This window comes from Sabethes cyaneus, chromosome 2 (assembly GCF_943734655.1).
Source record: "Sabethes cyaneus chromosome 2, idSabCyanKW18_F2, whole genome shotgun sequence".
NCBI lineage: Eukaryota > Metazoa > Arthropoda > Insecta > Diptera > Culicidae > Sabethes > Sabethes cyaneus.
The window spans coordinates 232,246,408-232,351,338 of NC_071354.1; the positions used below are offsets into that span (position 1 = coordinate 232,246,408).

Genomic DNA, 104,931 nt, shown 5'->3' on the forward strand with positions numbered 1-104,931 from the left:
TCTTGATGTTGAACTATTGAAAAATAGAAAATAATGAACCTCTGTTTTACCAGAATTCTTGCTTCGCGATTGGTTGTTGGAAATGACGTCACCAAAATGGAAATGCGTTTTCACGCTTCGGCTTATAATTCAGTCAATTTTCAATAGATTTCCAAGATATTTACACCAATTGATCAGAAAATCGATTTGGAAAATATAGAAAACTATTGATTTTCAATGTGCGTCATTGAAAAATTTAAAATAACTCGAACTCGTTCGTACTAGAAATTGTCGCTTTGTGATTGGTTGGAATAATTTCCAATTATTATCGAACAAGTCTTGGTACAATTCAGGAACCAACGAGAAAGTCGATGGAAAAATCCATTTAATTCTACTATAACAAAATTATAAGAGAACTAAATGAAATTCTACCATTTCTCCTTGATTGCTATTTGCCTTGATAATTCCTTATTGTGCTTAATATTCAATAATCGTCACGTTGAAAAATTGTCTGCCGTGAATAACTGATAGCAATTAAAACCAAGTTAACACCAAATTAAACACTGATTCGCCGCAACAAATGCGCAGGAAAACGCATTAAAACTAAACCCAATGTTTTGTTTTAATAAATACTGTTGGCCCAATAAACTTTATTGTGATCAGCGGAGAACAATAATCTTTTATATCTTTATAAAAGCATGCTTTCATCCTTAAAAGGACGGTAACTGATACAACTGTTAGAAATATCGGCATTCTTCTTACTTTTCTTGGGCAATACAACAGCTTGAATGATTAGCAAAAAACCTCTAGTAACTCCGAAGAAAAGTTTTTTCATCTCCGTCGATACGGACAGCCAGCTGCAGATTGGTCTTCTTGTCACCACACAATCTGCCCGCCTGCGTGCGGATAAATCCAAAATTCCAGCTGCGAAATTTCTACTGCTGGTTTATGGGCGCACGTAAGTTTGCTTTGGCAGCAAAAGGCGAACAGCTCACTGATAACTTTGCTCTTTTGTTCAGACTGAATTTGAAATGCTCCATTTTATTCAACGTAGATGATAGAATGAAGGACCACGAAAAATAGGCGGGACCGATCTTTGTCGCTTGCTCTGGTACATAACACGAGGTAGGCCGACGGACAGCATTATTCAAACGCTAGCTAGTAGCTCAGCCAACATCTTCCTGGCATGTCTGGAAGCGACAAAGGAGAAACAGGATGGCAACTACCTAGAAAACCTGGAATTGTCAGGGAATTTGAAATTACCTGAAAAAACCTGGAATAATCAGGGAATTTTTCAAACAACCCCAATGATCGATTTATTGAGTAGTCAAGAACACTTAATAATAGATAAAGAATTACGGCACACAAGCGATAGATTGGGTTATCGATAATTAGCTCAGTGTTTTGCAAAGGGCCTTATTCTGCGAGGCAAGTGAAGTGATATAACAAATTTAGTTTGCACTCACTTTGCGCGTTTCGTTTGGCGTTAGTCAAGTCGAATCGAATGACATTGAAGTTTCAGGACGGACATTTTGCGGCATGTGGCACAATTTGCAGAACATCGAAGTAAATGCCAGTGGCAGCAGCGCAGCGAAATTCGGTTTTCGAGAAAAATGTTGGAGAAATTCCACTGACTCACGGCAGTACATAAACTTGCCATATTGTTGCAACAAATTGTAACCGAAATGCGGGTGTAGCGACCCTGCCTTCCGCGTTACGAATTTTTGGCTCTATCTTGGACCCGGAAGAATAAATCCCGATCAATCCATGCAAAGTGAAATAAGCCGCGTTGGTCAGAAAGTAGAACAGCCACCAGTGGTAAAGCGAAATTAAAAATTAGCTCAATTAAACTGCTTTTTTGCATGGTTTATGGCTCGAAGAACGAAAATTAAACATACGAACATTTCCGTGTGGCTGACAGCAAAAGCACCACGGCGGGTTCGAGAGCTAGCCGCAATGGGCACTAAAACTCCGCTTGCGCCTGAGTTTGCGAATAAACTTGCGCGGGAAAAAGAACAGATGAGGAACTCACGGGAGGAGTAATTCGCTGGTCGGCAGAATAAGAGAAAGTGATTGAAGAATTCACCTAGAGAAATAGAGTAGGTGGGGAAATTTTTCTCAATACCTCGTAGATTGATAAACAATTCAAATATCAATGATCGAAACACATTTTCAGTTAAAATTATATCGCGATATGAAACCTAGAATTTTATTAAATACCGGGAAAAACCTGGAAAAATCAGGGAATTTAGTTTTTCGTATCCAGTTGCCACCCTTGAAAGCATCAAGGGCAAACGAAAGTTACGCTCGAGTCGTGCACTTCTGCAGTTCCCGGTCGGTCGTATTCATCGGCTGCTGAGGAAAGGAAAGTATGCTGAGCGTGTGTAGGAGCTGGAGCACTCGTTTCGCTGCCGTGATGGAATATCTGGCTGCTGAAGTTGTGGAATTGGCAGGAAATATGCTGCTCGCGATAACAAAACTACCAGAATTATCATCACTTGCAGCTGGTCATCCGCAACGACGAAGAGTTGAACAAATTGCTGTCCGGTGTCATCATTATCACTGCTAAGAGAAGTGTCTTTCCGAACATCCAAGCTGTTTTGTTGCTATCCAAGAAGTCGGAAAACAAGGCTTAAATTTTCAACATATCACGTCGACAAAATGTTCTTTTAAGGACGAATCATAATGTTCAAAAATTTCAGGAATTTTAGCTCACTGATTTTAATTCTATTTAATTCGATTGATTTTAATACTTCGCTTCTTATCAAATGATTTTAACCGATTACCTCTCGCGCTTCTGTTCGCTTGTTGCTGCTGGTTGAGTTGGCCGTCTCGGAAGGTACCAAAGTAGCCAACAAATATACCAGCTCCAAGTAAATGTGTTCGGTCAAGCGTCAAAATGCATAAAATCATGGGTTTAATAAAATGAAATAGTTTTAGTAACATCTTTTGCATCTTCATATAAGAATTAATTTGTTCTTAAAAGAACGGTTTTCGGCAATTGATGAAACCTAGGAAACTTGGAACTTGGGGCTTTTCACTCGGTTTTCTTAGGCAACACAAATTTATCCATCACCAATGCTACAATAATAATACGTAGCGTAATTTTTCTTTGGCAGCAAAAGGCAAACGGCTCACTGGTAACTTTGCTCTCTTGTTCAGACTGAAATTGAAATGCTCCATTTTATTCAACGTAGATGATAGAATGAAGGACACCGAAAAATAGGCGGGATCGATTCTCTGGTACATAACACGAGTTAAGCCGGCGATCAGCATTATTAAAACGCTAGCTAGTAGCTCAGCCAACATCTTACTGGCATGTCTGGATGCGACAAAGGAGAAAGCATCAAGGGCAAGCGAAAGCCACGCTCGAGTCGTGCACGTCTGCAGTTCCCGATCAGTCGTTTTCATCGGCTGCTGAGGAAAGGAAACTATTGAAGCTGGAGCTGGGTGCCCTGATGGAATAATTAACTGCGGAAGTGCTGTTCACAAAAAAACCAGAATTATCCCACGACGCTTGCAGCTGGCCACCTGGACTGTCATTTCATCGTGACGCATGATTATACACGAACGGCTTCGTCGATTGCATAGCTACTGTGGCATTCCGGTTGGTGTAACGAACCAACCAAGCCGTTTACCGAAAAGAAAATTATGTTAAGTGCGTTAGTGCAAGTTTATCGCAAGCTGGAGTTTTGATAATCAAACAGTCGGTTCTTTTAAGGACCACACAACAAATGAAGAGTTTATAACACAGGCAACGAGGGAAAAGTTAAATTTTTCGCCGTTGCGGACGACCAACAAATAATGGCGAGAATAAGTTTTCTGGTCACGGATATTTTCTATCACTTCCAAAATGTCTGCAGTTTGTAAATCAGTGTTCTTCTTTTCGCAGAAAAGTTTTGCATAAAATTTTTAGCTTTTGAAAACTAGCGCGTACCGTGTACCGATTACCAGAGGAAAAGCACTATTCAACGTAGAAACAGATCATGAAAATTGATTGTTTGGTTTAGTGTGACTGATTCGTTTTAATAAAATATATTCAATCAATTCATAGAAATAACTCCTAAATCTGTTGAGGATTGAACGTATACAACGTTCCTACTTTCATAAGCGCTACGTACAACGCATGTAGCATGTATACATGAAGAATTGTATTATTACATACATGGATACATCCTACTATCGCTACAAATACTTACGTAGTCCCACGACACCTATGCAGTCGTGTCTTGTGCACAACCCCTCTGACTTTTTTTGGAAGTTTTTTTTTATTATTACTTTAAACTTGTAAGATTGTCCCTGCCGTCATCAAGGCGCTGGCTATTATATCTAAGTCATCTGCGAAGTCTCTCGTTTTGATGCCCGCAAGTCGGATCACCCCCACAAGAACGATGTTGAACAGCATGCAGGATAAACCATGTCCCAGAGATACGCACAAAACCGTCCGGAAAACCGTGTTTGTGCATTATCTGTCATAGCTATGCTACATTGTATGTTGCTTTGAAGTTAATAACGAAGAGATCTGTCGGATGGTAACAATCTGGCGTGAGCCCCCATGAAGCTTGCCTGGTAATTCCCTACGAAATCCAAGCATGTGTTATTGATGACGGCCGACGAAATGGCATCTAGGAGAACACCGTGAAGGCGGCGATATGTCACGATAGTTGTAGCATTCGAGCCGATCACCCTTTTTGTAGATGGGATAAACCACCCCTTGCATCCATTCCTACGGTAGCTTCTGCTCCTCCCAAATCTTGAAAATAACATAACGTAGACCCGTTGTTAGTGTTTCTCAGCCATGTGTATAAAGCTCTGCTTGTAGGAGGTCCTTACCATCGGCTTTGTTGGTCTTCACTCTTCAGTAACCCGATTTCTCGTTTGACTTCTTGGAGAACAGATGCGGAGACATTACTAACTTCCATGGGCACTGCTAGGTTAACTTTCGTTCCGCCTAACCTTTTGGTTCACCTTCACCACTCTGGTTCACTTGCGTCTAAATGTTTCAATTGAAAATTTGTGTTTTGTTCAGTGAAGGTATTTGATTAGAACGCCAAACATTCCTAAGATCCACAATGCATCACTGACTCCATGTGTTTATAGTCTTGGTTAACTTCCGCTCCTTCAACCGGTTTTACTGCTTAAGTAAATGGAGGAATTGTCAGTATCTTGCGACGTCGACTGTAAGACCTGCTGTCTTGGAGATATCAAAATGATCATCACGCTTGCGTCGATATCGATAAATAAGGAGTAAGGAACTACTAGCAACGGTACTTCATTGGATAATTTCAAGAATTTAAAGGATTTACACTGATCAATGCTGCCTACAAGGTGCTCTTCCAGATTTTGCTACGTCTGTTAACCGCAATACCAAGAGATTTAGTTAGACAATACCATGCGGACTTTAAGGGGGCTATACGACAAATCCTCCTGAAATGTCTAGAGTACAACGTGCCCACCTAGCATACTACACAGTCGAGTGTGGAACCTAGAAACCTTGGGAAGGCGGAAGCCAACTACGCCAGAACCAAATATATGGTAGCAAGAGGCTCCAGAGAAAACAACGGTCTTACAGGCAGTGACTATTGACGACGATGAATTGAAAGTAGTTAATGATTTCATATATTTAAGAGCTCTGGTCATCGCCGATAATATTACGGGTCTCTTGACGGGTCTAGTTTTCCCGCCACAAGACGCTTCAATCGAGGAGCATACATCGCCGAACAATCCTGACGGTGTACAAAACGGTAATCAGATTGGTAATCCTTTACGGATTCGAGACTGTTTGCTTACGGAAGATATACGTACACTTGCCGTATTCGAACGAAAGTTGTGGATTATTTTAACGGAGTACAAATAGAAAGCGGAGAGTGGCGCCGGTGTATGAACCTCGTTGTAGGTACTACTTGAAGAGATTTGCGCTGTCGGCAAAGTCGAAAGGCCATACTTCGCTAGGAGGCACCTCCGCGCCAGGAAGAAAGGGATCCGACGTCCTACACAGCTCGACTAGGTTGTATCGGTTGAATGTGACTTGTGAGTGCCGAGATGCTTGTCGACGAGTAGCCCTGAAGTCTTTTTACCCCATCCATACCGTTGTCTGAAGATGATCATTCAAAAAAAAAAACTTAAAATTATTCGGTATCATGGATTGACGCTTGGGGGTTTATCCAAAATGAAAAATTCCAAAACGAAATGAAAGTATACAGAATCATCACGTAATGGCAGATGTTTTTCATGTTGAAGGCATAACAAAATAGCAGACATTCAAACCTAGTTCAAACATAAAAGTCAGTTTTTTTGTCGAAAAAATCTATACGTATCTGAAAGCACCTTCGATCAGATAGACAATAAAAATAAATTTTGCGACTTGGCGCATCTCGGAATTTCATGGAAAGGCTCAGTTATTCCTACTTATGCGACAGGGTTACACATATAGGACACATATAGATGTGTGTAGCTTGACTCCGGTTTCAGTTTACCAACTTCTCAAACGTTCCTCAAGGCAGCAATATGTGGTAGCAAATCCAGACTGATGTGAATACGACGTCCGGACATGATTTCAGACGGAGATTTGCCTTCAGGTGCTGTCTCTCTACTCTCTCAAATTTTTTTTTGATCGCTCTTTTTAAAGTTTCGACAAACCGTTCTGCTTGGCCGTTCGACTGTGGGTGATAGAAAGCAGTGGCGACATGGTCAACACCATTCTGAAGACAAAACTGTGAAAACTCTGCCCTGGTGAATAGTGAGCCGTTGTCACTGACTACTATCTCTGGCATTCCAAGCCGCGCAAAAAACCACGTAGAATAACGATCGTGGAAACAGGCGTTGTCGACCCACTTAGAATATAAGTCAACTACGAGCAAGGACCAAGAAACTATCTCCTAACGATGTGGACCCGTTGCCACAGGCTCACAGGTTTAGGCCACGGTGTTGGTAGATGGTAGCAGCTTGGGGCTTGGAGGGGCTTCTTGCTTTGGTCGTGCAGTTACGACATGTATTTACATACGCGAAGTTATCATCGTCTATGGACGGCCAATATACGAAGCTTCGCGCAGTTGCCTTCTGTCGTTGTTTTGCATCATCGTTTACGAGGTTTGCAGCGTTTGTCGAGGCAGTCCTTTTCCTTGTCCTTATATCATCCGGCGTCTCACGAGTAGCTAATTGTCGTCACCAACAATGCCAATGCCAATCCCCAAAGGTGGCCTTCAGCTAGCGGCGGTTGCTGCTTTAAGACTTATCCGTCACGTTCTCCGTTAAGGGGGCATAGTACTTTTTCAACTTAAAAAAATCAAATTTTTTTTTATTGATTATTTCGAAAGATTAACATTTTGACCATATGTGCTTCAAGTCATTTCAATGAATTCCAAAAATTGACAAAGTTACAGCTATTTGTACCGCGCATGTCTGGAGCGATTACTTACTTACTTACTTAATCAGCTCCAGGCCGTGGTTTCCTCTGCTGTACGAAGAAGTCGTCTCCATTCTACTCGGTCCATGGCCGCAATTCGCTAGCCACGTAGTCTACGTAGGGTCCGCAGGTCGCCTTCCACTTGATCGATCCATCTTGCTCGCTGCGCGCCCCGCCGTCTCGTTCCAGTCGGATCGTTATTGAGAACTTTTTTAACCGGGCAGTCGTCCGACATCCTCAGGACATGCCCAGCCCATCGCAGGCGACCGATTTTTGCGGTGTGAGCGATGGATGGTTCCCTAAGCAGCTGATGCAATTCATTGTTCATTCGCCTCCTCCACGTTCCGTCTTCCATCTGCACTCCGCCGTAGATGGTGCGCAACACCTTCCGTTCGGAGCGATTAGACGGCGAATAAAAAGTTCATCGTCGTTTTTCTCGAAACCAGGTTTTGAAAGTCGGTACCATAAATATCTCAAGAACGGCTCAAGCAATTCTCATGATTCTTTTTTTGTTTTAAAGCCAACAAAATTATCTAGTGTTTGACCCATCCTTTTTTTGATATTACTATTTTTGTACTATGCCCCCTTAATGAGCAAATTTTTTTTGTTCAATTATAGTCACTTTAACAGCTTGGGTCATTCGTGACTTCTGCGGGATTGCGAATTGAACCCAGGTTCTCGGCGTGAGAGGCGTGAATGCTATAACCACTACACTGGGATTGATCCCCTATTAATGAACAAATGGTTCTCAGCTTGTGGTGGCTCCTGCGATGTGTAGGACTGCACTGCATCCAAGTTCCGAATGAACGAGGCTGGTTATATAAAAAAAATTACACAAGAATTCACGAAAAATTGGTTCTAACTAGCCTGGATGTCTGTTCTCTGTGGCTAAACTGTCCCAGAAAACAAGATTTCAAGTAACTCGAAGACCCTACCCATTTTATCAATCAAACTTTTTATCGTTAACGCAATGTAAAATACTTTCTTTGGAGTCTTTAGTTCAGAACTTGTATTGTCAATTGCAAGGAAAATTGTACCATCCAAAGTGCGATATCGCTCATAAAAGTGCTATTTTGCATTAAATCGTTTCGGTCTCTTCGGCGCACTTATTGCTTGGAATATAACGAAAAAGTGCGCCGAAGATACCGAAACGATTTAAAGCAAAATAACACTTTTATGAGCGATATCGCACTTTGGATGGTACAATTTTCCTTGCAATCAGCAATAAAATGACTTGATTGATTGATCAAGAAAATTTATCTCGCCGCACCCTACCGTCGGACACATTGACAGAGACGTGCGAACAGATGCGATTTTATTCAAATTTTCATATTTAGCAGTTAACGTGCATTCCAATGAGTTTTTGTTTACATTTAGTTCCGTGTGCCGGTTGAGTGTTTTTAATGTGTCGCTAGAATTTATTTTGAAAGTTTTCCCTTAATATTATTATAATATTATGTCCTCTGTTAGTGATTATCGCGATGAGATTCCGAAACGATTACTTGATCACTTACTTCTTGTTGAACGGATTGTTCTGCATCGAAAGAGTTCAGTGCTAGTTCTATTAACCAGAGACCACCGGCTTATGGAAGTTAAAGAGCGCGCAATTTTGACTGCCATTGATTTGGCAGAATATGTTACCAAAACAGAATCAATATCTCCCATGTCCGGTTTGTTTGGAGGGGTTTCGCCACAGGACAACTCCGAACTTGTCGACAAGGAAGCAATTGCACTGACAGTGTTCCGTTCAAACGATGGCACCGAACGAAGGTTTTTCTATCTTATTGCCGTCAATCGTAAACTGGTCGCTGCTGAAAGAAAAGATCAGCCGGTTTTAAGGTTGGTCCATGTAGAAACGTTTGAAAGTTACATTAAGCATGAGATTACCGGACGAGAGGAACGTACGGGACTGCCTGTCGTTAGGATTTATGTTGAATATCAATTGGATCCGATCGTTACAGACTTTCAGTGTTATAAAATCGAGGATGCGAAAGATTGTGCAAATAATTTTACCTGTTTTGCGGACACTCTGAAGACGTTGCGGGAGCAAACCAATAAAAGCCGAGCAGAGCTGGCCTCGATTCGTTCCATGACGGGAGAATTGTTCGAGAGGCTGAACGACAGCTACAAGCAAGTGCCGGGCTTGCTTCGAACGGAAAACCCCGACGAAAAGCGGCCACTGGTAAAGTACGGTGATGTTTGGATGAAAGTACACAACGAACAGCTGGTGCTAGGATTTCCGGTTTTCAACTGTACGTACAAAAGGTAAGAATTTCTTTGTAGTTCTTTCTATTAAATGATGCTTCAACTGAGTTTTTAATTCCTTTTAAAAACATTTTAATAAACGATGCGAATTTCCTCATATTGTGAATGCCGTTTTAAGCCTTACTGTTGTAGTAGGAAAAGCTTAAGGGTGGCCAATCTGGGCCGTAGATGATATTGTCCCTTTAAATCTAATATGCAAACAGACTAATCCTACCGAGAGAAACGGTTACCAGATATATTTTCCTACAGCCTATTGGACGTCTAAAATTGATGTCTTTTGCGTTATAAAAAAATACGTTTTGGTTCCGCTAGGAAAAAATCGCTTTGTTTCAATTATTTGCGAATTAGCTTCAACATTCGATGCCTATTTTAAAGATAAGTTTGCTTAAAACAGCTGCTCATTTGCGCGCTTCTAATTGGTCTCACTAGAATAGTATATGTTGTAGTAATTTGACGAATTAAAACGGTTCCCTGGTGCCGAAGTACTCGTCGGCTCCGTATCCAAACAGTTCGAAATCGTACCGATAATAATCGTACAGGCCTCGTAGTTGCTTATCGTCCAGAGTGGCGAACAGCTTCAGTACCACTTCATTGGTGTGTGCCCCCTTGCCGGCGTTCTTCCATTGGGGCTTGATGACGTCTCCCAGTTTGGCCATCGAGATCAGGTAGGATTGGTCCTCCTGCAGGGTCTCGAACTTGGCTATCACATCGTAGTGGAAGAAACACGGTGTACAGAAGTACGTTACCGGAATCCAGTGCATGTCGATCTCGGCATGCGGGTGCCGAACTTCATCCAGTAGGTAATTGACAAATTCCGGAAAGGTGGGATACTTCTGAGTGTTCCATGGCTGCTGCAAAACATATTAAATTTGGTTTGGGGATCGAATTGAAAGATAATATGGCTGGTTGGATCGATTCATACCTGACCTTTGATGACTTTCCGATATTTTTGAATGATCCGAACGCCGAGTTTCTGGTGGTGTGAATTCGGCAAGGCGTACTGAATCTTATCCTTGTAAGCGCTAACCAGTCTTTCGAACGGATGCCGTACGATTAGGAATGAAATTGAGCTATTGATGGCATCCTGAAGCTGCAATTTGGTGAAATGTGGTTTTCAGTAACAAAAATGATACGAGCACATGATTTACTTACCACTTCTACCGAAGGACGAGGATACTTTTGGCGTGCTAGCTGCAGTGGCACATCTTTGGTCTTTCGAAGGAATTCCGGTGAGTAACCGGCCAATAGGTTGAAGTTGTACATCCACGACGTGGATGCAGCCTTGAACACGTTGCACCATACCAGATGGTACTCGTGATTGATGAGATATTCCCATGCTTTGGGTTTATAGTTTTGCTCTTGGTTAGCAGCCACAACAACGGATGCATAAAACGAGAAACAGCAAGAGAAAATAATGAGTTTTCGTTCAGTTTTACGCTAGGGCAAGGACATCGCCGTTCGAAAAAGGGGAAAAAACTAGCTGAAGCTTACTTGGTTCATTTAATCTATACTCGGTGCACTTTTCGCTCAAACGTGCGACTCGTTTCTCCATCCGGTGCTTTATGTACTCCAGGTCTGTCGGATACTGGTTACCCGTGCTATTCTTAATGGTCCTATGCAGCTGCTGTAGCTGTTTCTGATCGGTGTGCTGTGCTGGGTGGCCATTGTGGCCACGGTGTCCCTGCAGGGCGGGATGGTGCACCGCGTGAAACTGTAGCGGATGTCGCGAGCCATTGGTGCCTGCACCGTACTGGAAAAAAAATGAAAAGAGAAAAAGAAAATGTAACCGGTACTGGGAAAACAACACCGGGATGTCACCCGTGAGTAACGACACCGATGGCTAGGTGTCTTACAAACAATGGAATGGAGATAAATTTCAATGCATAGAATTACATGAGGTTTTCTGATGTCCACTCGGACATACACATTACAGGCTACATAGCGATAGTGAAGGCTACATGCCTTCACTTATCGTGACTACCGTTATCGTAGAGAAGAGGGAGACCAAGGGGGATGCACAAATCTTTCACACGATTGTGAGGAACATGCTGCTCGAGAGATGCTGGGGCAAGCAAAGATTAAAGTTACTGTTTAAGTATACTTTTGCTTAAAAAAATTAATATTTTTGAACGTGCATGTGAACCCATATGATTTCGAGTTATCATTTGTTTGGTTAGATGAACAATTTGGCTCGTCCTTCATTCTTAGTGACTTAATGAAGCAAAAACTTTGAATTTTTAATAAAAAATTTCGTCATTTTGTTACCGTGTCTGGAAAAAAGAAAAAGATAAATGTGACCCAATATTTTTTTGTTTGTTAGGGGGCACTTACACTACTTTATCCATTGAATTGAACTTTTGTAGTATATCCTTATTTGCTGTACATGTCAGGCAAACCAAACACCATTATACAAGTGATTGGCCATTTGCCGCTACACGTTCCCAGTCATGTATGATATGGTTTATGAAACCAATAACCTTTCTGGGATTAGCAGACCAAAGCTCACCGGGAGATAAACAACCCTTGTCGAGAAATTTAAATCTGCTCGTATATAACGCACCAGAACTGCATAACAGATGTTCCGAAGTTTCAGTTTCAAGATTACAAAAGCGACAGATATCATTACCAACCCGACCAATGTTTTTAAAATGATATCTACTCGGAGAGTGCCCAGTTACTAGGCCAGTGTATGTACAAAGAGTTCTCTTATTAAGCTCTATGAGCTTTTTGGTGGTTTTTGCATTTGGAGTTATAAATCTTTTGGACTGGTTACATCCTCTGACTGCCATCCAATTGGCTGTCACTTTTTGTTCTTTCTAGCGTCTAAGTTCCATTTTTATTGCGCCATTCGATATTCCGCAAAAAGGCTCCGGACCAATAATTTGCTAAGTCGTCTGCTATTTCATTGCCTTCAATACCGCAGTGTCCTGGAACCCAATACAGATTGACAAAGAAAGAATGCAGTCCCAAACTATTTTAGAAGTACATTTACAAGCACTTAGTGCCTTCAGTGCAGCTTGACTATCAGAGAAGATGCAAATATTATATTTCCTCCTCAAGCAAACATTTACACATTCAATTATTGCAAAAATCTCCGCCTGAAACACAGTTGGCCATATTCCCATTGTCACTGATATTTTTGTTCCAGGGCCATAGATTCCAGCACCAGTTTTTGAACCGATTTTTGAGCCATCAGTGAAAAATATCGTTGAGCCTTGACGTACCATAGGAACTCCAATCTCCCAATCGTGCCGCGATGTTTCGCACACTTTGTAGGGAGTGTCATAGTTATCCTCAGGTTTCATCCAATCTCCATTCATTGCATTACATTCATGCAAAGGAAGCAGATTGAGAATTGCCTCTAATGCTCTCGATGGAGTACTACGCATTGCTCCGGTTATTGCAATGCACGCAAGTCGTTGAAGTTTTGCAAGCTTTGATTCAGCAGTAGCCTCCTTTGTTTTTGGCCACCAGGCTAACGAAGCATACGTAACTTTCGGTTTTATAATAGATGTGTAGATCCACATTATCATTTTTGGCTTTAAGCCCCATTTCCTTCCGCTGGTTTTTGAAGATAGCCACAGTGCACTGACTGCCGTGTTTATCGCTACGTCGAGATGTGCTTTGCGTCCAAAATTAATCCTAAGAATTTTACCTGGTCACTAAATTTTATTTGCTTTCCCTCAAGCTTGAGAAGCTTTAAGTTGAGTTTTCTCCTTTTAGCGAAAGGGACAATTACGATTTTTGTCGGATTAATGCTTAAGCCCTCCTCCTTACACCAAGATTGGGTAAGCCTTAAGAGCCTGTTGCATTCTTTCCGAAACTATGTTGGGCCCTATTCTCACAGTCACCTCACCTCACCTAACGGCTCCCCGTTTGATTTGTACAGTCACCCAGGTGAGCGGGGTCACCTCGTAGGGATGGGAACTATCATTAAAAATCGTTACTGATAACTATCAATAATTTTAGTATGTTACTGGTAACTATCAGTAAATATCAGTAATTTTACTCATCAGGGAATTGAAGCAAAAAATAGGAAATTGTTATATTATAACTTCGTTCTTCATTGTAAATTTACTTTGTAATTTACCAAGTGGGCTTTATGGAGACTCGCGCAACTACGGACCAGATTTTTACCACCCAGCAGATATGTTGGGAGCACATCGTGCCTACGCTTCGCACGAACCAGTCGATCAAGACCAGCAATTGCACTTATTGTATGAACACGGTTTCCCAGATAAACTGACGCTACTGATCAGAGCTATTCGATCGAGTGGTGTGTTTCGTATGCATCTCGGGGACACACCCTTCGAGACGCGGCGAAGGTTGAGATAAGGTGACAAGATGACTGTTATCATAGCTAGCAACCTTGCGATGGTGGAGACAACCTACGCCAGGTTGAAAGCAGTAGTCTAGGAAGATCAGATTAATAATAAATACGTCAAAGATTACATACATGAAAGGAAATGGCTTCAAGGAACCTAACGCGTGCCTCTCACGGATGGTAACCCTTGACGGCGACGGAAGTGGTAGATGAATTCGTGTATTTTGCATTGCTGGTGACCGCGGACAACATTAGTAAGGAAATCCAGCGGTGCATTCAAGCACGAAATCGAGCCTGCTTTGTCCTTCGCAAAACACTACGATGAAGAAGCATACGCTACCGTACGAAGCTGATAATGCACAAATCTTTTATTAGGTCAGTAGTTCTTTATGGACTCGTAAGGTCGCTCGCGGAGGATATACGCGCCCTTGTCGTGTCCAAACGAAAGGGTGCTGCGGATATTTGGCGGAGTACAAACTGAAAGCGAAGAGTGGTGGAAACGTATGAATCACGAGCTACAGGGATTGTTAGGAGAGAATCCCATCGTACATTTGGCGAAAGTCAACGTGCAAGATGGCACGATCACGTCGAAAGTGTTTTGTGAATTTTGAGACGACTGGAAAATTGGCGACGAGTAGCCAAAGTTCGAGGCAAATGAAGGCGAATGCTTGAATCAGCACGAGCTACCCCGGCTTTAGGCTACTGACGTTGACTACGATATAGTGTGTCATCCACGTTTATAGTACGCAACTACCGATCAATAAGTTTAATCTAACTAATTTTTCTAACGGGACAACTTAACTATATCAGTAAATATCAATAATAGCGAAACCTTACTGATACTTGGTTATATTATTGCTTACTGATAACTATCAGTAGTTAATGATAGTTTTCCCATCCTTATCACCTAGGTGACTGAGAATCGCAAATTGTCTCACAGTCACCTCACCTAAATTGTTCAGGTGAGGTGACTGTGAGGATAGGGCCCTATGCTATCAAATTTTCCTCTCACCATGATAACAAGGTCATCTGCAAAGCCGACAACTTTGAAACCTTCAGCTTCTAGACTCCTAAGTAGATCATCTACAACTAAAGACCACAAAAGTGGTGAAAGAACTCCTCCTTGTGGACATACCTTCATTGCCTTTATTGTCATAGAGGGCCCCCCAAGCTCAGAAGTGATTTCTCTTTTTGCCAGCATGGTATGAATCCAGTCGATTATGTGCGTATTATATTTTCTTCGTTTCATAGCATCTTTCATAGATGAATAGGAAGTATTGTCGAAAGCTCCTTGAATATCCAGGAAAGAACAAAGTGCAATTTCCTTTACTGAAAGAGATTTCTTAATTTTACCTACAAGCATATGAAGTGCTGTTACTGTTGAACTACCAAATTGATATGCAAACTGATATTCAGATAATGGATATGATTGCATATATGTTGAATCGACATAATCCTTCAGAACTTTTTCCATTGTCTTCAATAGAACCGAAGATAGAGTGATAGGTCTGAAGGATTTGGGATTCGTCCTGTCTCTCTTACCAGCTTTCGGTATGAAGATGAGGCAGTCGCTTTTATTTTACTTATAGAAGCGGAGATTTAAAATTCCGTAACTTCAAGAACTCTTCTACTATGAATAATTAGAAGATTGCTAAATATTTCTGGTAAGGGGCAATTCATCAGGTAATTATGGTCGAGTATGTAGAAGCTTACCTGGTTTACGGAATGCTAAGTATCGCCAGCAATGACCAAGACGATAAACCCATCGCGAAGCTAGGAATCGCAATCCTTGTAAGGCAGCTTTCCCAAACAAGGCTTATTACAAACAATCCAGAAAATACAACCTAACGGAATAATCGGCATAGTTAGGTCCAGGCAAACGAAAATGGACAACGACTACTTGATATTTGTGTATTTGGGTTAGGTCAAGGTCAATAGAATCGTAGCGCAAGCCCCGCAATTGTCGTGTACTTCTTCTGAATGTACAGTTTATTCAAATTATCCTCGTTAGTTACTATACTATGGATGTTCTTTAAGGCAATCCATCTGTCTTTGACGCTGCTACAGTCATTTTCGCTTACCTCGCTTAGAAAATTTGCGGAGATTTAAGGGCATTCATTCTAAGAATAAAGTTTCCGATTTACAATCGTGAAGATTGTCTAAGTATCAGTAACTATCGTTAGATTACTAGTATCAAACTATTAGCTTGTTTTTTGTACCTAAATTTTTTGAAATAATCGTGAGCGAGGCTTTGATTTATAGCGTTAGACAATTTCTTCTCAAGAATATGCGAGGGCCGAGGAAGAAAAACTGATCACAAACGAGCGATAAGTGGCCGACAGGTGGACACAGTTCTTCGATGGGCATCTCTATGGCGAAACAACAGACCGAGACGGAATTGAAGTTAACCTAAGAGTCTCAAAGAGATCGGGCGAGAAATCGGTCAGCTAATAATAGAGCCGCCGGCAAGGACCGACTCCTGGTAGAACTCTACAAAAATGGCAAGAACTGCGAGCAATAGCACTTCACTAGCTAACATGAAGAATTTGGAAGGATAAGTTACCGGAGGAACGTATGGAAGGCGTGGTTTGTGCCATCTATAAAAAGGGCGATTGGTTCGATTGCTGTAATTGCCGCGGCATTACGCTGATCAACGCCCACGAGGTGCTTTCCCAGATTTTGTTACGTCGTCTATCCCCAGTAGGAAGAGAATTCGAAGAGCAGTATAAGACGGGTTTTTTGGGCCCGTACAACTGCGGATCAAATTTTCACGATACAGTTGAGCGCGAACTATAGCAGATAGTGCACGAGAACGGTTTGCCGGACTGTCGAAGCTACAGCTGAACATCCGGCGATTCTCAGCGTAGGGAGTTGCCCAGAGTACTCATGGAAAGTAGATGTGCTACTCAATAAACAGAGATACAATAGAAATTTCTATAAAACGATTAATGGAATCAGGAACTGGGCCATGCCAACTCATGTTATCTCTTTCCGACCGGCACGTTTTTTTTTTAAATTGTGCGAAAAAATGTTACTGCGAAAGAACTACTATTTCTAGAGCGTATTTAACTATTGTAATACGAAGTGTAGCTATTCAGCTAACATTGCCCTACTTTTACACATTGTAGGTTGCATGAACGATTCTAGGTAGATTTTTTAGCAAAAGCTATCACCTACACAATTGTGTAGGTTGGGGCTTAAAACCCGTTAACCCTATGTGCAAAAATGGGGTAAAACAAAGCAAAACTTTACTTGACTCTTCTTCATCGACAGACTTTGCAGCCGGCCGTTGGAGCACAGGACAATTACGGGGTTAGTGCAAGTCCTACTGATTCTTTCTAGCAAGCATCGCCCAACCGAGATTCGAAATGCGACGTATGCTTGCTGGACCAGCATCATACCTCGAAACTAACTGGGTGGTTGCGAAAACGGGGTGGGGAGCCTGAATACCAGGAGAATGTAGGGGCCATTTAATGTAGGTATGCGGCTAATCAACATTTCGATATACTGTTGAACGGTGAGCAACACAAAGTTTTCGATTGGAACAACATGGAGATTGAAAATTTTGGACAAGCTGTCCGATTCTGCACCGGAACTTGACAACCTGAAGAGGATCTCATACAGCATATTGAGGTATCCAATAGCTTCAAAATTGGGCATCCGAAATTCTCTCTCCTGCATTGTGCTCAATAGACTGATACCATTACGGGTATTCAGCATTCGCGAAATACAGCGTGGGTTTCTTGTGACAGATTCGCGTCAAATTTCGAGAATTCCACCTGCACCCCCACCATCTTTTCACAGACTTCAAGGTAGCGTACGATTCAGTAAAGCAAAATGAGTTATAGCGGATTATTATTCAATATGTTTTTCCAGCGAAACTGACGAAACGAAACGGACCTTATAGTCCAAGATAAGCACTTGCGCTGAGACCGTACAATCACCACCACTTGTCTAGGAGTTATGAGGTCTGTTCTTTGGGCCCATAAGGTACCATGTCAAGAGAACCGATTGAGCAAGCAAAGAAGGCAGAGTTCTCATGCAATGTAGATTATGGACTTTTGCTATGCACATTATAAAACCTAGATTTCAATTCTGTTCAGAAATGATGCTTGGACTAGTGGTTTTGAAAGGTCTTGCTTCGAATAAAGCTAATGAATGAGCATTTGGAAACACTGTTGGTACAAAATTATTCAAGCGGCACCATTCTGTAAACAGATTAATAAGATCTTGCAACTGATTGCAGTCTTCAGATGATCGCACAGCGAGGAACATTTTTAAATCGTCAGCATATCACAGCTTGCAAGCTGGACCAACCAGGAGGCATCCTAAAACAAACGTCGGTAAAAAATAAGGAAAAGTCGGTCCGGTCTTCCCTGTGGAACTCCTGAATGATTACAAAAGCTGTTCGCCTAACTTTACTAGAGTTATTGATTTGCTAGGTAATTCTTAAATAAGTGGACAAATTTTCAAAGGAGAATCTGGTGGTGAATACGGTCAAAAGCATCTTTAAGATCTGCGATATCTGTGGTTAAGTAACGGTATCACCTTGATCAGTGTCTTCAATCTGACACAGACAAAATGAACAGAATTACAGATGGTTCGCGTTAATTGAGCGTTTAGGGAAGACCCCATGTTCTATAGATGTAAGCTCCGGAAGCTCCGTTCCTTTCCGGAACGTTGCATACCGTTCTGATTCAAACTTCGAACACTTAAGCTATGCTGAAACTTTCTTCAAAGAAAAATGTTCGAAAACATCTTTATTCTACTCCCATAAATGGTTTAATAGCATGACAATTTAATTATTTTCGTGTTAAAATTTAAAAAATGAGGATAAAATGTTAATTTACATTGAAAAACCCTAAAAAACTGCTGTTCGGTTTTGATTCAAACTTCGAACACTTTCAGTGTCGACATTCAAAGCTCGAATATTTCAGTCTCAGACATCGAACACTTGTATTACTTTGAAAAGTATTAATGTTTTTAGTGTCATTCAACTTAAATAAGTGAAATTTCAGCCTTTTTCTAAACACTGTCTTTTTAAATCCACCTAACAGTATGATTTAAATTTTTCACACAATAATTAGTTTCAATCCGTACTTCTGCAGTCATTTGCTAATACTTTCAAACTCAATGTATCACATCTAAAGCAAGTTAACTTTGTACAGCTTTACAATGCAGATAATTCATGTTCCCGAAGGGAAATCTGGAAAAAACCGGATATTATTCGTGGGTGTTCGAAGTTTGAATCACACCTCAAAACGTGATTCAAACTTCGAACACTTTTTATTTATCTAATATCTTTGAAATAGTGCATGAAATATTGTATTTTAACTATGCTTTAGTACGTATATATCTTGCACTTACCTAATAATCGCGAAGTGGGAAGGTAAATGTTCTAAAATTGGTAAAATAATGCAAACGAAAAAACATCTACTTTTGCACGAAACGCTAAGAGTATGCGAACGAAGTTAAAATCTGAGTTCTCACTTTTTTCCAGCGCCTGCTGATTTCTTACAAGGAGTCCTACAGTTCAATGTCATGCCTCACCGGATAAAGGACATTCTAACGAACACGGTGGTGTACAATAAGCATAATATTTTATCATATTAGCGATACTAACGAGCATTTTATTCTGAAGTGTTCGAAGTTTGAGACTGTGCTAAGTTTGTATCAGAACGGTATTGCGTCATCAATTTGAGAGCGAAATAAGGCGCTATAACCTTGGCCTATTGCAGCCTGGCTTATGGTCGAAATGCCATAAGTTCATCCCCGAGGGTCCGGAGTATTATTTAATCTTTACTAGTTGAATACTCCCAACGAGCATTAAAACTAAACAATAACAATTGAACAGAAACGGTTGGTACGAGACGTCCCCGTTTCTTCCTCCCCTGTTGATTCAGAAATGTATTTATGTATGAATAAATTATTCACACAAGATTCATTTCACAGATCATCATCATCATCATTACCTCACAGTTGGCCTGGCCGATTTGATTTTTGTGATATATCTGGGATATTTTACAAATGTCAATACTGACAAGAAAATAGTTTGAAATATTTCAATGTTAAGAAATAATTTAAATTATTTCCAGGAATCCTTTATTGTGGCTGTGACAGTATTAATGAGTAATGAGTAATGAGAACGGTATTGCATCATCAATTTGAGAGGCTGAGACTAAGGTTGAATTTAACACACCAGAGAGGTGTCTAGCAAACCTGTTGCAAGTGGTGTGGATTTCAATGCCTGGCTGAAAGTAAATTTGAATGCCCCTCGTGCGTTATCGGCACGTCCCTTCTGGTAGGAATTGAAACCATTTGATATAACTTTGTTTACATGTTTATGAGGAACAACTGGTGCAAGTTTCGTCATGATATTTCACCACGATGCAGAGCAGTATACTGCTGCAGTATACTGTATACAGAATGGAACTCGAACGACGTAAAAAAATCTTGCCCAAACATCTGGAAAATCCTGGAGTGATCTGGATCAAAGTTGGCGAAAGTGCTAAAAATGCCAAAATCAACAGTGTAGTGCTATAAAAGGTTATAAGGAGAGCCTAGGTGTGAAAAGGTGGCAAAGAACTTTTAAGAAAACGGAAACTAGCGATTGAAAGCTAAGGGGAAGATATTGAGATGCGTTAAGCTCAATCCTGGCATGTGATGTTTTGACGTAATTCAATGGATGTAACCGCAAAAAGGCATTAAGACTTGCAAATCAGGTCAAGACAGCGTAATAAATGTTAATGTGGCCGTAATATAACAGTGCATTCCTATATAACGAAATTTCTTTCTACATAACTAATACCTTTTAACGTGAAAATATCCGTAAACGAAAACTGTGTAATTAAATTAAAACCCAAAAGTTTTATTTTAATGTTCGATACAACATATCGAGACATATATGATTAAATTGCATTGTATAAGAAACGACGCAATTATATGCTACATAATCAAGTAACTAAATATTTAATTCACTTCGGTTTTAAGAATTCTGCTGTACATAACAGACATAGCTACAAACATTTAATTTAGGACAGCGTGGCTTACACAGCTAACCAAAGAAGAGGGTAAGAATTTTACTGACTATTCCAATCTTGTTCGGTTAATATCAAAACAAAGTGACACTTTCCTTTGCAGTCCCTTTTTTCCAGCTCGATTGCTTCGTAATAATCCATATTGCAACAACCGTGACCCTTTTCAATAAGAAATCCCTTCATAGGCATAAAAAGAATTCCAGCCTCACTCACTCTGCTCACGAGTCCTCGGGTTCCACTTAACTTGAGCGACTGTAATTTAAAATGATTACCATGTAAAAGTCCTCAGAAGCTGCATGGCAGCTTGGCAGTTTCAGGGGCTGCTCAATGTTAGCAGGTTGACCTTCTTTGTGTCCCTCGCTCTCAACCAGCCAACCCCCAACCGGCGCGGACCATGCAAGAGGTGTAGCTATTGTCTAAAGAAAGGTATTCATGGTAGGTACCTACGACTTTCCACGCCACAACAAGCACTTCTACTGTATCAAGTGTCACACGGCGCCTGTTTATGCCTCATCCGAAACTATGTACTATGTAGCAGGCGGGAGGAAAAAATAGTTTGGTCTAAACTTTGTTCCTTTTGTTTTCGAACTGTTGTACAGTTTGATTCGGGTGGTTGGTGTTTTATGTTTTGCTTCATGCCAGTTTGCCTAAATCCGATACTGCATTTGGCGTTTAAGCTTTTTTGATTGCAAAAAATACTTCATAAGAAAAAAGTGTTTAGGTTGGTTAATTTTGCTAGCTTCGCACTTCCAAGCACGCTTTGTCCTCGCGCTCGAACGCCTCGTGTGTCGCGTGAATTCGCGTCGCGTGATACTTGGTTAAGAGCATCACTCAGCGGTTTTCCGTTGAAAGGCGCATGTGAAATGGGAAGCTGGGCGTCATGCATAAAACTCTTTTCTGTACTTTGCGAAAGTACTTTTCACGTTGAGTGGAGTTTTTACTGCCGTTTACGCGTGCCATGCCGTACATAGCTGGGCCTAGCGGATACGCACGGTGCTTTGTTTGTTTCGGATTTGGCGTAATTACTCCCCGTAGGAGTAAGACTGCAGGAAAATCAAAGTTGGCGCCCTGAAAATGCCCCAGTCACGAAACCTTCCTTAATACATATTGGTAAGGAATTTATTCATTAGGTACTACTGCAAATAATCTCATTCGTTTCATGGTGCGGAAAAACTTTCTGCAGATTATTTTTCCCGCAGTGAATAATTCATTACCTAGCATGTACGGGGGTTAGCTTGACAATCAGTTTTTGATAACTTATTCATCAGATTACTAGCGGATCCCACAACCATTTGATGACCTGCAGCAACGCAATCACGAACTTGAAAATCGATCGCACGGAAAACGATGTTATTGCATGTTGGTGATGGAAAATCCGTGGAACCAGGCCAAGCATATTGATTTTATAGTCCCTCGTGCTGTCCATTGACGCCACCTTTGCTCCATTTGCTGCGACGGTATTTTAAAGCTCGTTGCTGTCAGTAGCTTGCTGGCTACCTGCCAAATGCAGTGGGTTTCCGTTTAGCATAATAAAATCGTAGCCAAAAAATAACAGGAAAGCTTTTCTGGCGTGGCCCAGTGCACATGTCTGTTGTGGTTGTATGATGTCGTGCGCTATGCCTGCCTGCCGACAAAAAGCAGCAGCAAAGCAGTTGTGATGATGCACTGCAAATGCAAATGCACACAGTAGGTAGTCGTAGCCGTACCCTGGTGGATGGTGTGTTGGGACCGATAGGAGCAAGTTGCACATGTCAAAACTGGTTTATATCACTCTTTCAAAAAGCAATCAGTTGAGTGTTTGCGTTTTTTAAAGGAAACAATACCAGCTGACTTGTTGATAAACGTGTCTTTTACTTGATATCAAAAAAAAAAAGTGCAGTCTGCTGTTAGTCATCAATTAAATTATGGTGACAACTGAGTTGGTATTCAACGAAAATTGCTCCCACGATTATGTATCAACAGCTATGTTGTATGAACAAACAATAATGCCATTCCATGATAGTTCAAACTTTGTGCCACGGGCAACTGATTAAATAAGCTTTAACAGCTTGCTTGAATTCAAGGAAGCTGTCATATGCTTTACCTTTAGTCATACTGTAAGAATGAGCAGTTGAATTGTCATGGAGTACCGTGAATTCCCTGTGGCACACGTTTTTCCATACGTAAACTGAACGTCACGTTCGTTTTGTTTTTTTGTCTTATTGTTTTCTGTTTATCGAATGTTGGAAGATTTTTTTTCCTTGCAAACAACATTCGTGTTTGTTTGTTTTCTCTGGCAATCTGTGTTACGCGTGCGAACAGTACCAATGTTTCCTACGATTTTTGCAGAGCTTTTTCAGTCAACAAAACTAGTTTGTTGGTTATTTATAGGGAAAAGCAGTCAACTGTAGATCAGCAAGCCAAATGTATTCATTATAGACGCAACCGACACTTTTGTGCCAAAAATTTTGATGATAGCTACCAATGATATTTTCAATCCATTTGGGAGGTGTAGACTTCTAGCTATCTGAAAACAAAATTCAGTCGTTTTGGTCATAATTCAAATCTCACTGTTACTCAATAGTCTTTATGTCCTCAAAAATGAGACCACGAGTAGTGGACATCGAGATATATTTTTCAATTGCGCGTTGGAAAATGCAAATTCTTTACTTTAGTACTGCCAATCTTACTAAGCCTATAGCCCCATGAAAAGTGATCCAATGGATGATTAAGATCCGCTTGAAACCACTCCTGCTGAGTAAACCATGACCGATGGAACGAAACAGATTTTTTTCGAAATTTCTATGCTTGTAGTAGGGTAACGGCGTCCGAAAACGCCACTTTTTTAGACAGAAAAAACGTAAAGATTTGTAAGGCATGTTGAGGCACCATTTTTCGACCCCCCAAGATCCAGTTTTAGCCATTCCTTAGATCCAAATGGAATTAGAGGGATCGAAAATGACTTTATCCGTAGTTATCTGACTAATCGCAAACAGTACGTGTATGTAGATGATTCTGTAAGTACATATAGTTACATGCGAGTAGGCGTTCCGAAAGGCAGTAATATTGGCCCGTTGTTATTTTTGCTATACATAAATGACCTACACAATCTTAATTTGAAAGGAACACTTCGATTATTTGCTGATGAAACGGCCTTGAATTAGAAAATGAGAAATGAAAATATTTCCCCTTTTACCATAGGGTAATGCTTATCAAGTAGGTGTACCGTTCCTCTTTAACCAAGCTGAGTGATACGCTAAACGTACCAATCTATAATAAGAGTTGAACTCAACTACGGTTATAATTGGCTGAATACGAAGAATAGGTAACGAAGGAAACACAGAGTGAAGACGAGAAGAATGTAATGAAAAGATGACGAAAGGTAACGAAGGGATCGCGAACATACGATGAAAAGTTGACGAAAAGATAATAAGAAAATGACCAAAATACGACGGAAATAACATGGAAATATATTGGAAAAAAACGCCAAACATCGACCAAAAATCACAAAACGCGAATCAAAGACGTGTAAAAAGCGTCGAAAAGGTGATAAAATATGCGAAAGAAGTTGATGGATAGGCGACGAAAGAACGGCGAAAAGACATGAAAAAGACAAAATTTTTATTGCATTGACAACCGGACGGCAAAAAAGATACAAAAAAAAAACTAACGAAACGATAACAATAGACGACGAAAAGATGATAAAAGACGATGAAAAGATGACAAAAAAAAACGAAAAGATAGAAAATAGCAACGAAAAAAACGATAAACATTGTAAGAACGACCAAAAAACGCGACAAAAAATGTCTAAAACAGACTTCAGAAAACGATGAACAAACAAAGAAAATACGGTAAAATAATTACAAAAATTCACTAAAGACTAGTGATCGACATCGGACCGGGTAAAGTCCGGAAAGTCCGGTCCGATACCCGGTCCGAAGTCCGATCGGAACGAAATTTTTGAGTCCGATTTTTTATCGGACCGGAACCGGAACGAAGCGTTCCGGAACCGGACCGGACCAGGTCTTCCGTTGAAAGTCCGGAAAAGTCCGAAGCACTTTTGATCGTAAAACTGACCGCAGTGGAAACGATGACTAGGACTTGCTTTATATGTTTAAAACTAATTTCCTTTAACTTCCTCAGTATTCAGGAAAGACAATAATTTCGCTAGCAATAATACACTTTCTGTTGAAGGCTCCAAAACAAGTCCAACGAGTCGATTTATTTTTGAAAAATTAGCAAATATCTGTGGGTCTTAAAGCCGAACGTTTCGCAGCATCGGTTCGTGCCTTATGATCCCTCAAAATTTAATTTCAAAGAACTAATTTTAAAAGTTATGTAATTATAGCACTTCATCTTCTCGGTAATGCCATAGGTAACCGATATTCACGCTTATGGTCCAATATGAAAGATAACTCAATAGTTTCATCGGATTTTTCAAAATTATCGTATAGGTTTGGGCCGAAGAGTCTCAGATTTTCATGAAATTTTGCTTACGAGCATAGGATGTTAACTTTTTAATGAAAACAATATGTTGTCCTATTTTTCCAGAAAACTTCACTAGAAATTTTTCGATTTTTTCGAACACAGCTTAGTTCGAAAGTTTATAATTTTAAAACCAAGCATTGCAGAACTATTTTTTTACGAAAATGCAATAAAGTTTTCTCAGCAATCCAGGAAAAATACTAGTTGAAACAAGTTTTCCACATCATTTTCTAAGACGGTGCAAAATTCTAAGGAAATGTTGGAAAGCCCATGTTCTAAGTCTTAAGAAATTTTGAAATATTGTGGACTCTCGGAAAAGTCAATCGATTGGTGAATGGGTCGATTAACTTTTTCGAAATATTACCTTTTTTGAGTAGTCCTAAGAGTCATTGAAAATGATAATCACGAAAGCGAAAAATATATTCTCGGATGCAGGATACTCATTTCACTCATCTGGAAGTTGTAACGTTAAGAAATATGTAGCAAGATCTTTATGAAATAATGCTTCGCTGCGATAAAACTGAACCTTGTCGTGGTGTAGGGCTTTTTAACTAATCAGTAAATGAACAGCGGTAACGTTTACTTCTGAATGTGGGTATATGTCAAAATACTTTTGTGATTTCAAGTGGAACTCGGGGTAAAAATTTACTAAATGCGATTGTTGCGTTCTTCAGAAAGTGCTTTTATTCCGTTTAAGAATAAGGCCAGTATGGGGATCTCTGATAATTAATAGATGAATGTTTTTGGGATTCAGCCCTATTTATCATAGCTGTCACAAATATCTCCGAAAAATGTCGGATTGGTTGGGTCGATCGGGGGCTTAGGGTTAGTAAGGGGATGTAAGCGGGATACCAGATCCTGTTGGATGCCGAAGGAACACTCTACAATGATTACGGGTATGATAATAGAAGTGCTTTGGTAGCAGATGGGAAAATTAGGTCAATTCGTGTCGTTCGCAACAAGCAAAAAAGCGTGTTGTTCGAGTCTCTGCAGGGCGGTGCTGATAGATAGTCAGTAGGATTTTTGCACTGGCCCCGTGGCTGACCTGTGCTCTGATGGCCGGCCGCGAGGTCTATCGATAGGGAGGGATTGAGTCTTAGAGAGACGTTTAAGCCCACAGCTTTACCGCACTAGCTCTTTGGTCTCGAGGGTAGTAAGGCGGGTGCGTCTCTATAAAGCTTTATAAACTCTAAAACTTATGTCGACTACCGCGAACGTCCGGGTTGTACTGCGCTCAATTTACTTTGTATCTTGGTACAGTGCATAAATGCTGGGGGAATGAAAGATTCAATTTGCCCTGATAAGTTGATAACCGCCAATGCTCCGAAATTTGTCTTTCCTATTAGTTCATTTGTCGTTGTTTGTGTTAGAAAATAGAAAGCGGGCGCGCGGTTGATGACCGGTGTCAGGCGGGGCTGACGAATCCTCCACTTCACTATACTACATTTTACAACTCAAGTATGACCGCATTTCAAGGTCAAGAATAAAAACATGAGATTAGTCTAACTCAAGTAGTACAAAAAGTCCAAATCACATTTACAAATTCGATCTATCATTTTGCTTCTCATCATCATCATTATCATCATCATCGTCATCATCATTATTAACATCATTATATTTAAAATACAGTCAACTTTCGCTAATTGCACTAAGCTCATAGCCCACTTAGTGAAAGACTTTCGTTAATTGGGCTGAGCTGTCGAAACCGAGGGATACATCGATTGTTTTTGTCAAACTCGTCGCAGGAAGGGTTATAAAAATATATACACTTATTAAACACGGAATCGAAGCGAAATTTAATCTTTTCATTATTAAAATTTATTTCTAGATTGTTTAACAAGTAAAAAGTAGAATTTAATACGACAATGTTAACATATATAGACATTTTTAATTGTTTCGCCGTGATGCTAAAAATGGAAGGGTCAAGCTTAAAAATGGGCAGATTACGATATGATTCAACTGTATTCCGTTTAATTAATTTTAATATTTTCTAAATAAATTATTTTCTGCATATGAAATAGTTCATTCAAGAACCCCACGGAAGAAAAAATACACTGTCAGAAATGACGTTTGACTTCGTTTTAGATGGGCTGTAGCCCAATTAACGGGAGCCCGATTAAAACGTAGCCCACTTAAAGATAGCCCAACGAACGAAAGTTGACTGTGTGGCATTCCGGCCTTTGGCAGAGAGATCTTAGAGTCAGTTCATGGAGTCTGCGCAGGGCCGGAACGCCTCCGCCTGCGGGCATAGGCGTGACGGCTATGCTTGGGACTCTACCTGTGTTTAAGTGGGCGACATTGCCTGTCTCGTCAGGTTGAACTGATGTTTAGGTCTCCCTGACACTTTGTTGACATCACAAAAGGGCCTAGCGCAGAGTGTTATACGCTACTAGCTGACCCGGCAAACTTCGTATTGCCACAAATTAAAATATGTTGTACATAAATCGTGACTCTGTCACAATCTCGAGTTTAGCAAGTTTCTGAGGAGCTCAACCCAAGATAACTCATTTTGGCAGTTACGTCACTATGAGAGCATGGGTAGTTTAATTTACAAATTTTCAATTTTTCCTCACAATAAAGTAGAAAACAATCCCCCTGTTACTTAGCCAGATAAAATAAAGCGGATAGCACTTAAATATTCGTCGTGATTGTATAACATTTCGCTGAAAAACATTTCGCGAAAAACCTTACGCGGAATGTCCCATTTCACGGAAACCCTTTTTTTGAAAAGTACCATTTCGATTCTCGGGGTGATCCTCTCCTTACTTGTTATCGCTCGTTCGGACCCAACTGAAGGAAAGTAATAGAGGTCAGTAGACCTCCCAAGTAACAAAGTTAATTTTAAGGTGCATTTGAAGAGGTTTACAGCATTTTCTTCTTAAAACCGATCATAAAACTTATAATTCTACAAAACTGCGATAAAACAACCATAAAATCCTTATAAAACTAAGGAGGCCCACACTAAAGAAGATTCTCAAGAATAATTCCAAAGGTCCTTTTAAAACTTGTAATTTTTATCGTTATCTATTTATAGTGACTTTCTAGAGTCGCTTGAAACTAAAAGAAAACCACCACAAGTGTTACTGATTTTATAATAGTCTTCTCAAAGAACATTTGCAGGACATCATACACTTTTCGCAGCCTTAAAGTTTTTACTTGACTGGGAGCTATAAGAGAAAAAAGGATTCACATAAATTACCTTTCCAAAATGGATATAAATTAAAATTGAAAATAAAAATGGTAACAAAATCAACTGCTTTGTTGCCCATAGATGACAAATTTTTCATGCCACGCTCAGTTTGTCGATGTTTTGTGACATGAAAGTTAGAAAATTTTAACGCGCCGGTTATTTTTGCTAGATTATTGAAAAATTTAATTAACAAACAAAATTCAATAGTTTCAGTAGAAAGTTGATAGCTACCAAATTTTTAACAAATTGCGGCAAAAAGCCATTTATATGTTCAAACATTTATTTAAAAAGATAAAATCACTTATGGTATTGTAAAACACCATGTTTATAAACGCCCATATGCAATTGGTTACAGTTTCAAAAGTAGTCAAAACAGCCCTGTTCGCCATTTTGTCAATGGTTTTATCTAAATCAACCAGAAAGCGATTCCTAGACTAACATTTCTTGCACAAGGCAAACAAAAATTTTCCAAGAGGACAATAAGTTCATCTGAACTTATTGCATTCTTGAAGAAGACATGCTGCGCTTGAATAAGAATTGTTAGAATTACTTAAGGGCACCAAGCTTTTCCGCAACCATTCTAGTATAAACAAAGAAAACGTCGACGAAGTGTCGATGTTTGTGCTGGCTCATTACTTCCCCTTTGCTCGATAATTTTAAAGTACAGCAGACATGTTGATTGTGAATATAAATTGATTTCCAAAATTAAAACAGGACTGCACGACAGTTCCATGCTGAAAATTTATTGTACAGAATTTTTTATACACTTCGTTGCCATCGCTTTTACAAAATACGCTTCAATTGGTTCGATCCCTTCAAACATTTTCCAAACAAAGACAACTTGACACCAAACAAAGTGATATAGAGGTCATTCAGTTTAAAAAATACAAACAACTCTAGAGGAAATCCGCACCGTCTGCGGCAAAACACAATCGAACCAAATTTATCTAATTACAAACAAATCTACCACTGATAAATCATCACCGGCACCGTCATTCCCCAGCTCTGTTGCTCTCGTCATTCATTTTGTGACTCCGCTGATTGTTTATATGACAGAGTTTTCAAAATATTGGGCAGATTTTTGCTTAATTTTCGTTTAAAAGATCCATATTTTTTCAATTTTCTCCAGGTTCAGACACCCGTTTTGACAGATCAGTTGTTTACGCTAGAATGTTCTTTCTTAAGAGTATGATTTCTCTTTCAAGAATACACGACTTTAAGAGAGTTTTATGGCAGCATTGTTAAGATAAACCAGTCTTGCAGAAGAATGTCATAAATTTTTGTCAAATCTTTTGCTAAGTTTTGAGGAGCGTCGTTTTTAAGCATAAATCAAGTATCCCTTAAAACCGCTTATAAGGCGAATTACACTTATTGATAATACAGTTTTATGAGTGTTTCTTCAAGTCTCCTTCAGTCATACTTCAGAAATAATAATCAAATAAGATAAAATTCTCTTGGGGAAAAACATTACAAAATCTGATACACTTGGCAATGCTCTGATAAAACTACTATAAGAAATGAATAAGACCAATTTGCTTTTGGATTGTTACTTGGGCTAGGAAAACAAATCAACCTAGACAGTGCCGATTTCTGCGCGGGACTGCAGAAAGTTTTTGGTGGTCTTGTTATTGTATGTTATGTTTTATAGAAGAGTCTAAAATTTCTCGAGTTCGATTAGTTTTCGAGTCACGTAAAAATTTCTGTTTGGTTTGTATGAGAGTTCTTATTCCCCTACCACAGGGGTGAGGGGTCTCAAACTATCACAAAAAAAATCCTGCCTACAAAATCCCCCACATGCCAAATTTGGTTCCATTTGCTTGATTAGTTCTAGAGTTATGAGGAAATTTGTATTTCATTTGTATGGGAGCCCCCCCTCTTAAAGGGGGGAGGGGTCATAATTCCCCTCCTAAAGAGAAGAAGAGTCTCAATGCGCCATTAAAAAACTTCTTATCTCCAAAAATACCCATATGCCAAGTTTTAATCTATTTGCCCGATTAGTTCTCGAGTTATGCAGAAATTTGTATTTCATTTGTATGGGAGCCCTCCCTCTTAGTGGGGGGATGGGTCTCTAACCATCATAAGAACCTTCCTCGGACCCAAAAATCCTACAATGCAAATTTTTACGCCTACATGCAAATTTTCACGCCGATCGGTTCAGTAGTTTTCGATTCTATAAGGAACATACCGACAGACAGACAGACAGACAGAAATCCATTTTTATAGGTATAGAAAGCGACCAGTAAGATAACCCGAAAAAAAATACTTACTTACTGAAAGGAATCAGTAAAATAGTCGGTTATACTAGTTAACTTTTCACTTTTCGTAATCCACGCCAACGTTTTGCTAATGTTCGCGTTAATTTTTCATGCCTGCTGTTCCTTCTTTTGCATTTAAAATTCAATATAAGTTTGCGCTTTTCCAGTATGTTATCAAAAATCCTGAGATAAGTATGTGCCCGTATTGAACTGTTGCTACAACTGTCCGGTACAAGAGTTTAATTTAATCCCAGTTATGATGAGACTCTGTAAGAAACTGTGAAAAGGCGTCAAGAAATCGTAAAAAGAGAAATAAAGATAGAAGGAAAACACACGTGTGTGAATGAACGCTTTGGATAACCAAAAAAATTCAAACTCTCAGAAAAGTTAAGGCAAAAATTAACTTTTTAGAGTGTTGCATGGGAGCTAATATTCGCTTAACTTTTCTGAACAATTAACTTTTCAGAGAGTTAACTTTTCCAAGAGTCCACTGTTTTTTTTCTTATTTGATAATTCATTTGTCTGTTAGTGTCAAAAATTTCACTGCAGTGATTTTACTTTATAAACTTTTGAAGCAAGTGATGTCCGAGAAAACTGGAAAATTGATTTGAAGTTTCCGAATTTAAATTAATTTTCATTAAAAAGAACATAAACTGGCGGTGGAAAGACAATTTTTTAATTAAAATCTGACTTTCATGTCTGAAGTACCATTCCACGATGGGTAAGGTACCAAGCACCAGTTAATGGTGTCGCATTTTTATTTTTTTAAATGATCCGTTTCAGGCCGGTTAACCTTTAGTTAGCGGTTAGAAGTTACCTATTTTTTAAAAATTGGTCAATTTTGCATCCGGGCAATTTCGGACTTCCGGACCGGAATCGGACCGGAACCGGAACAGAGCTAAATCGGACCGGAACGAAATCGGACCTAAAAAATTCGTTCCGATTTTTTACCGGACCGGACCGGAACCCGGACTTCAATTTTCGTTCCGATGTCGAACACTACTAAAGACGTAAAATACACACCGAAAAGATGACAAAAAAATGATGGTACGTCAGCGAAAATACGACGAAAAAAGACGAAGGATGACAAAAAATGGCCAAAAATAGTTAAAAACGACGAAAGGTAAAAAACGATAAAGAAACGATTTAAAAACAGCAAAAAAGCTTTAAAAACTTTAAAAAAATGCAAAAAAGCGACAAGAAATGCCAGAAAAGACTACAAATGACGACAAAAAGACTCCATCAAACCAAAAACGACACAACAGATGATAAAAATGACGAGAAATCGCTGCAAAGAGACAAAAGAACGACATAAAGATGCCAGACAGAAAACCAGATGGCTAAAAAGAACGAAAAACGGTAAGCGGTCGTTTAAAAGGCAACTAAAAACGGTCTAAAGACGATAGCATAAGCCGACAGACTACGCGTAGCAAAAAGAAAACGAAAAATAAAAGACAAAACACGAAAAAAAAACAATGTCCAAAGGCGAATGATGAAAGATTAAGATCGAAAGTCGTGACTAACAGGAGAAGTACACGACAATTACGGAGCTAAAAAACGTTCTAATCAACCGCAAATGTGGGTTATACAGTAATACCTCGATATAAAGTAACTTTATTTTTATTTTCGTTACGTCATATCGAAGTTACGTTATATCGGAACAAAATCGAAATTTATTCCTATTCGAACGAAATTGATTGCAAATGAAAGGGAAACCTTGCAAACCGTTAACTTTCAAATTTCATGATGATTGGTCTTGTAGTTTGAAAGATTAATTAAGAAATGCGAAGAAGCGAAGGGTGTTTAAAGGGCTTGTTAATTAAAAATCCGATTTCCAAAGACCATAGTAAAGATATGGGGCAAATGTGAAAAGACTATGCGTGCCTTACTAACGGGTGACAATTAAAATTTTGGAATTTTTTTCTCAAGCTGTCAAAAAAAGACAACGATACATGAAGAAGATCTGATTTACCGAAATTAAAAATACATTGTCCATTGTTGAAAACAAAATTAGTGTACATTTGAAAACGGTTCGCAATCGGCTGTTCGGCGAAGCTTCCGTTTGATGTCTGAACAGGAGCGTTGTACGGCGATCATGTCAACTCTGTGAATGCATCTCTTGATTCTACCAATCAACTGTTTGCAATTCGTGGCTCTCTAGTTATTTTTGTTCACCAAAGAACTCAAAATCCCGAATAAATCTTCGATTGGGCGCCTTGAGACAGATTAGTCGGGTCGTGGTTTTAGGGTACAAATGGGATCAAATGGGTATTCAGCAACGATTGTGTTTTTGGCGCAATGTGATGATGCTTTCTCCGGCCAAAACACGTTTTGTCCTTCTGCATGATGTTTTTGTAGAAACGGGATCAAAATTTTCTTCAAACATCCGCCTGGTGCATCTTCATTGATAGCCAAACCAGAGGGCTTGTTGTTGAAGAAACGAGAAAGAGAACGGTGTCCTTCTACGTCCATAATTTTGGCTGGTCTTCCACTACCTTGCTTGCGAATAGTTGTTAGGCATCTTAGGATATGGTAAACAGTCGAAACCGCAACATATTCGCTTTTTAAATGTTGTACCGTACACTTTTTACCGAGATTTCTGTGGCAGTTCGTAGAAGTGTACAACGCGTTCCCGAAATGCTTCTTGTTTTGACGCCATTTTAACCAAAACTGGGCAAGCATAAACAAAACAAAAAATATTGTAAAAAACTACGAGTTATACAGCCCTAAGGGTTGTACGAAAGGGTGACGTAGGACTGTATCATATAATACTCATTATATTGATAATATGTTTTAATCGATGAAATATAACTTTATGTCTGATCATTAGATCGAAGACTAATGCAAACTGCATTTCTGGCATATGCATATTTGAGTATCTGTGAGTAACACGCTTTCATTTGCGTGACAATCTAGTACGCTCTGCTCCTGTTAAGGATACCCTTGGTTCAGTTACTACACCAGCCACTTGTTCACGAATACGTTTACGGTGGTTACGTAAATATAACGCCTGCAACCATTTAGATATAGCGAATTCTTTAACAAATCACTACTGTATTTCACAAAGGTTGAAATAGCAATGAATGACCAGCCCACAGATCATTGTAATAAATATGTTTATGCGTAGTTTGATGTTTGAACCAACTTTCTTCAAATAGTTTATGGCCGTTGGTTAGAAATAATAATCAAAACCATTTTGCACATTTGAGATAAATTCTGATTATGATTCATTTAATTAGTTTGCGGCCCTTAAAAGGGCCATTGGTTACAAGTAACATCAACCTCTTCAGTGCAGTCAACAATCGGTGTTGCCGCCAAATGCCGGTGGTTTCGCCACCAGTAGCCGTCGATGGTAAATACTGACCGTCCGTCAGTGCGATCGTGCGATAAATGAGCAGACGGCGAACCTAGTATGCTATTTTATAGTCACTGGCACTCCCGTTGCTACTTGAAAGCCAGTGTAGGTGTTGGGGTAAACCAGATCGAATGCTGCTGCTGCTCAAATGATTATCCTACGCTGATTGAGCAAGCATTTCCCATGTTTACCATAGTATAACGCAAAATGGAACGTTACCCATTTAGAAAGTGTAGAAAAATCTTTTCATTCTTCAATTACTATAGTTCTTATAAGAACTGTTTAAGAACTCAACGGCCTGCTGCTGAATTTGCTGCCCGTCAGTCGGTCCGTTTCCATTTGCCTTCAGTGTTGGTTTGCGATAATTGCCATTGAAGTTACCGTCCAAATGCCATCGGGTTTGCCTCGAATTGCCATTAATTGCCGCAAAAGTCCTTGGATTTGCCTCCAACTGTCGGTGTTGCCGCCAAAATGCCATCGTTTTCACCTCCAATTGCTATCGGTGTTGCGTCCGATTGCTGGTGTTGCCGCCAAATGCCGTCGATGATAAATACTGACCGTCCGTCAGTGCGATCGTGCGATAAATGAGCAGGCGGCGAACCAAGTGTACCATTTTATAGTCACTGGCACTGCCGCTGCTGCTTGTAAGCTAGTGTAGGTGTGGGAGAAACCAGATCGGCTGCTGCTGCTTAACTGATTGTCCGACACTGATTGAGCAAGCTATCGAACAATTTCGCGTGTCTGCGATGGGGATAATGCAAAATGTAACGTTAAGCGCATCGTGTGGGATTCACGTTGGCCATTGCCCGCTGATTCTGCTTGTCTTCGGGGTCGGGGTTGCTGTCAATAGCCATCGATGTTGCCAATTGGATTGGAAAAGGGGTGTGGGTTACAAAGTGGTCTCAAAGGTTATCATTTGGATCCAAATCCTTTGGTGTATCTAATTGTCGTCCGTGCCTGTGAAGCTAGGCGATCACAAGGGAAATGTATGGAAAAATTTGACCTTGAAACTTTACACACATTTTAACTATTTAGCGTATAAAAAATTATTATTGATATGTTACTATAAAATTGCTGGACATTTTATCTATCCAACGACATATTAACTGTTATGTTTCGTTCAGTAGTATAGTAGCTATTAGCATTTGAAATATTTCATTCAAACGTTACACTTTTATTTTTCGTTTTTACAAAGTGCTACCCAGTCCCAGTATAGTAAACAAAGACGTAGTCCTACGTCAAAAGAGGAAAGAGAGAGAGATAGCTAACACATACATACTCTCATTTCTCTCTGAGCTTGTGTGTTGTTGAGAATAGGGGCCTCGAAAAAAATCCAAAATTTTAGTTGTCACCCGTTATTACTACTCAGTAAATCCAGGCAAAGGCTCTCGTGGACTTCCGCTACCTTGATTCGAAGGTAACCTCCAGAGGAATGGATCGAGATGCAATGTGCCAAATGACTCCGTTTGTTGTTCGTGGTGGCATTAATCAACTGGGAACTCGGTTCCTTTGAACCAATGAAGCCATTTGAAGTTCAAACGACATTCTGGTCATCTTCTGACATAAAGATGAATGGAATCGTAATGTCCTAGCTCATTCAATCTCTCCGAGTCAACTTTAATCTCAGACATTTTCCGGTGAAAAGTTAAACTGGGTTATATCTAAGGCTTGTTTCCGAAAGGACCGTGGATAGTCAAGGGAATGCATGGTTCTATGAAAAAGAACTATCGGCTGAAGCGCTGCAATTTTTTGACATCGATGAATCATTCCGCCTAAAAATTACCCTGTCGGATTTTGGTTCCGATAGTATGAGAGCTCATAGAAAAATATCAAGCGCGATTCAACGTACATATACTTCATATTTTCGTTGGAGGACACGATTCAGTCGACCGAGATCAATTATACCAGATGACTGATCATTGTCATCATCCCTTGGGAGCTTGTCTAGGATATGGCGAAATAGGAGAGAACACCACAGTATCTAGAAGCATCTCCCCTAAAGCGAGTAGTGCCTCTTTAAGTACATCCTTTTTTGTACTGTATTCTGCATTTATCAACGATGAAGTCTTACCGGAGTAAGTTTATAACAGTGGTACTGGCTCAAGGTGCGTAATGAAGTATCTTGTTCAAGGGCACTAGCATGCACTTCCCGACTTAGGAGCATTTTGCTCAATCATTAACGATACAGTAAAAAGAACGAAGGTGCGGAAGGTAGATAAAACACCTAGACGATATCGCGATAGGACAAAAAACTGGTCGCGGTGATAATGTTCATACAAAAAATGCCATCATTATTCAAGTGGTGTGACGTGAGGTCGTTCTTGAATCCCGTCGAATCTTACAGGGTCCTAAGACAATGGAGTCAATGTTTGTTTAGCAAAACCGAACAATTCCTTCGCAGATGATTTCAATGTTTTAGCCCGTACTACGGGCAGAGGTAATGTGAGACCAAATACATAAAAGGTAAAGGATTCCCAGTGAGCCTCGAAATATACCATGTTGGTCTAACAGCTGTCACTCCAAATCTGTCGAATGAAAACTGTAGTTGAGGTTCATAAACACGGAATATAGAGCATCATGACTTTCGTTTGCTTTAAAGGCAGGCAAATGAGCCTCCGCGTGGACAATGATCATTACTCGCGACGAACCAAGAATAGGCGATGATTTTCTTTATTTTAAGATGTATTGAAGCTAAAAATAAGCTCTCCGCAAACGTCTCTTAGACTCTTGTTAGACCAGTACTCTTTCGTGTACTCGACTTTCGTGTACCCCCCAAGTCCATTCAAAGTGGTCTAATCTTTTATCGTCGCATATTCATGGCGCCTCCTGGACGTGACTTTACCTGATCATGAATCGCGATTTTGGAATGCGGTAAAGTACGTTAAATTATCGCAATTTTCCCACTGCTAATCAAACCCAGACAATAATAAGAGTCTCGCCAAAGATTAGCACTTTACAAGTTTGAAAATATTTCCGAATTCGATAAGATTGTTTATGACAGATTTATTTTTATATTTTTGCAGCGACGAATGATAGCATATGACACATTCTCCGTGGTACACGACTTTTGAATCGTGTTTTGCGTCTCCATCTGATCAGCTTTTTATTTTATGTTGACAGCTCTCTTTCTTTAAAATGTACCTCGACCTTTTAAATTAGCCGTTAAACTGAGTGAAATTTTCACAATTAGTGAGAAAGTTCAAAAAGTGAAAAATTCTGCAATCGCCATTCTAATGTCACACACGTTTTACCTAATTTTTAACGAAATGCATAAGTTTTTATAGAAAATTTAATGAAAAACTATATTTAGGAAAGCTTTTTTCAAAACGTGACTGGTGATTTGATGGTTGTCAGAAGAAAAAAATGGCATAGAGATAGAATAACATGATAAACAACCAAGTAGGATCCCGATGTTGGAAAAACGAATGCCGTATGAAAGTAAAAATAGAAAGACTGCGAATTTCTAACTTTTTTCATCTACTTTACCCTTCATGATGTAATAAAATTACATAACCATATTATGAGTAACTGAAAACATGTTGAAAAGAATTCTAAACATCAGACTTGCCATCGTCAGACGGTAGCGTTCTGTTTCTCAGATTAAGAGGAATTAGCCGTAAAAAATTAAAAAAAAATTAAATTCAGATTCTCATTCTACAGATTGTTTGGCTCATTTCGATAATGGCTCGTCCAGAGGAAGTAGATAAAAAACGTATTTTATTGGCTTGAGGAGCAAACCCGATGAAAGAAGCCATGGCAAGTAAAGTTTTATGTCTCTTAACAATGAAGAAAACAATTGGGTTAATTGGATTTAAATATATTATTTTCAATCCAGGTGAAGCAAACTGAGGGTAAAAACAATCTAATGCGAATTAAATGCACCTAAATTGGCCTAAATTGACATTTAATTTTGCAGGCTGATTGCTTTGGATTGGATTGCTCTTCTTCATTACCTTTCCTACACATTATTTGAGTGGCCATCACTAAAAACTGTTCGTTAGCAAAATAATAAAAAGCGCAAGTCATAATGTTTTGCTATAGTTGTCTACCCATTGTACCATACTTGGACGGTGCACCGGATGTAATATGATATCTGATACGTATTACCGCAGGTCGTGGTAGCTGTCAATTGAATAATTTTCAATTAATACCATTCGTGTTCACCCGCGCTATCTTCCGGTACGGCACGGCACGGCAGGGAGCAGAGCAGCACCCTGGAGTGTGGTTAATAAATTGGATTTTCCCAATTCCTGTTGCTCTTCTCTTCCGATATTGCTTTGACCTAAATATGTAGGCAGAAAAACATTTCATATCATATGGTATGTTACTCACATTGTATGCTCTGAATCGATACAGATGATCCGAGGTGACCAGATACAGCACCGTAAACGGGATGATCGAGAGGGTGGCGAAAAACAAAAACAAGCGCCTAACGATGCGACATTTGATCCTGCTGGGTCCTTTCATCTAGACTAAGCGGGGCACCTCGGTTGCTGTTCGGCAGCTGCTTCGGTACCCCATTTAATAACGATCTAACGGGAAACGGTTCACTAATCACTAGCCTATGGATTATGGAGTAGGAATAACGTGCTTTCAATTCGATTGCTCCCAGATTTTGCACTCAATTCGTTCAGGTTGGTTATGTATTGCTCTATTCACTGTATGCTGTGCTGTGCCGCATGCCTCCGATATACTAAGCAGACGCTCACTCCACTTGGCTCGCACTTCGCTCTTCGCTAGTAATTGGCTTCAATTGGTGTATCGCTAAGTTATATATGTATCACGGCTGCGATGAAAACAGACCGGCAACCGGCGAACGAATTTGAACTTGGCCCGGTTTGCTTCTCTGCGTCCGTCAGGCAGACGTTCGTTCTTCCACTTAAGCCGCAGTGAGAAGGATTGATTATCCGGTTGATTCGGCAGCGTCTAAAACATTGTCGCTTTGATTACAAAATGGTTGGCTCCTGCCGCGAGTCGTCAGTTCACCGACGACGGCCTGCAGTATGATCTATCAGTGCAGTCAGTGCCGTGTAGTGCACCTCCGGATTGCTGTAACGAGATTGAAGAAGGGACACATGCATGCAGGCGATGTAGATTAGTAGTTTATATCAATTGGCCACTCGTTCATTAAGCTAAATCTGACCCGCGTGCCTCGTAACTCATTATTATTTGCTAGAACGAGCAACAGGGTGGAAGTGCTGAGATTTATATTTCAGTATTCAAATTTCCTCGCGCGTACCAGGTTCAACCCTGCACTTATGATGTTGACGAATCTGTCGGTAAATTAGAGAGCTAGAAAGATGATACACGAAGTGTGTGTATTGTTTTTACGTGGGCGAAAAGCAGCGCGAACGTGTAACTTTTCGCGTTGCTGTGTGAGCTCTAAGCCAAACGCACATGCCCAATGCTTATAGGTAGCTAGAACAAGTAGCAGCGCACGGCAAATCGAGCACGGGAATTGCACCGAACTAATCACACTGCATGATTATGCTAATTTAGCATAATTTCCGTCGTCAATTGTTGGGATTTTTAGTTTGTTTTAGCCAGTCGAGTCGTACGGCCGACTCGGACAACGAAACAAAACTAGACTAAAATCACCCTCTTCAAGTCTGAATTGGTTTATCGATGTGCCAGCCTTCCCAATCTGCTGCGCAATAAAAAGATAATTGTCTGGCTGTTTTTGTTTGTCCTGTGTCAAATTTGATTACTTAATTTTTTCGGTTAATTCGGTTATTGATTGATTTCTATGGGTTTGTTGATATTGATACAGCAGACGAACAATTTAAGCGTACACATCAGCTGCTACGTGAAACTACATAAGATTAATTTTTATCAACTGTCAGAAGATTTTCAATCTCTTTCGCCGTAATATGTATGCTGAATCAATGCTTTTGTACTAGCACTACCATAAAAATATTACTTTCGATATTTAAGAGTTGTTTATTTGGTGCTTAGGGTACTCTATTCATATTTATTTTTCAAACCATTGAAATTTCAATACAACACCTAATCGCAAATTTAATTTCTTTCTTCTGCATCAAAAATTAATTCGAAGGTTGCAGAGCGAAGTTTCGAATACCATTCTACTCATTTCTGTTAACTCAAAGATTTATCACCTATAGTTTTGTTCGGATTACATCAGATTTTCGATTTATCTCGGGCTGATTTTATTGCAGCAATTTGCAGGTTGCCAACGCACTCGGGAAATGTGGGAAAAGTCGGGAAATATGTGGGAAATAGTCGGGCATGTATCAAAAGTTACATTAAATCGGGAATTTATGAATTTACGTGGTACGTACAAGCTGTATTCGTTGCCAGAATGTTATTGAGGGATATTTGCAGTCCTGCTATTCTGTGACAAATAAAGAGTGTTCCACATCAAATTGCTCACGGAAAAACCGCCGTAAAAAATTTCACATTGTGTATTTTCTCTTGAAAATTTGGGTAGTTTAGAGCTTGGAGAGGACGTGACACGTGGCTTCTTATTCTTCTTAACTTTGTTTTGGCAATTCCCTTTCAAAATTTACTACGGCAACGAAAAGTGTTTCCGAAAGCGTTTAAATTTCGGCTGTAGTTTATGATAACAAGCAACTTGTCCTACTTGATCACTAATTACACAAAAATTGATTCAACCTGGCCGAATTACGCTTACACTTCAATTTAGTTTGTTTTATGTCAACACGCCACGAGAAACAAATTCTAAAAAACCTAGTAAATGGAAAAAACTTTATGGTTTCGGTGTTTGCTGTGGTTTTCAGCAACACTTTTATGCTTCCCGGGTGAATTTTTGTTTCTTCAGTTGCACGCATGAAACCAGTCAATCAGGAAGCTGTCCAGCAAACAATTTGGTTTGTATATCTCGGTTGCAACTGAGAGATACGAGATCATTATTGCGTAAAGGTTATATTTCACGCCACATAAGAACATATAAGTACCAAAGTGGAGTATTTATAGCATGGCATTTATAGCAATGAGAAGCGTCCAATATAGCTCTAGCTATCCCAAGCCCCTACCTAGCGCCTCCACGTGGCCATACCCGGTAATGCTCTATTGAGTAGCCAAGCTAGGAGGTGCGATACTGTGTGGTTCCCGGCTGCCTGATCTCATAATCGAGGTTTTGGGCAGACGGTGGAGCCACACGATCTGGTTAATAGGTAAGCATAATATAAGTTATTTTAATTATTTTTTTCGTTTTAGCTATTCCATTCGAAGGACTGCTGGTGAGATTGTTCTAGTTTTACCCATATATAGGGGCCGTGCACTAATTACGTAAGGCATTATGGGGGGAGGGGGGGTTCCGCGAAATCTTACAAAATCTTATTTGGGGGGGAGGGGGGCTTAACCATTTCTTACGTAAGATTTTCACACACGAAAAAATTATGAAAAAGTCATATTTTTAATAGCAACTTATGTTATTTGTTACAAAATTTTTTAAATTGATGAGGTAAGTTGTGAAGTGTCGAAATCTTTCATGGTGCAAGGAAATGCATAGCAACCTGCTGAGTATTTTAGCCTTGTCCACTCAAGGAAACAGCAGTTGGCCTACTTGTTCCAGAGTCTCTGATGTCATCGGTTTATGCTATTATTTATAATTTATAATTTATTCGTATAATTCATAGGACAATTTGGGTCTAAATGAATTCTTAAAAGTTACTTAATTGTTAGTATTTACATTGTCAAATGCACGAATTCGTTAGCGGTAAATGCGTGATGGTTCGTCAAAAATAAAAAGGTCAGCAAAGCAGTTGAATTTTCTGATCATGGAAGCGATGGGAGAGTTGGCAGCATATTGCGTTGAATAGAAGTCTTCCTGTAGAATCATTTTGGGTCGTAAGACTCTTGAAGGTGCGTAGAGTCCGATTTGCGATAGGATGTCCGGTGCATCATATTCGCCAGTTAAAAGCTTGCAGCCAAACACCCTTTGCGAAACCTCTCTACGTCGACTTAGCGTGCTTAAACCCAACAGACGACAGCGGTCTTCGTACGGTGTTAAGTTTTGCTGATCCCTCCACGGAAGGTGACGAAGTGCATGTCGAACAAATTTTCGCTGTACGTTTTCCAGTCTGGCGGACCAGACAAACTCGTGCAGGTTCCAAACGATGCTCGCAAATTCCAGCGTTGACCGTACAATAGAGCAATAGAGAGCTTTGAAGCAGATCGGGTCATTGAATTCACCAGTAATCTTAAATATGAACCCAAGACTACGATTGGACTTGTCAACGATGGCAGAAATGTGGGACTTCATGATGAGTTTCTCGTCAAGTAATACTCCAAGGTCCTTCGCCTGTTCTACCCTATTCAATTTTGATCCGGAAATTTCGTAATCGAACTTTATTGCGCTTCTAGTGCGATGGAAACTGATGACGCAACATTTCTCCACACTCAGTAACAATTGATTCCTTACGCACCAGTCACTTAACAAGTCCAGAAGCTTCTGCAACATTCTGCAGTTCTCGATTCTTCTGACTTCAAGATAGATTTTCAGATCATCAGCGAAGAAAAGCCTTCCATCTTCATTGAGTAGTAACGCTGCATCATTTATGTAGATACAGAATAGCAATGGTCCCAAATTGCTACCCTGTGGCACACCATTTGTAAACGCGGCAGGCCGGCAGTTGCCAAGTTGTACGAAGAGTTGCCTATCCGTAAGGTAAGTTTCCAACCATCTGCACAATCTTGTGGTACACCCAAGTTTCTCCAACTTGCTTAAAAGAATAGTATGATTAACGGTATCAAAAGCGGCCTTCAAATCAGTATAAACTGTATCCACTTGCGCTTTGGCGCTCATACTATTAATGCAGAACGATGTGAAATTCACCAAATTCGTTTCTACAGATTGCCCGGGATCATTCCAACATATTTCGTTGCAATTTCCTATCTCAATCCCGCAAGGCAGCCGCAATCCCTTATGATATTACGAGAAATATTTTTGTTTAAAAGTAGCTTACACAATTAATGTATAGCTGTACCAATGGAACAAGTGCTTGATAAGCTACTATACAACAAAAATGTTTCTTAGGATATATTGTTCTTCTGTTCTCAAATATCTTGCCTGCCCAAATATCTTGTGGCCAGAGTGGAGCCAGTATTTTGCTTCAAAGGAAACTGCGGTCATTACAGATCTGTACATTAGACGCAACGCAGTGCCAATTCCAACATAAGACCATGACGCGTGTCATCTAGAAGAGGCAAAGAAGTTCTTTGTATACTACTTGACGAGGACACGTTTTCAGACGATTTAGATTGGATCAATGCGAATTAAGTGAACGCTAGTGAGTTTCTGAGCATACACCAACATTTATAGACAACCTCAATGCTGAAATACGTTCTGTTCGGGACGGGGCCATTAAGGGATTTACAATAGATAATTGATATTATTTGTTTTTTTTTATGAATTTGTTTGAACTTTGGTTTTTATGAACTTGTTTGAACTTTACTGACTGTTTCAATATTCTTTCAATGTCTATCTTTTTAAATAAAACTTGAATTTTGATGTTTCAAAAAATCTTACTAAGAATTTGTACGGGGGGAGGGGGGATTGGCCAAAATCTTACAAAATCTTATATAGGGGGGAGGGGGGGTTCAAAAATGAGGAAAAAGGCCTTACGTAATTATTGCACGGTCCCATACCACATTTCATAAATAAACTAGAATCGGGAAGACGGAGGGACCATCAGAGCACTTGTTTGAAGCGGTGGGCCTAGGGAGAGTGAAACAGTCAACTTTCTAGGGTTAATCTTGGCCCGATTAACAACACATCGTGGATAATGAGCGGGCTCTTCTCCCCACCTGCTGGAGTCATTCTGCATTAAGGCGGTTTATTCAATGATTGACTCAGGTGACTTAGCCCTTGGAAGGAGATTCTCTAAATCCCTGGTACGTGTAAGTGATGTTGCTTATCGACCAATTCCCTTTTGGCCCTTCATACAAGAGTTGGGAAGCATGACCAATCGTTGAATATGTTCAACTCTTTTTGACATGATAGGCTCATTGCTATGAACGGATGTTCTGCTAAGGCAGGTGGTAGTACCATATATTCATATCTTCAAAGTGGAGCATTTATAGCATTTTTTCTCAACTTTCCGATGGTGGTCTCGAAATTGAAATCGATTGGGGCGCTCATGGCGAAAACGGCGATTTTTTGATAAAATCCAACATGGCGGCCAAGTCCAAGATGGCCGCCATTTCTTTTTCACCTCGTTTATAAGCCCTATCTCTCCCTATCTTACAAAACTGTATCGTTTGTAGTTTGTTTCATAGCAAATTTTGGAAATATCACAATAATTATATGAAAATTGTGAACCGCACTGCAAATAATTGGTTGTTTTATTCAGTTAATGCCGTTGCTCACTAAATTTTATGAATGTTTCTTGTAGTATTTTTTCTCAGCTTTCCTATGGTGGTCTTAAAATGAAAATCAGTTGGGGGCTCATGGTGAAAAAGGGCGATTTTTTGATAAAATCCAATATGGCGACCAAATTCAAGATGGCCGCCAAAAATTTTTTTTGTTCTGTTTGAAAGCCTCTTATTTTTGACATAACCGGGCCATTTGTTGTTTCATGGAAAATTTATGAAATATCACATGATATAGATCTCAAGGTTTGCACCAAATTCAGCTTATTTTTGAAACTGTTAGGCCTCTTGGCGAACGAGTGGTCCACTATTTCGTGGTATTAAAAGTGTAATTCTTATTTTTTAACCATTTTCAACCAATTACGCGCAAAAGTTCCAATATTTGAAGACCTCGTGTCAATAGTGGCCCCGTTTCAGCGAGAATTACTCAACTCGGAATCGTTCAGCCAACGGTGATTAAATGTTACTACGAAACTCTGAGCATCGTACGGAAGGAAAAATGCGGTCAGAACTCAGAATGGATGTTCTATTAATGATCAGTGCCACTAGCGTGTCGTGAAAGCGTTTATGCGGAATGCTTCAATCAGGGATGTGGGAAAATAGTTGAAATTGTCCAAGTCCTTCATTCAGAGAGCCAAGGACCACGAGAGACTACATACGTACAAAGTGCAGAAGGCTCCAGATCGTGACGAACGGCAAAATATGGTGGAAAAGTCATGGGCCCGGAAACTGTACACCCAGATGCTGATAAATTAACGGTAAATGAAGAAGGATTGCATCGCAAGTGGTTTACAAATGGATTGCATATACACCGATATGAGCAAAGCATTTGATGCTGTTAGTATTAATAGTATCTTAGAAGCAGTAGAAGACTTGGGCATCCGAGGCTCGCGATATAACTGGTTGAGATCGTATCTTAAAAATAGAACTCAATTTGTAAAACTGCGCGGCAACAAATCCGGTTCGTTTACAGTGCAATCAGGAGTACCACAAGGTAGCCACTTAGGACCTTTATTGTTTGTAATATTAATGAACAAATTGCCTGAAGTTATTTCACACGCAACCGTTTTACCCTATGCCGATGACGTGAAAATCTTTTTTCCCATTAAGAACATGGATGACTGCCTGAAGTTGCAGCTTGATTTAGAGCATTTTGGGAGATTCTGTGAAAGTTGCGGATTAAAAGTTAATACGAACAAGTGTTCAGTGATGACATTCACTAGGAAAGTTAGCCCTGTGATCTTCGACTACGTTCACCGAGATAGTACTATCCCGCGTGTAGAATATGTACGTGACCTAGGGGTAACTTTCGATAGGTCGCTTTCTTTTGTTAGACACATCGACAACGTGATTAACGAGAGCCTGAGACTTTTTGCGCTTGTAAGGAGGTTCGGCCGTGACCTCGATGATCCGTATGCAATACTGGCAATCTACAAGGGTCTCGTAAGAAGCAAACTGGATTTCGCTAGCGTTATTTGGCGCCCGCAGTATGTAACGCATATTCAACGCATCGAGAGAATCCAGAAGAGATTTGTAAGGTTTGCTCTCAGGAATCTTGGATGGAACGGAGAAGAGCTAGCACCTTACCATGACCTCTGTTGTTTGGTGGACATTGGACACGATACACTCGAGGCATAAGACAGCAGATATCGTGTTCTTCACGAACATACTCTCAGGACGAACAGTTAGCCAACCATTGACCATGAGATTAATTTTCAACAATAGCCCAGTTACACTTCGACGACGTAGAATCTTCGATCCGCCGCTTCGTTCTAGGAACTACTCACAGCATGAACCCACTTCTCGTTTCATGAACGCCTTTAACGAGCTTCAGCAAATTATAACCACTGACATGAGCGCAAACACTATTAAACATAGGCTTAGGTTATACTACAGAGGACAACTGCTTTAGTGATTGTATTTTTATTTAATATTTAACTTGTTCCTATATGTAGAATCTGTCCAATAATTGTTTGTAAATTAGTCTTAAGAAAGGATAACGGGCTCATAGCCTATATTCAAATACAAATACAAATACAAATACAAATACAAATACAAATACAAATACAAGTACAAATACAAATACAAGAAGGGATGAGGAAAACTCTGTGCGGGCGGCCAAGGTGCGCAGTGCCACATGTCAGAACGTGGAAAGACACAAACAGAAGAAGATGCAGCGAAAACAAATCTTGCAGAAGAAAAAGCGCTACCTGGAGGAACAGGAATATGCAGAGTTAGAGATGCTGCATCGTTCTCAGGGAAGCACCATTTGTTCGTTGACTTCAAAGCCGCATATGATACCATCGACCGGAAAGAGCTATGGAAAATCAGATTTTGGGTGGCTTTGCAAGTTCATTTAAATCACACAGAGCGCCTCGTCAAGATGATGGTCTTTCATGCCTACTGTTCAACATAGCGCTACAAGTTGTTATGGACCGAGCGGATATCAACACGCGGGCCACGATCTTCAACAAATCTAGTCAATTCGTCTGCTTTGCCGATGACATGGATATTATCGGTAGAACTTCTGTGGCGGTGGCTGAAAAGTACACCACACTACAGCGCGAAACAGAAAAAATTGGGTTAAAGGTAAATACGTCTAAAACAAAGTACATGCTGGCCAGCGGAACCGAGGCCGACCGACACCGTTTGGGCAGTAGTATAATATTAACGGGTGACAACTAAAATTTTTTCTCAAGCTGTCAAAAAAATACAAAGATACATGAAGAAGATCTGATTTACCGAAATTAAAGATACATAATCCATTGTTATAAAAAAATAAAAGTACATTTGAAAACGGTCCGTAATCGGCTGTTCCGCTTGATCTCCGAACAGAAGCGTTGTACGGCCGTCATGTCAACTTTACGAATGCATCTCTTGCTTCTACCAATCAACTGTTCGCAATTCGTGGCTCTCCAGTTATTTTTTTACACCAAGGAACTCAAAATCCCGAAGAAATCTTCGATTGGGTACACTGAGACAGATTTGTCGGGTCGTGGTTTTTGGATACAAATGGGATCGAATGGGTCAGGAACGATTGTATTTTATCGGCGTAATGCGATGATGCTCTATCCGGTCAAAACACGTATTGTCCATCTGCATGATGTTTTTGTAGAAACGGGATCAAAATTTTCTTCAAACATTCGTCTGGCACATCTTAATTGATAACCATTGATAGGTGATATTGATTAAAAGGTCTATAATTGATGAAGGGACGATAGGGAAAGTAATGAGATTTTTTTTGGGATGGAGGGGAAAGAGCGGAAAAGTGAGGGGGAGGGGTTATTGGTAGCTACGCTTAACGAGTAGTCGTTATGACTCCTACCTTTTGTCCAATGCTGGAAGGTGCATGGGTCGAACCAAGCTATAATCCGAGATTATAACCTGATTCCACCCCACAAAAGAGCATGTGGCTCGCTGGTACTCATGTACCTTTGAACCACAAAGGTGCTGGACTTTTCTGCTCTTTCCCCTCCATCCCAAAAAAAATTCTCATTACTTTCCCTATCGTCCCTTCATCAATTATAGACCACTTAATCAATATCACCTATCAAAAAAAAATTCTCATTACTTACCCTACCGTCCCTTAATCAATTGTAGAACCACCGTTTCAAAAAATATTAATATATATACCTGAGCGCATTTCAAGGTCAAGACTAAAAACACGAGGTTGGCCAGTAGTATAACGATCGACGGCGATGAGTTTGAAGTAGTTGACGAATTTGTCTACCTTGGCTCGGGTTTCCGTACAGCAGAAGCATCAGCCAGATATTGTACAGAACCTTATGAGTGGAGTTGCGCGTAAGGTGCGAGCATACGGTAATGGTATTGAAGTTGGATGAAATAAATATGCCAAAAACTTTTACTGATTGGTTATATATTATTGTCTGAAAGCTTGAAAAGAATCGGTCAACTGGGTAAATTTCTGCATCGTTTTTTTTTCGTGCTGCAATTTGGTGTGGGACACCCTTTATTTTGTAGACTGAGATTGCGTCGGCGAGTACCAAGCTGGTTCAGATGTTCACCCTGTGTCAATTACTAGATCAGTTCCGGGAGTATAACTTGCCGACCCGTCATCTGTTTGTAGATTTGAAGGTGGCGTACGATTCAGTCAAACGAAATGACCTGTGGCAGATATTACTAGAACATTGTTTTCCGATAAAACTAGTAAAGCTGATTTGTGCGACGCTGAATGGGTCCAAATCGTGCGTCAGAAAAACGAATGAGACTTCAGCCGCTTTCGTGACGGTGGATGGGCTGATGCAAGGGGATGCACAGTCTGATCTGCTATTCAACATTCTCTCTGAAGATGGAATACGAAGGGTGAACGAAACGAAAGGAATGGGAACATCATTACGAAATATCGCATGCTTCATGGTTTTACGAATGACTCCGATGTCATCGGAATTAACCATAGAGCAGCGAAAGAGGTCTTCTGGCCTGTTAGATGGGAAGCAGCGAGATTGGAACTTATCATTAAGGGGTTATTAACCCATTATGTCCTAGCGTATGATATATCATACCTCGTCTTCAAAACCTGTTTACTGCTGAATTTCAATAGTTAGCATTGTTAATATATCACTACAAGAGAGATAAGACATCAATCTGATGTGCGTGTGGTATAATTTGTCAGTTTTTGTCATTTCAGCTGTATTTTCAACAGTGCAAACTTGCGATAAATGGCGGAAAAAAAGTTGAAAAAATGGCGAATAAAACATTGTCTCCAAAACGCATGAAAAAGTCTACATTTAGTGACGAAACATTACCTGACATGTCAATTGGTATTTCTATATAAAGTCTATCACAAAATTCGAAAAGAAATCTGTAAACAACTTTGTAATTTGGTTGTTTGAAACTGAGCCTATAAAAAAATATTAAACCTGCGATATTTTGGCCTTGAAAGCATTCCAAATGACGATTTTGCGTTTCCCGACACATTCGAGCCATAATATAGATTACAAAGTTTCACTTCATTTGATCCAAATTTAGGTATACCCGGGTCATAATGGGTTAACAGTAAAGAAGCCTAAAGAAGTCGACTGATTCTAGAATTTATCTAGAAAAATCCTTTCAACTGATTAAAGGGAAAAACTGTTTATATGTTACGCTAATTTTCGATTGTATTTTAACATATTTTATCTGTAAAAATAGCTGCTATAGTTAATCTCCTGGAACTCTTCTAAAATAAGGAGTCTTGCGATAAGCACGATATCTAAAGGTTGAATCATCGCAAATCAAAAAATAAAAAAAAAAAAGCCGGGAATATTATCAGAGCCGTAGCGTGACATTGTAGCGCCCTTGGCGAAGACCCGATTTATTATTCCCTTGTTTTATAAATCTGTGTTCCTTCCGAGTTTATTATTTTGACAATATTTTAAACCACCAACCAGATTCTGAACCTGCCACTAAATTCTGGACCACTTTTTTGTAGAGTTTGTCCGAAATTTTGTAACAAATTTTGGTCCAGATTTGGAGTAGATTCTCGATCAGATTTATAACCACATTTTTTATCAGATTTTGGATCAGCTTTAGGATCTGTTATTGAATCACATTCTGGACCTGGATCAAATACTGGACCTGGACTAGAATTTGACATACATTTTTTTAAATAATTTTCGGACCAGTTTTCGGATCATTTTTTGGACCAGATTTAGGTTTTGAACCAAGTTCCGCACCTGGACTGACTAGATTTCATTTGGACTAGATTCCGGACCAAACGTTGAGGCACATTGTTGATCAGATTTTGGACCAGATTTTGGATCAGATTTTGGATCAGATTTTGGATTCAGATTCTAGACCTGGTCTGGACCAAATTCTGGTCCACCATTCTGGATTCTGGACAAGATTTGAGACCACATTCTTATCTGATTTGGGCAAGATTTTGGGTATTTCATACCACATCCTTTATAACATTTTGGACCTCATTTTTGATCAGATTAAGGACTTGCATCAGTTTCTGGACCAGATTTAGGACCACGTTTTTATCAGATTTGGACCAAATTTTGAAATGACCACATTTTTGATCAAATTTTGGATCAGATTTTGAATCAAATTTGGAATATAGTCCATATTTTGGGCCTCATTTTTATTTTTTCAAAATTTTATTTTATGTCTTACTTCATTGGACCTTATGTCTAAATGAAGATTAGAAACTGTGAATGGGAAAAGCCTGTTTGAGTTGAGATTTTTTCCTATTCTCAAATCGGCATAAAACCCATTATCTTTTTAACTAACAACATTCAAGCACAAACATAATCAAACACATCAGGTTACATTATTTCTTATCCTATTCTTGGAAGTATTCATCGAAATCAAAAAGTCAATTTCTTAATACACCTGCATGTTGAAGAAGCAGGCCGCAGCAATTCTCGGGAACGAGCGGTCGAGGCATTACATTCACGTCTATCATACTCAGAAACTCTAGAGCATCAACCTCCCACATCAAAAGTTGGCACCAAAGACGGCCCAGGATACTATTATTTCTTTTATTTAAAGTAGTTTACAACGATCCTCGTAGGGTGGTAAGTTTCGATGGTCCGATGGTCCGATGGTCCGGTGGTCTTGAGGCGTGTCGGATGAATCTCCGTTGCATGGTTTCAATTTTTATTGACCAAATATTTGCGGATGGACTACTTTAACCACGGAAGCCGTCTCAAGAATGAAGCGAACAATATGGGTCAACGAAATCTTTAGCCAAGCGCATGATAAAACCCAGATTACGATTCGCTTTTGAAATAATGTTTGAGCAACGGTTGATGCTCAACTCCAAGGTCCATAACAATTTCGACCTGCTCAAGACAACAATCGTCAATTTCGTCAATTGTACAACAGATTTAAAACCACCAATCAGATTTTGGATTAAGGTTAGAACCAGATGCGGATCCGGCCCGTATTTTGGACCTGAAGTAGATTGCGGACCACATTTTTGTTTCAAATTTTGTTCCAGATTTTGTAACAAACTTTGGAACAGATTTGATCTAGATTCTGGACCAGATTTTGGACTACATTTTGGATTCGTTATTGGCCCTATTTTGGACCAGGTTTTTAAACTAAACCATATGTTGGATCAGAACCTTCAGATTCCGGACGAATTTGACCCCCTTTTTTACCAAATTTGGGCCAGGTTTTGGATAATATTGGGACACTTTTTTATGAGATTTTGAATCAGATGTGGGGCAAGATTCTCAAACTGGGTTGATTATAAACCAGATTTTGGAAGTCATTTTTAATCAGATTTTACATCTGGATCAGATTTTGCGCCACATTTTTTATCAAATTATGGACCCAAATTCTAGAAAACCGATTTTTTGAAAATTCTAACTATATATAACCCCTTAACATCGCCAAAATGAAGTTCATAGTTGCAGGCAGGGAACTTAGGAGTCCAAATGGTGTTGATGCCGACGTGGAGCTGGATGTGGAACGAGAACGATAGCCCAGGGTTGACAGTATTGGAGAACCATAATTCGTTCGGTGCAGGATCGTTAACGGACCATCTCCACAAAAGTAAATTATTATGAAATTTATGGTGTTATATTTCATTTGTAAAAGTCCGTTTCAAAAAACACAGCACTGCACTATGTATGTTGCACGAAAAACCGCTCTATAAAATTACTCACTCAGCCAAGCCCCTCCTGCCAGATATACTACAATACCTCGATGAAACATTGAAACATTAAACTTGTGTCCCATCCTTCTTACAATAGGTATATAAACTTTGCTTCCAAACAACTAGACTAAAGATTAACCATCGTTGCTGATTATCACTTATTTCCGCACGCAAGCTAGTACCGAACCACCAGGCTGTGTGTGTTTACCAGTTTTACTGCTTTATTGTAGGAGAAGCAGAAGCAGTACCTAACTAACTGTTGCATCGTTCGTACTGCTACTGGATGAAAATTTATCTGCACCCGGGTCGGGACCAGACAGTATGACGCCCATGCGAGCGGCCAAACTGTCGGAACTGTCGGAGAAATTAATCTTCTTCTGATACATTTGGTTAAGCACATAAGCTACTAGGGCATTGACTATTTTGAGTATGAATAGCGTTAATTTAGGATGGTTGCGTTAGAAACTTCTAAGCACGTAGAGTTATTGCTTTGTATTTCTTGCCAAATTTTCTAGTTCTGTAAAATTTAATAGTCTACTAGCTTTTAAAGCCTTTTAGTTTATTACATTCACACTAGCTCTAAAACTAAGTATTTTCGTTCCAATTTACAGCCGGCTATTTTCGGTGCAACATTAGCGTTCATTTTAACGACCGCAGCGAGCAAAAGTGGATGGGGCGATGTCACGCTATTTGATGGACAGTTGTACCGGGGTTTCCAGTTCCTCCGCTAACCTTACTCGACGCTTGGTTTGATCACACTGGTCACCACATAGGTACAGCACAGATCGCGAACTCGTTAACTATGCCGCCAGCTAGGTGACCGTCGGTCATCGTGACGGCGGCGTGGCGGAAAGTAATTTTGTCGTATGATGATGAATGTCAAAAATGCCATTAACATTGCCCGAGTGGGTCGCTGCCGGGGGCCACACTGCCGCAGCACCGGTTAACGAGGTTTAAATTCGGGCGACAAATTAGAAGCAAATTCTGGTAGTGCTCTAATTTTGACCAAAAGGTTACCGAAGGACGTAACCTTTCGGATGAAACAAAAACACGCACTTACATTTTTATCAGTGTTGCTTCGTTTAATTATTGTCGAACATAAATCTTGTTGATTCACCGTAAGCATACATTCGAGCTGGTTTGTTGATGCTTACAGGTGCGCATCTATTTGTTTGTTTGCTTGCAGAGAGATATACTGCCCATAAATGCATAACAGTCCCATCTGACTTTTCACCACTTTTGAGATAAAACTGGGAATCATCTTTAAATTAACTGTTCTTTCAATATTTCAAACAAAAAAGTTATGTTTGTTCCCAAGATGTTGAAAAAAAATCAAACTATGTCAGTCCCATATTACAAATAAACGCATAACAGTCACAGTAGTAAAAATATATCAATAAGCATATGTTTTTGGGAAATGCCTGGACCAATTCGCCTGTAGCAACTACCAAACGGAAGATTTTATGGCCTAGAAGAACACTATTGAGCAGAATTTGGATCGGATGTAGGATTCCGATGTTCCAGTGGGAACAAGTTCCGGAATATATGGGACTTGAACATAGAAGCACCTTAAATCAATCATGTGACACCTATAAATACACGGATTTGCAAATCTAGACTATTGGTAGTCGTATAAAGTGTTCAAGACGCCATTGGCCACATCTAAACATGTTCGTGAATGTTCCGGATTCATCTACGGGGATCAGTTTCTGAATTTAACTAAAATACAACATGTGACATCTCTAAGTCGGTACTCGAAATTGCAAAACTAGTTTGAAATAGTTCATCTGTTGTCACATATAGTGCCCAGGTTCACATTGGTCATACTCGAACACGTTCTGGAAGTGTTCCGGACACATAGGAAAGCGACCAGCTTCTGAGTCAAACAAACCCCATCATGCAACCTCACTATAAACTCAATATACCAAATTACAATAAAAAGGAGAAAAGGCCAGGAAGAGATTTGAGTCAAAAAGGACATTTTGAACAATTGAATTGAACGAGCACGTGAATTATCAAAACAACGACACGTGGTCTTGAAAATGCTGCCGAGACACCGACAACGCAAGGATCGAAGCATGCTGTGCCTGTGACTGTTATGCGTTTATTCTTGCTTATTCAAGCACAAATAAACGCATATCAGTAACTTCGGCAGTTTTTCTAAGTTTTGGAACAAATTTTAGGTCACTTGTGAACAAATTGTTTGTAAAAGTATTCTGTTATGTACATTCAAGTGATTTTATGACGATTTGGACGATTTGTTTCCAAAACCGATTCAATATTAAAGAAAAATTGTCGTGGCTTCAACAGCGTTTTTCGCAGTTGCACGATTTTGCAGATGTGACTGTCTTCCATTTATGGGCAGTATAGTAATCGGGTGTTTATCCCAAAATAATCGAAGTTTACATTTCATAATAGACATAAACAACGCGAAGGTGCCGTTAACACGTTCAAGCTTTCATGTTTATATCCGTGGCTAAGCGAAAACAAAGCATGCATAAATCTCCTTCTCTCTTTTGTTTTTGTTTGGAATAATTTCGAATTGAGATACCATGCGTTCGCTTTGACAGGTTACTCCCAAGTTTGAATCACTTTCTGATGGGGTGATGGCAATGAATGAACACACGCACTCGGTATTCACCGTATTGCTTTAATCATGCCATGACTGCTATTTCACATTTTTTTCCCGCATTTGGAGGATAATTAATCACACTGAGTACCCGAGGAAAAGCAGAAAAAACCACTTTCACCTCCTTGGGTGGCTTTGCTTCCAAGGATTTTTACCTTTCCCGGTGGAGCTCTCCGGTCCATTAGCGTTGGTCTTAGTCACATACACAACAATTTTTCTCCACATCTCCATCCTTTCTGAATAGACAGCCCATCGTGTTCGGTTCGAAATGGCACAGCGGACGGAGGGCGTATTATGGCAGTGTTTCATTCACGTAACCTGGTCTATTTTTGTCTGCCCTATTCCACCGTCGTCGGTCGTCATCGTCCCGGTTCGACGTGACTGTTGTTATTCATTTTGCTCTGCCATTTTCTATACACGATATACTGTCCGTGTACACTTTCTTCGCATTTGTTGTTCATTCATAATAGCGAAAATATCGATCTCGCTATAGAAATCCACATTGCGATAAATGCTTATGTTGAGAGCGAGCAGGGGAAGCAGGGGGAAGGAAGAAGTATGCTGTAATCCTTTGGTGGGTGATAAAGAGTGCTCGATGTAGAATGATACGGCATGAGTGGTATCTGCTTTAGCTTTTGGAGAGTGAGTAGATTGATGCGAGAGACGAGTTAGACGAAAATTTGATAGATAAGAGTTTTTTACTGCAGTGGGTAGCGAAAAGAAACGAAAATCTCTATAATAACAACCAGAAACATTTGATTTGAATTATTTTGACCTGTAAGGGAATCACTGCGAAATACTTGTTACCTTTAAAAATTTGTGCAATTAGAAATCATTTCGTGATTTTTATAAACACAAGATCAATAATATATCTGACCGTAATTTTAGGTTTCAATTGAATATCCTTTTCTCACGGTATATTATAATGCCATTTGGTTCGATTGTGGATCTCCAAGGTCGTGAAAAAAGTTCTGTTTCATGGAGCAAAGTGCCACATCATCTCCTGTGGCTAACACGAATTTTTCTCGGACCATTGCTTTTTCACTAATCTTCAATTATGTGAGCTGCAGTGTTATGTCGAAGAAGTCTGCATGTACTTTTGCGGATGATTGAACCTCTTCAATTCCTTGTCAATTGTACTGGGTAGAGTGTACAACTTGATGAGAAACTTGCCTTCCGTGAATGTTACTCCTACATAATTAAATACGTCTCTGGAGATTGGGGCCCTTACAGAAGGCTATTCAATCACAATTTATACCAGTGTTGGCATATGCTGAACCCAAGTTGAATCGAAGTCATTTTTCTTTGATTCATGTTCAACTCAAACTTGCCTCATCGCAGCGTTTAAAGTTTTTTGCGGACCGCATACTCTGATCAAATGGTTCACACTTTGGTACGAAACATTGGTAACATCATGCGATGTACTTCGACGATGCACGCGATGTACCTGCGATGAATTGAGGCGACGTGTTCAGCATGGATTGCTGATTTTGTGGGTGCGCACAGCACAGCAAAGGTGAAAGAAACTGTGTCGATAATGTTCTTCTGACCGTTATGCTATTAGCAAATCTGATGTCAATGCGCTTTAATGAATATTTAAATTACGATTGGTGATTAAAATGTAATTTTAATTATTTAACACAATACGGCCATTCAGTAAATAATTCGGCCAATCATACAAAAATATTTATTTTCGCGTTAAATTTTGTTTATTCACTTGTTTCTTTTTACTGCTTTGAAGCTTTTAAAAATTTTCCCGCTTGACTTTTGTTTAAAATTATGGTATTCGGTTTATTTAGCCAAAACTAAAACGTTTTTTATACATAATAAACAGAATTTAATGTTTAAATGCTCGTTGAATTTATATATGATTTAATATATCATTTGGATTTGGATTTGGATTCCCCATCAAATGATTCTATTACAGAATTATAGCTCCAGTTGATATTTCTATCAAAGTTTGTTATAAATTGTTAGGAAAACTTGCGGTACATAAAATGTTTTACAAAGATTCTATCTCTTTCTGTTATTTATAACACGTTTTGTTACATTTTAGTTATAAAGCAGGGCAGAATGCTGGTTTTTGATCTTGACAACTTGATATAAACTAGATCAAATAAAACCATAATTTGATATATTTGTGATATGCCTAGAGCGGATTTTGTTACAATTTTTGTTATTTTAAACGAGCCTAAGTTTATAGCAAAATGCAAAGCAGATTTTGTTATAAAAAAAATGTTATTTTGAACTCATCCTGTTATAAATTTTTTATTTTCATTTGATTGGGTTGGCGTGTCCGAGTTGCAAGTTTTAACCACTTAGGGCAGCTGCCCAAAGGGTTGGTGTTTTCTGCCCTTATTCTTTCAGCTAGTTTTATTTGCCGACGGTCTGATAGAGCAATTGTCGACAATCTGAGACAACCTAAACCAGAAAAGAATCTCAATTACAATAATAGGGTATTTTGCCTATCATTGAACGATTCCACCCGAGCAGGAGCGAAGAGCAAAATAATATCAAAATGTGTTATTGGAAATCGAATAACTCGAATAACTAATGGTCTTGTTTTGGCTGACATAGTTGGTAAAATACCAAAAAATAATATCAAAATTTTGCTCCTTTAAGGCCAAAAGAATAACTACTTGTGTTATTTGAATAACAAATTAATAACATGACTGTATCCAGAGTTTAGAATAACATATTTTAGTATTATTAAGGTATTGAATAACAAATGTAGTAGCACATGACTTATTAAAAATTTGTTTTATAAAATATTTATAATTTAAAATCCCTTTAATCAATAAAAAGTTTTTTATGAAATATATCGAACGTCATTTTAAGATCACAGTAAGATATGATAACAAAATCAGTTATTAAACTCATCTTACAATGTTTCAAATATCTACTCAATAACAAAACGTGTTATCAATGTATCTCAATGTCTATTCAATAACAAAATATAGTATTATACCTTAGTTTGATATAGTTTTGATATTATTTTGCTCTTCACTCCTGCTCGGGCAATGATTGAACAGCGTCCAATAAAACGCTAATTCTAGAATACATATACGCTCAAACCCTATCAAAGTGCACGAATTACTCACTTTGATCAGTTGTGGATAATTTCTTGTAACAATGTCGTTACATACGGCAAGATTTAATAACAAAATTTCAAGTTGAACATTGTCATATACAATATGGGCTATAACCCTGAATTTTGTTAGCATTTCAGATAAGAAACATGTCTCACTAAGGCTTATACAAATTTGGAAAAAAGTTTATGTCCTGGTCTCGAAATATTGCTCAAGGGGGGGCAAGAAAAATATAATAACATCAAACCTTCAATACCGAAACAAAGGAGTAGAAACCAGTGTTTATTTTTCCATATTAATGCATATTTAGTACAAAAATGTTGTACAGTACTTAAATTTTAGTTCAAACCGAACTAATCATTGAAATATTTGGAGAGATAAACCGTTACGACTGCCTAGCAATGAAAATGTTATTCCAATTTAATTCCAGTTTCGCACATTACCATAATCCATACTAAAACTCCAATTTTAAAGCAGATGAAGATGCACAGTACAAAAGCAATATAACTTAACATGACTTGATTTGATGTTAATGTCGGGGCCACCAATCCCAATGATAATCACAACATGACAATAGTCCGAAAAGTTTCGAACAATTCAGTAACATCCTTTCTGCATGCATTCAATGCATGATAAAATATTGTATTTGTAAGGTAAAATTGTAAGCTTTGTGTCCCCAATATCCAAAATTAGGGTAAGTTCTTGGACACTATGGAATAAAACGACCAATTGGAGCCCCGAAAGTACTGAAAGCTGATATTCCGGAGTGCCTAATTTGTTGTATTTCTATTGTAATCTTTCTACTACCGATGACAGCATAAAATAACCCTCCTGCAATTCGGAATACATCCGTCAAAAGCAGTACCAAATGTCATAATATATTGTTTAGTTTATTGATGCCTCAATCTAATTCGGTTCTTTTAAAAAAAGTTAAAATAAAATGGAATAAGATTTAAAGTAAATGGAGCCAAAAGTCTGATTTCAAGCACATCCAATTTTCGGCTTTGGGAATCAAAAAGCTTAGTTGGTGAAGGAAAGTTGATCGAGGCTAAGCGGATAATAACTTTAACTTTGCATATATTGCGTAATTTAGAGATGTAAACTCGGTGAACTGTAAAAAATCTGCTTATCACTAAAGAATGCAACGTAAATTTTTTTGCCCCTTCAATTTTCGAAAATTTTGGAAGGGTGGGGGGGGGCGACATAAACTTTTTTTCAAATTTGTATAAGCCTAATTAACGTTTAAAATAATTATATTGCTATATCATGCTGTTCATAGCTAATGATATTCATCTATGCACTGTTTGTCAACATTTTAAAGCAAAATAAAAAATTATTTATAGTATTAAAATTTAACTGTTCAATCATTGGACAATAAAACAACGATGGTCATAAGCTTGTACAAGAACTGACATAGCATGAAAAACTCGCTTTACTTCTCATTTTTGATTGGACGTTTAATTTGAAAGTTATGAGCAACCGTATACACCACACCAAAACTAACAATAATTTATAATGGTTTTAACTAAGATAATTTATCTAATTTCAATTATTTTAATATCAAACGAGAGGTTTTGACACTACGAATATAATGGTATGGTATACCTCTATGTTTGCTTGTTTTGGAACTATGGAATTTTGATTATAAAAAATACCTTAATTTTGACTTCTAAGTACTCGACTACCAGCAGACATTTTACATTTGCTGATAGTTTTGCTGCATACAAACACCATTTTTCCATATGAAGAAACAAGAGAAAATTCCAGTTTGGGCCAAATTCTGGTACACCTCACATGCTGATTGCTTCGTTTCTGTGATTTTTATTGTTGTTCACAGTCTTCAATTCTGTACAGACTAGTATTACTATGTACTATCAACTTAAATTAACAATTGCCTTTCTAAACCTACTTTTACTGATATTCAAGTCAAATGCATGAGATACCTCGTTGAAAACCCTACAACAAGCGTGCAGCGGGTTATTCTGACCATACAATGTTCGGTGCGTTGGAGTCCAAAGCAACGTATAATGGCGGTTTATGCTGATCTATTTTCCCAACAATTTAAATTATTAATGTATTGAAAAATTATGACATTTTGCCCATAATAAGTTTATTGAAGAATATACGTTAGTTAAAAAACGATTTTTAACTTTATAACAATATGGCGTTGGAAAACCTACACGTGTTGTACAAAATACAACAGCGTGAGTAACCGAAGGTTAATAAAAATTGATGAAAATTATTCAAGAAAACTCTATTGATGTGAATCAAATAGAATGGCATTACAGGAAATTATGCATAGTTCAAAAACCTATAAACTTGGCCTTTACTAGGCAATGTATGTGTTAAAGAATAAAATTTCCTCTTACAACTTACTTTTATTTGCACTTAATCAGATTAATAACAACTTACTTATTCTTACTCAGCAATTTCATGAAAAAAAGGTCTAGCAAAATTCAAAAGTGTTCCTATTTTGTTCCAATTTTGAAAACTTATTCAATTTTCAAACATTTTATGTAAACCAACGCCCTGCGCAACGTTAACCAATAGATGAATTATGTTCCGAAAACGTGTCGATTTCTATCTCAAATAGCAAGTAAGACCGTATAACAAAGGTTCCTTTCACCACTAGGTGGATTAAATCGAGTTTTATAACAACTAATTGCGGTGTATGGCTTATTAATTAAAAAATTAAAAAATTAAAAATTAAAAAATGGCATCTACGAATATCCGAAACCCGAAGTAGCAAAACCCTTTAAGCCGGAGCCCACACAATTGTGTAGGTGAGACATGACTACTTTTAAAAGTTTTTCGTTTTCTCTCTAAACGTCTTACTTTTACATATATGGCACCAATCGTTTGTGTAAACATCATAACTCGCAGAAAAAATAGAAAATAGCTGAAAATAAGTTTTCTTTTGTACTTAGATTAATTATTGCCTAATCTTCGAAATCTTGTGAAAACAGCAAAAAGTTTTATCTGTCGTATTTTCTTATTGGATCCGTATTTTCTTATTGGATCCGTATTTTGAAATTGCTTAGATAAAAAATTATTGGTGATAAGTATTTCTAACTGATGTACTGAAGTTCGAAAACAGAATCTGAGGAAGCCTGCAAGTCGTAGGCGAAATACGTATCTGTCATTGAATAAAATACACATAGTAGAATTAAATTGGATAAGTTTTCTTATTTTTTATTTTTAGGTAACTGATGTAATTAAAAATTTACGAGAAATAACTTTTACAATTTACTTATGTACATTGTTTCACTTACCTACACAATTGTGTAGTTTCGGCCTTATTGTATGCCTACTTTAACCGTTACGTTCCCGCCGAGACTTCAAAATTTTGTGTACTTGCCGTTACACTTTTGGTTCTATTTCTACTATTTTTTGATTGATTTTTATACAACTTGTCTTAAAAAAACTTAGGTTGACCTTCAATGAAAAAATATATTAGCAAATTTTGGATCCATTTTCCCGGAGATATTCCAGATCGCAGTGGGATTATTTTTTCACGTCATAAGTAACAGATGAAATAAAACGAAATCTGCTGCTGCCATCTCATTTTGGGTCAGTAAAAATGAATAAATTGTACTGTAGAGCACTCGTTCATACTCCACACTTCGGAACTTCCGTATAAGGTACTACCGGAACCTAAAACTGGTCATTTATAAATGGAAAAATAATAAAGAAGTGTGGCTAATGACGTATTCAACTACGGGATTTTCTAAGACAAATTCTTGAATCAACATTTGGATGTTTTTTGAGCCAATCTGGACATTCCGGTATATCTGTTGTATTAAGGTTAATAAAAACTTAACTTGCAAAATTTGCGTGTATTTCCATAGCTATGTAACAATCGTTCCGCTGCTTCAGAAGCTGAAGTTTATGAGCCTTGAAGCGACGGGGTCAACCCCATTCAACTCTATGGACTTCTTTACACAAAATAATTTGGTTTTTATGTTTTGTTTTCTCAAAGCCTGGCTTGATTTAGTCCAAAAAGGGTAAAAGATGTTAAAAATAGGGGAAAATGAGCCAAATGGGGCACTCGCCGATGACAAACGGGAAAGCGGTGGGCAATACTCGATTCTCCGGAAAATTTTACATTAGATTACCTACATTTTATCAGCCTGTAGGCCATATCGCGTTTTTTCGGCTCGTTTTTGCCCATAGTGCAATGGTATAAGATTAGGCCGTGTGTATAGGTTGCTAAATTTGGCATATATTTATTGTAATGTGTAGAATACATTGGTTTTGTTATCTCGAGAGTTAAAAAAAATTTATGTTGATCCAAAAGCCAAAAAGATTGTAACTAAAACCCTTCTAAGGATCAACCAGCATATGCTAATGCTAGCAACAAATGAACAAGCCGGCACTGGTTATTCCAAATTCGCCTGAAATTCGTTTCAGTTTCAATTTGTATTACCCAGGAATTTTGAATTATGTAGGACTATAGATTACCGAATTATAGATATACCGAAACAATACTACTATGAAATATTACATTAAAATTTATTTATTAATGATTTTGAACACAATACGTAGTATACACCCAAATTAGGGTAATATATGTATGTGAATGTACGCTTTACCAACAATCAGTTACATTTGAGTGTTGAAAAGTAGTTTTCATCGTCACTCATAATTAGCGAACTTTCAATTCCAACTCGTTGAAGTTTTATGTTTGAAGTTTATTCCAAAAAAACTTCGAGAGTTAAAAAAAAGTTATCTTCTGTCAACCGACATACTTGAATAATATGCAATCATTAGATCATTAGAAAAGAAGATACGTACATGGTTGTTTTCCATTATTGAACAAAACTGAGTCGTTTCCATCCGTCAAAAATTGAGCGAACTATAGCTACAGTAGTCATACCTAATCTGTAGAAACAAATATTCCTAGTAAATCATTTCTCATGTGTACCGTAGGCAGGCAGGTTTTGCATTGCCTGCTATTTCGATTTTCTCAGTGCGCATACAATCCGACCGTCAAACATCGCCTAATTCATCGCAAACATATACTCAAGTACGAACCGAAGCACAGGATCCGCACACAAAACTTACAAATGAGTTCGGGCACAGCCTGTTAGGTTTTGGCACAACCTCAGAATGATAGTTCAAGCAATGTTGTAAACTTGCTTGGATGCGTGTGCAGAGTCACACTTCCAACATTGATTTATACGCTCCATGCTTATAATATATTTTTTCCCATAAAGGCATATTACAATTTTCCGAAACTCTGTAAATATGGAATAGATTGTAGATCTATTCTTCAAAGATTTCGGCAATTCCGGTTTGTATCCACAAAACTTGGATTACTGAGCATTTGTCAAAATTATCATGCACACTGGGACAAAGAGTCTCAGAATTTCATGAAATTTTACATTTATTTAGTTCAGTCCATCCGACCTTACCGGTCTCCATGGAGTAATAACTGAATGGGGAATGGACCGATTGAGCCCTATCTCTTGTGGGCCTCAAGACTCCAACATCTTCAAAAAAACTAAAAAAAGGTTGGGAACCGCTGTTCTAAGGTATCAAAACCAATAAGTATAAGGCGACACCGTTGAGGATATGGAGTCGTTCTGAACTTGCCTAATTCTCCAATACCAGGTTATAGTTGATAGAGAGTTCAGATCAAAGACGTATTTTCCAACAACGGTCGTACTAAAGTTCGTATTTTTAAAGGAGATGTAAAATCCCGCCGAATTCACAAAATAAAACGGAGTTGCCGGGCTGCTTTGAGATGATTGTCGAATGATTCAAATTTAATTTAGGCTTAGCATCGTAAACAATGTTGCAAATCGAGCGAGAAGTCAACGATGTCTACGTATTCAACGCTTACGCCACTAACGCAAGCGTAAGAGAAACAGCCGCCTATGCTATGTTGCCATGTGCAGACATTCTGCTACCTACGCACTCGCGAAGGCACAGCCTCATATCGTCCATTTGCATAGACCACTCGCGAGTCAAATAACTCGTGAGTAACAGAGCTGCTCATGAGGGCTAGTGGCGCACTTGGATACAGATTTTGCTTTATTTTTTTTTTCTTCATCTTCACGCTCTGTTATCGTCGCGATAAATTGAATAAAATTCAGCCACGCTGCGAGCGGTGTCATCAAAACAGAACTCAAATTAACCCTCTAACGGGTAAGGCCGTCTGTAGACGGCCTTCGCTTTTGGAGCACCAGGGCCGCATACGAAATTTGTTTTGAGTTGACAATATGCAAAATGTCTTCAGAACAGATTTCTTGACATTTTGATATTAATGTCACAACATTCTGACTATGCATTCGAAAGTTATCATTTTTCAAAAACAAAAATTCCGAAAAATTTCGAAAATAATTAATGCGCGAATATTTCCTTTTTTACTTTTGATGAAAACGCACATCTAGAAGAAAATGATTGACCTTAAAATTTTTCTATGAGTAAATTTCATGCTTTATATCAATTTTGTAATGTATTTGAATTGAAAAAATATCTGAGTAGAGCGTTAGACATGAAAAACGGAAAAGAGAAATTGGACTTTTTCTAACCTGGCGCTCCTCCAGATAATTATTTTTGCGTGACAATCAAAACTTAAGGTTCTTTTGAGCGTACTCTCATGATAAAACAGTCATTATCTTGATCGCATCGTTTTTACGATGACCGGTTTGAGTTGGCCGGTTTAAATCTCCCGTGGCTTATACAGGTAATTCCTTTAATCTCTCTTCAAGGTGCATAGACCTTCAAGTAGTGAGGACACTAGCTAGAAGACTTGATCAGACCCTGAAATAATTTGTTGCGTCTAATTATAGTGAAACTCATTTCTCCTCTCCAGAAGCATAGGCCTCCATAGTAGCAAGGTAGTTAGCATGAGACGGGAAAGACCGAGAAGTAGGCTAAATTAGTCTTGGTCCGCCAGCTTAATCGGTTCCGTCGCGTTAGTTATTGTGTGGTTGCTAAGTCCTGTGAACCCGATAGCTTCGCCAGGGGGAATTACGTCGCGCGCGTAACACCCTCGATTCTACTCAAGGGTGGGAGTGCGAGCCTTCGCGAGTAGTCGGTATCAGTAGCTCGGGTTGTACTGACGAACGAGCGCGGCGACCGTAGTTGTTAACTAAACATACACTCGCAACAACTCGTCATAGTTCATGAATAAATAAGAGCGGGAGTCCGAAACGGTTGCTTATGGCAACGTGTTCGTTAGATTATGTACACGTGTGTGAGAAAATTAGATGTATATGGGTTTTGTGATCGAAAATAATGCCGAGCTAGTTGACATGTTCAACCCTTTTCAGTACTTGATCATCTCGAATACAATTGAACTAACAATGCGATGAAATGTCATGATCTGACACTTTGCACTACTAAGGATCAACCAGTTTTTGTGGCACCAGTTGACGAAACTGTCCAACAGCCTCCGAAGATTACGACAGTGTTCAATTGACTGTGTAGTTAAATACAATCTCAGACCATCTGCGTACACCAATTTACTTCCGTCACCCAGAAGTAATGATACGTCATTTTAATGCGATGAAAAAAGCAAAGGGTTCACATTGCTGCCTTGTGGTACACCCGATTTGTTTGAGAATGGTGTTGAAAGGTAGGAATTGAGCTATACACGCGGCGTTCGACCGAAGAAGTAGGAGCTCAACCACTCAACAAAATATTGTGAAGCACCAAGAGGCTGGCTTTAAATCGTTATAAACGATATAATGATTATTAATGAAAACAATGCGAAATTGAAGAAAAGAAGAAAAAGAAGAAAACTTTTTCCAAATTAAGACCTAGGGTAATTTGTCAATGATCGCATTTTTCTCTTTTTACGGTTCCCTCGAGGCACACTTTTCCCTATTCTTCTATTTCCAGCGACCTAATTTCAAGCTCTGCTTTTTATAAGGGAAACTTTGTTCATTTCTCTCCTGGTTACTTGAAACAAATTTGTTAGCAAGACAATAATCTGAAAAACTGGGAATATCAGTTTACTTGCAGTTGAAAAAATGCACTATTCATCTTCGTTTTATCGTCGAAATTAAATTATAAAATTTAAAACTTTTTTAAAGTTATGATAAAAAATTATTCAGCTCTCAAAAAATATGAAAAACTAGCTCGCCACGCCAACAAAATATAGAAAACAAAATGTTTTTAATGTTTTCATTTTTTTTAAATAGAGACGTTTTAGCCACTCTGTGGTTATTCGCGTCTTGTATCTAATGTTATATAAAAAAATTGTTTTGACCCAATATTATTCTACAATAAATATTTATACAAGTATCTTTCGTTTGCTGTCAGTATAATTAGAATCGGTTCGGTGATTCATAAATCCCAATTTTTTATCAAGTCTAAAGATAAAAATAATGATTTTTGGGATCACCCTAATTCAGAAGCAGTCACTTCATCACCAAATCAAATACACGATTATAAAATTTCTCAGATAAGGTACAAGTACACATAGTTTAAACAAATTTGGAGTAGCTTCAAGTTGCAATAGGACTATTTTTTTGTGGAATTGTATTAAAATTAAAAAAATCATAAGCATGGATATAAAATAAAACCATTACATAAATTTTCATCGGACAATTTTTGCGTACAAATGAAAACCATTTGTAAACAGTGCCATAAACATAAAAACTGTCAGATACACATGCATAATGAGAAGTAATGCGGTTTTTTCATCCTATGTCAGTTCTTGTACAACCTTAGGACAATCGTTGCTTTATTGTCCAATGATTAAACAGTCAAACTTCAAACAGATTCAAACTTCGAACACCCACGAATAATATCAGTTTTTTCAGGTTTTCCTTCAGAAAAATTAATTGTCTGCGTAGCAAAGCTGGACAAAGTCAAGTTGCTTTACATGGAGTTCGAAAATATTAGTAATTGACTACAGAAATATGGATTAAAATGAATTATTGTGTGAAAATTCCAAATAAGTAAAAGTGACAGCGATTATCTTGTTGCATTAAGTTGTGTGAGTGGTCCAAATCTAAAAGAGAATGTATAAACTCAGATTCATGTTTGTTTACTTGACCTATCTAATGTAGTTAGGCATTAAAAACGGCAGTCTTTGCAATAAACGAAAGGAATGGTAGACAAAGTAATGAAATCAAATGTGTTTCACAGTATCATAAAATGGAATAAGACATAAAGAGGAAAGAGCGGTAAATTAGATGAAGATGAAGTCATTGAAGCAACACTTACTAGGTTTATAATTCATTTCCTTTTACTAAGCTAATGGATCTGCGCGTTACAGCAGTTTAGTATGCCACCATCGCTGGTGGAATTGCGTTATTTTTAGACATAAATTGTGTCTCGTCCACGCCTATTGACAGGCAACTACCGAATGCGAAGTTTAAATAGTTGTCTACCCGCGACGGGAATTTCCACGATTCCCACCTCCCCTTTGTTCAGGGTCCACCATCCTTGTGTCTTCTAGCCACTTGTATATCTGTTTTCGATAAGTTTTGAAAATCTTAGGCGAGCGAGTGTGAGAAGCATAGCATCGAAAGCTTACTCCACTGACGCAAGCCTACGACAAACAACTGCTGGTACTGTGTGCATACATTCTGCTACCTACACACTCGCGTGTGTACAGCCTCATAACAACTTTCTGCACAGCCCGCCCGCGAAGCCAAAGCTCACGAACTGTCAACAGGTTGTGGGCGCGAGCGGCACACTAGGATGTATTTTGGACAGTGATGTAAAAAAATCGCTTGTAGCGATCAAGATCATAGAAGCGATCAGATTCAGATTCATTGACATCAATACTTGTAAGCGACGAACACTTTGTCGCGATCCGTTCTGATTATGACAAACCTCATATCAGATCATGTTCATTGCATGATTGCGTTGAAAAATATAACAGATACAGTCGATTGGTTGTGTGCATCGTATGAATCATAATACAAACAACATGTGTGACCTTTTTTCTCGCAGCTAGGTAAGATGTAACACTGTGATCGACTGCTGAGACTGTTTAGAGAACAAAATCTTGTGATCAACGCTAAAGATTCACTGTTTGTCATGATCTGTACGGATCGTGATCTGTGCGTGTGGCTATAACTCACAGATTTTATCAAAATCACTGATCTTCCATCCCTGACTTTGGAAGATTTTGCTTTACTTCTTTTCTTCTTCATTTTACACCCTTGCCTACACACGCGGATAAGAGTGCGGGTCACTGCGAGCGATGATAGGTATCAACTGCTGAGTCGTCATCACGAGCGTGAGCGACGACCGTGGTTGATAACTAAATACACACTGGCTGAAGCTTGTTGCAGTGCACGGGAACATCAGAAAAGGAATCCGAAAGAAGTGCTCATGCATGTGTGTTCGTTAGAAAGAAATCGCTCGTGATAAAAAATTGGACCACACGAATGCGGGCTTTACAACACTACCTTTCCGTTTGCATAATACAAAAAAAAAAGCTTTTTTCCTCATTTGGACATATCCTTCTAATTAGCTCTCCTCGGTCAGAGCCTTTTTTTGTATACAGCAACTTGTACGTCTCTCCGAAGGTAATGAAAGAGAAACATAGCCTTAATTCCTTATATTGTTCTACCCCCGAAGTTGTGACCTTTCCATCTTTTCACACGCTCTTCCCCTTATCTCCCAGCCACTTGTACAACTTTGAACGGTCCAAATGCATGATAATCGCAGCCACTTTTACCCATATGGACCTCCTGCCCCCTTTTTAGCGACCACCCTCCTTTTATCAACCCCCTGTGATGATCCACTTATGTCAAGAAATATGTATGCCAAGTTTGCTGAAGAACAGTCAAGGCGTTCCGGAGTTATGGCGCAACTCGTTAACTTTTATATACTTAAATATGTTAAAACCCCACATGTTCAAAGTTGATTTATTTGAGATAGACCAAAATCCCTCTTCAATTTTTTGATATTATGCACAGAAAACTACGTGCTTTCAAACGCAATTAACCGATTTTAATTCTACTTGCATCTTTCTAAGATACTAACATTTGAAAACGGCCTATTTTTAACGCAAAATTCGATATAAGTGTAGAAGTAAAGTAGATAGCCAGTTTCTTTTTTCACCAAAAGTTGCATCTTATTGAGCCTCAAAAGTCATCCGAAGAAGCGAGAAATGCAAAATAAAAAAGTTATCGAGAAAAATTGCAAAATAGCAAAGTCACCCTAACTTGATTCAGGAAACACGTCCTAATATGGAAACGGTTCGAGATAGAGGGAATCCGTCTTCCGCAATATTACTCAAAATACTTTAAATTATAAAATTGCTGAAATGAGTCACGCTCTATCTTGTTTCGTTTTGAAGATAATTTCAGGATCTTCGTTAACCCTAAAATAGTTTATGCCAAAAAAAGCGGCATCCTAAATCCCAAGATTTTTTTGCACACGTAAATAGTCTAAAATCAATGACTACTGAGTAAACAATTTATTCCACCTAATTTGGCTTTTTGGACCACAGTGCACTGAGACACAAATCTTGCACGCGAACGAGTAATGTTCAATCTGTGTTTATGAATATTTAACCCCCCTTCTGGTTACGGATCTGTCGTGAGTAGGAAGGAAGTAGAAGCTAATGTGTTGCCTTAGCATTTAAGCCAGATCTAGGTATTGTAAGAGAGAAAAGGCTGGAAATGGTTTGTGAATTACATGCATGCTAGTTGACAATTGTTTTTGCGGTTTCGTTGATTAGTCATTTGCCCTGAGTCTTGAGGTTTTGTTGTATGATAGAAGTGAACCTACAATACACTGTCTCTCGTGATCGGTTCAGAATATTATTTTTCTCGCTGTTCTTGAATATATAACTATTTGTGTTGATAAAATTATTGAGTAACGATGTTCGCAATGCGCAATGCCACACAACAGTAAATAGTTAGAATTTTGCATTAGTGAATCAAAGACCAAAGCTTCGTAGCTCAAATTTCTTTCCTTCCCTTGTTACGAGTTTCAAGTTGCAACTATCGGTGTTCGACCTGCTAACACACCACAATCTGTCAGTCGTTGTCCTTTCAGGTCCAAAATCGAATGTTTTGAACGGATCCTAAGGACGTAATTTGCGGAAAGATCAAATATACGAGAATGGAACGGGATTCCGAATAAAACAAAACGTCGCAGACGAGGGTCTAAAACGGACAAGTCACCCGGATTTACCCCTTGCAGTCGTTCGTTCTGGGGATCAGAATTGCTGTGGAAATCGCCTGAGTACTGCACCGTCTCAAGCTTGGCCCTCAATTACTGTTCGGTTCAAAAAACACACTATCCACATAGAATTAGCTCACACACTGACGACAGATTTGTGCATTCCAACAATCCATAATATCATGGGCAGCAGAGGAGTGCCATCCGGCATCTTCCGCGACCGAAGTACCAACTTTCAAGGGAGCAGCAAAGAGTTTCGGAAAGCTTTGAAGAGTGTCAACTTAGAAAAAGCCATGAAAGAGTTCTCGACACCCAATACGGAATGGACCTTGGTCGCGCCGGTTTCATCACATTTGGGCGGTACTTGGGTACGCCTCATTCAGAACATTAAGCCGAATCTGGATTAACTGAAATGAGGAAGGTTTCCAACTGAAGAAGTTTTATCACAGTACGCTTTTGGAAATCAAAATCCCCTTGAATAACGACGAATCACCGGTACTGACGCCTGACCATTTCCTGCTGGGTACATCAAATGAGCTGAAACCGTGGGCGCCGTACCATGCTGATTTTGCAATGCTCCAAAACAGTTGGCGCAGGGAGTAGTTCGTGAATGTGAAACCGATCAAGATAGATGATATTGTGCTCATCGCAGACCCGAAAGTTCCTCGTAATAGCCGACCATTAGGACGAGTCATTTCAACCAGACCACGATGAGCCGGACAACTGAGACACATCGTGTCACTACCTAGCTAGTAAAAAGGACTCATAGAGGACTGCCATGGACGTTACTCGATTTGTTGTAGAGCACTTGCAGTTCAACGTGGGTGCCCGAACTGTCCGACGTTTTCTCTGTGAGCCGAGAATTTTCGTCCATCAACCGCGATGAAGTCATTCATATCCAGTAAAATTGAAACTTGAAGGTTGCCAGATAATACTGACTCCAAACGTACGTCAAGGTTGGTCAAATCATGTTTTGTATTGGAACGTACAAGAATCCAGAACACCTTATGGTAGCAATCGAGCACAATTGATTTAAAAAATTTTACAACATTGTATTGTCTTATTATTTTGCCTGACTCATTGTCAGCTCGTCTTCATGCTGTGATGAAAACTCAATTTTCTCAGAGAACTTTAATGGAAATTTTCCGATTTCTTCAGACATCACTTGTTTTAAAAATTCTTTGCTCGTAAACCAACCATCGCAACATAAGTTTGTTTTTTGCACGAAAATGTAAGTAAAAATTCCCTGAAATAAACGAAATAGAATATTACCATGCTTTGAACAAAAATATTCACAGTGGTGGAAAACTCCTTATATTCAGATAATTTAAAGTGTGAATCAATTACCTATTCATCATTTATTAACAAAGTAATTATAGCACCTAAAAAGATGCCCCAAATTTTCAATTGAATCGACAGGCGTGTGGGCGATAATGCATGGTTTGCGTGGCAAATTCATCGCTCAACTTATTTACCTGCCGACGTGGGCGGTACTTTAGACTTTTGTATCGACAGCAGTAGGCAGCGAGAGAAGCTTTCGGCTTCCTTTCGATGAATAATGAATATAGCAGCGGCCGAAGGAATAGCAAAAATTAGGTAAACAAAATTTCGGAGTTCGCCTTGGTGGAATTTTACGAATTCAAGTGAGCTGCCTGAATTATGAGAATTCGCAGTAAAAAATCACCAATTTATCAACTTGATTTTTTCCATATGATTCAAATTAGTATTCATCTTCATCGTGTATTCCAATTATGTAACAACATGGCATTGAATCGGAAATTTTCATTTAAAATTTACACCCATTTCCGTCCACTCTGTACTCGGTTGGCTGCCATCCCAGCCCACAGTATCCTGAATGTAAAACTTGATGGTTTTGCCTCTCACCCCAAGAGCGCGTTTAATTTTCCGCAACACAACTTTTCTGCATGCCAGCCTGCCAGCCCACTTCCTCTCGGGGCCGGGGCCGGGGCCGGGGCTGGGGCCGAGTGAACAGTATCCTTGACTTCCCGTGTTCACCCACTTCATCACCCACTGTTGCTGCTGCTGCTGCTGCTGGTTTCGTTCAATTTTTTTTATGCTTTTATTGTTTTCTGGCTTGTGGCACGCGAGTCCAATCATTCTCTCGTTTTGCACAGGAAATTTTTCGCTACCGTTTTGGTTGGTTGGGTTTGCAATAAACTTTACCTATTCATGCAATCAGTGACGGCCGCTTCGGGGATCGGCCCTTCGACATCAGGCAACAATACAGGCCGAAAGAAAAGCTTTCTAATTCCGAATGAAAATATACGCTGGTTGATAGATGTAAAAATAGAACCGCACTTTTGAAAGAATGGTGATGGTGATAGATATTGTGTGTCGGAAAGGTTGCCGTTTTCACTCCGCTTGATGACGAAACTTTTCACCAACAACAATGATTGCTTCTTTTTGACACGGACAAAGCTAGCACACCGGAAGTGAAAAACACAGGATAGATTTTGACTGCGGCACGGTACGGTACGGTACGGTTCGATACTGGTTTAGGCTAGTGGAAGAAAGTGACGGAATGCGGCAGTAGTCTCTAGGCGCGTGACCCGTCGATGCGATGCCGTCCCTTGCGTTCGCGATGTTACCCGCACAAAGTTCTCTGTTGAACTACTGAAATTCTACCGAGAGGGAGGAAAACCGACGGGTTTTCCAACCCAGCAGCGCAGCGTTGCGTTGCGTTTCGGGAGCGAGAACATATTTGAGCTGCCCGCCGGAGAGTGAGTTACTACCATCAGCTATAGGTACGGTTGGTACATTCATCGCAAGACAACACAACACAAAACACACAGTTGGATAATGCAGCATTTTTCCTACGTTGAGGATGAGGCAGGATGAGTGGTTCTTTTCTCTCTCTGTGTGTTTGCGCCAGGAAAAAAAAGGTACGATGTTGTTGATCATGTGCGGCTACGGCACCGGAGAATGCAAGTGGTCCGCATAGGATTATGAGCAGCTGAGCAGCAGCATTGTTGATTAAAGCAGTTGGTGGTTTTCTGGGTGGGTGGCTTACTACTGAATGCACTGCGGAATGCACAGGTTAGAAAGTAATGGTTACTTTAACCTGTTTTGTATGTTTAAGCCTGAAATGATGAGGTTATTTTTTTCTTTCTTTTCTTTTGCAGGCGCCTTACGCTGATTAATTTGAAATTGTTACTAAACAATCGTTCAAAAAATCAATTCGATTATACGTTTAAATTCTACCAGTTGGAAGACGATGATTTCGAATTTAAAAACTACGAGCAAATACTGCAAGCAGAGGATATCATTTCGGATGTACCACTTTTCCAGCAGGAATGGGGTGTACCGAAGGTTAGTTCTTCCCACTAGCGTGCCCAGCAGATATAATCAAAAGCTGGGGTACTCGATTTTGCAGAAAACTGTTTTGGCGAATCTATTATCTATCGAATCTATCACAAAAATACCGAACGTTTAGGTTGAAAACTCCGGACTATCAGCGCCCCAGGCACACAGAATACGGAAAAGTGATTTGAAATAAACCTCGGAATTGAACTTAGAAATTGTTATTGAAATTTGACATAAATTGGACTTGAGCTTAGACATTTAAAATTAGATTCGAAATTAAAATTTCAATTGTACTCTTAACTGGTCTTGAAATCAGGTTTAAATTTGATATAAAATTGAGCCTAAAATTGGAATTAAATTAGATTTGAAATTGGATTTCAAATCGGACATGCAGTTCATTGCATTGCGAAGTTTTACTATAGATTAGAGTTAAAATATTTTTCCTCTTTTCTGTATTGTTTACTCGGTTTATGCTTTTAATTAATGTTTTCCTATTTTTCTTTCGTTTTCCTTTTTATAAGTCCCGTATTTCCTGTTCCAATGCTTCGTTTTTCTTTGTTTCCTGTCTCATTTTTTCTTATTTCCAGACCAGTTTTTCTTCATATTTCTCACTGTTTTTTTTTAATTGATTGATTTATTGATTGATTGATTGATTTTAATTGATGGGAATATTGGTCGATAAATAAGTGAAGTCGCGAATTCTGCTTTATGACCCAACCGAAATTGAAAAAGGAAATTGGATGCGATTTTCTCTTGGAACTTGGACGTTTCGTTTCACGAATTGGTAAAAAAGTCAGCATTTTCTAACGCAGAAGATGATCAAAGGCAACAAAGGAGAAGAGAAAGAGAGCTGATCTTGGTGAGATCGTTTTCAATATATTTTGTTTTAACTATTTCTAATAGAAAAGTTTTAAGTAACTATGACTAATTTTGTCTAAACATATACTATTTTTTGAAATTCCCTACGATAAAACTGAACCTTGTCGTGGTGTAGGGCTTTTTAACTAATCAGTAAATGAACAGCGGTCACGTTTACTTCTGAATGTGGGTATATATCAAAATACTTTTGTGATTTCAAGTGGGACTCGGGGTAAAAATTTACCAAATGTGATTGTTGCGTTGTTCAGAAAGTGCTTTTATTCCGCTTAAGAATAAGGCCAGTATGGGGATCTCTGACAATAGATTAAGTTTTCTGGGATTCATCCTTATTTATCACAACTGTCACAAATATCTCCGAAAAATGTCGGATTGATTGAGTTGGTCGGGGGCTTAGGGTTAGTAAGGGGATGTAAGCGGGATACCAGATCCGATTGGATACCGAAGGACCACTCTGTAATGATTACGGGTAATAGCACTTCTTAGGTAGCAGATGGGAAAATTAGGTCAATTCGTGTCGCGTGTTCGAGTTTCGGCTAGGCGGTGCTGCTAGATAGAGTAGGATTTTTGCACTGGCCCCGTGGCTGTCCTGAGCTCTGATGGCCGTCCGCGGGCTCTGTCGATGGGAAGGGGTCGAGTCTTAAAGAGACGTTTAAGCCCAGAGCTTTACAGCACTTTGGTCTCGAGGGTTGGAAGGCGGGCGAGTCTCTATATTTTGAAGCTTCTGTCGACTACCGCGAACGTCCAGCTTGTGCTGCGCTCAATTTACTTTGTATCGTGGGAATGCACTGTGAATACTAAGGGGATGAAAGATTAAATTTGCCCTGATAAGTTGATAACCACTAATGCTCCGAAATTTGTTTTACCTATTGGTTCATTTGTGGTTGTTTGTGTTGGAAAACTGAAAGCGGGCGCGCGGTTGAAGACCGGTGTCAGGCGGGGCTGACGAATTCTCCACTTCTTCACTATACCACATATTGCAACTCGAGTGGTACAAAAAGTCCAAAGCACATTTACAAATTCGATCTATTATTTTTCTTCTCATCATCATCATTATCATCATCATCATCATTATATTTAAAATATGACATTCCGGCCTTTGGCAGAGAGATCTTAGAGTCAGTTCGTGGAGTCCGCGCAGGGCCGAAACGCCTCCGCCTGTGGGTATAGGCGTGACGGCTATGCTTGGGGCTCTACCTGTGTTTTAGTGAGCGCCAATGCCTGTCTCGTCAGGTAGAACTGATGTTTGAGGTCTCCCTGACACTTTGTTGACAACACAAAAGGGCCCAGCGCAGAGTTTTATACGCTATTAAGCGACCAGTTGGATAACCCGAAAAAAAGGAAAAAAAAAGGAAAAGTTTTAAGTAACTATGACTAATTTTGTCTAAACATATACTATTTTTTGAAATTGATTTTAATTTTGGTAGTTGGTGAGTTTAGTCTATTTTCAGAGAGCGAAATAAGGCGCTTTAACCTTGGCCTATTACAGCCTGGCTTTTGGTCTAAAAACCATAAGTTCATCCCCGAGGGTCCGGAGTATCAATTAACCTTTATTAGCAAAGATACTCCCAACGAAACAAAGTTACAATTAATCAGAAACGGTTGGTACGAGACGTCCCCGTTTCTTCTTCCCCTGTTGATTTTGAAATGCATCTATGTATGAATAACTTATTCACATAAGATTCATTTCGTAAATTGTCTTCGCGGCAATACTTCACAGTTATCACTGATATTATGCAAATTTTAATACAGACAAGAAAATAATTTGAAATATTTCTATAAATAGAAATAATTAAAATTATTTCCAGGAATCCCCAATTGTGGCTGTGATTGATTGATTGAGGATTCCTGGAAATAATTTTAATTATTTCTATTTATAGAAATATTTCAAATTATTTTCTTGTCTGTATTAAAATTTGCATAATATCAGTGATAACTGTGAAGTATTGCCGCGAAGACAATTTACGAAATGAATCTTATGTGAATAAGTTATTCATACATAGATGCATTTCAAAATCAACAGGGGAAGAAGAAACGGGGACGTCTCGTACCAACCGTTTCTGATTAATTGTAACTTTGTTTCGTTGGGAGTGTCTTTGCTAATAAAGGTTAATTGATACTCCGGAACCTCGGGGATGAACTTATGGTTTTTAGACCAAAAGCCAGGCTGTAATAGGCCAAGGTTAAAGCGCCTTATTTCGCTCTCTGAAAATAGACTAAACTCACCAACTACCAAAATTAAAATCAATCAATCAATTAATAAGATAAGATAGGATACGATATTTTTCACTGTTTTGTTTTGTTATTTTCTTTCCCGTTTTCCGACTCCTTTCTTTTCCTTTTTTTCTTATTTTTTTCGTTTCCAGTCTTCGTTTCTAACTCTTTTGATCTCCTTTCATCTCCGTTTTTCATCATCGTCTATTCCACTCGTCTTTTTTCTGATACCACGTTTTCTGTCTTTTCTGACTCGTTTATTTTGTTTTTGACCTCTTTTTTACCTTTACTCTACGGACTCTTTTACTTTTTCTTTCCTGTTTTTATCCCATTTTTCTCGTTTGGTCTCTATTTTCTTTTTTCGACTTATTTTCTCACATGTTTTACCTCTGTTCTGCTCCGTTTTTTCTCTCTTCTAGTCTTGTTTTCCCACTTTTTGTTTCGGGTTTCCTTTGTAGAAATCGATACTGATGGTTTTTGCTCTCACTCTTTCCGTTTTCCTATTAATTTGTTTCAATCGTGTTTCATTGTTCCGTGCCATTTTTCTTCGTTCTTATTTGTTTCCCGTTTCCTCATGTTTTTCACTGGAGTTTTGATATTTTCTTTCCCGTTTTCTGACCTTTCGCTTTACTTTTTCTCTTTTTTCCATTTCCAGTATTTGTCTTTTATCTTCTTTCCTCCTAGTTTTTCGTCTTCATCTAATCCGTTTTTCCTCTTTTCACCTCGTTTTTCGTTTTGTCGCATTTACACTCAAGTCGCTTTTTACGCGAAAGATACGTTCCGCGTAATTCAAAACCGCGTAAATCCCGAAATTCGCTTAAAAAAACCGCGTCAATTCCGAAATTCGCGTACAAAAAACCACGTAAATTCCGAAATCCGTGTAAAAAAAACCGCGTAAATTTCGAAATTCGCGTAAAAAAACCGCGTAAATTCCGAAATTCGTGTAAATTCCGAAAATCGCGTAAAAAAAACCGGGTGAATTCCGAAATTCGTGTAAAAAAAAACCGCGTAAATTCCGAAATTCGCGTAAAAATAGTCGCGTAAAAAAAACCGCGTAAAAAGCGACTTCCGTGTATTTTGTTTTAGGTTCCCTTTTCCTTTTCGTCACCGGTTTCCTTTTTTTTATCTTACGTTTTTGGTCATGTTCTTCCGTTTTACCTTTTTTCTTAATCCGATTTTTCTGTTTTTCTTTTCTACTTTCCTATTTTGCAGTTTTTTGTCCCATTTTGCTCCTTTTATATCCCGTTTGACCTCTTTTTCTCTTTTATGTCTTATTCTCTCACACGTTTTACCTTTGTTCCATTTTTTATCTCCCGGTTTTCGTCATTTTCTTTAATCTAATATTTCTTTATTTTGTTCTTTTTTCCCGTTTTTTGTCTCTTATTTTTCCTTTTATATCCCGACCTTTCCTTTTATATTTTATGTAGCTTTCTTCTATTTTTCGTTTATTCTCTCACATGTTTTACCTCTTTTCTGTTTCGTTTTCATGTCTTCTTTCATTTTTTCTGTTTTTTCGTTTTCTGTATTGTTTTCTCGGTTCTTGCTCTCATTTCCTTTTCCTTATTTGTCATCGTGTTTCATTATTCCGTACCGTTTCTTGTCTCATTTTTTTCTTATCTGCAGTTCTGTTTTTGCGCATGTTTTCACTGGTTTCCCACTTGCCAGCTTTTCTCTTCTCTTTCTCCTTCTTAGTTTCCAGTCTTCGTCTTTTTCTAACTCTTTATCTCCTTTCCTTCTTGTTTTTCGGCTTTGTTTGTTCCGTTTTTTCTTTCTGATGCCTTGTTTTCCGGATTTTCTATCATGTTTAGTATGCTTTTTTCCTTTTTTCATCTACGATTTTCTTTTTTCATCTCCCGCTTTTCATCTTTTTCTCTTCTGTTTTACCTTTTTCTTTTGTCAGTTTTGTCAGTTTTTTCTGTTTTTTTTCTTTTTCTGTCCCATTTTCTCGTTTTTGACAAATCTTTCAACTTACATTCCCTTTGGCTTTCCTCGTTTCCTCTATTGTTTTTTCTCTCGCTATTTTTTTCCATTTTATTTTCTCTTGTTTTCTTTTTCGTATTCCTTTTGTTGTATCCTTTTCATCTTTTTTCCTTTTTTTTCGGTCCGCAGTTTCCTCTTTCTCTTCTTTTCAGACCCGTTTTTTCTTCTTTTTCTGTCTTGTTTGTTTTTGTGTAAATTTCGGTCCCGTTTCGACTTTTCTTCTTTTTTCCCGATTTTCGTATTTTTTTTTTGCTTTTGACCTCCTTTTCTGTTACGTTCTGTTTTTCTATTCCGTTTCGCCCCTTTGGTCTTTCGTTTTAATTTTTTCTCTAGTTTATTTCCTTTTCTAGTTTTTTATCCTTTTTTTCTGTTCTCGTTTCTTCCGTGTTTTCTACTTTTCTTTTCCTCCTGTACTATCCCGTTGTTTTTTTCTAGTTTATCCTCATTTTCTTTCTGGTTTTCTCCGTTTCCTGTCTAAGTTTTTTCTCTTTTTTGTCTGATTCTCTCATATGTTCTCTCTTTTAGTCCGGGTTTTCCACTTTCTTTTTCTCTTTCCGGTATCGTTTTCTTGGTTTTTGCTCTCACATTTTTCCATTTTTCTCTTTTTCTCCAGTTTTCCTTTTTACTTCTGACAGTGTTTCATTGTTTTCTACCATTTTTCTTCATTTCTGTCCCATTTTTTTCTTATCTGTAGTCCTGTTTTTTCTCATATATTTCACTGGTTTTTGGTATTTTTTGTCTAATTTTCGATTCATATTTTCGCTTTTTCTTTTATTTTTCATTTCCAGTCTTCGTCTTTTTCTAGCTATTTCTATTTTCTTTCTCTTCGTCTGTTTCATTTTTCCTCTTTCTGATCCTCGTTTTTTGTTTTTTATGTCATTTATTCAATGTTGGCTTCCTTTTATCTGTCACATTCTGTTTTTACATTCCGTTTTACTCCATTTGTCTTTCGTTTTCGTTTTTTTCCTTTTGTCTTTTTCGGGCCCGTTTTTACTCTCTTTTTCCATTCTTGTTTCTCTATTTTCCTGCTCTCGCATTTCCTGTTTTTCTTTTCCTCCTTTTATGTCCAATTTATCCTCATTTTCTTTCTTTTTTCTTAGTTTTCTTCGTGGTTTTTCTTTGTTTTCTCACATTTTTCTGTTTTTATCTTTCCTTTTTTGTCCAGTCTCCTCGTTTTCGCCCCGCTTGTTCCTCTTTTTCATCTTTTCCATTCTTGTTCTTACTATGTCCCGTTTTTCCTCCTATTTTGCCACGATATTCGTACGTTTTTCGTCCTTTTTTTTAATGCCGGTTTTGCGTTTTTCCTTTTTTTTTAGTTTTTTGCAGTTTTTATCACGTTTTCCTTGATGCTTATGCTTTTCTCACTCTGTTTCATTTTTCCTTTTTTGCTCTAGGTCCATCAGTATAATCCATCTGTAAATGAGCTAAGGAAATTTACTAATATTTTCACAAGAAGCTGTCTGCTTTACGGCGTTGTTTGGGTCATGAGATATGATTATCTGAGTAAATATTCGTGGTTTATAGTTTAGCCACAATCATTACTCAAGAACAACAAAAATGCTACCATGAAAATTTTATTATCAATAGATTAGAAATTGACAAACAAGAAAAAAATATTTTAAACAATTTCCAACCGACAGAACATAATTTGCCGACATTTCTTTGAAGTTTTCCACTTAACTTTGAGCATCACTTAACTTGAAATTGGACTTGAAAATGGAAATGAAATTAGTTAAAAATTGGCCTTGAAATTATACACGAAGTTGGAAGGCTTAGCAATGGGTTTGAAATTAGACTTGAGATTGAGCTTAAATTAGGCTTGAAACTATACTTGTATATTAATTTATAACTGGACTAGAAACTGGAAATATTTTTACGCAATTAGTTTAATACTTATCGTAAAAATTGTGACTGATTAAATTCAAAACTGCGGAACTCTGAATTACAGAAATTATTTTGTTTCACTTAAAAATTTTACAGAAAAGATGAGGTACGTGCCCCACATGTGACACTTGAACTTTCTTTAATTTACAGGTGAACGCGCTTCACGCCGAGCAAACGGCAGTTTTTGTTGCCACAATGAAGCTTTCCTCAGCACTCGATCAGCTCAAACACTCGACCGTCTTTGAATGCTTTGTAAATTACAACGTCGCTACGGTGGAGAAAGATCTATGCAATCCCCTGCAGTTGTACATTGGAAATGTCGAAGTAACCAGAAAGGATTTGTACAGCCATAGCTTAGCAATTACCTTCAATGATCAACGGTACCTAACCAATGACCTGCTGGCCGTGACGGTAACTTCCGAGTTTCTGTCTCTCGAAATCACATTCCAGAAAAGTCCCTCCCATGGCCTTGATCGGTTTTGTAGGGAGGTGTTGAAATTTAGTCCAGTCAACTTACCCAACGCCACCGATCTACAGGTAAATGCTACCAATTTTTTCGGTTCTGCGGTCGACTGATTACGAAAATTTTTGTTTGTCTGAATCACATAGGAACTTCCAAATATATTTTACTCCGCTGATAGCGGGTATTGGCAGGCCGTGCTGATAAGATTAGACGAGCTGAAAACGTTGAAACAAAAGATAAAACTCTACGCTAGGTAAAACAGTCTTTATCTATTCAATAAGCTCCCATGCATGGTTATTTATTTTTTGTATTTATTTTCAGATGCAAACATCAAATTGTGACGTTCATACAAGCTGTTTATTCCGATTATGAAGAACAGTGTTCTATCGCTCTATCAGCCAACCAAACTCCATCACTGCTTGAGTTTAAAGATAGTTTATTGAATGAACTTAAGGTTAAAATTGATAATCCACTAGCCTTACAGGAGATCCTTTCTCACGAACTGAAAACTGATTGTATCTATTCTACACTAAAGATAAACTGAATCACTGTTACAAAACTTTACATAGGAATATTCACGAGACCATCACCGTTACCGTTGCCGCGATTATCTATGCCAACATGGATGTTAACATATCGACCAATCCGTTGACTTTCTTCACCTTCCTCGGGTTCAAGCTCATCCCTTTTCAACGCTTCCTTTGGGGATGATTCATGTGGTTGTTCTTTAACGGGCTCCTTCTCGTATGGTTCCGGATCCTGTTCGCCATCTCCGTCGTGCAGGATGTCAACGAAAACGGAAACTAGCGGATCGTTCGATGGAAAATGATGCGAAGAGCTGGACAGCACCGACCGGGGATCCCCGGCAACGGCAACGGCTGACTGGACATCTTCGGAAACCGGAGCTGTCTGGCCGTAGAATGGTGCCAAAGCGACCAGCACCGTTAGAAGAAGTAGGTATTTCATATTCGAAGTGGGTTTGCGGGAACTGGAAAACTTTGTTTGTCGGCGATTTTATTTATTCGATTTGTCTTTATGAAACTTATCTGCGTTTGCGATTTATGGTGACTATCTAGGGTGTAGCTAGCTTCCTCGGGCGGGATCGATTACTATGGGCTCGAAAAAGATTGTTCATGCTCATGATGAAAAGACTGTTGTGCCCTGGTAGGAATGAAGCACCAACCACGTTGTCTTCTGTGGTATTGAGTATAAATGTCGCTACGGTACAAAGCCAGATTTGGGTTCTTATCGGCAATTTTATTGTTATAACAGGGACAATTTCCTTAATTACTGTCATGACTTGATTGCTGAATATTAGCAACGCATCAGTGTTTAAGCTATAAAACACTTCCGTTTTGTTAACAAATTAGTGAGCACCCACCCTACTTCAGCTTTTGGCAGTAGATTGCCAAATTTACTTTTACTTTCCTTGCTAAGGTAACTCTTCTCGTTCAATTTTGTCAATCTAATATGTCGATATCCGTCGAATTCACACGAAGAATTCGTTCCAAATATGTACATATTTAAATTGTTTTCTTTACAAGTTTGGTTTCTATCTTTTTTCGGGGTCTACTCGTAGTCCACAATTACTTAGTTGGTTTATTTAGCGTTAGTGTTAGACGGATCGGATCGGGATTCGACTTCATCAAAATATACTATAATTATTTGTCTAAAATAGTGCTATTGTTAGGCTATGACAGCAGGTGCATGCTATTAAGGGGTGACAGTAACTTCGACATGAGAGTCCACAGATCAAAGCATATGCTTTGTTGTAATCGTTGAAATGATGATATCGTTATAAAAAACAATAAAGTTAAAAGCGAAAGTTTTATTTACATGCCAAATATAAAGTCGTACTAACCAAGCATACTACCAGCACAGAGAATCAATCTGTGCTACCAGCGAGGAATTTTCCAAGAAAATGTCGTTTACGTCAATATCTCCTAATGCCGCTGGGTTAGATTGAAAATTTTGATATTAGATCAAAAATATTTTATACCGATTGCAGTGGTATAGCTTTTGTTCTCGGCACGCGTTCAAGACTAGCAGTATTTTTCAAATGAAATACATTTTACCCTAGTTTTTTCGGCCTGCAGAGATGTTTAGGATAATATCTCCAAAATTCACCGGAAGCTATTTTCATTTGGAATCTGACAGCAGCTTGTCTGACTGCGGCAATAAAAATTTTTTTAGCGTTATTTTACCCTAACTTTTTATCCTAGGTGACATTTCGAAAATTAGGGTGAAGTAAAAAGTAAACTTCAGTTGGCCAAAATTACGAGAAATAAATGGGTGTTGTGAACAAATACCAACTATAGTTACTATATATATAGTTCGGCGGATAGAAAACCAGGCGAATTGGCATCCCTGATTTATGAAATTAAATTTGAAATTATGGTGAAATGTGCAGGTTTTTACGAAAAATAATAACTGGCGGGTGTTGAAAATGACTAGTTCTATGAAAATAAAGTGTGTTTTTTTAACATTACTCCTGCATTTTGGATTTTGAAAAGCTTTTGGCTCCGCTTTTGACGTTTATTTGGCTCCCGATTTTCTATCCGCCGAACTATATATATAGTAACTATAATACCAACCCATTAGAATTCACATAAAAATATTCTGATTTAAATTTAGCAGCAGCATCCACCTTTTTCGTAGTTCGTACTATGATGGCGGCTTCTACACGTTAGACACGCTTTACACGCTTTACACTGCACGGCTAAGTCCTTTTAATCCTAATTTGTTATGTTTTCGAACAAGCGTGCAAATGCACATCTCGTTTACGCCGTTTACGGGAGAGAGCGGGCGGCTATTTTTCATGAAGAGAGAGCGAGAGTAAATAAGAACAACTGTCAAAATCTGTCACTCGCCGCTTCGTTGACATCTTATGTGTTATCATTAGGTAAATAAGCAAACGGTGGCTCATCATCAATCAGATGAATTTTAGAATGTTATAGCGAAGTTTACGAGCTGATAAGGTGCATAGATTTCTTCTGAACGGACGCATGCGAACATATTGCTGCTAAACATGACCGCAGATTTGGATTTAGTCAAACAGCATATTGGTGAATATCCTGATTTTCCTAAAAAAGGAATCCTATTCAAGTAAGTGAGCCACTGTGTTAAGAGCTTTAGAGAATTGAGTTAATTTTGTGAAGTACCTACTGATATCAATACTTTAATTAACAGGGACATTTTCACCGCTCTGCGGAATGGCCCGGTTTGCCAAGCCTTGAAACGGCTGCTTTTGGCCTACGTCCGTCAGAATTGTCCCGATATCGAGGTCGTAGTCGGTCTCGATGCGCGCGGTTTCTTGTTCAGTTTGCTTCTTGCAGCCGAGCTAGGAATTTCCTGTGTCCCGATTCGGAAGAAGGGAAAATTGCCGGGTGACTGCGTGCAGTACGAATATCAGCTGGAATACGGAACGGTATAGTGATGAACCATAGTTAGTTTGATTGAGAATTCATCATTAAAATCAATTCCTTTGTAGGACGTATTTGAAATCCAAAAGGGCAGTATCGTTCCTGGCCAGAAAGTGCTGATCATTGACGATTTGCTGGCAACGGGAGGAACGATGGACGCTGCGAACAAGCTGGTTGAACGAGTTGGAGGGGTCGTTAAGGAGAACGTTGTTATTATAGAGTTAACCGCCATAGGCGGTCGATCGAGGCTGGAAGCGTCCGGATGCACAGTACATTCCTTTATACAGTATGACGATATTGAGTGAGCTCAAGAGGTTTTCCTAATCTATTCCATTAATTGTTGAATAGCAATACTAGCAATCAAACTAGGTTATACTATGTTAGGCTTCTGGTAATTAATTGAATAAACAAAGTACGAAAAAATCTGAATATAATACTAGGCATAAATGTTTCTTGATCTTAATTTGATGTTAAGACAACGGGCAGTTTGTGAACTGAAATATGTATTTGTCACAAAAGAAGCAATTAACGTTAGAAAGTCACTATTTTCATCTCCAATAAATAGGCACTCGTGAGATTCTACAATAGAATGATGTCATTCGATCCCTAAGTAGTAATTAAGCTTTGGCACGTTCTAAAATTTAACTATACCTGCTCTTTGTACTGAGTTCGCCTCGATTCTACATTCCGAGCAGAAACATCCGGATCGACGTGTGTTACAGCATGCGTTGTATTCTAATCGAAGTGCAATTTTTGATCGGATACACAAGATAATATCTACTACCTCTTATCGACTTTACTTCCACCGGACCATAACTTCCAAAAGTTTGCAGGCACGGAAACATTTCTTGCTAAATGGATGGCGGTTGTGCTTCCCCATCGCACTTAAACTGTTTCTCACACTCGCGTTTTTTTCAGACGGTGGATTCTTTTTTCCACAGCTCTAGTCTCTCGATACATTTATTTGTTCTGTAGTGTAGTCAGCCCATTTGATACTTGAAATTTCGCATCTAATTAACCCTATAACTTAAAATCTGTAGAAATGTAAATGGGTGATAGTTGTGGAAAGCGCTGCATTTGCAGCAACGATGCACAGTGGCACTCATTACTCTAGCTAATTTTGGGTTTTGGAAGAATTTTGGATACACAACAGCTACCAGAGGAGTGGAGGAATGGAGTTATCTGCCCAATTAACAAGAAGGCTAAGAAGGAGGAATATCGTGTAATCACCGTTTTCAATGCCGCATACAAAGCGCTCTTCCGGGTTCGCTGAAGGACGGTCATCAGTGAAGGATCAAATATTTACGCTGCGTCTGATCCTCCAAAAAGTCCATGAATACTGAGTTTCAACGCATAATTATTTCATTAATTTCAAAGTTGCGTATGATAACATCGACTGTAAAAAGCTATACAAAATCATGACCGACATTCTAACCCCGCAGGGGACATTGTCAACGTTTTTCGGTTTCTCATGCGAGCTGTTAACCGAGCAGCACATACGCACAATCTTCAGCAAATCTAGTTAATTCATCTGCTTTATCGATGGCATGGATATTGTCGATAGAACAATATCTGTGGCGGTGGCAGAAGTAACTAAAACCCAAAGTAGAGAAGATTGGGTTGAAGAAAAATTCGCCAAACTAAAGTATGATATCTTGTGATATCTTTTGAGTAGATGCCGTTTTTGTGTTAATTTCTTGTTATGAGAATATTGCAGACTGGGGCCCTTAATCTCAAAGGCCCGGTAGGCCTTTTGGCTCCCAGTCCGTCTCTGCTTCCAGTAAGTGGTTTGACGCAGAATGCCAACGGGTGACTGATGAGATGAATCGTGCCAGAAGTCATATATTAGCTGCAATTGTGACACGCTAGAGCAGAGAGAGATACCGAGATGTTAGAGCTGCTGAAAGGAGACTTCACCTGTCGTAGCACTGGAATTGTGTTCTTGCAGAGGCGGAGAATTGCTTCGAGATGCATGATGTGGATTCACCAACTTTGGACGAGGTTAAAAAACTCTAAAGAGCTGATGAACGGTATATCAGTTCTGGAAAGCACGAAACTTTTGAAAGTCTGGAGCGAACGACTGTATTGTGAAATCCATCAAGTTGGAAGGTCTCATATGCTTCATTGACAAAAAGGACCACCGGCTGCAATGCATTCGGGCATTACTCTCCTCAATTTTGTATGTATGTATGGGGGTGGGGGGGGATTCACCATCAGTTCAAGGTCCTGCCAGTGTATGTGGGTAGACTTACAGTAGATCCAAATTTGATTGTTAAACGAATTTCACACTAAAGCTGTTGTAGCAGGACCAAAAGGGATTGGGCGGACCCACAAGCAGAGACACTTGTGCGCATTCCGGGATTATAAGAATTTCCTTCCAGCATTAGGATCCTTCCATGCAACAATCAATTTCGGTGCACCAGCTTTAACCCACGTGATGGTTTGTTTGTTCGAAGAGTGCAACATAAATATTGTTTCAGACCTTCAGGAATTTCCTCCTAGTGATTCCGGCTGACTCCTCACTCCTTCCTCCAGTCTACCACTCATATGATGCCTCTGTATTTATGAAGTTATATAATGCATCTAATGAATTTATCACATGATAATGAAATGAAATTAATACGGATAAAAATAGAACGAGCTCACCAGCAGTTCTTTGAATCAGATATAGTTGCATCATTTGAGTTACCCTCAGTCCTACATGATACATCAGCCCAACAATATCCATGTACATTATTGGTAAATTTTACGCTCAATGTTTCCATTGTATAGTAGGTGTTTGCAGAACTAGAACGAAACAAATAATTAGAATATATGTTGGGACTTACCTATCAACGGGGCCGAGTGGATCGGCCGTCTGCCCAAACCACAATTTTAAAATCAGGCAGCCGGGATCCACACAGCATCGCACCTCCTAGCTTAGCTACTCAATCTTAAAGAAAGAGCATTACCGGGTATGACCATGTGGAGGTGCTAGATAGGAACTGGGATGGCTAGAGCTATGTTGGACGCATCTTCATTGCCTTACCCCTTTCATACCCGGGCATTACTCTCTCAATTCTGCATGCAAAAATTCTCTCCCGTATCCTGTTTCATAGACTGAGGCCGTTGCAGGAAACCTTTGATGGCGACAACCAATGCGGTTTTAGAGAGGGACGCTCCACGACGGATCAAACAAATTCCGGGAATTTAACTTGCAGACTCACCATTTGTTTATAGACTCCAAAGCGGCGATTCAGTTAAACGACATGAGCGGGTGACGCATCGGACTAGTTTGTGACCGAATTTGCTGTTTAACATTGCATTGGAAGCTGCTATTCGAAAGGAAACCGTGCAGAAATGGCAGAATGGTACCGCCCATCATCACGAAATTTCACATTCTCCTAGGGTTCGTGGATTACATAGATATCATTGGTGTTAACTGTAGAGCTGTGGAGAAGGTGTACACGCATCTTAGGGAGGAAACTGCAAGGATATAGCTTGTCATAAACTCTATAAAAACGAAGTATATGGTGGCTGGAAGAGATACTTTTGAAGTGGTCGACGAATTTGTTTACCTTGGTACGTTAATGACATGAGACAATGTTGTGAACCGTGAAGTAAAAAGACGGATAGCGGCTGCCAACGGGCCCTTCTACAATTCACGTATCTAGTTGAAGTCCCGTAGCCTACAAACACGCGATCTATAAGTAGGGATGCAATACCGGTTTTACCGGTATTACCGGGCTATTTTCCAATACCGAGTTACTGGTTTCCCCACGTTCAAAAACCGGTATTTTCGGTATTTTGCATGATCAAATAACAACTCAAGAAGCCTGAATCGCTAGTAAAACTGAAGCATAGGGTAAACTTAATTTCATTATTGAAGGTTCTACAAATAATAACTCAATAACATCCCGAAATACCTCACCGCTGCCAGCATAGAACCGGAGTGCCTCGTGTTTTTCAAGGTCGTCTCCATTCAACTCGTTCCACTCCATGAGCTACTCGTCGCGAATTTTCTATTTGTCTAAGAAGTCGCAAATTTGATTGAGCCATCTTGCACGTTGTCCCTGGTGCCGATGCGGTCGTTGAAGAGAACTGTTTCCGTTGCACTGTCTTCCGGCGTCTTCGACGTGTCTACACCACCGTAACCTACCGACTTTCGCCAGCTGTACGATGAATCTCCCCGAGCAATGCCTTTTTAGTTCGTGATTCATACGCCTCCACCACTCTCCGCTTTCAGTTTGTACTCCACCAAATATCATCTGCAGCATCTTTCGGTCAAACACGACAAGGGCGCGTATTTCCACCGTGAACGATGTCACAGTTTCAAGTCCGTAAAGAACTACCGGTTAAATAAGAGTTTTGTACGTTGTCTGCTTCGTATGCTTCTTGATCGTAGTGTTTTGCGAAGGGCAAAGTGGGTCCGATTTCTTGCTTACATGCGCCAAATAATTAAGAATATTGAGCAAAAGAAGAAATGTGCAATATCAGTGAAGCTGTTCAGAAAACCTTCAGTAAAAATTAACAAAGTACTCTAGAGAAATGCCAGAACACAACACGGAAAAGAAATTCGTTCGGATGCTAGTACAAACTGGAATAGAAATAATTTTATGTTTAGTTAGAATAACCTGTTGGCAGTGCTGAGACTATTCTGCGGGCTTCAATCATCGCTTCGAACGTTTCTGTCCGATCTGAGAAGGAATTATATGTTTTACTTAAGCGATGAGGAATTCATGAAGAAAGAAGATTTTGTCGCAGTGCTAGAACCAGTCTGCTGCTGTCGAATTGCTATACCGGAAAAATTGCAAACTTTACGAACTACGAACTCTAAAACTACACTCGGATCACCTTTCTGGTACCGCACAACTACTGTTCGAGTTACTGTATCGGTAGAATTTCAGAGAGAGCTCGTATATTTAAATTTATTCTTTTTATAATAAGCCGCACTATTCGTGATGACTTTGTAACATTCTTTAAGGCTTCAACGATGTTTTGATAATAAAATTCTGCAAGGTTTTATTATTTTAAAAGTCAATGGAATAAATTCAGTAACCGAGCAGGTAGAGGAACCAAATCAACTGAACTTTCAGTTAGTTTTTATTCAGATCTTCGGTAATTTATTTTGCGGATTAAATCAGCACATTTGGAAAAATGCTGAGCAATTCGGTAATTTTTCAAGGAATGCTGAGTATCGTCACTACTTGACATTTCTTAATACAGATCTTCATTAACCGGTGGCGAGTTCGTTAATATTTTTCGCTGTATTTTTTCGCAAAGCGATTCCATTTCGTAACTGTCAATAATTCAGCAATTGTTTAACGAACTATCAGTATTTATTACAGGATAGCCCGCAAAAGCTATGCTGAGATCAGAAAAAAATGCGGAAGTTGTCATCAAGCATTTATTAGCTGTCAAAATGAAGCGCAATCAAGAAAATACTTTATTGCGTGTTTAAAGTGTGTGGAAATTGTTCAAAATATGAACAATTATAGTTCTTCTTAAGATGTGAGTGGCGCTTAGCAGAGCTTCGCTACGTTATTTAACCTTCTTTATATAAGGTATGCCAATTTATTATGTAATTTGTGTTTTAAATATATATCCCTCCATCTCTCATTCAGTTAATATTGATTTAAATTGTAAATCTTCATTTTCCTTCTCATTCAAAATTTTGTCATCATAAAACAAAGCAGCAAATGCTACTTAGTGCTTCGGTGCAGACTTTGCAGGTAGCTGCAGAACTAGATGACGATTGCGGGGCTGGTGCTACAGATAGGTTAACTCGGAACAACCTCTTTTAGTCCAGATTCGAACATGCGGCGGCTGGCAGAGCCATACCTCGAGACCAAGTTAGAACCATATCTGTGCATCATAGATCCTATATAATTAATTGTATTTATTTTTAAGACATGATTTCAATAAAAATATTTTTTAAATTTATGACGATAATTCAGTACACATTACCGAAGTATCAGCACTATAATTACGGCTTTCAGCAATGATTTTTGCTGAGAGATTTGTTAATTTATACTGAACAGTCCGCAATTTTTGACATTTCATAAAAATATTTTCTTTGCCGAGTGTTCGTCAAGCAAATTAATTACCGAACTGACCACCGAACGTTCAGCAGTTCTAATTTCGTCAAAAAATTACGGTGTTCGGTAAAAATTTTTAAGTGTGTAAGCAGCTTATTAGAACAAACTCTTGACCTAGGGTTTTCCTAGCCACATTTCTAATTTATCGCTGGGCATTGTTCTTTCTTTCTCTGTGTTCTCACCTCTCATCGAATGAAGATTCTCTGCCTCCGGAAGATTTTCATTAAAATTTGTTCTCGTTTAAAAGATAACACGGTAAATTATCTTCGCATTGTAAATATTATTATTTTAATGAACTAGTCAATTAGTTATGCCAAAAAAAAATTGAGTACGATTGATTATGGAAAGATCCTCTTCAAATCATATAATTTTTAAATGTGTAAGATCCTGTGATCAATTGTTGGATGGATGGATCAATTAAAGAATGGAACGTGGTGCAGGCGCATGAACCACGAAATTTACCAAGTATACAAAGATGCGGATATTGTGAAGCGAATAAAACACGACAGGCTACAGTGGACTGGTCACGTAGCATGGAGGCCGGATGAGAGACTAGGGACAATAATATCAGCGGAAAATCCAACAGAGGCTGGCGACTCCGAGACCTGTTGGATGAGCGCTGTTAACCAGGATGCTAGAACAGCGAGTGTACGGGACGACTAAAGGGTGTCCCACATCAAATTGCACCACGGAAGAAACGCTGTAGAAAATTACCCATTGGGTATTTTTTAAAATTTATTTTGCGCAAGCACCTGGTAAATCCTCAACTCTCTTATCATGAATGACGAGACTTATGTCAAGGCAGACTTCCGGCAGCTTCCGGGGCTACTATACTTTACCGCCCTGCACAAGTTTGATGTTTCGGAGGAAGTAAGGATGCAGAAACTTTCATAGTTTGCAAAGAAATACATGATTTGGCCAAGAAATACATCATGTGGCAAACGGAGTGCGCCATTCGTGACTACCGGGACTGTAAACGGGCAGATCTACCTCAAGGAGCGTCCTCAGAAGCATCTGCTTTCTTTGTCGAAGCAACACGAGGGCCCTACGATCTTCTGGACGGATCTACCTTCGTACCGATATTCAAAGGATGTATTGGAGTGGTACGAAGCCAACGGAGTCACTTTCGTACCCAAGGACATGGACGCCTCCAACGCACCGGAACTAAGGCCCATCGAAAAATACTAGGCTATAATGAAGCAGGCACTACAGAAGCATCCCAAGGAGGTCAAGTCTGAGGAAGACATGAAGAAAAAGTGGATTTCCGTACAGATGAAGCTACAGCTAGGTTGTACAAAACTTTTTGAGTGGAGTAAAGCGTAAGGTGCGAGCATACGGTTATGGTATTGAAGTTGAGTGGAAAAAATATGTCAAATATGTGGGTTATATTTTGTTGTCTGAAAGTTTGAAAAGGATCTGTCAATTAGGTAAATTTCTTCAGCGCTTTTTCCGTGGGGCAATTTGATGTGGGACACAATTTAGAGTGTGGCTGCCTAAGACCATCAAGAAGCGTGGAGATGACTCCTAAATTCGACCAACATTTGATAAGCGGATTGTCACCGGAAAAGTAAATCTAAATAAAGTAAGTAAGAACAGCAGAGCTGCCCGGACGATTGCAAATAGATAGGGGGTCAACGGTTCCGAAAAAGTTCCTCATTTGGCAAACGATTTGCTGCTATGGATTGAAAGGTGACGCTTTCATAACTTCTGTAAGCATCAACTAGGGAAATTTATCGCAATGGATGGCTACATAACATAACAGTCTTTTCTGGACCAGTTCGAATTAATTCGAATAAACATTGCATTGATACAACGACAATGCCGTTACTGTGGTTCCCTAGGAGTAGAATCCGGTGAGTATTGCGGACTGGTCAGTTATTAATAACTAAAGAAGAAGCGTGGCACTGCAAGCGTGGAGGAGTTCAAGTGAAATTAGAATTAGACTGCCAATCAAGCGGGAAAACAGTGGATTCATAAATGATGATGGATCGTGTTCTGGGAAAAAGGCCCGCCAAATGGTTATTATTAAAAGTAAGGCGAAAATAATGATCTTTTTCAATGTTCAACATTTAGTCACTTAGACATGTATGCGGTCTAATTTTGATCAAAATGGGATTTCCGGTTAGAAAGGATTTGATCAGAATCACGATGTTAGTTTAGACCACACTTTTGTGCAGTAATAGGTAGATATTAGTTTTTTGCTTACTAACTTTTTTTTGAAGGTGAAATCCGTTAGTTTTTTGTTGTTCTTCCCAAAGTCCAATATGAATAGAAATAAAATACCCAAAATGTAACCATAGTTTAAACTTCGTTTTCGAGCTTGTGCTGAATCGTTTCATCAGTGTAATGCCCGTAGCTATTAGTTCTTCCATATGGTAACGACAGCGGGTCTGATTCCGCGATCAAACCGGGGATCTTTAATGGTTGAAAATTTGGATTGATGATGAACGGGTGATGTTTACGCTATGCTTATACCACAACAAGAAAAATGTAATGCAATATGCTTAGGCTGCACAAGTAATGGTACAAAAATTTCTCTAACCTGCGGTAAACTTAAGATTTTTAAAGAATTTTTTTTGCCTAAAATACTTAAATATTTAAATTTTTAAAAGATTCATAAATCATTTTTTGTTACATTCTACTGCTCGGGCACCGAGGTGGGTTTATGTTTGTAACTTGGTAGCTTTTATTTAGGGCCACAACCTGACACAACACATAATAAATACTATGGTTTTTTCCGAGGGGCTATGCAATGTATGAAACATCTGCACGTAATTATGTTGAAATATAATTCACAAACAGTAATTTCTAATGGTAGGATTTCAAATAATTAAGATATTGAATGTATCTATGGAATCAAAAGGGGTTTTATTGACGACTAATTTACCCACCTAAAATGCATTTAAAGCAGCAATTTACATTTCGGAAAGCACAACCTGGCGGCATGGGCGCCCCTCGGTTGAGCTTCGATCTTCAGCTTTGACTGCAGTCCAGCCAGCCAGTCAGCAGGTAATGGTGAATGGTAAAACTGATGGTACACAAACATTGCGGTCCTCAGTTTGGAGTTGAAGTTTAAACGGAGCGGACGTGCTTTCTTTATGTGCTTTTGCGGGTTCACCGTCGTCTACTCGATCATTCGTCGTTCTGTCGACATTTCTTCCGTCGTTTGCATGTGTTGTTCGGCAAAGTTTGTCTTCAATCTTTAACCTCGCTACGTAGTGTGTTTGTGTGTGCGTGCTTACAATCTACCGCGATCGCGTAAGATCTTTTCCCTTCTTTAAGCTTACCTTTTGTGATGAAAAATAGTTTTTAGTTAGAGTGATTGTTATTTGATTGGAACACGATTTAGAACACACCTAAAAACTCGATCCGGTTGCAAGCAAGCCCAGATTTGTGCTCCACAGCGGAGAAATTTAAGCCAACCTTGGTGGATTCTTTGTTAGAGCCGTCGCCGTCATCGTCGTCTTTTGCGCAGAAGATCGTGTTGTGAATTTGCAAGGGTGCTTGTAACGGTGATCGTGTATGCGGCAGTCAGAAAAGTCTCGAGTCTTGTGAGCCAGCTAGACAGAAAAATACTAGCTAAAACCCTCTCTAGAGTCGCTAGAGCATGCCATGGTGGACACCTAGACCTAGACACGACAGGGTAGAAGCCGGAGAGAAGCAGCGAAAATCGGCACAAACGAGTAAAGAATGGGAAATAAACATAGTTTCGTGTGAAATCTGCGGCTCAAAAGTGGTACAAACTTCGCCCATCACCCAGTCAGCCAGCTAGACCCAGCAGCGAGAAGTGATAAATTTTCTACTAATGTGTGGCGTGCTTGACTGATAAAAAGCTCTGGAACTCTGGAGTAGTGACGAAAAACGGCACTCAGATCGTGACCACGATAAAACCGGAATTTAGTGTGCGTTTTTTTTCTTATGCCCCTAGAGGCTTGGGATGGGAAAGCTCAAGTACTGGCGAGGCGTGGGGAATTTCGGTAGATCGTTCACTTGGGCAAGTGACGAACCTTCCAACCGTAAACGTAAACGCGGTGGATGGATGGACCTGAGAAGTGTGACGGCTTGAAGGTTTGTGTGAGCTACACACGATAGTAGCGTTTTTGTTTGGGTCTGGGTCAAAGTTGAGTAAGGTCTGAATTGGGTTAATTTTTATGAGCTGCAAAATGAAAAGCGGTTCTGCTGTGATAGTGCCGCGGATGGGCAACAGAATTTTTTATTAGGAAGGCGGAAATTATACAGATTTATGCTTTTCAACGGCATCCATGGAAAAGAGTTTTATTATTAAAATTCTGTTAAGGGGTAACAAGAAAATCTGAAAATGCTATTGTCATAAAAAGCGGTAAGCTTTCAAATGCTTACAACTTTACCGTGATTTAAACTATTCAAATTTTAGTACAGAAACGTCGGCAATGTTGTAAAACTCGACTGAAGTTACATGGAATGTGTATCCTAAGGCACACGAGGGCTGGTAATCAGCTCGTACCTATTGCAATTTCTTGACATTCCTGTTTTCAATCGGCAGGATAAAAACAAACTGTAACGAGACTGTAATTGAATGTGCAGTTTTATGTCTAGAAATAAAGAGTGCTGAACCTTAAACTACGTACTACGACAGTAAAAGTCGCATTATGTTATCTCAGGTCACATTTGCGCATTCAGAGGCCATTCATGAGAGCAGTTATTTTAGTTAAAAGAGAATCAACAATTTATATAGACTAACACTAACGATGTCATTACTAATCATCGGAAAGTATGTCACTCCTTGTCCACCACCCGTCGGTCGGCGTGATTCAACTTTCTTAGAAGCAGGACAATTCGAAGAAGCGTCGAAATCATAAAACCCGGATAAAAAATGTTGATGCTATGGGGCATTAAATGAGAGTCACAAAACTTCAAGAGAATATGAAAGATTTAACGAGCATGGTTTTGCAGTGTAGTGACTCTAAAAATTCCTCTAAATATGTTTTTTTTATTTCAAAACCAGTAAAATGAACCACATCAAATTGCACCACAGAAGAAATGCTGTAGAAAATTACCTAATTAACCGATCCTTTTCAAACTTTCAGACTATAAAATACCCATTAGTAAGCTTTTGGCGTATTTGTTTCAATCAACTTCATTACCATAATCGTATGCTCGCACCTTACGCTTAACTCCACTCAAAAAGTTTTGTACAACCTGGTTGCAGCTTTATCTGTACGTAAACCCACTTTTTCTTCATGTCTTCCTCAGATTTGACCTCCTTGGGATGTTTCCGTAATGTCTGCATGGTAATAGCATAGTATTTTTCGATGGGCCTTAGTTCCGGTGCGTTGGGAGGGTTCATGTCCTTGGGTACGAAAGCGACTCCGTTGGCTTCGTACCACTCCAGGACATCTTTTGAACAGTGGCACGAAGCTAGAACCGGCCAGAAGATCATAGGGCCCTCGTGTTGCATCAGCAGAGGAAGCAGACGTTTCTGTAGACACTCCTTGAGGTAGATCTGCCCGTTTACAGTCCCGGTAGTCACGAACGGTGCACTCCGTTTGCCACATGAGCAGATCGCTTGCCAAATCATGTATTTCTTGGCAAACTTTGAAAGTTTCTGCATCCTTACTTCCTCCGGAACATCAAACTTGTGCTAGGCGGTGAAATACAGTAGCACCGGAAGTTGCCGGAAGTCCGCCTTGACGTAAGTCTCATCATTCGTGATGAAAGAGTTGAGGATTTTCCAGGTGCTTGCGCAAAATAAATTCGCGACGTTGCTTTTTGGGTGACGCCATTTTCTCCAATTTTCGAAAAACTAACCGCTACAAAAATAGAGTGTAAATAATTCACTCTAAACTACTTCTACTCAAATTTTCAAGAGAAAATACCCAATGAGTAATTTTCTTCAGCGCACAGTGGTCAAATTTTGAAGAAAAAAACGCGGACATTAGCAATTGGGTAAAAAATGCGTAATTTTTCAAGGGTGGTGTTTTCGGAGAAGTTTAATAATAAAATATAGTACATCTTTCTGCACTATTAGGGTGACCGTGAATTCCCCTACTTAAATATATTAAAAAAAAAAAATTTCTTCAAAAAGTTGCAGAGCATACTAAAATAAGCAATTTTGCTGAATATAGTAACCAAATAGCCAAAAAGGAGCACTTAAAAATCAATTATGCTCAATAACTTTGCACACAATTTTTTTACTGCTTTCGAGTGTTCTACAATATTATTCAGTATGCTAAAATACACATTTTCACTGAAGACTGTTTGTCGCTAGGACGCATATTTAATAAGTTATAAAATAAATGAAAAAAGAAATTTGCAATAGGGGAGAGCAGTCACCCTACTAGCACGGTTGTTACAAAGTTGTTGCGGTAACCGAAATATGACTAATTTCAGTCGTAATCCGGTTGCTTTAACTAAATGGACCTATATTGTGCTACTTGGGCAATTTCAGAATTTACGCGGTTTTTTACGCGAATTTCGGAATTTATGCGTTTTTTACGCGATTTTCGGAATTTACGCGGATGTGCTCAAAACGTCTATTTTTTCGCGTATTTTTACGCGAAATTTTGGTTTTTTTACGCGAATTTTGGGATTTACGCGGTTTTTATTTACGCGAATTTCGCAATTTACGCGGTTTTTTAACGCGATTTTCGGAATTTACGCGGTTTTGATTTACGCGGGACGTATCCTTCACGTAAAAAGCGACTTGAGTGTAGTCGGAATTTTTAAACATACTCAGCTATAATGTATCCTTTATACACACAATAAACAGTACGTCTTCTAAACTATTCTTTATAACTAAAAATATGGTTTAAATTGAATTCAAATATGTGTCTCAGTATTCAATACTTGTTGTCTCGGTATTCACGACAGATATGTATTTCGCCTACGACTTGCAGGCTTCCTCAGTGTCTGTTTTCGAACTTCCGTAGTTCATTAGGGTGATACAAATTTTCGTTTATTTAAATGCGTTCAAAAAGGTATGGTGTCTTCAGCAAAGTTGTAGAACACATTAAAATAAGCAACTTTGTTAAATACTGTAACTCTATCTCTTTCGCTTAACGAGCCATAAAAAATTTTATCAAAAAATAACATCTTTTAATTGATTTTTCATGAAAAATTTTTTTTTATAGATAAAACAGTACTTTCACCTAATGGTTGTCTGGTTTGTGCGAAGCTGCCCGAAACAAATTTTTTTTTGAATATTGCAATTTTTTTTTCATTTGTAACTTAGGTACTAGCTGAGTGCCCGATCTTACTCGGGGCGCCTTTGTCTCACAGTCACTTGTACATCAGTTATTGTAACCGAAATGCTTATAATGCAAAAATATAACGCTTGCTCCTCTTTTGGACGTTTCTTCTCATTTGTCAGCTCCCCCTCTTTTGTCTACCCGGCCACTTACACATCTGTTTTCTTTACGGAAATCCCTATAAAACCCTATACATAAAGAGAAACAAAGACATTTATCCTATTTGCACCTTCTAGCAATGGCCACCCCACCCATAGTTTTGTTATTGTACTTTTCAAAAAAAGTAGAAGGTGCAACAGTGTTTCTTCCATGGATACAAAAAACCTGCCATTCCTTTCATCTCATTCAAGACAAAACTTGTTTGCAAACAATGTTTTTGGTTTCACCACCAGGAGCAAGTATGCACAAATTATTGGCCGACCCCAATCTGGAACATGCCAAATAAAGTTGACCATGGGAAAAACATTGTGTTCTCAGATCAACTCCACTGTTTGAATGATTGCCTCTGTGACTCAAATAGAGTCGGCCAGCAACACTTAGCACTAATGGTCGAATACTTTTTATACGGGCTTTGATTCGGCGCAAAATTACACCTGATCTACAAATCTACAGCTGCGAGCATTGCCGTTTAGTGTTTCGTATTTTGATTTTTTCTGTTGTACGGATAAATTTTTACAGTTAAGTGGGCGTTACTCCCCCCTTCCTGTCAGCAAACTCTTGTCATCAGCTCCCTCTTTTGTCCTATCGTCCCTTAAGGAGGAACCGTCCAAACATTTCGGAGTCTTCCCCCTGTTACCCCCTCTTTTATCAATCCCTTCAGTTCTGATTCCCTTATATCAAGGAACATGTATGAAAGGTTGATATAGAACGGTCAAGGCGTTTCGGAGTTATGTCCCCCTACCCTATTAGGGACCTTCCTCCACTATCAGAGAACCTCCCTCCCTCGTTTTTGTAACCCCCCCCAGTGTTGATTCTCTTATGTTAAGGAACATGTGTGCCAAGTTTGATGAATAACCGTCCAGGCATTTCGGAGTTATGGCCTCTCCTCTTGTTACGAACCCCCCTTTTTCCACCCCTCAGTGCCGATGATCTAATATCAATGAACATGTGTGCCAAGTTTGGTGGAGAACGGTTAAGCCGTTTCGAAGTTATGGCCTCCCTCCCTATTAGGGACCCTTCCCCACCTATTAGAAAACCTCCCCCCTTTTTGTTGTCCCCCCAGTGCTGATTCTCTTATGCCAAGGAACATGTTTGCCAAGTTTGATGGAGAATGGTCAAGCCGTTTCGGAGTTATGGCCTCCCCCCTATTAGGGACCCTCACTCACCTATTAGGGACCCTTCCCCACGTATTAGGGAACCTCCCCCTCTTTTTTGTTGCCCCCCAGTGCTGATTCTCTCATGTCAAGGAATATGTGTGCCAACTTTGATGAAGAACGGCCAAGGCGTTTTGAAGTTGTGTCCTCCCCCCAATTAGAGACCCTCCCCCACCTATTAGGGAACCTCCACCTATTAGGGAACCTCCCCCACCTATTAGGGAACATCCTCCACCTATTAGGGAACCTCCCCCACCTATTAGGGAACCTCCCCCTTTTTCTTGACCCCTCAGTTCTGATTCCCTTATGTAAAGGAACATGTGTACCAAGTTTGATGAAGAACGGTCAATGCGTTTCGGAGTTATGGCCTCCCTCCCTATTAGGGACCCTCCCCCACCGATTAGGGAACCTCGCCCCCTTTTCGTTGTCTCCCCAGTGCTGATTCTCTTATGCCAAAGAACATGTTCGCCAAGTTTGATGGAGAACGGCCAAGCCGTTTCGGAATTATGGCCTCCGCCCGTATTAGGGATCCTCACTCACCTATTAGGGAACCTTCCCTCCTTTTTGTTGACCCCCAAGTGCTGATTCTCTTATGTCAAGGAACATGTGTGCCAAGTTTGATGAAAAACGGTCAAGCGGTTTCGGAGTTGTGACCTCCCCCCCTATTAGGAACCCTCACTCACCTATTAGGGACCCTTCCCCACGTATTAGTGAACCTCCCCCCCTTTTTGTTGACCCCCCAGTGCTGATTCTCTTATGTCAAGGAACATATGTGCCAACTTTGATGAAGAACGGTCAAGGCATTTTGGAATTAAGGGCTGCCCCTTGTCATGAACCCCCACTTTTTTGTCAACCGCCTAGTGCTGATTCTCTTATATCAAGGAATATGTGTGCCAAGTTTGGTGGAGATCGGTCAAGGCGTTCTGAAGTTATGATGGAACATACAAACATACAAACATACAAACATACTCACGCTCACTTTTATATATATTGAGCATTAGCATAATTGAGCATAATCGATTTCCTTCCTGCTCCTTTTTGGCACATCATTATATTTCGCAACCGGTAAGAGATGGATAGTTACTATATTCAGCAAAATTGCTTATTTTGGTATGCTCTGCAACTTTTTGATGGAATTTTTTTTAAATTTTATTTAAAAAAAAACAAAAGTTCGTATCACCCTAATAGGTGAATTCACGGTCACCCTAATAGTGCAGAAAGATGCGCTATATTTTATTATTAAACTTTTCCACAGACACTATGCCTCAAAAATATCTCATAGCAAACTATTGTGATTTTGGTGGTTTCATTAGGGTGATACAAGTTTTCGTTTATTTAAATGCGTTCAAAAAAAGGTATGGTGTCTTCAGCAAAGTTGTAGGGCACATTAAAATAAGCAACTTTGTTAAATACTGTATACTCTCTATCTCTTTCGCTTAACGAGCCATAAAATTTTTTTTTTAAAAATAACACATTTTTCAATTGATTTTTCTGAGATTCCTTTGGAGATCTCGTGATGGAAATATTTTTTTTATAGATAAAATATAGTACTTTTAACTAATGGTCGTCTGGTTTGTGCGAAGCTGCCCGAAATTGAGATTTGACAAACAGTTTTCAGTGAAAATGTGTATTTTAGAATACTGAATAACTTTGTAGAACACTCGAGCAGTAAAAAAAAATCGTGTGCAAAGTTATTGAGCATAATTGATTTTTAGGTGCTCCTTTTTGGCACAGCATTATATTTCGCAACCGGTAAGAGATAGATAGTTTTTTGAAGAAAAATAGCTGCATTCGAACGCTCTTTTCCAGTGAAAGTCTTTTTCAGTTCGTTAAACCGACGCACATTTGCACCTGAATTAAATAGTGGTAGATTTTTATATCCAAATATTCTATGACACTTTTTGTCCTTGAATTTCGTAATCAAACAAATAGTTTTTGTAACTTTCCGTCGAATGTTCACACATTTAAAATGTGCCATAAAAATTATAAAGCCTCATTCATGACAAAATTACAAAACTAAAATGTATACAAACAAATGCACCCGATCAAACGCGCAGAAAGCGACCAACGATTAAATGGTAGCGTTGTCCCAGGGTGCTCATACTTTTTACTGCGGACCGTCTTTTGACAAAAAAGGCCATAGATTTCACATTCACATGTAGTATTTTTCTAATTTAAAAAAAAAAACAGGATGAATGGATTGCGTTATCGTAAATAAGACTTACAAATCTTTGGGTTTCTCTGCGAACTTTATTGAACACGAGAACAATGAGTCGACTGTGCAGATACTGGTTTCGATCATAATATTTGCTGCTGGCAACAGTAAAAAGGCGCTTACAAATCGACCAATACATTTAGTGTTCGAAAGTACTCGCTTGAATGCTTTTGTTCAATGGAGTAAAATTTCCTATCCCGTTTATACGATGAAAAACGACAACTGTTTTTTCGATAGTCAAGTTGATTTGAGCCAAATCCAATATACCTATCATTAAATTGCTACAGACGGCAGTTATACACCGAGAACGGGGTATATTCACAGAAAAAATCGATTTATAAGCTTTACATGGGGCGCTATTGAAAAGAAAACCGTCACTCTGAAGAAAACGAAATTCAAAAGGCGTGACTGGAAGTTGTAAATAACGTAAGTCACAGTCCCTTTAGACTAGATGAGATAGGCGTGAAGCGAGAACTGAGCAGAGTTACTACTAGTCGTCCTTTAGTAGAAACCCATATATGGATAAAGAAAATTTGTTCCGATTAATTTTATACCATATTCATATTTTAGAATGGTTAATGCAGCTCGAACGAATATGAATTGTTTTCAAGTATGCTTTTTCAATAATATGACAACGCAATCTGGACGACATACGACATTCTTGAATAACTGCTGTAAATTGAAGCGTGTCAACATTGTGAAACATTGTAGAATATTTAGCATCCTCTGACGCTTTGATAGTAAATTCGAAGCTACTCCTGACAATATTCATCTCTGTCAATAACCTGATGCAGCCTGATTTTTTAGCTAAATGATACTGTTACGAATATACGAGATAACAAAAGCAAACATTTAATCAACGAGAGTCATTTTACCACCGGAAACAACACTTGACTGGCATTATTGACTGATGAAATTAAACATTTCATCACGTTTTATTGATGTGCACATTTGACAACCATTTTTTTTCAGGCGGTCGTGCCTGAAAGTCTCACACATTGCTAGCAGCAAAAATAAGCATTACAGAGAAATCGCTACTGCCCCGTTTATTGTTTCGTTGCAAAACAATGCCAACAAGATAGTAGTCAAAATCGCACCACCCGCTGTAGTTGAGAGCGCTGCCTGGCACATATTGCCTGCCTGCCGGGACTGGATATAGTGGAACTGGTTTATATGCAAACGTTTGTGCACTTCAAACTAGCTTGGCCGATTTCGAAATGATATTTGAAGTTTTATTTCGTTCGATAAACATCAATAGCCAAAACATAATTAGATCAGCGTTTTTGCATTCCTGCTTCCTTTCACTCACCGGCAGCTTTGAGAACCCACTCGAAGGCCCATTTTTCCATATTGCTGAAAAAGTTAGCTAGCAGCCACCACCGCTGTCGTAGATCTACGCGCGCATAACCCAGCGTAAAATTTCGTTATGTAAAATTGCAGCTCGCAAATCTTTTCGAGGAGAATATAGGAAAGAAAAGCGGCTCGGAATTCGCCGGTTAAATTTGCAAGTCGAGCTAGGTGGGTCGATGTTATTCCGGCTGCGGTTGGTAACAAAACAGGAAGAAACAATGGCCGAGAAACAGAGAAAAATGGTTTAGCAAATTGAATTTCGTCCGCACTGTGTTGCATTGGTTTCGTTTGCGATCGCGGCATTGACGTCGCTGCTCGTTTGGCCGACTAAGCGAAGCGCAGATGCCAACGAGCGAGATGTGTTATGGAAATGTGCTCTGAACGTCGCGACGAGACGCGACGCTCCGGTGGAAGATCTGTGAGTGACGCAGACGTGACGACGACCGACGGTAACAGCGACGACGTTGTGTTTTCATTTGTAACCGAACTACGATTGTTCGGGGTTGGGGTTGTTTGTCTTCTTTTGTGCCGAGAAACCAGATCGCATAACTTCCTACTGTTACTGTGTGCATAGTGTAGAATAACACAACACTCTGCGATATACTCATTGCATATGGGAACATGCTTGATGGTTTACGAGATCAACTCACATAACGATGGAATATGTACGTATCGTACATCGTACGATGAGTAACGATGCTTGGTTGGAGGTTTTTTCAGATGTGCATGATTGATTGTCGATACTAGAAGAGAGTTGTAAAAGATACATTTTGAATCTTTTACACCTGTTTTGATGAACTGTTAAATTGTAGATAACAATTGTATTATTGTCATTATCTTTGATAAGATTCAGACTTAAATTATTATCGAGAATATCGCAGATATTGCAAAAGAATGAAGTACATAATACAGAAAAAACGTCTGGACCACAATATATCAAAATACAGGTCGCAGTGAGGGTGCTCATACCGAAAAAAAATATGCAGGATTCTTCGATTGTATTTTTTTATGTCAAAAAACATTGAACTGAGTTATAGCAGACCAGTCCCGGCAAAAGTTACTTGAAATGATTATGATAGGATACAATTGTCAAGCAATCCTTGAGTCGGTCAATTCCAAAGCTCAGAAGGTCCTTGACGGTCAGGCTAGGATCGTTAACCAAACTGTCAGCCTCCTCTACGCGGACAAGAATTTCAAGAAATTTGCATAGCATTCAAAGGTTGCAATTTGGGTCGAAAAAACAGCCGACGGTCGATGCTTGTAGAAAGAGCGTAACTACATGTTGCAACATAAGTTTATTGTTTTGGTTCTTTTATGATATGTCGAGTATGATTAACTTCCGTCTTCCAGGTTCAGCTGCTTCAGAAGCTACCTATTAACTCCATACTCAGTATGGAAACTTCATCCCAAGAAGGTAGTTGGTTTTATTAACCATGTAATACCTAATTAGGGCACAGTCTTACAACCCAGCTCAACTCCATCAATGGGTATGAGCAATCCGTAAACTGTGTACAGCAATCGGGGCCAGCTACAAAAGACAATCTTCGTGACTGTCGCAGTGGCATTTTTGAACCCAGTGTCCTTCTGGCATAAAAAAAAGTTAGGTTCATTTGATTCATTTGGGCTTTAATTCATTACACCCCACACTTTTTCTAACAGAGATCTCCATTGCAAATGAAGAATATCGTTTTTTCTTTCTTGTTTATGAAACAATGTTGTTTTTTGGGCGCAACGATTCATAGTAAGACTAATAAATAGTTCATGCATTAAAAAAAGATAAAATCGAGCTTTAGGAGCGTTTTTCCTTAACTGACTGAAAAATAGTAGAACTTCTTATTTTCCCAAAAAACTCGAAGCAAAGTTTTATGAATTTCTCGGATATCGCTTTCATATTCATATCTGCTGCTAGAGTCAGCGGGATCCCGTAATTGTCCTGTACTCTAATAACCGGCTGCGAAATCTGTCGATAAAAAGAAGCTTAACGTTTAAAGACGGTTAAACCTAAGACTGTATTCATATCTCTTGAATCAATCATCGTAAAATGAAAACAAAATCAAAATATGAACATAGAAGTTATCCAGGAAAAATATTGCCTGGAAAAAGTTTCTCACAAAATTCTCTGCAGTGGTGGATAATTCCAAAGAGAAGTAAGAAAATTTATGTTCTGTGTGATGTAAAATTTTCATTATATTTTTTTCTTGTTTAATAATTTTTATTTTTTTAATAGTGTTATAAATGATGAATAGTTCACGCGCAGCGATGCTTAGTACTTGAGTTATAAATTTTGGACACAAGCTATGTGTCAGCGTAAGAACAGTAATGAATTATTGTTTATAAATAACAAAATTGTTTGAAATCTTCCTCTTCAACGCTGAATGTACAGTTTCACGAAGCCACCAGTCAAAATTTCTGTTTTACATGATATTTGGCTATTTTTCATTCCCATATGAGTATTTTTTACATGGACGGGTTTTGCTAGAATGATCCAAATTTAGGTCCGAGTGTTGGCAAATTTTTAGGTTTAAATT

The 104,931-nt window shown here is 39.0% G+C and overlaps 3 protein-coding genes across 3 annotated transcripts; 2 read left to right on the forward strand and 1 right to left on the reverse strand.

The window, feature by feature from the left end:
* Positions 1-8,840: 8,840 nt before the first annotated feature.
* Positions 8,841-81,651, forward strand: LOC128736778 (uncharacterized). The gene is made up of 5 exons (XM_053831266.1): positions 8,841-9,649; positions 73,203-73,389; positions 80,488-80,874; positions 80,947-81,053; positions 81,122-81,651. The coding sequence occupies exons 1-5, from the start codon at positions 8,841-8,843 to the stop codon at positions 81,342-81,344; spliced, it is 1,713 nt and encodes a 570-aa protein (XP_053687241.1). The 3' UTR covers positions 81,345-81,651.
* Positions 9,763-72,603, reverse strand: LOC128733961 (carbohydrate sulfotransferase 11). Its single transcript, XM_053827883.1, has 6 exons — positions 72,244-72,603; positions 38,607-39,323; positions 11,141-11,399; positions 10,802-11,007; positions 10,572-10,739; positions 9,763-10,497 (listed from the first exon to the last, which is right to left on the reverse strand). Exons 2-6 carry the CDS (start codon positions 38,739-38,741, stop codon positions 10,108-10,110), a joined length of 1,158 nt encoding a protein of 385 aa, XP_053683858.1. The 5' UTR covers positions 38,742-39,323; positions 72,244-72,603; the 3' UTR covers positions 9,763-10,107.
* A 2,044-nt stretch (positions 81,652-83,695) lies between the features above and the next one.
* On the forward strand, positions 83,696-84,792 carry LOC128737261 (adenine phosphoribosyltransferase). The gene is made up of 3 exons (XM_053831866.1): positions 83,696-83,905; positions 83,990-84,227; positions 84,291-84,792. Exons 1-3 carry the CDS (start codon positions 83,829-83,831, stop codon positions 84,525-84,527), a joined length of 552 nt encoding a protein of 183 aa, XP_053687841.1. The 5' UTR covers positions 83,696-83,828; the 3' UTR covers positions 84,528-84,792.
* The last annotated feature ends 20,139 nt before the right edge of the window (positions 84,793-104,931 follow it).

Excerpts from the sequence above, each read along its gene's own strand:
- LOC128736778 (XM_053831266.1), top strand. The coding sequence starts at position 8,841 with ATGTCCTCTGTTAGTGATTATCGCGATGAGATTCCGAAACGATTACTT. Across the intron at positions 73,390-80,487 it reads AGGAATGGGGTGTACCGAAG|GTGAACGCGCTTCACGCCGA; the intron begins GTTAGTTCTTCC and ends TTTAATTTACAG. Across the intron at positions 80,875-80,946 it reads CCAACGCCACCGATCTACAG|GAACTTCCAAATATATTTTA; the intron begins GTAAATGCTACC and ends TGAATCACATAG.
- LOC128733961 (XM_053827883.1), bottom strand. The coding sequence starts at position 38,741 with ATGAAAGGACCCAGCAGGATCAAATGTCGCATCGTTAGGCGCTTGTTT. Across the intron at positions 11,400-38,606 it reads ATCGATTCAGAGCATACAAT|TACGGTGCAGGCACCAATGG; the intron begins GTGAGTAACATA and ends TTTTTTTTCCAG. Across the intron at positions 11,008-11,140 it reads GTATAGATTAAATGAACCAA|AGCAAAACTATAAACCCAAA; the intron begins GTAAGCTTCAGC and ends CTGCTAACCAAG.
- LOC128737261 (XM_053831866.1), top strand. The coding sequence starts at position 83,829 with ATGACCGCAGATTTGGATTTAGTCAAACAGCATATTGGTGAATATCCT. Across the intron at positions 83,906-83,989 it reads AAAAAAGGAATCCTATTCAA|GGACATTTTCACCGCTCTGC; the intron begins GTAAGTGAGCCA and ends TTTAATTAACAG. Across the intron at positions 84,228-84,290 it reads ATCAGCTGGAATACGGAACG|GACGTATTTGAAATCCAAAA; the intron begins GTATAGTGATGA and ends ATTCCTTTGTAG.